Source organism: Hippopotamus amphibius, chromosome 15 (assembly GCF_030028045.1).
Source record: "Hippopotamus amphibius kiboko isolate mHipAmp2 chromosome 15, mHipAmp2.hap2, whole genome shotgun sequence".
Taxonomy (NCBI): Eukaryota; Metazoa; Chordata; class Mammalia; order Artiodactyla; family Hippopotamidae; genus Hippopotamus; species Hippopotamus amphibius.
The window spans coordinates 65,117,152-65,261,330 of record NC_080200.1 but is presented as its reverse complement, the minus strand read 5'-3'; the positions used below and the strand labels follow the sequence as shown (position 1 = coordinate 65,261,330).

Here is a 144,179-nt window from a genome sequence, read left to right as displayed (position 1 = left end):
AATACTAGCTAACAGACTGCAACAGCACATTAAAAAAATCATACACCACGATCAAGTGGGGTTTATCCCTGGGATGCAAGGATTCTTCAATATACGCAAATCAATCAACGTGATACATCATATCAACAAATTGAAGGATAAAAACCATATGATCATTTCAATAGATGCAGAAAAAGCTTTTGACAAAGTTCAACATCCATTTATGATAAAAGCTCTCCAGAAAATGGGCATAGAAGGAAATTACCTCAACATCATAAAAGCCATATATGACAAACCAAAAGCCAACATTGTTCTCAATGGAGAAAAACTGGAAGAATTCCCTCTAAGAACAGGAACAAGACAAGGGTGTCCACTCTCACCACTGTTATTCAACATAGTTTTGGAAGTGTTAGCCACAGCAATCAGAGAAGAAAAAGAAATTAAAGGAATCCAAATTGGAAAAGAAGAAGTAAAATTATCACTCTTTGCAGATGACATGATACTATATATAGAAAACCCTAAAGACTCTACCAGAAAACTGCTAGCACTCATTGATGAGTTTAGTAAAGTAGCAGGATACAAAATTAATGCACAGAAATCTCTTGCATTCCTATACACTAACAACGGAAGAGCAGAAAGAGAAATTAAGGAAACTCTCCCATTCACCATTGCAACCAAAAGAATAAAATACCTAGGAATAAACCTGCCTAAGGAGGCAAAAGATCTGTATGCAGAAAACTTTAAGACATTGATGAAAGAAATCAAAGATGACATAAACAGATGGAGGGATATACCATGTTCCTGGATTGGAAGAATCAACATCGTGAAAATGACTGTACTACCCAAAGCAATTTACAGATTTAATGCAATCCCGATCAGATTACCAATGGCATTTTTCACAGAACTAGAGCAAGAAATCTTACGATTTGTATGGAAATGCAAAAGACCCCGAATAGCCAAAGCAATCTTGAGAAGGAAAAATGGAGTTGGTGGAATCAGGCTTCCTGACTTCAAACTATACTACAAGGCCATAGTGATCAAGACAGTATGGTACTGGCACAAAAATAGAAAGGAAGATCAATGGAACAGAATAGAGAACTCAGAAGTAAGCCCAAACACATATGGGCACCTTATCTTTGACAAAGGAGGCACGAGTATACAATGGGAAAAAGACAGCCTCTTCAATAAGTGGTGCTGGGAAAATTGGACAGCAACATGTAAAAGAATGAAATTAGAACACTTCCTAACACCATACACAAAAATAAACTCCAAATGGATTAAAGACCTACATGTAAGGCCAGACACTATCAAACTCCTAGAGGAAAACATAGGCAGAACACTCTTTGACATACATCAAAGCAACATCCTTTTTGACCCACCTCCTAGAATCATGGAAGTAAAATCAAGAATAAACGAATGGGACCTCATGAAACTTAAAAGCTTTTGCACAGCAAAAGAAACCATAAACAAGACTAAAAGGCAACCCTCAGAATGGGAAAAAATAATTGCCTATGAAACAACGGACAAAGGATTAACCTCCAAAATATACAAGCAGCTCATGCAGCTTCATACCAAAAAAGCAAATAACCCAATCCACAAATGGGCAGAAGACCTAAATAGACATTTCTCCAAAGAAGACATACAGATGGCCAACAAACACATGAAAAGATGCTCAACATCACTCATCATCAGAGAAATGCAAGTCAAAGCCACAATGAGGTATCACCTCACACCAATCAGAATGGCCATCATCACAAAGTCTGGAAACAACAAATGTTGGAGAGGGTGTGGAGAAAAGGGAACTCTCCTGCACTGTTGGTGGGACTGTAAGTTGGTACAGCCACTATGGAAAACAATTTGGAGGTTCCTTAAAAAACTACAAATAGAACTACCATATGATCCAGTCATCCCACTCCTGGGCATATACCCAAAGAAAACCATAATCCCAAAAGAAACTTGTACCATAATGTTTATTGCAGCACTCTTTACAATAGCCAGGACATGGAAGCAACCTAAATGCCCATCAACAAATGAATGGATACAGAAGATGTGGCATATATATACAATGGAATATTACTCAGCTATAAAAAGGGATGAGATGGAGCTATATGTCATGAGGTGGATAGAACTACAATCTGTCATACAGAGTGAAGTAAGTCAGAAAGAGAAAGACAAATATTGTATGCTAACTCACATATACGGAATCTAAAAATGGTACTGATGAACTCAGTGACAAGAACAAGGACGCAGATACAGAGAATGGACTGGAGAACTCGAGGTATGGGAGGGGGCGGGGGGTGAAGGGGAAACTGAGAAGAAGCGGGAGAGTAGTACAGACATATATATACTACCAACTGTAAAATAGTCAGTGGGAAGTTGTTGTATAACAAAGGGAGTCCAACTCGAGGATGGAAGATGCCTTAGAGGACTGGGGCAGGGAGGGTGGGGGGGAATCGAGGGGGGGCATCAAGGAAGGGAGGGAATATGGGGATATGTGTATAAAAACAGTTGATTGAACCTGGTGTACCCCCAAAAAAAATAAAATAAAATAATAATAAGAATTAAAGCAGAGAAACAACTCAGATAGATTTTCAAAACAGACACGATAAAATTCAACTTGATTCATGGGTTTTGTTTTGTTTTGTTTTGTTTGTTTGTTTTACAAAGAAATGTCAGAGAAAACTAACAGAAACATCCTGATCCTAATAAAGGGTAGATACTGTAAACTTATAGGAGGCATTTGACTTAATGATAGAACTTTGGAACCATTCTCATTAAAATCATGTACGTGCCAGAATCTCTCCTGTCACCCCAACTCTTCAATACTGGAGGACCAGCCGATGTAGAAACAGTCATTAAAATCCTTGAGTATTTTAAACTTTAGCTTCCAGCTATAATTGAGGAATTCTAAGGACAGCAATCCAAACTTATACATCCCCCAGAGTCCTAAATGGATGCAAACTAGCTCAATAAACAGTTTTTGATTATTTAGGGCCAAGGGGGAAAGAAACAAAGGAAACAGTAGAAAGAAACCCAATACCTGTGTTTCCACCTTGGATGTAACTTCCCAGGAAGCCATCCTTTTCTGTCGAGTAGACCCTGACAGCAACTTGCTTTCCAAATAATTAAGAGAAATGGGTGCTTCTTCAGTTTTGACTTATGGCCCCATCTGTGCTACCCCTCGCCTGGTTTTATCAGCACTTAGTAGGTTGTCTCTGCTGCCTCTGAACTTGCATCTATAGCCCATGATAGGGCCAGTTTCTAAGAGCCACTATGGCCATAGAAAAGGTACCATGGAGATGGTTTGCACTGCTGTTTTCGCCCTGGGTCTGTGATCACGTTACCCATTGTATTAGTTCCCTAGGGCTGCTGCAACAAAATATCACAGACTAGGGGGCTTACAGGATAGAAATGTATTGTCTCGCAGACCCGGAGGCCAAAAGTCTGAGACCAAGGTGTCACTTGGGCTGGTTTCTTCTGAGGCTGTGCAGGAGAATCTGTTCCAGGCCTCACTCCTGGTGTCTGGTGGTTTGCTGGCCATCCCTGGTGCTCCTTGGCTTGTAAATGCATCCCCCTGTTCTCTGCCTTCATGTTCACATGGTGTTCTCCCTGTGTGCGTGTCTCGGTCCAAATTCCCCCTTTTTATAAGGACATCAGTCATGTTGGATTAGGACCTGCACTAATGACCTCATTTTAACTTGATTGCATCTGCAAAGACTCTCTTTCCAAATACGTCACATTCTTAGGTACTGGGAGTTAGGATCCCAACATGTCTTTTTTGGAGGGGATACAATCCAGTCCGTAACACCTGCCTCTTCTGTTCAGAAACGCCAGCCCTTGCTCTCTGTATTGGGACTGCAGGACGTTTAATTCAGGTCAGGTCATAATGAGTACAATTATGGTATCAGTCCCTACATTTCTGTGATTTGTCATTAGTCATCAGCTCCCATTTTTGTTCCCATAAATGTTCTCTTTCCTCTCTCCTCCTGTTTGCTTGGCTAAAGTGAGAACAGAAATGGGAGGTTTTCAAGTCTGACTTCGGAAACCACCCCAAGTAGAGCCATTAAGATCCACTGAGTGCACCAGAGTTTGAAAGCATCTCTAAATCACTCGTCTCTCAGTTGTCCTAACTCATTGTTCCACTGACTATTGTTCTCTGATGAAACCAAAAGCTATTCAGACCCGCTGAGACCTTCATGAAAGTTCTCCCTTTCCCTTCTGAAACAGCACACTGTGGCTTCTTTCCCTTTACTGAGCGTGGTACATATTGTTGATTTGTTTGCAAGACGTGTTTTAAGGTTTAAATGCCCCAGGCTCCAAATGTAAATGGAATTAGGCTGGAAAATACCAGCAAGTCAGAAGGTGTACCTGGCAGGACGCTGCATGCAGAAAGCCTGCAGGGCTCTGCTGACAGGGAAGCGTGTTACTCTGGTTTCCCTCTGAGGTCAATAGGCTCTGCCCCTGGGAAATTTCCAGGCTTCAGATACTTCATGACCTTGGAATCTGGAGGTTTTCTTTCTTTCTTCCTTCCTTCCTTCCTTTCTTTCTTTCTTTCTTTCTTTCTTTCTTTCTTTCTTTCTTTCTTTCTTTCTTTCTTTTTCTTTCTTTCTTTCTTTCTTTCTTTCTTTCTTTCTTTCTTTTTCTTTTTCTTTCCTTCTTTCTTTCTTTCTTTCTTTTTCTTTCTTTCTTTTCTTTCTTTCTTTTTTCTTTCTTTCTTTTCATTCACATTATTGTGGCTCAGTCAGCACTCATGGCCCTTAGTGATGCCATTTGGGACATTTTTTGCCATTCATTTTCATCTATTCTGAGAACCAGATTCCGCTTAAATTTTTGAAAATGCAGCTATCCTACCAAGGGGGCAAAACAGCTGGTTTCTCCTTTCGCTTTGTGGATTTTCCACACAGGAGCAGTTCTAGCAGAAGGGAAGGTTTGTAGCTCTGTTGCTTTGATGATGATGGTGGTGGACATGATCATACAGATGCCAACATCTAGCCTCTTACTGAGCATTTTACATAAATTACCTCACTTATTCTTCATAACCCTAAGAGGAAGTTACTAGATTTTGCACCATACATGGTCAAATGTAAGCCAACAAGCTTCCCTAAATACAGAATTGAGAGGCAGAATACTTTCAACTGGTAGAGGAGGCTGATATCGCTTTTCCCCAAGTGCCACATTGACACATGAATGTTCATATAAATCAGATTTGCCATTCATTCCATTAGGCTCACATGTCAATCAGTGTGCATGACCTGTGCCATAAAAAATAGAAATTGTATCTTGTTTGTACACTAATAACTATTGAGAAACGGTAAGATTGCTCTTCTATTTCCTTTGACATGAAACATCTGTGGTTCTACCTGAAATTCTGTGTAATGAACCTATGACAAGATCACACTCCTCTCCCCACAGATTGTCACGTGAACCAATCAGGAAATGGAAGCGTGTGGTTGACATTCACCATTAAGTTTTTATGACAAGTTTGTCACAAATTCAAGAGGGGTCAGGGTAGCATTATATCAACAGAAAGAGGGAAAAGGTGAGACATCTAACTCTTTAGCCAATTATACACACATATACACAAACACGGAGATATACACTTTTTAGACTTCATACCAATTTTCATCCTACTAGCTCCTTCAGTACATTGCATAGCTCAGTATAAAAACTAATGATGTTCAGCAGAAGTCTAAGTTTGTCTTAAACACTCCAAAGAGAAATGCCTTCTGCTCAAGTATGCTCTTCTAATTGCGATGATCCAGAAAGCAAAGCCTTACCTTGCAGAAAATCATGGTGCACATGAACTGGGAACACCTGCCTCTGGTTCTGATCAAGAAAGAGAACCGGGACACTGTCCAGCAAAGAGCACCTGAAATAAGCAAATATGAAACAGCTTGTGTCAGAAGACTAAGTAAAAATACATCAAAAACTCTTCATTATGGAAGATGGAAGCTAAGAGGGGCTGTGCTCAAGGTCTATGCAACTTTGGTTACAATGGACACCAGAACCGGTGTCAACATCCTCAGTCTTCTGGAAAATGGCTTTAGTCATGCTAGTCTAGGTCCTGTGAGAAGCAGATCCCAAGATGGAGTTGAACATACAAGACTTTTTTTAAGGAAATATTTGTGAAAGAAAATGGGGAAGGAACCAGAAAAGGCCAGGAGAATCAAGACCAAAATGCAGGTCTGACCCCAAGAAAAGGAGAGAAGGAAGGAAGCGGGGAGGGAGGGAAGAGATGGGAGAGAAGCAAGGAAGGAAGGGAGGGAGGGAAGAAAGAAGGGAGGAAGGTTGGAAGGGAGGTGGGCAGGCAGGCTAGAAGCATCTTAGACTGTAGTGCAGTTCTAAGGAGAGTTTGGTAAGACCTCTCTGACGTCCTCAAACCCAAATCCCTCATCAGCAGGATCCTGGGTCTCTCTGGATGGACATGACTTAATATTCCTGCCTCACCCAGTCATTGGCTGGAAGCAGTCCATGAGAGCAGAAATTGTAATAAATTTCAGAGTAGAGCACTGGGGCTCCTGGTCAATTTTGGCTGCTACAGTCGGAGACCTGAGAGGTGCATTTTCATGGGCACCACATCGGGTCAAATGACCATCACACCCATAATCATAATAGTGGCTGCTTATTGACAGCCTGCTCAGCGCCAAGCATTGCACTAGGTATTTTACATACATTAAACACGATTGTCAAAACAACCCTCCAGGCCAGGTATGGTTGTTCCTCAATTTCAATGAGGAAATCGAGGCTTGGAAGGGTAAGTGCCTTGCCAAGATTTCACAACTGGTTGGTACAGAGGTGGACAGTGAATCCTGGGTCCTTTGGGCTCCAAAGCCCATATTCTTACCACAACAAACACATGAGAAGACTTTTGCTTCTACAACAAGAAATACTGACTTCACTGAACTTAAGCCAAAAAAGTTGAAAGTTTTTAAACTATAAACAATGCTGCATGTGTTCTACATAATTCATCCATGACGAGATTTGAGAGCAACACCATCACACTTTCCATCAAATGACTCATCATTGCACTGGGCCCTTAATCGTCCCAAACTGTATTCCTTAAGTCTTCCCAACTGCCTAAAAATGGAGCTCAGGTATGGCCAGGAAGGGACAAAGCCCCAATACTTTGTTATTACATGACTTAAAGAATGACCTTAGTCATCAGTTTTCTCCTCCTGGAATCAAGGTAATGTCCATAAATGTGTAAAACATCTAGCACGGCACCTGGAAGGTGAAAGGCATTTGACAAATGTGGTCCCCTTCAATCAGCTTATACTGAGAATGCACAAAGTCAAGATTTTCTTCACATACCACAAACAAACTCTTGCAAAAATGCATTGATTATATCATTCTTCAACCTAAAATCTTCTGACATCTTCCAGTTTTCTACAGCAGGGATTTTTAAACCTTACTCTCTGTGTAATGCCATCCACATGCCTCTCGTACTTGCTGTATTACATTACCCCAATTCTGTGGGTGAGGCAGGAGGAGGGCAGCACATGCACCCGCCCCTGAGAGAGGCATGAGACCCTCAGAGGAGTAGAATCTGTAGCCTGAAAATTCTCATCCTCCAGGAAGTTAGGCTGCAGCTCCCATCTCCCCTTCAAGTTTCCAGTCCTTAGAATGAAATTCCAGGCCTCGCCTCCCACTGAGCAGCACCCTAGGGCCTGGCTGGACCCTTGCTGCCCCTGCCTCCTTGCCTTTGTTGGTTTCCTCCCTCTGCTTGGAAATCCCCTTTCACATTTTTGTCCTATACTTGGGGAACTCACTTGTCCATTTCGCTTACTGCCTCAGGCAGAATTATAACTCCCCAGCCAGAGCTCTGGCACATCTGGGACCTGTTCTCTCCTGTAACAGTAGCGGATCCATTACAGGCTAAAAGCAGAGACTCTACCTTCAGGCAGGTGAGTGTGGTTGAGACAGCTTGAATCCCAATAAAACCCACTCTTTCTTCTTCCATAGAAATGGAAATGAAGCCAGCCCATAGCTGCCCAGCTGGTTCACAGTTCCTAGGCTCGCTTGAAGTTACCTCTGGCCTTGACACTAAGAAATTTAAGCAGAAGTGATATTGCCAGATCTGCGTATGAGACTTCTGGTGGGTCTTCTCCGTGACTACTTCCCTCATCTCTCTGGCTGGGCCTGGACAAGGCAATGACTGTCCAGTAGACCTTTCTGAAATGATGGGAAAGTTCTAGATTTGTGCTGTCCAAGATGGTAGCCACTGGACACTTAAAGTGTGACCAGGGCAATTGAGAAATCACATTTTTAATTGTAAAACAGCCTTATGTCAGCAGTGGATACTGTATCAGACCCTGGAATCCTTGGGGATGGAAGAGCAGTGACTTGGAAGGAAAATGAGTCTTGGAATGCCCAGTGGAACAGACTTACCCCACCAACATGGACTATTTAACTCAGGACTGCTGAGTGGGGGGAAAAAGTCAATATTTTTAGGACTGTTAGTATAGTGTGGCGTGGTGGTTATGGCAGTGACCCAAAGGGTCACTTTGTAAGTTCAAATACCAGCTCCGCCACTTAGTAGCTGAATGACCTTGAGTAAGTCTCTTAATGTCCCTGTGCCTCAGTTCTCACCACTGCCCTGGGGAGATGAAGAGTATACAACCTCAGGTGTTTGTGAGAAGTAAATGGACACAAATGTAAAACACTTAGAATATCATATCCCTCTGTAATTGAAAGCTACTGTTATGAAATTTGGGGGCTGTTTGTTACAGCACCTTAACTTTGCACTAACTAATACATGTGGGTTTGAATCAGGCTCCACAATTTACCACTTGTGTGATATTGGGCAACACTTAACCTCTCTAGGCCACAGTTTTCTCTATTTCTTATAGGATGAGGGAAAGAGTAGACTCTTTCTTGTAGGTTCTTGGGAGTAATAAAAAAGATGATACAAGTACAGTGCTTAACACAGTGTCTGGTCTAAGTTAAGTACTCACATCTGTAACTATTATAGAACATATTATATTATACTATAGACTGCTGTTTAGTTACCCCTCTGTGAGCACTCAAGGATAGACTGTCATTTTTTTGGTTCTTCAGTGATTAGAACAGTAAAGATTCTGAACAAATGTTTACTGAATGAATGAATAGATAAATAACTCCTCTAGTATTAGTTTACCTGAAAACTCAATACTTCAGCTGTTGAAATGCTGCTTCTGAGACTTCCCTTTGACATCAAATCCCAATGGTAGTTAAACAGCATGCCCAGACAAGGGTGTTCTGTCCCCTCCACCCAGATGCTCCCCGGGGACAACAGCCCTTCCAACACTAACAAAAAGGTTAGGCTCAGCCAAGCATAAAGCCCAGCCAGGTTGACTCACTCGAGCAGGCTGTTGGCAGAGGACACCTTCAGGATCATTCTCATCAACTCCTGTTTATTAAGTGTGTGCCCCTGAGGGATGCCGGGGACAGGTGGGGACATGTGGCTGGAATCTGAGTGCCTCCGCAGAGCCAGCACTGTACCCTGACTCCCACACATCACTTGCCCTAAGCAAGAGCCTGGCAGGGAAACTTTGTTCAAGCCCTTGCTGGGAAGGAAGAAGGCTGGAATCTTACCATTGCTCAGGGCTGGACAAGGGGAGAGCTGGGCGATGGTGATGGCCAGAGACCCCCCTGCACATCCATCAGGCAGTGAGCCCTGGAGAAGGCAGTCCATTAGGCAGGATTCTCCAGAGAAATGGAACTAATGGGATATGTACAGATCTATAGAAAGAGGTTTATTATAAAGAACTGGGTCATGTGATTATGGAAGCTGAGCAGTCCCATGATCTGCTGTCTGCAAGTCCAGCTGGTGGTGTAACTCAGTCCCTGTCTGAAGGCTTGAAAACCAGAGAAGCCAAAAGCCTAAGTCCTGGTTTGAGTACGAAGGCCGTAGAGTCAGAAGTGCTGACATCCAAGGGCAGGACATGGATGTCTCAGCTCAAGCAGAGCAAATTCACCCTTCCTATACCTTTTTGTTCTGGTCAGTCCCTCAACAGGAGGGATGATGCCACATAGGTGAGGGTGGTCTTCTTTGCTTGGTCTCCAGATTCAAATGCTACTCTCTCCTAGAAACAGCCTCACAGATGCACCCAAAAATCATGTTTTGCCAGCTACCTGGGCGTCCCTTAGCCCAGTCAAGTTGACGCGTACAATTAACCATCACAACCACCCTTCTTTATGAAACCAGGAAAACAGAATACTGACACAGGTCTTCGGCCACCCCAGGGGTTTGGACAAGGGCAACGGGTCGGTCCAACAGGAGCACAGGGTCTCAGGGAGTTAGTGATGTTAGGGGCAGGACCGACCCACAAGGACGTTTGCTTGCACCCAGCGGGAGCCTCTGAGAATGAGACTGGGGTGAATGTGGACTCGTCCGAGGTACTCAGTGGTCCCCGGCATCTGCACAAGTCCATGTGCGATGGGGAATCTGACCAGAGTGACGGGGGTGGCTGTGAGAACATTCAGAGTGGAGTCGGCTGAACAAGAGAACAAGGGAAGAGCCATGTGTGGCTCTATGGCTCTGGCGGGGAGGGCAGGGATGAACCTAAGGAAGATTCCAGAGGCAGAAATCAAAGAGCACAGTGTTGTTCTCAGCCATGATGAGACTGAGCTGCTTGTGGGGTTCCCAGTGGAAACACCTAGCAGACAGCTGAGAAGATGCCATGGTGCTCGGTGTCAAGGTTGTGACAAGGTCATGGTGAGAGGGATTCAGGAGGCGCAGGATTACAGTCCATTAAGGCCATGTATGGGGTGAGATGGTTAAGGGAGAGAGCATGGAGTGAGACCCGAAGGGCTCAGGGCAGGAACCCCGGGGTCTGCAGTGCACAAGGGAGGGTGGAGAGAGACCCGACATGGGGAGGAGAGAAGGAGACTTGAGAGATTTGAGGTGATGCAAGGGCAGGAGGAGCAGGAGGGGCAAGACAGGGCACTGTCTCAGACAGGACCTGGACACAGGGACGGGGGACCACAGGGAAGATCAGGATGGAAATGCACCCACTTTAAACAGATGCAGCTTATTGTATGTCAATTATATCTCAATAAAATCCTTAAAAAAAAAAAAAGATGGAAACTCACCCACGGGAGGGGAAAGCTAAACTTTGTAGGGGCAGATAGGGAGTCTCCTCCAACATCACGGGGCCTGTGAGCAGTGACCTGCCTGGAGGGGGATGCAGTTTGCTGAGTCTTGAAAGGTCTTGCTGTGGATTGGACTGTCCACATCCGTATGGGGCAAACGCTCACGTCCTGGGTAGTTGAAAATGAAACCAGCACTCTACTGAGTTAGCACAGGCAAGACTGCTTGTAGTCACTTCACACATTTTAACTCCTGTAATCCTCACAACAACCTAACGATATAGGATACAGGATACAGGATACAGGACACAGGACACAGGACGCAGGATATAGGACACAGGACACAGGACACAGGATACAGGATACAGGATAAAGTATATAGGGTTGACTGTTCTCTCCATTTTTCAGGTATAGGACAGAGGCAGAGGGAGACTGATTAGCTTGTCTGAGGCTGTGTGGCCAGTGGAGGCCACACCGGGATTGAACGCAGGCAGTGGGCTCTGGAGACTGACTCTTAAGACACGCAGCCCTGCCAGGCATGGGCGGAGCAGCTGGTTAAGAGATTCTACCTCACAGGTTTCCTGTTTCACTTGGATAATTGTTGTAGTGGGTTGAACGGTGGCCCCCAAAAGACGCATCCATTGGCCTAGCCCCTGGAACCTGTGAATGTGACCTAATCTGGGGACATAATTAAAGATTTGGAGGTGAGGAGAGCCTTCTAGGTGGACCCTACATTCAATGACAAGTGTCCTTACAAAAAACAGAAGAGGAGAGAGACACACAAGGAAGGAGGTCACGTAAAGACGGAGGCAGAGACAGGAGTGATGAGGCCACCAGCCAAGGACCACCTGGAGCCTCTAGCAGCAGCTGGAAGGGACAAGGAGGGTCCTTTTCTAGAGCCTTCAGACACTTTGATTTTAGATTTATAGCTTCCAGAACCGTGAGAAAATACATTTCTGTTGTATTCAGTCACCAAATTTGTAGTAATTTGTTATGAAGGCAATAGGAAACTAACACAGTCATATCAAAATCACAGAGAATGGTCCAGAATCTGTCCTGAGTTCATTCCCTGCTAACCCTGAGACACGAGCATCCTTGTTTCTGTTACCACACCTGGAATTCTAACAAATAGGGTCTCCAGAAAGTACTTTAAAATTCCACAGGCCACAGGAATTTCACACTGAAGCACTCAACTTGGGATGTCTCTCCTGGACTTTGGGGGCACCTAATGTGGCACAAACAACAACCAGATTTATGAACTCAGGTGAGGTGGGGTTTTGCACTGACTTACCCGTTCACAAGGCTCTGACCCAGTGCAGAATTTGCTTGGGTTCAAATGCTTACTACATTTTTTTTTTTTTTTTTGTATTATACAACTTATACTCCCATCACTTAAAACCCATTCTCATCACTTCAAATAATTCTTTGCCACACAGCAGGAGATGACTCATCCAAGCCCCACCCCTCCGTTGTCCTCCACTGCCTGCCTCCCATGCCTGGAACCTGAAATGCGCCCAAGGTGCTAAGACAAGATCACTGCATCCCTTTCATGCTTATGACATCACATCCCCCAATACCTTTTACATGTGTGGTGGTAGTTACCCTAGTAGTTAAGAATTGGGTGTTGGTTCATTTTAACATCATATCTTTTTCAAATCTTAGATAAAGGTTTAATGACTTGTTAGGCATGTAAAGTTGCTAAGAAACTATCAGATAAATAGTGTTATGGGTCTATTCATGGGGTCTGCTATGCTGAATTATGTAAATTTATCCACAGCCAGAATATCGTCACCCCAAGAGCTGTGTTTTCTTAGCCTGCACTCTTTCATGTTAATCTCCACTCTGTTGATCTGAGCATAATATATTTCACAAGCATAATCATAGCAGAAATTATCCAGCTTTGATTCCGATTAAAAGCATAAATGGCTTTTTTTGCATAATCATGATAGTAAATTACACTAAAAAACACCCGGCCACTAAATTGCCAAAGGACTTTTGTACTTAACACATAAACTGCTATGATAAATAATCTATTCTAAGGTATATATTTTATCCTTCTATAATAATTGCTGGATTTTAAATTCCATATTTTTCAAATGGCATATGAATTCTCATTCCTTGAGAGGACGAATTAACACTTCTCAAAGCTTAGTACTATTTACAGATGTAAATTGGGGACAGGAATTTTTTTTATGCTAACAAGTATTAAGGAACCAGTCCATGGCAGGCATTTTTACATGTGTTATTGTAATTAATTTTAGGAATTAATTTTTTTCTTTTATTAATTCTTGGTGCAGCTCCTTGGTCTCACTCTTATATTTTCTTTTCTCTGTAATGGGCTCTTTCTTTATGGGATCCCTCTGGGTAGAAACTGTGGTTTCTCCACAGATTTTCCAGGACCTCTCTGGGAGTGCTGAGGTTGTAAGACTCACAGCTGATGAATTCCTACTGCAGGTGCCCCAGTGAACCCCCCACCCCCCATCAGGTTCCTCCCATGTGACTCAGACACTGCTCTGAAAAGTCCCCTCAGGTCATGTCCTGGCACTTGTGTGTGTGAGTGCATGTGGGTGAGTGTGAGTGCGTGTGCCTGTGATGTGTGCAACTGTGTATGTTGATGGGAGTGTTCAGAGTGGAGAGAGCCATAAACACCTGGTGAGAAATCATATTTGAGCTTTAAAGTTTTTTCTTCCCTCAACAGCAAGAGTGATGAACCAATTGATCAGCCCCTTGATCATCCGGAAATCAAAGCAAGCAATTAATGGTCTCTTGCAGCCTGCATCCTTTTCAGGAGGAGGAGGCAGGGAAAGCAGAGAATTTCCTGGGGCAGGGAGAGTAGAGACAGCCAGGACTTGGAATTCGGAACTCAGAACTCAGGACAGAACCTCCGGTACAGAGCAGGGGATTCCACATCTGCTCCCTACCCAACCCGAGGCAACCTGGTAAAAGCCCCGTTGTGCTTTTTAAATTTATTGTATGTCTTCTCTAATTTCTATCCAGTAATACACTACATGCTTAAAAAACCCAAAACGTACAAGAGGACTTACAACGAGCAGCTGTCCTCGGCCCCATGGTTCCCAAACCCCTCCCCTCCCTGCTGTTTCCTCTCCTGGTGGTTTAATGCTGTATCCCTATGTAATGTGCTTATACTGGCATTACGCAATCTGTCAATTTAGGAATAATGCATTGATTTCATGTTTTGACATATGAGGTCTTAGCTGCATCATGTTCCTCCCGTGCTCCCAACATCACTATTTTTAGTTTTGCTATTGATTCCTTAGCAACTTTGAGTAATGCCCTCTCATCCCTTAACTCTATCAGGTATAAACCACATACCCTGCCTTTCAAATGTATAAACTATCTCCCTACCCAACGAACTTTTCAATAAACCCTCAAAGGTACAAGCTACTAGCCTTCTACCCAATGAACTCTTCAGTGCTTCATGCATAGAGTTGGTTCCAAGTGTTACAAAGCAGCCAACAGTGGTATCTTCCTAAAACTATGAAAGTATGTTTTTTGCAGAACCAAATAGTGCGCCGTGATTACATTCCTTTCATTATATCGTTTATTGTTTTTCCTGGCATTTCTCGTGCCTTTTAAGGATTTGCCTTCTTTACACTTTTCCCCCAATCTCTCCAGTATCTGTTCTATTCAGTCAAGTCGCCCTTCCCCTGGAAATGACCTCTAGGAACTCCCCATCCTCACCCTCCTAGCCTGGACCCACTTTCCAGGCCACACCATCATCTGGGAGTGTCTCTCCTACTGGGTAGGACTCGCTACCTCCTGGACCCCCATCTTCCTCTTTCTTGCCTTGCTCAAGTACAAACTTAAGTAACTTTTAATGAGAGAACACTGGTAGATACAGTTTGAATCCTCACACATCTGAAATGTTTTCCTTCTGCCTTCATATTTTATACTTTGATAGTCTGGCTGGGTAGAGAAATCTTGGTTCAAAGTCATTTTCCTTTAGAACTTGAAAAACCACTCCATCCTCTTTTATCATCCACTGTAGATAACAAGAGATCATATTTCAAACCAATTCTTATTTCCAGGAAGAGCCTTTCTGCATCCTTAATTTTATGAAATCCTCCCAGGAATGAGTCTGGGCCTGGATCTCATTCATGGCACTGAGAACTCAGTGGACTGTCTCAATCTGAACACTTTTGTCCCTTAATTCTGGAAAGTCCTCAATCTTTGTTTTATATCATTCCTTCAACTCTGTTTTTCTTAATTGACTCCTGTTAATCACATATGGGATCTCATACATTTTTCCTCCAGGTCTTTTGTTTTTTCTCCTATATATTCTGTCTCTTTCTGTTATTCTCTTGTCAAAGATTTTCTCTATTTCATCTTCTAAACTTTCACTGATTTTTTTTTAATTTCAGCAATGAGCCTTATTTCAACAGTTTTCTCTTATTCTCTGGTTGCTCCTTTTCTGTTTAGCATAAGCAGTACACCTTGAATCTTTGAGAACACAAATTAGTGGGGGAGGGTGCCTTTTCACACACAAAAAAGTGTTCTCTTGTTCCCTGCATTAGCTCCATTTGCCTTGCCTATTTCTTATTCTTTTTTTATTTTTTCCTGTTTGTATGGCTTGTAACACTGACAGGGCTTTGTAGTCACTGAGAGCACTTTGCTCCTTGGTTGGTCCTTGCTTACCTGTTCCCAATGAAGTGCGAAATGAGAGCTCAGCTGCCTGTGGGCTGTATATGTGTAGGTGGAGCTCTTTCACTTGCCTGGCTGGGATGGTGGGACGTAACCATTATGTTTAAGGGCCCTAAATGCAAGAAGGGAAGGATGCTGCTTGGGAAACCAGGTTCCACAGCTAGCTGCCTGAGTTCTCCCAAGATATTCCACTGAATGTCTTTAGAAAATAATTCTACTTCAGGGAAGAGAAGTGGGTGAGGTTATGGGGATTGTTTCTGTTTGCTGTTGTTATTATTGATGTTTTTGCTAGGAAATAAGTTCCTGGGGATGGGATGGTCTTCCTGAGAGATGGAGGAGTGTTTGATGTTTAGAAAAACTACAGCATATCCTGCATCCATATCAAAGTCCCTTAAGTGTAAGGAACAAGGGAATCAAATCAGATATTTCTGTGAAGCCAAAAAAACCAGTGGAACTGAACGCCAACTGAAAATTGGTCAGGCCTTCTCAGGTCACGATGAAGATGAAATTTCTAAGACATCCCTGATGAGGACAAAAGCCAAAGTATGACTATTTGAACCCAAATGAAACAGAACTCTTCCATCATGTCAAAATGGGGATGTGGTCTGCTCTTGAATGTATGTTTCTGCTACGCAGAGATTTCCCTTGCTTCTTTATAGCCATACTTCTCAAATAATGTATGAAACCAGGTAGTCTTACTTGATAGTATGAATCTTCAAGTTGGGAATGCCTTAGTGGTCACCTAGTTTATTTTAAGTTCTAATTTTAAAGACAAAGAAACTAAAGCCCAAGGAACTTTTTAAAGTGCAATAACGAAGGTCATACCACCAACTGGTGGGAAGTATGAAGGGACATGGGGTTTGGAGTGAGCAGACCTGGGTTTGGATCCAGGTTTTCTAGTTTGGATTGGCCAACATATTGCCTGGGTTATGTTTCTGGTTGGTTAATATGTGAATGCGAGTCCTGGTAGCAGAAACTTTGGGTGTTCTAGATCCCAACACACCTTGCACAATATCAAAATTATCTGAGAAGTGTAAGATAAGTTTTCCAGATGGCCCTTTGAAGGACTGGGAAGACCCTAGTCATGTTTGCTCAAATCTATTCTAATCATTATTGTCTGAATGTGTAGGTGAGTTTTTGGAAATCAAATTGTTCTCCAACATTCTTCATGGAGCTCTCAGAAGCGATTGAGAAGGATCCAAAGAGGGGTCAGAGATTTGAAGAATCATTATGCTTTCAGACTTCTAAGAAGACTTAGGGATGATCTATCCCGATGCCGTCATTGTACAGGTGAAGAACAGAACATACAGGTAACTGGACCAAATTCACACAGCAGGTTAACAGAGCCCAGAAGCGCTGTGGACTGGGGCTTCCATGGGGTTCAAGCCATTAGAATACAGATCTGTGAGCAAATACTCACTGACACTTTCCCCAAGGCTGTCCTTTCCAGAGATACACGGACCATTAAAAACAGAATAGGTGGCGAACCGTGAGCGATCAGGGTAATCTCTGGGTGATTAACATTATACGGAGACATGTGACTGGATTCTAATTAATGATTTTTAGTATTATTTAGCATTTATTTAGTATATAGTAGTATTTAGTACAGTATAGTATATTTACATGGGCATTTGTTCCACTAATAACTTTAAATTCTTGTTAATTTCTAAATAAATGTTCATCAGGATTCAGAATCTTAATGGTAAACATTTGTTTACCAGACCAGTTGTCACACACCTAAGGTCCTCTTCCCATCCATCTGGACCCTTCCCTCTGTCCCGATTTGACACAGGTGGTTTCAGAGCAGGACTGAATTCGCTGAAAGTGATGCTAAAGGCTGCTCGTGGTGACAGGTCTTTTGAATGTCTGATGGATTTCTGCACAGCAGTCTTAGGAAGTAGCTGGGTATTATCCAACTCTGAGAGGGAAATTTCAAGATATAAGCAAAAGATCTTTGAGAATAACAGGGTTTGGGGTAGGGGTATGGGTCCAAACCATCCAAGACACTATTTCTGAGGCCAGCCGAGGCCTCCTTCTCCCTGTGCAAACAGCAAACACATCATCATGGCCATTCTCTGCAGGGCAGCGCTCACCCCACGCTCACTGATAGGTCACTCATCCTCCTCTGGGCTTCAGCTCACTCATTTGTGAAATGAGGCTCTGGGGACAAAGAACCCTGGGGATTGTCCCAGCACCATGTTTCTTTATCACAAATAAAAATGTGTTTTTTTCCCATGGAAGGTAGTTTGAGCACAAGCCATTTAAATGCCCTCTCTGCTTTAGCAGTGGAATTTTGAACTGAAGCCTGTGGAGTTTTTTACTTATTTCAGGTCACACAAAAGCTGAAACTTCAGCATGTCTTGGTGAGAAGCGCATTAAAAATATTTTTAAAAGCATCCCTGTCGACACAAGAGGGCAGACAGCTGTATCAAGCAGTATCAGCAGTATTTCGTCTTGTGGAACTGAAAACCACAGCCACAGAGAGACAGAGAAAATGAAAAGGCAAAAGACTTCATACCAGATGAAGGGACAAGCTAAAACCCCAGAAAAACAACTAAATGAAGAGGAGATAAGCACCCTTCCAGAAAAAGAATTCAGGATAATGATGGTGAAGATGATCCAGGACTTTGAAAAAAGACTGGATGTGAAGATTGAAAAGTTTACCAAAGACCTAGAAGAATTAAAGAGCAAACAAACAGAGATATGCAGCTGAAATGAAAAATACACTAGAAGGAACCAATAGCAGATTAACTGAGGCAGAAGGGCGAATAAGTGATCTGGAAGACAGAATGGTGATCATCACTGATGCAGAAAAGAATAAAGAAAAAAGAATGAAAGAACTGAAGACAACCTAAGAGACCTCTGGGACAATGTTAAATGCACCAACATTCGCATTATAGGGGTCCCAGTAGGAGACGAGAGACAGAAAGGACCTGAGAAAATATTGGAAGAGATTATAGTTGAAAACTTCCCTAACATGGGAAAGGAAATAGCTACCCAAGTCCAGGAAGTGCAGAGAGTCCCAAGCAGGATAAACCCAAGGAGAAACACGCCAAGACATATAGTAGTCAAATTGACAAAAATTAAAGACAGAGAAAAGTTATTAAAAGCAACAAGGAAAAAATGACGAATAACATACAAGGGAACTCCCATAAGGCTAACAGCTGATTTCTCAGCAGAAACTCTGCAAGCCAGAAGGGAGTGGCACAATATATTTAAAGTGATGAAAGGGAATAACCTACAACCAAGAATACTCTACTCAGCAAGGATCTCATTCAGATTCGACAGAAAAATCAAAAGCTTTCCAGACAAGCAACAGCTAAGAGAATTCAGCACCACCAAACCAGCCCTACAACAAATGCTAAAGGAATTTCTCTAAGCAGGAAACATAAGAGAAGAAAGGGATCTACAAAAACATAAACAAAACAATTAAGAAAATGGTAATAGGAACTTACATATTGATAATTACCTTGAATGTAAATGGGCTAAATACACCAACCAAAAGGCACACACTGGCTGAATGGATACAAAAACAAGACCCATATATATGCTGTCTACAAGAGACCCACTTCAGACCTAGGGACACAAACAGACTGAAAGTGAGGGGATGGAAAAAGATATCCCATGCAAATGGAAATCAAAAGAAAGCTGGAGTAGCAATACTCATATCAGATAAAATAGACTTTAAAATAAAAAATGTTACAAGAGACAAGAAAGGACACTACATAAAGATCAAGGGGTCAATCCAAGAAGAAGAGATAACAATTATAAATATATATGCACCCAATATAGGAGCACCTCAATACGTAAGGCAAATGCTAACAACTATGAAAGAGGAAATCAGCAGTAACACAACAATAGTGGGAGACTTTAACACCCCACTTACACCAATGGATAGATCACCCAGACAGAAAATTAGTAAGGAAACACAAGCTTTAAATGACACCATAAACCAGCTTGGGGGAAAAAAAAAAAAAAAAAACTTCCATCTTTCTATAGCCCAACGACCTATTTTATCTTGAATTATGGTGTTGACATTAAATTGTAAACACCAGAAGTGCGACTACTCATGTCTGGTTATATAATACAGGTGGATAATCTTGTTTAAATAAGTAAGTTCAATTTAAAACCTCAAGCACGCTCCACGGACACTCCTATCAGCACTTTGAAACTGACATGATGCCTTACTTCTGTGTCTCAGGCACCAGTGAGCAGGGAATCTTGGTAATAAAAGTGATTCCTCTTTGACCAAGTCCCAGTCAGTAGACAGCCCACCTCCGTTACCCTCATGGTCAGCCACGTGATGGCTGAGTTACAGAAATACAGTGACGTAACTCACGACAACGCCCGCTCCCCCGGCTGGATGTCCTCCCCTGGAGGTCACATAGCTGTGGTCACCTCTCTCCTCAGCAAGGACACTCCTGCAGAGGCTGTCTGGTCTCTGGCCTCCTGCCCCTCAATTCCAACAGCTCCAGGAATGCCCGTTCCAAGCCAAAAGCTTCCCTGGAGGAACACGGGTTAAGCCAAAGCCAGCCACTCTGTGGGCAGTGACCTGATTCAACAGGACAACCAACAGCAAGGTCAGGCAGGAGCCCGTGCTGAGCACAGGGCCATGGCTGCACTCTTTCTCTGCTTCTTAGAACTCTCCCTGCCTTGATTTTGTTCTGTGTTCATAGCGTCCTGATTTAAAGAAGGAAATAGGGTCTAAGGAGAAAAGAATATGATTTAATATCAGCCCAGGAAACTCTTGGGAGTGAGCCGGTAGTTATAAGGGAGAGAGGTGTGTGTTTCCAGGTGAAGGAATGAATGCAATTCCAAGCACAGGTCTCCTCTGAGCCTTCATGCATGGGCTGCCGGTCAGCAGAGCCTGGGGTGCCCTGCACCCTCTGCCCATAGCACCACAGGGCCAGAGCCAGGGCCAGAGCAGGACAAAGCAATAGCGTGGTGTGAGGGCGGCAGGAACACATAGTTCCTTGATAAAATGGGAACAGGGAGTAATAATGGGATCCTGGAGATGGAATAAATAAACTTCTCAGACCTTCTAACTTCCGATACTTGGCAGAGCTCACTGAGAAGTTCATTTCTTCTCCCCCATCCACTGGCCCTTTTGAGGATTTCACATGGCTGTGTCCTTCTCAATATTCCAATTCCAGAGCAAGCAGACTTGAGAAAAAAATCAGGCCAGACTATCAGCACTGATCAAGCAGGCATGAACAAAGCCACTATCGTGGTTTCTTTATGATTTTGATAGTACCACGGGACACCCTCAATGCCACCAGCCCTGAGCATCATCAAGACACAAATCCTGCCTCCTCACCCAGGACATCATCACCTCGCCACAAGCCCTGGGCTGACCCTCCCAAGTAAGTACCAGTCTTGTTTCCTTTTTGCCTCCAAGAGTGTATGGGCACAGCCAAGGCCATGTGGATCCCATGGGGGTAAACTGTGCTTCCTCTCCTGGAGAGATTCAACAATAAGTCAGTATTGTGAGCAAAAGCTGCTGCACTGAGGAATTTAAAATCAAAGCAACAAAATCCACAGCTCCATGGGCAGAGCTCCATTAATAACTTCCAGACCCATGTCTGTTTTTTGATAACACGGTTGATAATCCCATGCAAAAACCTAATAGGAAAAAATGCACCTAAAAAGGTTGGGTTGTCAACAAGATTGTTCCAAGCATGGGTAACTGAAATAATTGAGAGACAGAAAATGGATTTGAACTGTCACAACCCAGCCCCGCTAGGCCTGGATAACCAGCCCTTTAAAGACATAAGCCTCTGTTAGCAAATGCACTCAAGAGTAAATGATCTCTACAAGCAGGCTTTTGACACCTAAGAGGGAGTTTAACAATAGTTTGTGACAGATAAGTTTCAATGTGAAGAATTGGAAAAGATAACATTTCTCCACTGTTTCTTTAATTATAGCTTTGAAAGAGGAGGTTGTCAGTTCCACCCTCATTCAGGAAACTGTCTTGTGACATCTGCGTTAATTACGACTGTCTCGTATTGTCAGGGAGGCTCCCAATTTCCCAGCCTTGCGGTAGGTCTCAGGCTGGGGCAGAACCTTGTTCCATGGGGTGGTCAGTGAAGTTCTCCCAAAGGGGGCGAGATGGACAGGGCACCCACTTGGACTCATGTAGCCCCCCTCTTGCCCTTGACAAGAAGCCCCATCAGCACAAATGCCACACATTGTTCATGGCACAGGCCCCCTGGGAACAAAGTGCCAACCTCTGTCGTGGTCATCACTGAACAAGGACTGTTTGCGCCACTGTGCTTTCATCACCTGTTGTCTGCAAAGGGATAAGTTCGGGGAACATTTGGACCCATCTCTCATAAAAGCCCTGCTCAGGAAGATTCCGAAAGGTCCAAGTACATACTTCCCCCGCACGCCACAGCAGGTAGGACTTAACATCATGCCTGCCACACCAAGGTGTGGGCTTGACTCTGTGACTTGATTCCAAAAGACATAATATGGAAAGAGGAGAGAATAATGTTATGGTGGAGAAATCTGGCAGACTCCACCCCAGATGGTCAATGTTATCATGCCTGGGAATGGCATGTCCATATCAGTATCCCTGATGTGATGCACTACAGGGGACCTTCCTCTTTCTGGAATGCTTTCCCAAAACATCCCCAGTATCAACTTGAGAAAAAAAAACCTCGAAGAAGCTAAACTGAGGGACATTCTACAAAATACCTGACCAGCACTCCTCAAAATTGTCAAGGTGGTAACAAACAACAAGGAAAGCCTGAGAAACCATCAAGGACCAGAGGACCTTGAGGAGACGCTATAACTAAACGCAACGTGCAGCCCTGGATGGCATCCTGGACTGGAAAAGGGCAGGAGTGGGGAAACTGGAGAATCCAGAGTCTGAGGTCTGGTTAGCACTGAGGCAGCAGCATCAACCACAGTCCCAGCAGCTGCACCACCACCACGTAGGATGCTGACATCTGGGGACCCCGGGTGAAGGGACCAGGCATCGGCGAGCGAGGCCCCTGGGTGCAAACTTAGGGAGGCATGCCCTCTCGGGGTCCTGCACGTACCAGCCATGTGTGACCCGGTGTAGAAACTCTCTGTGCCATCTTTGCAACTTTTCTATAAACCTAAAAGTATTCCAAAATAAAAGGTTTATGAAAGGAAAGGGCCCTGGTTGGAATCTTTCAATATCCTTGTTAGGATGTGGAGCAGAAATATTCCTGGCAAGGGAAAGGGAGACTCTGGCCCAGTGACCATGCAGGGTCCACTACGCGCCAAGCCTGTGAGTGCAGGGCTCAGCCTGTTACCCCTGCCACGCAGGTGCGCACAGACAGACATGGACATTGGACAGTCCCAGGGACGGATACTAATCCAGCAGAAGCTCCCCATTTAGGTACCCGTGTTTAACAATACCCAAAAGGACACCTCGACGTGAAGCTTTATAAACCCCATGGCATTAGAAGTGTAGCAACGGACTATACTCACAGCTCGTAGCCAACCCGGCATGATACATTGTGGATTCTGTTAAGAATCCTCAAAGAATTAACCACAGCCTCAAATCAGGACGGACAGCCTCCCGTAGGATCCAGACTTGTGAGATCCGTGTTATTCTGCCCACACACGGTCTGCACTGGCTGAGTGGAGCTATTGCCTGGCGGCCCGATGCTTATTGGCTATGGCCCTCTCAGCCTTCACTTGGGAACCACGAGAAGGAACCGCATAGCCCGACAAGCTCTCTCTCCCACCATCCTATGTCAGTGGTTCCTCTGAACAGGGGACGTTTCATCGGCTGGGTCCTTGATAGGTTGTCACCAGGCATGGGGCAGGATGGAAGGAGGAAGGGAGAAGATCTGAATTCTTTTAGGGAGGAGAGTCACCTCTTACTTGAATTGAGAGCTTAAAACATGTTCTCGCATTTGTGCAGTGCCACGTAACTTCCGGTGTAATGCCACAAAACACCCACCCGTGGAACATGGGTGCCAGTTCTTCCTCCTCCACTGCCCAGTGCCAGGGGAGGACCGAGGGGAGCTGACCCACCCCTGGAAGCTGCCAGTGTTGAAGTGAATGTGGCTACAACAATGAACAAATCAGCAGTTTTTTAAATTGACAAGGTGAAAAAAAATGTAGGATGGGGAAGTCTTGCCAGAGGAACAGCTGAATGTCAAGGAGGAGAAAGAACACTGAATAAACCCAAAATGTGTTTTAAGGAAACCCTGAAAATGCCTTCTGCATAGCATTAGCTCCCCCTCCTAGAACTGCCAATTTTTAGTTTTCTCACTATTTTTATTTTCTTGAGAGATGATCATTTTCATAAATAACTTTCTAAATGTCAAACTAACCGTTGAATAATTTCTCTCTCCTTCTTATTCTGAATAATTTAATCCTTGCTCAATTATCTTGGGCATGACTAAAAGGTGGGGGAAAAGAGGTCATCAAAGACTAGAAGGTGGTCATCTCTTTGATGTTCTGTTGGCTTTGGCCATTCAACAATCATAGCTCACAACCAAGGTCAAGTAAGACAGATTGAAGCCACCAAGGAGCCACTAGCCAGGGGCCATGGGAGTGCTTCCCCTGAAGCCACAGTGAGACTGTGACTCTGTTCCTCAAGGATCAGGGGCCACTGCCTGTACCTCTGCCCAGTCCAGGGCACTGTGGACATCTGTCCACTCAGATGTTCTGGTCTCCTTTGTTGGGGCCACAGAACCAGTCTGCGTCCAGGATGAAGTCCAAGAGACTGAACTTGACCTAGAAGGTGGTTCTGCAAGGGTGTGCCTACAGCATCAGCATCACCTGGGAACATGTGAGAGATGCACCTGCTGAATCAGGAACTCAGGGTTGGAGGGAGACAGTGACCTGTGAGTTAACAAACCCTCGGGGTCACTCAGATGCACCTTCAAGGGTGAGGACCCCTGGTCTACAACCCTGGTTCTCAAAACTGGGTGTACATTTACAAACAAACAAACAAACAAAACAAAAACAACCGCTGTCTCTACATAGCTTAGGATCCATAAACGTGACATGTGGCATGGACAAAGTTTTTCAAAACTCCTCAGGTGGTTCTGATGGGCAGCAATGTCTGGACTGGTCAGGAACAACCCAGAAGCTCTGAGCCCAGGTCCTGCCCTGACTCATGCTCCGAGGGAATCCTGCAGTGTCTTCTAGGTCCAGATACTCATTTTTCTCCAAAGTTGGTTCTAGAACAGGGCCTACTATTCTCCTGTACATTAGAACCATCAGAGGAGGTCTCGGAGATTTTCATTTAGTTGTTTTTAAATTATTATTTCTCAGGTCATTCTATTGTGCAACCAAGGTTAAGAATCAAGGGTTAAGGACTCACCCCCCATTCTCATCCAGGTAGGAATTCTCCTTTCCCAACCAGGCTTTGAAGGATCTCAGAAATGGGCTTGGGTGGAGCAATGCTGTGCTTTGAATAAGAAATAGATACTTGGTCTCTCCCTAGTTCTGGCAGAGAGCTCCTGAAACCCTTGGAATGTCCAATGTCTTTTGTTATGTTAATGAGGTGATTTTGGAAAGCACTGGAGGAAGGAGGGCTTGTTACCAGGGGCCCCAACCTTGTGTCTTAGATGATGGACCTTTCAGTTCCACACCCGACCCCTGGGAGCGGTGAGGGGCTGGAGGTTGAAAGATTTAATCAACCATGCCTATGTCATGAAACCTCTGTAAAAAACCTGAAAGGACTGGGTTGGGAGGGCTTCTGGGTTGGTGAACAGGTGAAAATTCAGGGAGAGTGGTGCTCAGGGATGCTCCTGCCCCTTCCCCACCCCTTGTCCTGTGCAACTCTGCCATCTGGCTCTTCCTGAGTTATAACCTCTTATTATAAACCAATGATCTAGTAAGTATAATGTCTCTCTGAGTTCTGTGAGCCATTCTAGCAAATTTATCAAACCCAAGGAAGGGGATATCATTGGAACCTCCGATCTATAACAAGTAGGTCAGAAGCACAGGTGACCTGACATTTGAACGGGGGGGGCGGGGGGGGTCAGTCTTGTAGAACTGAGCCCTTAGCCTCTGGGATCTGACGCTATCTCCAGGTAGATGGTGTTAGAATTGAGTTGATCTGCAGGCCCCTCAGCTGGTGACACAGAATAGCTTCATGGGGCCGGGAGCGCCACACGCTGAAATTAGAGTTAGAATAGCCAGGTGGGAACTCCTCCAGGACACAATGGATTAAAACAAAGCCGTTTACTTCGTTTGGGTCGATTGAGTTTGAGATGATTTGGGTGTTAGTCGTTCACAAACCACCGCTCCTGAGTGACATTTTAGATGAGCCTTGGGTTCCTGCACCTGCCCTGGGACCCGAGCTCACAGCACATCAGAGACACCTGCGAGAAATGCCTTCTGGAGTTTCCCTCCTGGGCTGCCTCTCCCGCAAAGCCCTTTCATTCGTGGCAAACTTGCCCCTATTAACATCTTCCCCTTTAATGATCCCTGCTTGTTTTCAGAGGCATCCTTAATTAGGGCAATTTTATTAAAATCCTTTAAGTAAATAGTCCCAAATTTCATTTCAACATTACCAGTTTCAATGTAATTAAAGTGCCCTGGTAGTTGTGAATGGCCCAGAGGAAATCAAGGTCCCTGTTTAAATTTCTAAAACAAGTGTGCAAATTTTTACTTAAAATCATCTTGATTCAACTGTCGCTTCCTCCAGGAAGCCCTCTCTGACCCTGGTCAAGGGCTTCCCGCCTCTGTAGACCTTTCTACCTGTCACTCAGCTTCCGTAGCCATGGATCCCCAGGTAATTGATTCCTCTCTGCCGAGGACGTGGCCAGCTGGGTGGCCCTCTCTCGCACCTGTGGGGTTAGCCCAGTGGCTGGCACAGTCGTCAAGGAAAAAGAGAGCTCTTCCTCCTACTCCCAAGAGCGTGTGTCCTTTCTCCCATCTTGCAGCCTCCTCCAAACAGGCAAAATTCACTGCACATGAAAGCAAGAGGGACGCGGGAAGTTCATCGCCAACAGGGAAGCTTACAACCAGGAGTGAGAGGGATGCTGCCACTTCAGGAGGGCCGGCTACATAGCTGGGCAGGGCCACTCAGTTTCCATCTCGGGTGCTATTAGTTCAAGGTGGCCAAACGCAAAGCAGGGGACATGCCACAGTCTGGGAGGTCAGAGAGCCCCAAACAAGACATTAATAAATTCTACCGTTGTTCAAAGCTGGGGCTCTTTCTCCTGATTCCCTGTGATTGTTTGTATCTTGGAAATTTCTGGACGGAATTATACTCTTAGCATTTGTCCTGGACTGAAATGTGTCCCCCGAAATTCATAGGTGGAAGCCCGAACCCCCAATGTGACTGTATTTGGAGGCAGGGCTTTTAAGGAGGTGATGAAGGTTAAATGAGATCATAAGGGTGTGGTCCTAATCCAGTGGTGTCCTTAGTAGAAGAAGAGAGACACCAGATCTCTCTCTCTCTCTCTTTCTCTCTCTCAGCACACACAGAAAAGGCCATGTGAGGACACAGCAAGAAGTCACCATCTTCAAGCTGAGGAAAGTCGTCTCATCAGAACTCAACCTTGACCTCGGACTTCCAGCTTCCAGAACTGTTGTTTCAGTTGCCCTGTGTTTTTTTTTTTTTGTTATGGCAGCCCTAGCAAACTAATACAGCATTATTCATTTCCACTTTATCAATAATTCTGTATTTGATTTCATCATATAAACCTGGGGAAATAAACAAGATGACTGACTGTTTTTTTGTTTTTTTTCTTGTTTGTTTTTTTTTTAGCTCTTTATTGGAATATAATTGTTTTACACTCTTGTATCAGTTTTTGAGGTACACCAAAGTGAATCAGCTGTATTTATACACATATCCCCATATTCCCTCCCTCCTGCAACTCCCCCGCACCCTCCCAAGATGACTGACTTTGGAAGGTGGAACTGTCTGGAGGTGAAACGTGTGCGTGTTTCCTGATACTCTACCACAAGGCATTGTGTATCAGCAGCTCAGTGTTCACTCACATTTGGCCTTAAGTCTTCTGTCCTTGCAAAATCCGTTACCCTCTTCCTATAACCCAGAGGTTCACAACCAGGGGCAGTGTTGTCCTCCCACAAGGTCATTCGGCAATGTCTGGAGACACTTCTGGTTGTCACAACTGAGGGGGGTTGCTGCTGGCATTTGGTGAATAGGGGACCGGGGTGCAGCTAAACGTCCTACAATACAGGCAGCCCCCTGAAGAACGACCCCGCCCCAAGGACAATCATGCTGAGAAACATGCCCCACAGATTCAGATTCTAATTTGTCACAATATTTGCAGACCCCAGGTTCATTTGACCCAACCAATCATTATTAGCTAAAGAATGTATATAATTACATTATAGAGACCAAAAAGAAAGTCTCAAGAGAACATAGAAAGCAAGGAAATAAGTAACCATTAACTTTCCAATTGGCATTGATTCAACTTAAACAATGTCTTATCACATCACAGTGCAAATATTAGGTACCAAATAAGACGAGTGTTCCTTTCGCACTGACTTTGTCACCTTGGCATGTTTTCTGACGTCTCACATTAACAACGGCGGCAAGAGCCCCTGTGACATTCGCCCTGTAAATCCAATGTCAGTCGTTGGAGAGGCATGTAATTATACCCACAGGAGACTGAGTTTACTTTTCCAGCTTCACATTTTACAATTTAATAATATCTCATATAATTATACATTGTTACAGCACGTGATGTCACAGACCCACTCAGAACTCTTCCTTTGGGGGGATTTTTCAGTGCCTATGCCGCACCTCAAACACTTTCCCCATCTTCAAGATGTTCTGATCTTTTTATAGATCTAACTAATAAAAATAGAGAAAGAAATAGCAAGGCAGCTGCTGAAAAGGGGCTCTTTACATTGGCTATGTCCTCACTGGCACTTGAGTGTCATGATGTTTTTTGAGGTGATGGTTACCTTGCCCTGGGCATCATGTGGATGGTACAGTGGAAACAGTCCCCGACTTGGGTACCATATGCCAAATCTGTGGACTGATCCCTGCTTTTATGATGCCCCAACCCCTGTCTGTGAGTTTCTGGGGGCTGTCATAGCAACATACCAAAAACTGGGAGGCTTAACCAGCAGAAATACATTGCCCACAGGGCTGGAGGTCACAAGTCCTAGATCAAGGTGTGGCCAGGGCCGTGCTCCCTCTGAAGGTGCTAGCCTGTTCCAGGCTCCTCCCCAGGGCTTGTGCATTCCTGTCTCACTATCCAAATTCCCCCTTTTTATGAGGACCCACTCATTTGGGATTAGAGCTCACTCTGATGACCTCATGCTAGGGACTGAATGTTTGCCCCCACGTTCTTATGTTGAAGCTTACATCCCCCATGGGATGCTACGAGGACGTGGGGCCTTTGGAAGGTGATTAGGTCATGTGGATGGAGCCCTCACACATGGGGTTAGTGCCCTCACAAGAAGAGGCTGGAGAGAGACGCTTCCTTGCTCTGTGCCCTCTGCCATGTGAGGATGCAACACGAAGACAGCCATCTGCATGCAGGTCCTCAGCAGGCACCAGATCTGGTCTTGGACACTGCCCCCCGCCCCCTGCCTCCAGCCTCCAGAACTGTGAGAAATAAATGCATGTGGTCCACAGTGTTCTGTTACGGAAGCCTGAGCCAAGACACCTCAGGTTGACTTGATCACCTCTCCAAAGACCCCATCTCCAGATAAGCTCACATTCTGAGGTCCTGCTTGCATTGGCTTGTTCCCGGATACATGTGCTGTGGGGACACGTTTGCAGAGGCTACCGAGCATGAGGCCTTGTGCAAAGCCCTTTGTACACGTTCTCAGAGCCGCTCCCTCCACAAACCCAAGGGGTTGGTTAAATTTACTTCCACTGGTACAAAGTTGCCGAGAGGACACCTAGATGAGCTGCTCCACTCACAGCTGGGCGTCGTAGTCAGCATTAAGAACCGGGTCTGACCAACTCAAAAGGCCATGCCCTTCCCCAGTCCAACCTGCTGCTTCCAACTGCTTCTCTTTTCCCTGGTAATTAAAGTAAATTAGCTCTAATTTAGCTCTTATAAGGATCCGAGAGCACTCAGTGCCCCAAGAGAAACCCAGAAACCCCTTGTGTGTCAGTAACGTGTCACCTGGAGACTTGCTTCCATGATTTTATATTTTCAACGTAGGAGACAAGTCCAGCCTTTCAGCTTTGCAGTGACTTTTCTAAGTCTTGTCATCAGGGTATTGGAGAGCCCGCATCTGATTATTTTCTATTTTTCCTAAAGAGAGTATTTCTTGCCGTTGAAGCAGGAAGCCGTGCCACACAATTCCAGGGGATAAGTTGCCACTGTGATGCCGGCGAGGAAAACTCCCAGGGCAGTGGGCATCATGCTGCCCCCAGGGGCCCCCAGGACCCAGGCCTGAGGTCAGGATTCCAGGTGACATCCTCACTTCCTCCCCCCCCCCCTTTCCACAGGCTCACCTGCCCCACCTCCACTTCCCAGTCCAGCTAAAACTTGACTTAGAAGACAGTCAAATCAAGGCATTCACTTTCTGCCAATGTAAATTATGTCCCTGATGTAACACCGTATTGACAAATGGAAAATCACTGTTCTGGGATTACTTGGAATGTACTTCATGGGGCAGCGTCGCAGGTGGAGGGCTTGCACTGCTCAGCACGCTAGTATAAGAGAGGGCCCCTGCCCGGCCCCCAAGATCCTGCTCACCATCCTCACCATCTCCTCCTTGCTCTTTCACTCCTCATTTGCACCCTCCATACACCCGTGCTGTTCTGTTTTTCTCACCTTCTCCTGTGGGTTGAATTGTGGCCCCCAAAAGAGATGCGGCAGTCGTAACCCCTGGCACCTGTGAACGTGAACTTACTTGTGAACAAGCCTCTTTATAGATGCAATCAGGTTAAGAAGAAGCCATGAGGGCAAGTCTAAGCCAACAAGTAGTGTCCTTAGAAGAGGAGATGCCATGTGAAGACAGAGACACACAGCGAGGTCACCCTGTGGTCACAGAGGCAGCTGCAGTGACACAGCCACAAACCCAGGAACGCCATGGACTGCCAGAGCCACCAGAAGCCAGGAGGAGGCCAGGAAGGACTACCTAGAGTTTCAGATGGAGCTCAGCCCTGCCAACACCTTGATTTCATACATCCACCCTCCAGAACCGTGAAAGGATAAATTTCTGCAGTTTCGAGCCGCCCCCATTCGTGACACTTTGCTACAGCCACCCAGGACCTAATACTCCTTCTTTCAGCTGATTGCCCGCCTGTTATGAGTCAGCTGGGGTCCAACGGGGAGGCGTAGACCATGTAAATAGAATTCATCAGAGAACTTTTGCTAGTGGTAAGAAGCTGAATTCGTTTTAGACTAAAACAAAAAAGAAACAAACAAAAAAAACCACCTTCTCTGAAAATGAATGATTTCCAGTTTTATGGGCAGGACACAATATTCCCCCATTCCCTGCCCGGCTGTTTTGTCTGGAGCCGAGACTTGACATGAGCTCGTGCTTCGGGGTGGAAAAGTCTCCGATGGGACCTGGGATGGTGACACAGACCAGCACCAGGAGAGCACTGCTGGGTCCTGGGTGGGAGAAGATCCACGGGCACTTTTATCGTCAGCGACCACAGCCCCATCTCTCCTTCAGCCGTCTTCCTGAGTTACTGCCAACCTGCCTGGCTCAGCTTCTTCCATTAAGAAAAAAGCACTCACCGGAGAGAGGTTCTGTAGACCCTGAAAATGAATATGCACTCAGACTTTGAGGGTCAAGGAGGGATGAAGAGAAGATCACAAAGAAAACAGAAAAAACCCTTAATATAAATAGTCACCTACAGCAATGCCTCTGCATCCCACCTCGGAACACCACCCCTGCCGCCCACACGCTAGGAAGGGTTGGTTCTGTGGAGCACATGTGTATCTATCAATCTTTAATAATGGCCAAGGGGACTTCCCAGGTGGTCTAGTGGATAAGACTCTATGCTCCCAATGCAAGGGGCCCGGGTTCGATCCCTGGTCAGGGAACTAGATCCCACATGCATGCCACAACCAGTAAGTTCGCATGCCACAACTAAGAAGTCCGCATGCTGCAACTAAGACCCGGCACAGCCAAAATAAATAAATATTTTTTAAAAAATAATGACCATTAATTCTCCAACAGTTTCCATCTAGAGGACAAAACAGAGGAAGGAGGGAGTGCTGATTCATTCTGTTCCTAGGCAGCTTCTAAAGAGCGACCAGGGGCTGCCACCCCTGCAGCCCTTCTTCTTCTTGGTGGAATTCCTGTCTCATGGTCACCAGGGCAGCAGCGGGTAGCTCACTGCCCTGTCCCAGCCAGTGTGTGAGTCCCATGGGAGACCCTCCACACCACCAAGGACAATCGTGTCTGACTCACCACCGAGGCCTGGAGAATAGACCAGGAGTGACCCTCAGGGGACCCACCAGCACCCACACTTTGCAGGATCGTTGTGTCAAGTGACACAGGTCGTCCCTCTGTCAGACCCCACCCGGTGCCCAGTGAGCTGCCTTGGGGGTTCCAGAGCCAGTGCATGGCCCTGGAGGAGGGCACGGTCCACTCGGGGCCACGTTTGGTTCCAGCTGCTCAGCTGCCACACTGGCCACTTAAGGCATTGCCCACAGCACAGAGGGTGACAGTTTCCCGCCTGTCTCACCAGGCCAACAAGCCTAACCTTGCTCCCGGTGACCCTGGGGGAGCCTGCAAATTACCCAGACCTGAGCCTCACAAGGGAAGTTCTGTGTAATTGGCCCGGAGGAGTGGGCATCAGATTTTCCCAAGACGGCTCCACGCACCCACCCAGGTGAGCCTGTGTGCAGCCAGGTCGAGATGGCTGAACTAGAGTATTAGCCCCTGAAGTCCTGGTGTTGCAGTCTACACTTCTCTTTAGTTATAAAAACCTAGCCTAGTCCGTCACATTTAACAAATGTTCCTTGAATCAGTGAATGAATCCACAGATGAATAAATTAATGGACATATGAATGGAGCCTTATGTGCCTTCCTCATGTTGAGAGGAAGCGTTTACACGTGATCTGCCGATTCTGAGATGTAAAGACGAAGGTTACTTTCCTGCTCCATTGTGATTTGCTAGAATTTGTTATTTGACAGGAAAAGAGCAATGCTCTATGGAAAGTGAATAATGCATTTTTCACACCTGCAAAACTGCCTAACAGCAGACCTCATTTGACTCAAATACACCAAGAATGATTTGACTTTGGAATTAAACTAAATACGGAGAGTTGAAGACATGAGCCACAACTTGGGAAACGGAAGCAAATGGAAATTGGTGAGTGAAAGGGAGTTTCTAATACACCTTGTGAGTGTGGCCATGGCAGTGAGCTGCCAGGGCCATGCTGCAACTCATTAAACGTTCTCTCTTTGTACAGCAAAAACCCTGGTTAAATGACATCTTATTTATCAACCTTCAAACAAATACCACCCTATTAAATTCAACTCTGGGCTCAAACATTTACACAGTAGGAAAAAAATCCTTCAGAAAATCAAGAGACTGAGAAACAATTTTGAAAATATGTAAGTAATGAAGGAGAGTAGAAATAAGTTATGTGATATCAACCAATGTAGAAGTCTCCAATTCTTCATGGAATGAGATCTGGCAGAAACTTTCGATGGCACAGAAATGAGGGCATTTTATAAACATGTAAACGTTTATAAAATGCCCTCAGCACAATGACATCACTGACTGAAAGAACATGGGGAAATATGTTTGCAAGAGGAAAATTGCAGCCTCGTTATTACTAAACCATCATTTTACTTCACAAGAAAATATATATTTAACAATGTTCTTGTATTAAGCTACATTTTTTGTTAAAAATACTCTGTGTTAATGCGTATGCTGTGCTCCCCTGGATTAAAATGTCCTTGTGAACAGGAATTACGTCTTCTTTCTACCTATTGTCTACGTGCAGGCTCTATGCCTAATGCCATTTTACCGCAGAGCCGAGCATACGCCTGAAGTATCTTACTCCAATTGTATCATTTATAATAACGTATGTATATGTGTAATATATACATAGTATTGTATAATACACTATGTATTACATATTATAACTATTTACACTTAATATTTCTATTATATTTAATTAGTATGTAATATAATAATTTTATATGTATATATTAAATCTTTAAATATATATCATATTGGAGACCCTAAAGTCTCTGAACTTGACTAAGAAACATTTAGCCATTTGCCTTTTTAGATCAACTATTTCTAAAAGCGGATGAATTCTGTTTTATAAATAAGTTCACTTGTATCATTTTTTTTTTAGATTCTGCCTATAAGCAATATTTCTCTTTCTCTGTCTAACTTACTTCACTCAGTATGACAATCTCTAGGTCCATCCATGTTGCTGTAAATGGCATTATTTCATTCTTTTCAATGACTAAGTAATATTCCATTGTATATATGTACCACATCTTCTTTATTCATTCTTCTGTGAATGGACTATTAGGTTGCTTCTATGTCTTGGCTACTGTAAACAGCACTGCAATGAACATCGGGGTTCACGTATCCTTTTAGATCATGTTTACAAACCAGAAACAGACTTACAGACTTAGAGAAGGAACTTGTGGTTATCAGGAGGGAAGAGTGGGGAGGGATAGTTAGGGAGTTTGGGCTTGACATGTATACAAGCTACATGTTCACTGCAGCACTATTTACAATAGCTGGGCCATGGAAGCAACCTAAATGTCCATCAACAGATGAATGGATAAAGAAGATGTGGTACATATATACAATGGAATATTACTCAGCCATAAAAAGGAACAAAATTGGGACATTTGTAGAGACATGGATGGACCTAGAGATTGTCATACAGAGTGAAGTAAGTCAGAAAGAGAAAAACAAATATTGCATAGTAACACATATATGTGGAATCTAGAAACATGGTACAGACCAACCGGTTTGCAAGGCAGAAATATAGAGACACAGATGTAGAAAACAAATGTATGGACACCAAGAGGGGAAAGTGGGGGGATTGGGGGGAATGAATTGGGAGATTGGGATTGCCATATATATGTTATTAATAAGGAAAAAAATTAAATTGTACATTTTAAATACATGCAATTTATTGTATGTCCATTATATCTCAATTAAAGTTCTTAAAAAATAGATAACCAACAGGGACCTACTGTATGGCACAGGGAACACTGTTCAGTATTATGTAACAACCTAAATGGGAAACGAATTTGAAGAGGAATAGGTATAGGTATGTGCATAACTGAATCAATTTGCTGAACACCTGAAACTAATACGACATTGTTAAGCAACTATACTCCAATATAAAATAAAAAGTTTTTTAAAAAGTGCATGTTTCTAGATTTTTTGATGATGGCCATTCTGACCGGTGTGAGGTGATACCTCATTGTGGCTTTGACTTGCATTTCTCTGATGATTAGTGATGTTGAGCATCTTTTCACGCGTTTGTTGGCCATCTGTATATTTTCTTTGGAGAAATGTGTATTTACGTCTTCTGCCCATTTGTGGATTGGGTTATTTGCTTTTTTGGTATTAAGCTTCATGAGCCGCTTATATATGTTGGAGATTAATCCTTTGTCCGTTGCTTCGTTGGCAAGTATTGTCTCCCATTCTGAGGGTTGTCTTCTTGTCTTGTTTATGGTTTCTTTTGCTTTTAAGTTTCATTAGGTCCCATTTGTTTATTCTTGATTTTATTTCCGTTATTCTAATGGACTTGAGGACACGGGGCTGCGGTGGGGTGCGAAGGGGAAGCTGGGACAAAATGAGAGAGTAGCATAGACATATTTACACTACCAACTGTAAAATAGGTAGCTAGTGGGAAGTTACTGTATAACAAAGGGAGATCAACTCAATGATGGGTGATGCCTTAGAAGACCAAGATAGGGAGAGCAGGGAGGGAGTCACGGAGGGAGGGGATATGGAGATATATGTATAAATACAGCTGATTCACTTTGGTGTACCTCAAAAACTAGTACAAGAATGTAAAGTATATTCCAAAATATATTCCAAAATATATTCCAATAAAGAGCTTAAAAAAAAAAGTGGAGGAACTCAGCTTGGGAAGTGAGCAGACATGGGGCAGCTACATTGAGAAAGACATAAACATGTCTCAACTACCAATTCAGGGAAATCTCCTTGAAGACAGGGCAATTTCTTCAGGCATGATTTCAAGATTTTCTCTATTTACATATTTCTAGTTTAACACAATTTTCATATCTGAATATTTTAATATTAGTCCCAAATCTGAATATTTCAAAATTTTCCTATTTTATAATACAAAATTCAGCAAATCCTAGACCTTTAACATGGGAGTTTTCACGTGTCTTCATGACCTCAGACTTGGTGACGTTTGCAAATCGTCATGAGATGAATCACATTTTCCACTTTGCATGCAGACTGTTCTATGTCACAAACAGCTTTTGCGTATTACCTTTAAAAATAGCTCCCTCTGGTTCCACGCCTGGGCTGGCTCGTCCTTCGCTGCTGCATTCGCTTGGAGAGGTTCCCAGGCTGGAGGGGCGGCAGGGCTGTGTGGGAGACTCCAGGGCACAGCCCAGCACAGCCCAGCACAGTCCAGGCTGCTGTGGCTCAAGGTTCAGGGACCCCATCCTCAACCAGAGGCCCAGGGAGCTGCTTTGACTTCTGCCTCCGAAGGCTTTCCGCAAGGCATTGCCACCTAGGAGCCTGTCTCTGAAACCTGAGGTTGGACTAGATATGTTTTGGGGGCTCATCCATTGGGAGATGGGGGAGCAAGCAGCTCCTGGCCCAGGAAGCTGACTCTCCTCCCCCACAGGTGCCAGGCTCTCCTCCCCCCACAGGTGCCAGCCTCTCCTCCCCCCACAGGTGCCAGCCTCTCCTCCCCCACAGGTGCCAGGCTCTCCTCCCCCACAGGTGCCAGGCTCTCCTCCCCCACAGGTGCCAGGCTCTCCTCCCCCACAGGTGCCAGGCTCTCCTCCCCCACAGGTGCCAGGCTCTCCTCCCCCCACAGGTGCCAGCCTCTCCTCCCCCACAGGTGCCAGGCTCTCCTCCCCCACAGGTGCCAGCCTCTCCTCCCCCACAGGTGCCAGGCTCTCCTCCCCCACAGGTGCCAGCCTCTCCTCCCCCACAGGTGCCAGCCTCTCCTCCCCCACAGGTGCCAGCCTCTCCTCCCCCACAGGTGCCCGCATCAGCTCAGCAGGGCCACCCCTCTCCCTGCGCTTCCCTATCCCTTCCTTCCCTTCAGAGCCCTTAAGACCTTGACCCTTCCTCCCTTCAACAACAGTGTGAGAGGACAGGGGGGAAACGAAATTTTCCCTCACTGACTGTGGTTGTCCACATTAGGGGACAAAAGGCCAGAAGGTTCCCTCCACCTTCCACACCCCTGCACTGAAGACACGGCCTCCATCAGCACAATCTCTGGGTTCCTGGTGGGCACCTACGCGTGTCAGGTGCCCTGTGGGGCACTGAGGGCTACAGAGAAGGTGAGACCGCAGCTCACAGGCAGTCGGTTCATAACCCACTTGGAGAAAAGAACAAGCAGAACCATCTGTAAAAAGCGACGTGCTTCTAAATAGCAGGATGAAGGCAGACCTACCGGACTCAGCTCCCCGCCTCCCTGCCACCCACTCTGTCCCAGGCTCACCTGGGTCACACCCAGAGCCCAGCACCACCTCCTGGGATGAGCCCAAGGGGAAGCTACAGTGGTCCCAGCAAAAGAGAAAGCAGCCAGCCCTCCAGTGCTGGGAGTTAAGTGTGTGTCTGCCTGAGAATTGTGAGGGAAGGCGCAGAACGAATGGCCGGGAAAGGATTCCACATGTTAAGGTTTCAGAGGCCACTGTAGGTGGTCTGGGCACTTAATCACTGCTCATAACAGTGTTTCAGGGACAAATAAAACATGTGCTCTAGCCAACTTCAAAGTGGGCCTTGGTGACCCAGTGCTTCCCAAACTAGCTGGAGAAGAAGGCTGGAACTGGAAGCCACAGCTGTGCAGAGGAGGCCAGGACTCCACGCTGAAGCATCCCACCCACTCCATGCAGGGCACAATGGGGGCTCACGGGGCCAACAGACTTCTTCCAGGTTGGGAGATGGGCGTATTCGTTGACACAGCAAAGGGCAGCCATAGCAAAGTACCAAGTTTTCACAGTTCTGGAGGCTAGAAGCCCAAGATCAAGGTGTCGGCAGGGTTGGTTTCTTCTGAGGCCTCTCTCCTGGGCTTACAGACGGCCGTCTTCTCCCAGTGTCTCCACGTGGTCATCCCTCTGTGCCTGGGGTCTGTATCCTAATTGCCTCTTCTTATAAGGACACCAGTCATATCGAATTGCGGTCCACCCTAATAACCTTGTTTTACTTTAATTACCTCTATGAAGGCCGTGTCTCCAAATATAGTCACATCCTATGGTACTGGGGTTAGAATTTAACATGTGAAGCAGGGGGTGAGGGACCCAGTTCAGTCCGTAACAGGGGGAAATTGTGAACGTGTGTCCAGAGGCAAGGGCAAGATAGAGAGCTCTCCTCACCCCCAACCCATGCTCAAGTAGGCTTTGCTGACTAATTTAAATAACTGGCACCCCGGGGGCCACAGGTAACGGAGGAAGGTGAGCTGAGGGGTCTCAGGGAGCTGTGAGCCTCTGGGGCTGGGGGGGAGGGGAGGAGGAAAGGGGGGATCATTTTCAGCCACAGAGAACATAAGCAGGGTGGGGGTGGGTGCAGGAGGGAGGGGCTGAGGGGGCCTCAGGGTAGACATAAGGGCTGGATCCCACCTGCTTCTCATTAGCCCAGAACTGGCCCTGCTGCTTGGACGAGGCTGTAGTTCAACACACACATTTGACGTGAGTGAAGTGACTGATGCCCACCAAAAAGGATCCACAGCTCAACTTGAGTGGTTCCTCCACCTCTCGAAAAATATATTTGCAAAAATGCTCTGCCCTGAAAAACAACAGTCTACATTTAAATTCCTCTATCCCAAACCTCAAACGTTGTTTACGTAATGAGTTTGAAAATAAAAGAAAAATTAGAAGACGTTCTTCATGAATTCTGATAAGGATATTATTCTGTTCGGAGGCGTCCTAATTATAAAGCCACACAATAAACCCCAATTCCAACAGAGTTATTCTTCTCTATCAGGCAGACAGTAATTGCTTTCACAGTGTGTATATATATATGTGCACGACGCGCGGCTTATCTGCTTCAGCTATCTGTTTGGAGGAAGTAATATCTATCTTCTTAAATTGCCTAATTTTTTATTCTACAGTGGCTCACTCAGAACAAAATCTTTTTTCAAGAAAAACATTGCTGCCTAGATGAAAAAGCAGCACTAAAAATCTAGAATATTTTCTCAGAGAAGATGAGACTGCAAAGTGATAGATTCAGAGGGAGGTCTCATAAGCGTTTGCTCCCCAGCCACTTGTGAAGGCGAAGAGCAGCGATGACGTTTTAGGCTGTTCAGCCACTCAGGCTCAGACACACTGTGCCGTTTGGGATGGGCGTGGCCTCCAGGCTCATCCAGATCCCAGGAAGGGGGTGGGGGAGTTCCAGGCATTTTAGGAGTCATCCAGTGTTGATTACCCCCAGGGTCAGAGAGGACCATGACAGTAGGAACCCTGCAGTACCTGGATTTCTACAAAAAGACCACTGCAAAAACATGTTTCTGGTGAGGCTGCATCATTGGTGGGGATTGCTTTGATCAAAACACGGGCTTTTCTTTTTCAATACTCATTACTAGATTAATCCTTTCATGCATGTATTCAATCATTCCGTAAAAATACGTTCAAAAATGCCATCCACTGAAAGAATAAATTTTATCTCACACGGCTTTTGAAGATATTCATTACATATCTTAAAATCTGTTTTGTTGTTCTTTGAGCTTTGTTTCCTCAGATGTTAGCTCTTTGGTTAGGGTTGCTTTTCCTCAAATGTTTGGTAGTGTTTTATTCTCTGTGCCTATGAAATTGCTCAGGAATCCCTGCCCACCCCTTGGGGAAGGCTGATTCTGAATTTCTTGTTTTCCATGATGGAGGGTGAGGGGCACGCTTCCAGAAGGAGTGAACTGGTTCTGGTCATCGAGGCAAGCAGCTTCCAATTCCTCCGGGGATCTCCAGCTGCACGCATGCTTTCTCCTGACTTTGGGTGCATCTTCCAATGTTGCCTGCTGTGGCACAGCCTGAATCACCTTCTTGACTGTCTGGAGTCCCCATCCTGTTCTTTATCTTCACTCAGTCTGAAATAGTTCCAGCCTCTGGGGTAGAACTTTCATGCTGTGGAAACTACTTTCTCTGACAATCTGCTTCAATCTGCTATTGTTTTTCAGGGATGCCTCCAAATTTCAGGTCCACTGCCAATCCTCTTTCTTGTTTTCTAGCAGTTCCGCTGGTGGGAGTGTAAAACAGTTCAAGCAACTTGGAAAAGAGTGTAGGAGTTTCTTACAGAGTTAAACACCTGCCTAGCCTTTGACACAGCCATTCCACTCCTCTTCATAACCTGAGAGAAGTGAAAACACATATTCAAAAAGACCTGCACCCCAGTGAGCGTAGAGGCTATATACACAATATTCAAAACTGGAAACAACCCAAATGTCCTTCGACAGGAAAATGGATAAACATATTGTGGTATACTCGTGCAATGAATACTACTGATCAATAAAAACAAACTACTGACACACACATGGCATGGACGAAATCACCACGAGATCATATACTGATTATATATCCATTGACAGAAGCCAGATATAAAAAAGTACATATTGTATAATTTCATTAATATAAAGTTCAAAAACAAGCAAAACTACTTTATGGTGATAGAAATCAGAACAAAGCATGCCTTTGGTAGACGGTTAGGGTGGGCTTGACCCCAAAGGAACATAGGGGAACTTTCTAGAGTAATGCAAATAGTCCACGTTTTGATTGAGGTGTAAATTACGCAAGTGTATACATACATTTTTCAAATCCCACTGAGCTGTGCAGTGAAGATCTGCGCACTTCACTGTATGTAAATGAGTCCTCTATTTTAAAATTTTTGAAAATAAGATACTATTTTTGAGTATCAAATTTTAATTACATTTTTCAAAGCTGACATGAGAGCAAGAAGACATTTATTGTCATACACTGCCGGTAAGATACATAGTGAGAAAGGTTCAGGAGATTCCATTATATTCTAATGCTTTGAAAATGCACAAGGTAAATATAATATACGTTCTCAGTTTCAACTAATTACAGTATTTCACTCACCACCCCTCAGCTGTGCCAAGAAGCAGAACTCACTTTCCTTTCTCAGAATACTATGTTTGGACCTATATTTAGACCTAATATTTAAGGTAATAGTGAATAGAGACACCACCTTGACACGCAATATCAGCTGTCATTTCACACTTCCATACAACCAGAAACTAACTGTCTTTGCCTCAAGCAAAGATGAAAAGGACAGGAAAAACGAGATGATTTTCTCTGGAAATCTCTCCAGAACCAAGCAGTTTCTTCTTCAGAAAAGAATGCATGACTCATTTCATCAGTCAAGCATGCCATCAACTGCCAGAGAAAAATCTAAATTCTGTAATTACAAAAGCCATCACGGGTTCTTCCTTCTCTGCTCAAAAAGCTAAGTATAGCCCAAGAGGAAGCCTTCAGAGATCGTCATGGCGACAGTTCACCTGTGTCCTCCAGGAAGTCAACACGCTGACTGGCGTTCGGACTGGACCACCTGACCTTTGGAGGTCATGAATGAACAAAGGGGTTAGGATGTTCTGACAGCTCCTGAAAGTCACTGCAGTGACAGCAGAGGGGAAGCAGCTGTGGGCCCAAGCAGTGCCTGGGACAGCACCTCTGCAGCCATTCCAGCACCGATGGCAGCTCTGGGAGATGAGCAGCTAAAACCTAGGGGCAGTACCCCTCTTTCTCTTGGTTTCCTCAGAACCTCTGTTTCCTCTTCTGTTTCTCAAACACTTCAGCAGCTTTGTAACCAATGATCTGGATTGAATATCTTCTGTTGAAACACTTAAAATAGCTCTGTGTTCCTGACTGGACCCTAACTAATATAGGGCTTAGGACCAGGAGTGGGTTCAGAGATTGGGAGGACGAGGTAATGGCTTTGACCTTGAGCACAATAACGGAATTGATGCTGGTGGAAAATGGAAAATTGGTAGTTAGTGTAAAGCAGCAGCACCACAATTCCATAATGATCACCACCTGTGGTTGCCCGAGATAAGGGACGTACTTGAAAGGAAAGTTTGGAGAGAGCAAGTAGCTGCTGCGTTTCACCGTGATGGTAGAAACGCGGGTGACGGTGGAAACGTGGAAGGTGGGCTGCTCTGAGCCAGAGCTGGCAGAAGGAAAACAACAATCTCAGAGATCAGAACACAGCTCAAGAAGAGTCGAAGCAGGCAGGACACTCCACGGTGGCCCCATAAGACTGTCATAACCTTACAGCTGCAGGATTGGTACAGTTCAAAACCAGTCCCCAGATTTGATTCTTGAGGTTGTAGAATTACAAAGTACATTGAATTCACAGCCTTGCCAACACTGTGATGTGAGCATCGTTTGGGAAGAAATTGCACCCTGAGAACTGAAACAGGCCCATTTGGGTGACTCAGAAAGCTTTGAGAACCTGCAACCCTAACACCCCTTGCCCGTAGAAATAGTTTCTCTGCATCTGAGTGAGAATACTAGCTTCTTTGCCTGAAGGCCCTATGCTGATCTTACCCAAGGGAGTCACCTTGCAAAGGAAGGCCTGTTCTCCCCAACACTCACCCTCCACCCCTCACTGTCCCCAAACCAGAGCCCAGTTCTCCCCAAGGGGACAAATGCCATGTCTGACCCAAGAGGAGAGAGTTTATACTCCAAAGAAATTGCAACCTGGTGTGAATTTACACCCAATCTGAAGGGCAGAGTCCAGAACTGTTCAGATGCAGGCTAGAGAAAATGCTTGATAGAGTACGTGCATGCTTGGTCTGAACGCCTTCACTTTGGTTTACTCTCCTACATTAGGTATTGAGTGCATGTGGTAAAGAGTTCTAACTAACCCCCAGAATTCATACCTCCCCATTTCTTTCTGGTGAGTTTAAGCTAGCACATGCTATCCAGCAAAAGACAACATCTCCCCAGCCGCCTTGGGGCTGGGTGTGGAACGGGCTATGAGTGGTGTATGGAACTCCCAGCGCAGTTAATGACAGTCGTGTCCAGAATCAGCAGCTGAAGCCATCTGGAAGGCCATGGGGTAACTGCCTTGTCCAATTACATACAAGAGAAATAAACTTCTTATTCGAGCCCCTAGATTACTTTTTGTTAAAGCAATCTAACCACGGCTCTACCTAATACAAGACATATTATTGCAAAATAAAAATACTCCTATATATTATTTAAATGTTCATGTGAATTGGAAGGTGTTTTCTTTCCAGAATCCCTGAAGGTAAGCCCAAGACGCCTGGTGTGTGGGATGACACCCAGCACCTATCGCAAACATCCTTAATTGACAATCACATCCTCCTCTAAGCCCAACACCAATCAATCCTTCCCAGCACAGCATGACTGCCAGCGTCTCCTCATTGATCCAACTTTGTGAGGAGATAAAACCCATTTGCACATCTGAGTTCGGTTTGGATGGAAAACAGCAGACTGGGGTGGTCACCGAAGCAAAGGCTCTGAGAATCAAGTGCAGCATGTGGGTCCCTGGAGTGATGGACAGTGAGTCCAGACAAGCACGTGCTCTGTGCAAACACGACTTCTCTCAGGGGCATCGATATTGGGTAGACATTGTATAAGTCAGAGTTCTTGGTGACAAACAACAGAGTTCATCAACCAAAAAGGAACGTGTAGATATCACCTGAAGTATCTCCAGGATGATTAGAAACTTGATATGGAAAATAGGTAACTAATAAGGACCTACTGTATAGTGAGGGGAACTCAATTCAATACTCTGTAATGAGCTATATGGGAAAAGAATCTGGAAAACGAGTGACTATATGTATGTGTATAACTGATTTACTTTGCTGTACACCTGAAACTAACACAACATTGTAAATCAACTACACTCCAATAAATTTTTTTTTTTAAATTGATTTGGAGGCCCCACAACCTGAATGGCATATCAGATTATAACACTGACCCACCCCAAGAAGACCCTCCTGCTCCAGCTGGGGGGACGAGACTGTATACAGAACCATGAGCCCTGAGCTCTGAAGCCCCATGAGGAGCAGCTGCTCCTGCCTGAAGGCTGGTCACCAGGTCCACTCACCGGACCAGTCCCTATGGGGCCTCCATCTTCTAACCTGAAATTCTGCTTTGGTGCATCAGGTTGACTGAGACCAGGTCCCAGGCCTGCACTTGGCTGCAAGGAATCTGGGAAAGCAAGCTTCTGGCTTCAAAGAGGTGAGACCCAGAAGGTCTTGTATTGGTTATCTATCTATTGCTGTGTAACAAATGGCCCCCAAACATGATGGCCTACCTCAACAATGTCCTTTCTTATCCCTCAAGGTTTCCCTGGGTGGGAAAATCCGTTTGGGGCCCATCCCAGGGGATGGCTGGTTTCTGCTCCTCAATGTCTGGGGCCTCAGCTGGAAGCCTCAAAGGCTGGGGGCCAGAACCATATGAAAACAAGTTCACTCACATATGGTGTTGTCTGTTGGCTGTCTGCAAAGACCTTAGCTAGGCTGATGGCTGGACAACCACATGTGTGGCCTCTTTAATGAAGGTTGGGCTTCCTCAAAACATGGCGGCCAGGTTCCCCAGGCAGCATCCTGACAGAAAGCAGTCAGAGCCCTGCCCTCCATGGCACAACCTACAGCATGTGAGGACAGCATTGCGATAGCACTGGACGAGGCATCGGGCCTGGGGCTCCAAGCTCCCTCTCCATCACCTCCTGTGACTCTGGGCAAGATCCTCACTGCTGTGACTTCAGATGTCTGTGCTGTAAAATGAAAGGCTGGATTTTCAATTAAATAACAAAATATGTCTGCATCCATCATGGGTCTTGAGCAAATGCAGAGGTGAGTGTGGAACGTTCCTTGACATCCTCAAACTCTTTCCTTTAGAGCCTGCTGAAGCAACTTTCTATGGAGTGCTCTGAGGGTGATAAAGACGCCCTCCCCAGAACCCCAGCTCCAGGAGGGCAGGGTTTCTTCATTGCTGTCTCCACAGTGACTGCATGCAGTAGGCGCTCACAGAGCAGTGGCATAGCACCATCTGAAACTGTCTGTCTGGGTTTGAATCCTGGCTTCACTGACCATTCACTGCATGATTTTGGACTACTTAATTTCTCCGTAAAGTATGGCTAAACATGGTACCTACTTAGGAGTTGTTATGAAGATTAAGTGAATATATATTTATACAATATATATACAGTGCTTGGGATGACACTTGAGATATGAAGAGCCATCTCAGTGCTGGCTTTGATGATCGATGAACGAAGGCCATGACAGATCACGTGACCTGGTGACATCAGAGATCAACACTATGCTGCCTTGCAGTGATTCTTCTAGCAGAAGATGTTTCTAAGGCATTTTCCATCCTCGAGTTGGACTCCCTTTGTTATACAACAACTTCCCACTGACTATTTTACAGTTGGTAGTATATATATGTCTGTGTTACTCTCTCACTTCGTCTCAGTTTCCCCTTCACCCCCTGCCCCCCCCACCTCGAGTTTGAGGACTGGGGCGGGGAGGGTGGGGGGGGCTTGGGGGTGGGCGTCAAGGAAGGGAGGGATGATGGGGATATGTGTATAAAAACGGATGATTGAACCTGGTGTACCCCCCCAAAAAATAAATAAATAAATAAATAAATAAATAAATAAATAAAAAAGATTGAGTAGCAAGAGGGATAAATATTTGGTACTGAAAACAGAGCCAGTGCCACTGTTCCTTTTTTGGAGTGGGGAGCAATCGGGGCTATGGATGGAGGTGTGGGTGGTGAGTGCCTTGTGTCCCTGGCTACATAGCCACAGTGAGACACAACTCTTGACCTGAGGCACTTGCCTTACCAATGTAACCCTCACTAGATCTTCTCTGGGTAGACCTGAGGTTTTTATAACACCCCTTACTAACATAGGTGGTACAGATCTAACATAGGATGGGAAGAGCTGCAGGGTTTAGAATACAGAATAATTCTACAGGTGACTATGTCTGGGTGTAAATCTGGTAGCACTTATGTTGTACTGTAGTGATTTATTTATATAGACTTTTCCCCTTTAGAGGGTGAACTCTTCTAGGACAGAGGTCATGCCTTATTATTCCCCATATTTAGAAAAATGGATACCCTTGCTACGCTTTAAATGTTGAATGAATAAATGGAGCTAACCCTGCTCAGGGGAGGTGCTTATACCTTGGAAAAAAAAAAAAAAGATGTTTCTAAATTTTTTTTTAGGCTCTTTACTGGAATATAATTGCTTTATACTGTTGTGCCAGTTTTTGCTGCACAATGAAGTGAATCAGCTGTATTTATACATATATCCCCATATCCCCTCCCTCCTGCGACTCCCTCCCATCCTCCCTATCCCAGCCCTCTAAGTCATCACCTATCATCAAGTTGATCTCCCTGTGTTATGCAACAGCTTGCCACTAGCCATCTATTTTACATTTGGTAGTATATATATGTCAATGCTACTCTCTCAGATGTTTTTGAATTTTGATTGTGATCTTAACACCTACGTTCAAGGGAATAAACAATGTGTATGAATTGGGGGCTGATAGTTTAAGATGGTCTGGTTGATGCCTTTATGAGACCAGGGTTCCAAAAGAAACAAGGACCAACTTGAAAAAACTGGGATGCAGTCCTTCAAGACAAAGAATAAATGCCCAAACTCAGTTCTGCATCTCTTTATAAAAACTGCCACTGGAGACAGCTGGCCCCTGGCACCATTGATTCAAACACTCATGGGAGCATCACTGGCAGGTACAACATAATTCCCAGACGATCAACGACTGTGATAACCAGCTTTCCTCCCTCCCTGCCTTTCCTCCCTCATGGCAGACTGGCCTCGGCTCTCCCTGCAGGGATTCCCTAGCCGTTCCCTTCCCCAGCCCATCACTACTTGCAAAGGCAGGAGGAGCTAGACCCACAGTTGTCCTTAGAGATTATTTTATTTTGCTAAATGCTCTCAATTCAACTGTCCTAATGTTGTAAACAACCTCCAATAAGCTAATTTTTAAAAACTTGCTAACATTTTTCATTGTAACTGCAATATATTCCTTTTTAGAGTGTTTGAAAATCAAATCAAAGGGAATAATTTTTAAAACAAAATGTAACCTGTACACATTGCTAGGCTGAGTAGGTACCCATTCATTCTTCTGGTGACACAGAACTTTCTAGAATCTCCTGGGATAGGAGAAGGAGGGGCCCCTTCTTCCCACTGCTGCCACTACCATCCTGTCACTGCAGCAAATCTTTGGGTCCATGGACTGGAGGGCTGAGGAGGGAGTAAGTTGAGGATACCTACCTGTACTAATGCAATAATTGCTACTGTTTCAATTTTCCTCCTTCTAGTCTTTTTTCCTACACATAGTTTCATGTAGTTGTAGCTATAGTGTGGATATAATTTTGCACTCTGCTTCCTTACTTGAAATTATTATGTACATCATAAATATTTTCACTTTGCTATATAATCTTCATAACTATAATGTTATTGCTGCATAATATTCTCTCAAGTGGGTTAGGTATAATTTACCTTCCACTTCCTCTGCTGTTGTAAATTTAGGTTGTTTCCAATTTTTAACTAACATTGCCTTTAGCCCTTTAAAGAGTTGATCAGAGAAGCTGAAAGTGTGACAGATAGATGACAAGTAAGATGACTACTATTTCACCTGGCAGTCGACCATGCTTTGGCCTCTTGTCCCAGCATCAGTATCAACTGTGGTCCTTTTTAGTCTCAAAACAAAACAAAACAAACAAACAAGCAAATAAAGAACAACCTACAGTCAGAAAATAATGTGTATGAGCAACCTAGTAATACTTCCAATCAGAAATAAAGGCCTCACAGACAGCTGCCTGGGATTTCAATTAAACTATTCCCAGACCACACTGGATGACACCCCAGCTTCAGGAAGGGAATGTTTCTCCGAGGACTCCCCCAAGGTCAGCTCGTCTGTGGGGGTGACGGTCACACTTGTGGGGACTTTCTCATCTCCACCTTCAAGACTGGGACTGATACTCAACCCAGTGGAAACCCTGCAATGCCATGTACTGTCTGGGGCATCTAGTCAAGCCCAGCACAGGGCTTGGGGGCACAGGGACCAGGGCGTAGGTCCCAGCACATAGCTGAGCAGGGCTAGCTGCTCAGCTTCTTTGAAACACAGTTTCTTCACCAATAAAATGGATCAGATAAAACCCGAGATGGCTTCTGTGGCCGTGAAATGGTAAAATATGTAATGTTTGCCTGTCCCCACCAGTGTCACCTCTTGATCGTCTCACATCCCCTCTTCCCATACATTCAATGAGCTCAGGGTACTTTACAGACAGACGTTGTCATCTTCCTGCTCAACCTTTCTTTAAAAATCAGACCTGGATAGTACGGAGTCACAAAAAAGCCCATGAGACCAGGACAACCGGATCTCAGTCAGTTACAGCCCAGATCTGGTCACCAGCCACTGGTCTTGCCTGGGCCACTGCACTGCCCAGTCCCACCCACTGGAAAACCACCCTCCACAGAAAGGCCCCTTTGTATATGGTCACCAATCAGGGGACCTCTTCCCAGGGCTGCATGCACTTGCCACCAGGCGGTGAGGACCGGCTGGCACCTCACTCTCCTGGGAAGCAACCCTGGAAAACCCAACCACAGACCCGCTGGGTCTGAACTTATTTCCGCGGTGGTTTGAAGGGTTAGTTTTCACAGTGAAAATTTTCAATAAATTGGAAAAAGTGAAAACAATAAAGACGTTTAAAAACAATCATCACGGTGACATCAGCTCTGTTGAAGAATGTAGAGGCTCCTCAAGATGAAAGCCACACCAGGTACAGCGGTGAAGTTTGGAGGGAGTCCTTAAGCATCTGGGTATTCAGGGTGATTCCTCCCATACTGCGGGGATCATCGCCGCCCCTCCCCATCGCGCAGCTGGGCCACACACACTCGCCCAGACGCAGCATCACGTTGTCTGCAAACACGGACTCTTCACGGCTTCCCTGGTTGTTCCAGCTTCTGGGGCTCTGAACGTGCTTTTTTGCTTGAAATTTCACCAGATCAAAATAAGTTTCGATGGGTTACAGGCAGAAAGGGATGGGAGGGATGAAAGCGTCCAAGTTGAAGGAGGATCCCCACCTCTTCCGTGGCCGGTCCCGAGGTCTCCGCGGGTACCGGGGACTCCAGGAGGGCAGAGGGCCCGCCCCGCGCCCTGAGCACCCGCTGGCGCCAGCGTCGGATGCGTTTCCCCGCAGCCTCTTGGAAACGACTCTAAAGCCAGCGCCCTGTGGTCCCTCCCTTCCCTTTTCGGGACGCAGGGACCCTCTGGCGTGGCGGGGAGGAGAGCAGCCAGGCCGCGACGCTGGGGTGAATTCGCGGAACGGTCATCCTTTAAAGTCAGGACTCGAGGGGCTATTCTTTAGGGGGTTGCGGCGGGCACGCCCCCCGCACCTCCTCCCCAGGCCCTGATGCTTTGATCCGTCTTTAAGAAAGCACTGGTTCCCCAGACCCCGGTCCAGGATTGCTGTGCGGACACCAGGCGCCATCTGGTACGAGGGAGTCAGTAAACAGGTTGCTTTCCATCCTTCTCCGACACCCCTTCCCCTCCGGACTGCTCGAACCGGGTCAAGGGAGGTCGGAGGCTCGGGCCGGGGGCCGAGCCTGGATCCCGGGCAGAAGGACCCGGAGCCCCTGAGACCCTCGTCCGCGCGCGCACACACGCACCTTCCTCCCCTACTCCCCACCCGCGCTCCGCTTCCGCCGGCCGGTCGGCTCCGCGCGCCGCCAGCCCGCACCCGGTCGCCCGGCCGGCCAGCCGCGCGCCGACGTCTCCCCCCAGCGGCCGTGCGCGTGTCGCCGCGGGAGCCGAGCTGCGGGCTGGCGGCGGGGGCGGCACGGCGCAGGCAGGCCCGCGGCTCCGCCCCGCGCCCCCCCCCCGCCCCCCGCCCCGGCCGGCAGGACCGCCCCCTCCGCGCCGCGCTCGGCTCAGACCGAGCAGCCGCCTCTGCAATGTCAGCAGCCGCAGCGGCGGCGGCGACGCGAGCGGCAGCGGCCGGGGCCCCGCGGTAGCGGCCAGCGCAGCACAGCCCGGCGGGCGCGCACGGCGCGAGCGCGCGGCCACCTCGCTGCCTCCGGGGCGCTGCGGACTGCTCTGCGCGCCCCGGCGCGGCGCTCGGACTCCAAGCCAGCCCGGCGGCGGCCGCGCACAAAGGACCGCGGAGCCCGGGCTCCGGGGGCTGCACGCAGGGACCGGCCGGGGGACGGCCCGCCGCGCCGCCTGCCCTCCACGCCTCCCCTTCCCGGGCGGCCGGAGCCCGAGCCGGAGCGGGCCCCGTCATATGACAGCGGCGACACCGCGGCCGGCGAGCGCGCGTGCTGCCCGCTCGGCTGCGCCACGGCCGCCGGCGCCGGGGGTGGCCCGCGCCGCGCCCCGCTGAGCGGTCGCGGGTCGCCGCCGCCCCGCGCCCCCCGCGTCCCGGCTCTCGGGCTCCGGGGGCAGGAGCCAGGGGGGGACCCCCGCCGGCGCCGAGCCTAAGATGGCCACGCTGCTCCGCAAAATCGGGCTCATCCGCCTGCACAACCGGGACACCGAGGACCCCAAGCACCACCACAACCACCGCGGCGGCGGCGGCGGCGGCCAGCAGAGCGCGTCGCTGCGCGGCAAGGGCGGCGCCAAGAGCGGCGGCCACAAGCCCCCGCAGCAGCACCCCGCCGGGGGCGCGGGCGACGCCAGCCCCGGGCCCGGCAAGGGCAGGCGCGCGGCGGAGCTGGCCGCGCGCGACAAGCCGCCGCAGCCGGCGGCGGGGGCTGCGGGGGCGGCGGGCGCCGGGGGCCCCCGGGAGCGGGCGGCGGGCGCCAGGGCGGGGCCGGGCCCGGCGGGGGCAGCGGCGGCGGCGGCGGGCGGCAGCCTGGTGCCCGCGGCGCGCCAGCAGCACTGCACGCAGGTGCGCAGCCGGCGGCTCATGAAGGAGCTGCAGGACATCGCGCGCCTCAGCGACCGCTTCATCTCCGTGGAGCTGGTGGACGAGAGCCTCTTCGACTGGAACGTGAAGCTGCACCAGGTGGACAAGGACTCGGTGCTGTGGCAGGACATGAAGGAGACCAACACCGAGTTCATCCTGCTCAACCTCACCTTCCCCGACAACTTCCCTTTCTCGCCGCCCTTCATGCGGGTGCTCAGCCCGCGCCTGGAGAACGGCTACGTGCTGGACGGCGGCGCCATCTGCATGGAGCTGCTCACGCCGCGCGGCTGGTCCAGCGCCTACACAGTGGAGGCCGTCATGCGCCAGTTCGCCGCCAGCCTGGTCAAGGGCCAGGTAAGCGCGGAGGGGGCTGGGGGCGCGCGGCGCCTGAGCGGGGGGCGCGCGGGGCTGGCCCCTCGGCCCTCTGGCTCCTGGAGCGCGCGGTGCTGACTCTCAACCTGCCTCCGAAGGGGAGACGTTCACGGGCGCCTCCGCTTCTCTTCCCTGGGCGTTTTCCTCCTTCCCTACTTTTCCATCCCGCGTCTCCGGGTCCCCGCGCGGTCTCTGCGGGTCTCCAGCTTGCTCCCAGTCCCCGTCTCTCTAGAATTCGCTCACCCTCCTCTCTTTTCTCCTCTATTCCTTCTCTCCTGTCGTCCCTCTCTCTCTACCCCTCCACCCTCTGTCCTCTGTCCTTAGGACCTAACCCACAGCCCCCGTCTGCTCCTCCCTTTCCCCCTCCACCCTCCCCCATCTCCCTCTCTCCGTTTCCTCCTTCGCCGCCGCCCAGACTCCCCCTCTCTCCTCCCCATCCCTCTCCCGTTTCCCCCCTTCTCCGTCTCATAGGCTTCTTCCCCATTTCTTGTCCCCATAACCTCCCGGAGGGTGGAACTTTCTGTGAATCTCAGAATCTAAACGTCCAGCCCAGTTTATCTCCCCCTACCCTGCCACACACGCAAAGGACCCCCCCCCCCCGCCCCAACACCTCAGGGGTGCCCTGCAGGTGGGAGGCTCCGCAGAGGGCCAACTGCCTACTGGTCACTCTGCTCTGCTCCCTCCTGACCAGCATCTAGTGCAAAGGTGAGGATTTTGCTCTTGAGAGATTTCACTGGAGAGGCAGAGGTGTGGTGTGAGTGTGTCAAGGCCACATTCCCTCAAGGAAATGCTTGTCGCCTGCCTCTTTCCAGGACCATCACCTCCCGGGTAGTTGTTCAAGGTCTTGGTCTCTCTCAGACCTGTTTCTTCCTTCAGTTTCCTCATGCCCCCAGGGGTTAAATCCATTATCAGGGCTAAAGATTTTTAACTAAATACTGAATTCGGGGGCAAGCTTGATGCCTGAGTTTTCTCGCCTATTGCACCAGATGACAGCTTTATGGAAAAGAAACCTGTTTGGAAAAGAAAGCCCAGAGAGCAGAGAATGAATGAATCTTCCGAAATTTGTCCTCCCCCCCCCCCCCGCCCCCGCAGCTACAGGCAGAGGCGTGATGGTTTTATCTTCCCACATTATATGCTCCTGATCATGTTCAAGTTGGTTGATGTTTTCCCAAATCGCTATTGAACATTACTGAATAAAATCATAATTTTATATGGGTGTCTTTTAAATGTATGAAGCACCACTTTTTTGTTTAGGAGACCCTGAGTGACCTCGATTTGATCTGTTTACAGCCAGCATTTCAGAAGCCATCAGTCCCCTGTCACCTGCCTCTGTCCCTTTCACTGCAGGATCTCTCACACTAATCAAATAATGCTTGTTCTGCCAATTTCACTGGAGGTGGAGCCCCAGGGATTCCGAGCAAATGGCACTGTGACTCCAGTGGAGAAAGGCACTTAATTCTTGACTGAGGTGTGTTGTTATCAAGTAACTATCTTGCTAGTCCATCTTTTCTGGGGTTTAACTTCTGCTTATTTCTTGAGTTCAAAATAGGATGGACGTGGTGGCTCTAGAAAGGCGAGGTTTAATGCTCTAACATCAGGAATTCACTCTGAAGCCCGTGGTTCAGAGCTGACTTTGATGTGAAGAGGCTGTGATTGGATTCAAGCCACGGGGGTGGGAGGGGGTCCCAGTTTATGTTACTATCAGGATTTATACAAATGATGGGGAAGAATATTTCTCATATATGCCTCTGTTATTTGTTTCTGAAAGCTCTGCTAATCAGAACTGTCTGGAACACTCTCTTACCCTCTTTCATTCTTCATAGTGATGACTTTGGGGATCAAGGGGCAGGGAATATCATTCTCCTTATAAACATAGAATCATAGCATTTAGACTAAGGAGAGATCCTAGAGGTTACCTGGACGACAGCCTGCATTTTGAAAGATGCAGGAAAATAAAGATTTCAGGTGAGAAATAGGGACTTTTGTTTTACAAGAGATGTATCTTAGTAAGTTAAATGTTTTCCATGTTTGCATTAATGCTGTGAGCGATGGATCTCTTGGTGCCCATGCACTTCTATTAAATTAGGCAGTCCCTTGTGTATGTATTTCTTTTCTTTGTAATCCAAATTGAGGGTCTTCCTACAGTCAGCAAGTCAGGGAGCTTATTGTTGAAATTATCAACACTTTTGTTTATTAATTTCAAAATCTTACTTAGCAGAACTCATGGCCCTCCACCTAGCATACTGTATTATATCGCCTGTTCTAAAGTCTAGTTATGAAACATCCGAAAGGCAGGCGAGCACTCAGAAATTGATAAAAGTACCAATTCAGTTTCTTTGCACTTTTCATGCTGACTTCAACATCCAAAAGAGAGCCATGTAGGATACACAAACAGCTGGAAATGCAGTGTAGGAGCAGGAGAAATGAATATTCATTGGTGTTTCAGCATTCTGTACAGGAAAGGATCCTTATTAGTAGTGTCTCAGGACTCTGAGAGTTATGGTGCCTTTTCTGCTTTTGTAAATTTCCTACCTGCAGGTTGTTCATTGCACGTAGTGTAGTTACCGAATTATTTCCTTAGTTAAAGGTAATAGACTTTTGGAAAGTAATCAAAATACCTGATTAGGTATTCAAAGAGAACCAAGAGTACTACCAAACTAATAATTACTTTAAAAGGCAGAACCGTTCCATTCTAGTTATGTTCCTCCATCTGTTGGCACTTTCTTTTTTGGGTATTCATTTTTCTTAAGCGACAAAGTTATAAAAGGCTCGTTTTCCTCTTTCATAACGACTAAGCTTCACTTTCTGAATTGGGGATATCCTAAGCAGATTTTGTGTCTATACCTTTAGAGAGGAAATCATAAAATACTTTTAAGGGTTTCATGGGTAGTATTAAGAAAAGATCTCCTCAACCATTTTGTGTACAGTATTAATGTTTGGGTTTATCACACAGTATGACGGGTTCAGTCGTTTAACAAGACCTTTACCTGACTCTGGGAGCCCATGTTATCAAAATCTCTTGTGTGCTACTTTATGGAGTGTGGTTGTTTTAAGTTAACTTGAAAATTTCTTATGTGATATTCTGTGTAGAGATAAGAACATACATACCTCGCCTATTTGTGTATTACCAAATTCTCTTTTGACTACAAAGAGACATTTTAGGTCACCTTTGGTTTCTGCAGTTAAGTGAAAAATCCCCATACCTGGGAGGGTCCTGCCCAGGCCGTGGCTCCGCGTTCACTGGCGTGTGTACCAGGTCTCGCACCTGGGATAAGTGATGAGACAGAGACCATCTCCTTGCAGATGTGTGAGCAGAAGGCTCCCAAAACAGGCTCGAGGGCGCACTAACTCAGGGTTCTATTTTCACATCAGTTTGCCTCCTGAGTGTCCCCTTTTTAATTAGTTAGACATCGCCGGGGGCAGGGAACCAGATGGCACTTGAAAGACAGTTCCTTACTCCTCCTCTGTCCCCTCAGTGCGACTCAACCCGGCATGAGGACGATGTGGCAATAATAGCAGCGGCATTTACTCTTTGCTCCGTGCCACCTAAGTGCTTAGGGCGTTCACCTTACCTGGTTCTACTGTTTCAGTGGTCACTCTACAGGTGAGGAAACAGCAGCTCCACGTGGTCAGGTGAAATTAATGCAGCTTCGTGTTCTAATACTAGCGATGAGTGCGAGGCTTTGAATACCAGTCCGAAATAGTAAAAGTCAGTGACAGCAAAGTCATATCCAGGCCACCTGAGCCCCTGGCCGTCTCCAGCCAGTGGATGGAGGTGACCTATGTGATCATCATTTGTGTCCGCAGAGAATAGGTACGCAGTCAGCTGTCAGAGGGAGGATGAAAACAACAGGACTAAAACACCTTCAGTTCTTAATGTTTGAATTAAAAGTTGCTAAGCAATTCCAGAACAGTTATGTTTCCTGACGGCGCTAGTTTCTGGGATTTTGAACACAGAAAACTGGCAGGTGTTGCCACTTGGCAGCATGTGATGAAGAAGTAACAGGATCTGCAGATCAGCTCTGTGTGAGGATAAAGTGCATCTCTGCAGTCGACTTTAGGGCTTAAAGGGTTCTGCACCATGGGTGTCGCTGAGAATCTCTCTCACACACACACACACAGCCTGTCCTCAGAACCTCCTCCAAAGTACTAGGCCTGGAAGTAGCTTTTTACTTATGGCTACACAATCTCCAGGTCTTACCAGAAAAAGTAATGAAGGTGAACAGCCCTGTGGGTTCCTTAAGTGTATTGGCTTCTAAACTGTTGTAATTCACACAACGTTTTTGAAAGCTCTGTGTGAGTTTGCTGGGGCTGCTGTCACAAAGTCCCACAGACTGGGGGGCTTTGACAACAGACATTTACTTCGCACAGTTCTGGAGGGCAGAAGTCCAAGATCAAAGTGACAGCAGGGTTGGGTCCTTCCGAGGGTGTGTGGAAGGATGCACTCCAGGCCCCTCTCCCGGGCGCGCAGACAGCCGTCTTCTCCCTGTGTCCTCACGCGGTCTTCCCTCTGTGCCTGTCTGTGTCCTCATCTCCCCTTCTTGTAAGGACACCAGTTGTGTTGGGTCAGGGCCCCACCCTAATGACCTCCGTTCAACATGATCACCTCTGTAAAGACCCTGTCTCCAAATACAGTCAGCTTCTGAGGTGCTGGGAGTAGGACTCCAGCATCTGAATCTTGTGGCATCACAGTGCAGCCCATAACAAGCTCAAACAGGAATTTCTCAACCAATTCAACCTCTCATTTCTCTAGAGGCTATTGCTGGCTTGCAACGTGACATAAATGATGCCCCCTGAACACAGGACCACACTGAGGAGGTCCCAGGAGGGCCTACTTGGAATAGAAAGACGGTGGCCCCTTTAAAGGGAAACTGGGAGAACCTAGCATGGAGACAGCCAAGGGGTGGGTCCTGCCATGTGACTCACCAAGGAGAGTGGATTTGTCGGGGGGGGGGGGTCTTATGAGTCACTGTGTCCTGTGTCCATGTGTCGGAGGTCACTACTCACCCAGGAAGACTCTGCAGCTTGAGGTCTCCATGTGCTTGACTCTTAGGAGAGAAAAATAGCTTGTTCTGATACCAAGTAGGACGGGCAGGAGGACGCAGACAGGGCTCTGAACCCTAAAAATAGTCCCACGCCGACTTGGCGCGCTCCCGCACGCCTGCTCCCTGGCAAGTCTGCTCAGCCCATGCTGACCGTGTGGTTAATAATAGTAGTGACTTACTTTCCCCAGAGTTGTAGACTTTTGAGAATCTAAACTTGCAAAAAGAGGATGCAAGTGCATTTCTGTTTACTTTTCTGATTTAGAGTAAAGGGTGCGAGAGGTTTGTTTTCCTTTTTAGGGGCCAGGAGAGTTGGGGGGGGGGGAGCTTGTTTGTTTTTTAATGGAAAGTGCCAGCATGAACACTAAGTTGAGGTTTGTTTTACCCCAGAGTCCTGCCCTTTCTCATCCCTGGGAACAGGCACATGCCAGTCCAGGTTTAGAGGGAAGGCGGCCTCAGTGGTAGCCATCTGGGGACAGCTAAGGAACCAGCCAAATGGCTTTCATGTTTTTTTTTTAAGCCACCACTAATAGTGGGTTCTTTGGGCCACATTTCAAATCTCCTGACTCCTAGATTTTTGCTCTGTTGATAGGATAGTGGGGAGATGGGGAGGAGGATGGGTGGTCCTCAGCCCCAGGTTAATTAGATGTTCTGAGGAGCCTTTCAAGTACTCCAGTGCCAGGCCCCTATCCTCGAAGATTCTGACTTCTCGGGGCTAAAATGAGGCCCTAGTAGAGGCCTGTTGGAAAATCTCCTACGTGATTCTAATGGACAACCAGGGTTGGAAAAAAACCCTGGACCAGAATTGCTTATCACATCTACCATCTGTGGTATGTCCTCCCACCAGCAGCCAGAGCAGGGAGCTTCAGGTGGTGGTGGTGGGTATAAGGGACCCCTTACCTTCCCCCCGCCCGCCTTGATTGGACTCACCGTCCTGTGTCCACCCCACCCAGGTCAGACACAGCTGTGAGAGCTCAGGTGCACGGACCACCCAGACCTGTGGGTAGTTAGCTAGTTCCCACAGTACAGGTACCGAGTGCCTGCTCTGTATCAGGCACACACTGGGAACACAGTAGTGAATGAGGTTCACGGAAAGTGCCAGCCACGGAGAGCTGACTGTCCAGTGGGGATAACGTGAAACCCACTCACGTTTGCCTGTGACGTGCCGGGCAGCTCCGCAGTCATCACTTGCTTAGTATTTGGGTGCAGCTCCGCAGTCATCGCTTGCTTAGTATTTGGGTGAGCGCGCACTCACTGGTGCAGGTGGACTTGGGAGAGGTGGGGTCCTGGGGTCAGCAGGGTCTTCAAAACTTCTGCATGACGTTCCCAGAAGGAACGCTCATCGCAGGGACGTGATTATAACTCGGAGGGTTAGCCTGTTTTTCTGAACATTGTTTCACTGCTGATAAATGGGAAGATCAGGCATGTCCCCAAACAAGGAACTTGTTGTAACAGTAGAAATATTTCTAGTAACGTACACTTTCCCACCCAAGGAGTCAGCAAACTGTTAAGGTTTAATTGTTTGCTGATTCCTCATCATCACAACTTGATTTCTTCCCTCCTTCCTTCCTTCCTTCCTTCAGGACCCGTTTGCTGAGGGTCTACCATGACGTGATGTCTGCAGCATTCCCGTGGCGACCCTTCCCCATTCTGTGTGTCACCCTCCTCCCGGTCCTCTCCACTCAGGGCAGGAGGAAGCAAGCCAAGCGGGAGGACAAAGGACCCCAGATGGAGAGCACTGGGGGAGGAGGCAGAACTGGGACCAACCAGGTGGCAAAGGCTTAGGAGAGAAGGGTGGGGTGGGAGCAGGGAGCCAGGAGGAGAAGCCCGGACGTGCCCTTCCCCGCCCGGCAGGTCTAGGTGTGGTCAGGGAGCAGGACCAACCGGGACTCCTCCTTCACGTTCCCAAGCCTGGCTTTTCCTCTCCACCCTGCCCTCCTCTCTCCTTAGAGGCTTGTCATCTCCTGCTTGGATTCTTGCGATGCCTGTCCATCCTCCCTGCTGCTACCGTCCTGGTTCCTCTAAGACGCACACCTGGCTTTCTCACACCCTTGGTTATGACCCTTATGGAATACATCCAAGCGCCCAGCCACGGCCCACCCGGGGTGTGGCTCTTCCACCTGCCACGGCCCCGGGGAGGCTTCTCTCCCACTGGCCCCTCCCAGGCAGGGCACACCAAAGGTCTCTGCCTTTGCTGAGCTCACAGGTCCTCCCCCATCTGGAAAGCACCCCCTCATCCATCAGTCGAGCCCCTGCCATCCTCCAAAACCCTGCCGAGAACTCTTAACTCCCACAGCAGTCCTCCAGCGGAGGAGTTCTCACTCCTCCATTACAGGCAGCGGCTCCCTTCTCTAAACACCTCTCTGTTGTCTGGAAGATGTTCATTTCTATACTCATGCTGCGAGACTGCGTTTACCTATTTACAGCGCTGTTTCCTCTTCCCCTCGCCCAATGCCCAACTTGTCTTATGTGCCAAATAAGTGTGTCCATTATGCAATTTGCCTAACTGAACAAACACCCCGTCCCCTTCTCTTGTCTTTATTTGAAATAACGGTAAGACTGAACGTATCGGATGTTCACTGTGGGCCAGCTGCTGTGCAAAATGCTTTAGTGGGTCATTTGATGAAATCCTCACAACAGCCTATGGGGTGGGTGCTGTTGTTCTTCCCATTTTACAGAGGAGGAAACGGAGGCTCACTGAGGTTAAATCTGTGCCCGAGGCAGATGGCTAGTAAAGAGCAGAGCTGAGGTGTCACCAGGCAGTCTGGTTCCCACGCGCTGTCACGCTGGCAAGTGGCAGCCATCCCCACCAGGTCGCGTGTAGCTTGGTTGTCCCCTGTGGGTGCCTGTGCTACCTTTGCAAGGATATTGTGCTTGGTTTTGCTGCAACACTCAGAATTAATTCACAAGGGGAGGGATGATGTATCCATCCAATCCAACACGTGGTACTGAGTCATCCAGTTATATGGGTCCAAATTCACCATAGCTGGTTGCATCTATTATGTGGAATGGAAGCATGTTTTAATTCTTTCAAACTGTAGGAGAAAGATAATTATTGCTGCTTTATTTCTTCTGTACACAAAAGGGAAAAGCATTTTAAAGATTCTGAAAATAACTCAAGAAAGAAATGCTTTTCTGAATGTAATTGTTAGTGAAGGCACTCAGATTGAAGAAATTACTACTTTAAAAATTTCTGTAAAACAAATAATAATTCTCCATCACAATATTTGTCAAGCATCCCCAAGATTTTTTTAATTGAGTCCTTTTTAAAAAAATATTTATTTATTTATTTATTGGCTGTGTTGGGTATTTGTTGCTGCATACGGGCTCTCTCTAGTTTCGGAGAGTGGGAGCTACCCTTCATTCTTGTGTGCAGGCTCCCCGTTGTGGTGGCTTCTCTTGTTGTGGAGCACAGGCTCTAGGCGTGGGGGCTTCAGTAGTTGCTGCACATGGGCTCAATAGTTGTGGCCCACAGGCTTAGCGGCTCCTCGGCGTGTGGGATCTTCCTGCAGCAGTGATCGAACCCATGTCCCCTGCATTGGCAGGTGGATTCTTAACCACTGTGCCACCTAGGAAGTCCCTATTAAGAGTTCTTGATGAGAAAGATAAGAAAATCCTATCTTATAATGGATCAGATTACATTTAAAGTGTATTCAGCTCACTTGGGAACTGAAGGAGAAATTTCCCATTAAAATATTAAGGGGGTACTTTCCATTTTTTGATCATGAAAATCAGACATTTCTAAAAATTAGAATATGGAATTACAGAATTTATTATATAGTGATTATAATAAATATCTGCTATTCCTATTTTATAAAGTCGGACACTTTGTGTGCACACACACAGAAAAAAAATTACTTTCGCCTTACTGATATATATGAATTACGGTGATTTTGAGTATCAGGCTGGGTCCCCTTTTTGCCTCCCAGGAGACACGAGTCAGGAATTGGATGTAATTGTACAACATAAGCATTAATTGCTGCAAGGATTCACCTGTGTTGGTCTTACACAATTAAAGGCATTCCCTATTCCACTTTGCTCCCCAGCGAGTAGGAATATTATGGAGGAAACTTGGAACTGAATTTATGACAAGCTTAAATGAATTGTAGCGAATTGACATATGCCTTTAAAATGTACCTTTTAAGAAGTCATCAAAATACTAAATTAATCATAATTCCTTTCATCTCACTTTGTACAAGAGGACTGTTTCTTGGGGAAGCTTCCCCTGCAGTTCGTGTGTGTGGGAAAACACTCCCCTGGGGGCTGAGGCGCTCCAGCAGAGCCCTGAAAATCTGTGGGTTAGGGTCCTCAGGAAGCCCCTTCATCCAGGGAATGCCTGAAAATAACATAGATGAGCTCCTCAGAGTGGCCGCTGTGATCCCTCCCCTCACAGAACTGCTTGTTTTCCCTTTGATCACTTTTATAAAGTATATTGTGAGATGTCATCAGCTCATGAAAGACAAAGCTTCCCTAACTATACGATCAACCAGTAAAATTACATAAAGCTGGAAGGAAATTATTGTAATTCATAACTAAAACTAATCTAATAAAAAGTGACTTTGAACTCTGCTGGATTGAATTACTGTGACTTTTGTTTTAGTAATTTTATTTAAAAGGGGATCCTGGCATCTGCCTTTTCATAGACACGAGAGATGGATGCCTCTTGGTTATTCTTGCAGGTCAGAGAGGAACCCGGGACCCCAAGAGCCCCGTCCTGCCCCCTCTGACCCCGCCTGGAGGCCTGCATGGCCTCTCAGCATCTGTGGTCCCCTCCTCAGAATAATGCTTTCACATGCCCCAAAATAAAATTCATATGCTTTCAAAGGAAAGCAATCATACTTAAGAATACAGTTACTGCTTTTTTAAAAAAGTGATGAACTGAAATATGAAATTAAAAAGCATGTCTTTATGAACACATTTAATATCAAAATCTAGTTACTGTCCTAACTGGACGTAGGAAGCAGCACTGATGACATTTAAAGTTATCTACAACAATTGTCATATGATTTTTTAATGTGTGGGATTTCTATTGGTGACAAAATCAAGGCAATGCTAAATCTGCTCTGCTTTGTTGTTTCCAAACATAGTGAAACGAAGTGCTGAACTACAGTTAGAGTTAATGAAAATAAAGACATTTTGTCCATCCAAGTCTGTGTCCCCTTGGGAATGCATGGCCCCCCCAAAATCCCAAGGTGGTGCGTGGCTCTAAGTGTTGACCGCTGTCTTGGGAAAGAACGTAGAGCTTATCATGCTGCTCACGGCCAGAACCTCTGGGGACAAGGTTTAGGAGCCCAGCATACAGCTCAGACCTACCATGGTCTTGCTGGGTGGGGTTGGGATAAAGCCATGAACCTCGAGCAGGGGCAGGACTCCAGTACCACCCCTCCTCCCAAGCCTGCTTCCCTGCTGGGCAGATAGCCACCTCCCTGAGCCTCAGGTGCCTCACCTGAAGACGTGCCGTGATGCTGAAAGGAAATGACGGACACAGGCGCGTTGCATGGAGGAAGCGATCAGTCGATGTTCCTTCTTTTTGTAAAAGTAGAATTTTATTGAAATACATTAAAAAGTATGACCAGAGACCCACAGCTGGGTTTACACTCAACATCCATTACATGAAAGGTTCTGCTTTCATAAGTATTACTATTTCAGAGCAATATTGACATCCAGTTGGCTCAAAATTTTTTTATGCTTGACAATAATTTTCAAATATTCACAAAAATCACAGGGTAGCTCCCTCTTGGCCCTCTCAAAACTTCTACCTCTCCTTGTGGACTCTTCTCATCACCTCTGTTGGCTTTCCATCATCAAGTCATTTTGCAACATCAGGTGTCGATTTCTGAGAATAAACACAGTCGTGTTATTTTCTAAGCACAGATTTGAGAGCTGTTTTCTTCACCTTTACAACCTTGCTCTCCAAGAACCCTATTTGTTAGCAGTGTCTTCAAATTAGCTTCATTTTTTTGCTGCTGCTAAGTTAGAAAATTACATAGAAGAATGTAATTATTTCAAACATTTACCTTTATCACCTCTGAACATGAACCTTGGTACCATTCCATATTGTTGAGGTTCTTTATTACAGAATACGATGTCCACTTGAAAACTTTTGGGCTACTATTTTGTTTCAAGGTGAAAAGCTGGTTCAGAAATCAAACTTCAAATTTTTTTTCAAACGCTGTGTATTCTAGCAGTTATCGTAGGTCGCACAGAATGAACACAAATTGCCTCCGTACAACGGAAAGAGAATTTCACTGAGTCAGTGATCCTTTGCCTTACTGATACCTTTAGGAAAGACCTTTTCTTTTATGCAATTCAAGAGAATTCTAGTTGAAATGTTCGACCTACATATGTATATATGATATTATGACAATTGGAGGCTAATCAACAACAAACACCCATCTTCTCTTATTACCTAGGCAGTTAAGGCCCTGAGCATCCTCGGCATCTAGGGTAAGGCTTTCTGCATTTGGTAGGGAAGCATCTAGATGTCTCCAGGGTTCTTTCCAAGTCTTGAGACGCAGATGAGTGAAACCAGCATGCTCACAGGGGAGGGAATGGTATACAGTTCATTGGTCCTCCAGGACTTTTATGCTGTTTTTGTTGTACACTCACTGATTTCCCCATAGTTTAGCAATACTGAAATCTGAAATCCAACTTCTGAGATCACTAGAGGCATGAAGCATCCTCCTGTCCTCAGAGGTTCTCAGCCTGCAGTGCCTATCATTCTAAGAAGGGGTGTTATCTCCTTCACGGAAGTGCAGTCTGTAACAACATCTAAATCGGTGTGTGGGCCTGGGTGGTGTTGCCATAACTACCGCCTTAGGTTGGTAATGTTTTCAGCATCATAGTCAGGAAGTAGACACGGTTCTACCCAGCACTGTACAGATGGTTTTTTGGTGGTTGTTTTTTTCCCTCACATTTATGTATGTCTCTTTTTCCCTCCTGTAAACTAATTGTTTGGCTGTCATTAAATCTTTTGGTTAAGATCATTTCATTCACCCTACCCTAAGAAAAACATCAAAGTCCCTCAATCCACAGCTTGCCCATAACCACATACCACTGAGTCTCAGAGGCTGGCTGGTCTCCCCATTCAAATAAGGGTGTGCCCAGCAGCTGTTGATCCACACCTGACTTAATTGCCTTTGGGGCCAGGATGCTGCACAAGAACAGGTGACCGTTGTTTAACCCTTTCAGGACGTTTGAAGAAGGGATGGATGATCTCACACCATCTCTGTGGCCAGAAGACCTCCAGGGACTACAGAACTGGGTCTTGGTCAGCGCCTAAGCCAGAAAGACACCCATGGCCCAGAACTCTAAACCCAAGTGTGGGGGGAGGTGTACAAAGGATGCAGCCAGTGAGCGGCTGTAAGAGGCATTGGTCTGCATGGAGGAAGGTGTGAGGGTGCCGCCAGTGGGTGCCAGTGGGAGTCTGTGATTGAGGAGGGCAAGACAGAGCCCCATCTCAGAGCAATGCTTGCATTCAGTGTTGCTGCTTACAAAGCACTTCTACTTGTGTAGTTTCCTGGAGGTCTGAGACAGGGAGGGAGTCCAGCCTGAGGAGCAGGGCAGGCCGGGAGCCCAGAGAGTACAGCAAGTGCCTGTTTTCTTGAGCTCCCAAGGGCAGCGTGATTGAACCAGACCATTACTCCTCAAGCAGGAACTAGGGGCTTGGTGAGAATTTCCAAGGGGCATCTTCTCTCCCTGTTGTCTCATTTTGTAGCATCATTAAGTAGTTGTCAAATATTCAAGTTTGAGAGTCACTAATTAGAAAGGCAGTCCACTGTGAAGGGCTGGACAGAATGAGCTCGTTACAGGACTTGGGGAGGAACACCCTCACTAGTGTGCATTCAGGGCAGAACAAGCCTCGTGCAAAATTCCTGGGGACGGTCCTCATAGAATCAATGGAAACTTCCTCACTGTGCCATTAATTAAGTCACCCCCAAAGCTTGAGGGAAATGCTGAGATGTCTGCTGCAAGGAAATGCTTCTGACATGTCTGCCTTCTAAACCTACAGTTTAGAAAACAAACAGATTTTGTGATTTGTTTGGTCTTTAGAAGAACAATGCAGTGATATCAACTAGTCTTATAAGTCAAGCATAGCTTGAGTGAGTGATAAAAAGAAGGGAGAGTCTTTCAAAAGTAATCTTACCTTTCAGATGTATGAATGTCTAAATCATCCATTTATTTGCTACTTAGTATTTTCCTTTCCTTTTCATGTTATTTTCTCTACATAATTACAGTGAATACTGGTGCATTGCACCCAATCTTCATTTTCTTTATTTCCTGCCAGTCTCATTTATCCCACTACTTTCTGCTACTCTTCTAAAATAGTAAGTCACAATATTTACAGATTGGCAGCATTTTAGGAAATATTTCGGTATGTTCTAGAAGGTTTCACCCTGAGGTTGGGTGAGTGAACCCTTTAAAATGCATTTCTTGCAAACCTCTAGCATGTACCATGTGTTAAATTTATAATACAGTAATTCCAGAGTTTTGCTTTGTTTTGTTTTGTTTTTTTCTTAATAAGATTTTTACTATTACACAAACCAGAGCAATGTGCAGCAGACAGTCTGGGGAAAGAATAGAGGTTTGGTAGTGGCCAGAAAGGAAAAGAAGGCCTTGGATGAAGAGGAGGGTAGTGTTTCCTCCATGCAGGGCCTTGGGTGGGCGCCCCTCCATTTCACCATGCCGGTGTAGACTACAGAGTGGTAGGCCTGTGGGGTAGCCGTTACCCCTCCTGCACTGCCCAGGCCTCAGGCTGTGGTCAGCCACAGGGACCAGATGCTGGGCCTTCTTCCAAAGATCTCCCCAAACCCAGTTAGGCTTAGCTTTTGTGCTATGATTTTTATACTGAATTTTTGTCCCAGAATATTCTAAGGTTTTTTTTAAAGCAAATTTGTGGCGTCTTGGGATTAAGCAGAGTTGGGGAAACATGTAAACCAAGATTTCATTGTTGCTTATTGAGCTGTGATAACATTTGGCATTTCCTTGCCATGCAAAGGAGATTCTCTCCCCAATACAGCACAGTTTAAAATTCTGTGCTAGGAACACCAAAGCTACAAGAGATTTGAAATCCTGTACCACACAACATTCCAAAGTCAAGGTGCTGAATTGTCTCACCAATGGGAACGAAATGGAAAATAGCCCCAGTCAGTTCCCATAGGACTGTTCAGCATGCAGACTGTTTGTTTGTTTGTAAGGTCCTTTATCCGAATAGCTAAGTTCGCTGTCTCATATGTGAGGGTTCTTGTCCACTTCTGGCTGCTCTTCTCAGGTAGAGCTGGACTGGATGGGTTATGTGGAGGCCAGAGAGAAAACAAACTCCTACCAGCCCTCCCAGAGGGTCTGGGGTCTGGGAAGGCCACCTTTGCAGGCCTCACTGCTGGGCTGCACAGCCCTGCCCCGAGTGCACACGCAAGCCTCCGGTCACACCCAGTCAGATGCTAGAGCCTCCCCAGGGGGAGCATCTCCCCACAGGGGGAGCATCTCTTCACGGGGGGAGAGATTTGGTAGGGCTTCCAGGGGGCGTGTGTGGTCCACGGGGACTAGCCCAGCCCTTGACCCTAGCAGGCAATCCACAGCTACTGTAGAATGAAGTTGAGTTGATGACCTTCAGGTACCGCAAGACCGTGAATCATCAAAGGAAGATTAAGGGTGTTGAGTGCACTGTAATTGCAGTGTCGGGAAAGTGGACATTTTTAGCAACAGACACTCCGTCAAGATGGTGTTTTCTGGTTGATAATTTCACCCTCTGCACTGTGTCCATCCCATGTGATTTGAAATTTTATTTCTCTCTAAACACTGAATTTATTGATCCTGGGGTCTTAGTAAATAAGAATTCATTTTATGAGGTTTTGGTTTTGATCGTGTGTGCTTGAAATGTCATCCTTCTATTTGCCAGAAAATACGCCAGGTGGACACTGGGCAGAAGCTAGTATTTAGGATCCAAGAGACAGGGCGTGAGGGATCCTGCCTGCTGTCCTCAGATGACCAATCAGCACGTTCAGTGATTATTTTGTCAAGTAATGTTAATGTGAAAGAGCTTCCCTGCAACCATCTCTTTTGTTTCTCTGTGGTCTTATCCTGATGGGAGGTAACCGTGTTGCTGTGTACATCCATTCTCTCCTCTCTCCCTCCCTCTCTCCCTCCTTCCATTCAGCTGTGACTTTTCTCAGTGGAGCCTGTACTGGCCTATGTTCCTGTTGCAGGGCCCACACCTAGTCTGGGTGGCTGAACAACAGACATTGATTTCTCCCAGTCCTGGGGGCTGGAAACCTGAGATCAAGGCGTCGGCAGGGTTGGTTTCCTCTGAGACCTCTCTCCTTGGTGTGTGGACGGCCATCTCTTCCCCGTGTCCTCACGTGGTCGTCCCTCTGTGTGTGTCTGTGTCCTCATCTCCTCTTCTTCAGGGACACCGGTCGTGTTGAATTTGGGTCCACCCTCGTGACCTCATTTTATTTTACCTTAATTGCCTCTTTAGTGGCTCCATCTCCAAATACAGTCACATTCTGAGGTGCGGGGGCTGAGAGCTTCAACATACAAATATTGAGGGACACAACTGAGTCCCTAACTGAGTCTTTCTTTCAAAATGTATACGTTTCAGCCATTTGTTTTCCTCTCGTGACGATGCTGTCCGGTTTCCCATCTTCCCGTCGTTGTCCGGGGGCCTGGCCCCTTGGCCCTGGCTGCCTCCAGGCCCCTTGACTGAGTGACCAGACGTTTCTCATCGCAGCAGCCCCTTTCTCCCGCAGCCTCCACGCGTTCCTCCTCGTCAGCGTTAGGTTTCCCAGGTTTCTTTGTTTTTCTTAGCATTTTCAGAGTCTTTCTTTCCTTCTTTTCCCCAAAGATGATAATTGCCTTTACTTTTTCATGCTTTCCTTTCTTCCCCACCTGAAGGACCTCTGGCTCCGTTTGCTGCGGGCTTCTCCTCCCGCTCTTATTAAAACCAGTGAGCAGGGCTCTCCGCCTTCTCTGGGGCTCTCCTCCAGTTCCCTCCTTATCCCTGCTTGCCTTGTGATGTTTTCCCCACTTTTCCTTTCCACAGTCTTTATAAACCTCCCCACTCCTGCTCCCACGCTGCTCCTCCAGTTCATCCATGGTTGACCAGAGCGCTCTTTTCTCTCCTTTCTTTCCAGCCATCACTGTCCCCAGTATCCCTGTTCACACTGGACCAGCCACCTATCCTTTCGCCTCGCTCCGGTGCAGTGTTCCCTTTCCTCCACTTCACCAGGGTTCTGTGTCTTCTTCTCCTCCTGGCCATCTCAGCCATGGGAGCAGGTGGCTGAGAAAAGGGATGCTCTGCTCTGTGCATTTGCCTGGGGGCCTGCAGAGAAAGAGGACTGTGAGCAAAGCCAAGCTGCAGAGGGGATGGTGTCAGGCAGGCAGTGTAGACATGCTGGGTGGACCAAAAGGGAGAGATGCTGATTGACTGTTATTTCAAACAACAGCTTGGGATTCAGTGATCCTGTAAGTCCACACTAATGGACCAACTGAGGTCAAAATTATAGTGAATATGCTTTAATCCAATTGATTTTTATGTTGATAACACCCAAGTTGATGCATTTTTTTATATCAAAAGTGCTATTTATCATTTTAGATGTCTTTACCAAACTTAGATGTAGGATGCTTTCTGAAAGCCCTCATTTCCATTCTTATGGTAATTTTATTCATTCGATTTATAGTTACGTGAGAAAACAGTTCTTCTTTGGTAAATTTGTTGATCCTGTCTGGAACAAGCACTTAAGAGTTTGGGGGATACGTCAGATCGCAAGGTTTATCAGAGAGAACAATCTTATTCAGCCGCTTGCACTGTGCGTGCATCCTTGTTTTATGGAAACGTAGAAGAATTCTTTAACATATTCCCAGATATCTCCACCAGCCTGAGAACAGGCTAGGACAGCCCTTCCTGGTGATTCCCGGCAGAGGCGAACATACACACGGTTTATATTTTATTGACGTATGACTGATCCCCCTCTCCTTCCCGCGTCCTTTAACTCCTCTTGTTCAGGTCTAGTCCACCTAAACAATTCCTCCCATCTCTGGTCCTCTTGGAACTTGGAACTCTCTAGAGCAAGGCGGGCTTGGTTTCATCACCAACACTGACAGAGGACAGTAACACTGTCTGAGCCCTTCCGGCTCCTCTTCAATCACAATTATGTTACTTCTGCGGGTCCAGACGAAATGCTTTGCAGATGACACTCAGCGCCTTTTCCACGATTGATTGCCGAGGCCAACTGACCCCAGATGTTACATGAGTGGAGGGATTTTTCCATAAACTTCACAAATATCAGAGTCTAACAAAATGTCATACGACTGAGCCCTTAGTACATCTAATCCAAGATTTCTTATAAAATAAAAATGCATGTTTGAAGTATTAAGGTAATTTTCTTGCTCAAACAGCATACACTTAGATGTTTACATTTTAGTTTCAGGATGATATTGCTGACTTTCACAGGATAATAATTAAAATGATCTGTGGGTTTTTTTTTTCCTTCCACGAAATGCATTTAACCACAAAAAGCCAATTAAATGAAAAATAACAAATGGGTTTTCTCTGTTGCTGCTAACTTTGATCTTCCCCCATGATGATTATGATTTATTAGAGACGTGGATGGCTTTAATTTGGTTCAATTTAACAATAATTATTAAGTTGGAATCAAATGCCCCTCTGTGCTGAAAGTGAGACCAGGAGATATTTTATTTTTTTATTTTTATTTTATTTTATTTTTATTTTATTGAAGTATAATTGATTTACAATGTTGTGTTAGTTTCTGCTGTATAGCAAGGTGATTCAGTTTTATATATATGTGTGTGTGTATATATATTCTTTTTTATATTCTTTTCCATTATGGTTTGACACAGGATATTGAATATAGTTCCCTGTGCTCTACAGTAAGACCTAGTTGTTTATGCATTCTGTATATAATGGTTTGCATCTGCTAATCCCAAACTCCCAATCCATCCCTCCCCCACCTCTCTCCCCTTTGGCAACCACAAGTCTGTTCTCTATGTCTGAGAGTCTATTTCTGTTTTGTAGATAAGTTCATTGTATCATATTTAGATATCATATGATATTTGTCCTTCTCTGTCTGACTTACTTCACTTAGTATGATAATCTCTAAGTCCTTCCGTGTTGCTACAAATGGTATTATTGCATTCTTTTTTATAGCTGAGTAATATTCCATTGTGTATATACCATATCTTATTTATCCATTCATCTATCAATAAACATTTAGGTTGCTTCTATATCTTGGCTATTATAAATAGTGCTTCTGTGAACATAGAGGTGCATGTATCTTTTCAAATTAGAATTTTCATCTTTTCCAGATATATGCCCAGGAGTGGGATTGCTGGACCACACGGTAGCTCTGTTTTTAGTCTGGTTTTTTTTTCCAGGTCTTTATTGGAGTATAATTGCTAGTTTCCACTGTATACAGCAAAGTGAATCAGCTGCATTTATACATATATCCCCTCCCTTTTGAGCCTCCCTCCTACCCTCACTGTGCCACCCCTCTAGGTCATCATGCATCATCCAGCTGATCTCCCTGTGTTATGCAGTTGCTTCCCACCAGCCATCTGTTTTACATTTGGTAGTGTACGTATGTCAGTGCTACTCTATCACTTTGTCCCAGCACTCCTATTTGTAGTTTTTTAAAGAACCTCCATACCATTCTCCATAGTGGCTGCAGCAATTTGCATTCCCACCAACAGTGCAGGAGGGTTCCTTTTCCCAGGAGACGTTTTATGATAGAGACTCAGGCAACAGCCCACATTCGTCCATGGTGATCACAGGCCAACAGTGAGTGAACTGCCAAGGGGAGCTGAGGTGCAGGTGTGTTTCTGTGCATCAGCCCTGAGTCTGGAGACTCAAAGGTCCTTAGAAGGCAGCACGTGGTGTAATGCCTTTGTCCCCTCAATGCAAGACAGCCCCTCAGAAGACTGTCCTTCCCAGAGGGCAGTCCCGGGAAGAGCCTGTGCCCGCCCGAGGCGGGGATTGTGATGAGACGTTTATGTGATGCTATCACAACCTTTATCACCATCGTCATCATTAATTTTTTTGATTCTTACCATGAATCTCAGGGGCTCAGAATTTCCTGAAGGGGCCAGGAAAAGCATAGATTTTGTGATGATACACAAAATTGTAATGTTGTATGTTATTCTGTTTAACATGTAAAACTCAAGAGTTTTTTCTGATTATAGAAAGTAGTACGTGTTTATTGTACAAAATTTATGCAGTACAGAATGTACAAAATAGAGAATGAACAGATCTGGGATTCCACCATTCAGAAACAATAATTTTTGACACACATGCATGCCACACATACACACACACACACTCTCACACACACAATTACACCAGTGTGACAACTTAAACAGTAACAGGACCATGCTCTGTGTGATGGTCTGAAGTTTGTACATCTTTTCTCACCAATGCATTGTGCGTGTCTTAAAGTTAGGTCAGCTGACCTAGATCAAGGTCACTCTGAAAGGCCACCGAGCACCCTGGGTGTGGAGCCTTGGATCCCTGAGCTGTCCTCTGGGCAGCCTTCCCTCTTATCTTTCCTGTATATCACTGTCGCTCACTTGTGCTTCTGTTACAGTGAAGGACACTCCCAGAAGTGGGTCGCTGGATCAGAGGGTGTGGGCACTCATATTGATGGGAGAATGTTGCAAATTGCCTGTCATCAAGGTTATGCCAGGTTACATCCCATCAGCAGCATGAACTAGAAGCCTCCCCACACCCTGGTAACTATTATTCCAATTGGTGCTTCCTAATCTCATTGATAAAACAGATCTTTTTTTCCTTAAACCATACACTTAACTGCCTCCTTATTTATTTGTTTATTTACTCTGTGGATTTTTTTTTTAACTCAAGTATAGTTGATTTACAACGTCGTGTTAGTTTCAGGTGTACAGCACAGTGATTCAGTTATACACACACACACACACACACACACACACATACACACACATATCTGAAAAAGAATATTCTTTTTCGGATTCTTTTCCCTTATAGGTTATTACAAAATGTTGAGTAGAGTTCCCTGTGCTGTACAGTAAGTCCTTGCTGATTATTTTACATATAGTAGTATGTATAAGTTAATCCCAGGCTCCTAATTTATTCCTTCCCTCTTTCCCCTTTGGTAACCATAGTTTGTTTTCTATGTCTGTGGGTCTATTTCTGTTTTGTAAATAAGTTCATTTGTTTTTTTTTAGAGTCCACATATAAGCAATATCATATGATATTTGTCTTTCTCTGTCTGGCTTACTTCACTTAGTATGATCATCTCTAGGTCCATCCATGTTTCTGCAAAAACAGATCTTATTTTTAAACTTACATATTTCTTATTTTATTGAGGTATAGCATCTGTATTCATTTGCTAGGGCTGCCATAACAAAGTACCACAGATTGGGTAACTTAAACAACAGAGATTTATTTTCCCACAGTTCTGGAGGCTGCAAGTCCAAGATCAAGGTGTGGGCAGGCTTGGCTTCTTCTGAGGCCTCTCTCCTGGGCTTATAAATGGGCATCTCCTCTGTGTCCTCACCTGGTTGTCCCTCTGTGCATGTCTGTGTCGCGATCTCCTCTTCTTATAAGGACACCAGACCTATAGGATTAGGGCTCGCTCTAGTGACTTCATTAACCTTAATTAGCCACTGTAAAGGCCTTATTTCCAAGTAGAATTTCACTTAGAGATTAGGGCCTAGGTCCGCTGAGGAATCTGAAGGCCTGACAGGGCGAGGACCTGCTTCCAAGACCCCTCACATGGTGTTGGCAGCGTTGAGGGCCCTGAGGGCTTCCAGATGGGGCCTCCCCTGTTTTCGGCACCTGGGCTTCTCCATGGGGCAGCTGGCTTCTCTCAGAGGGAGCTGACAAGAGAATGAGAGAGAGCACCCCAAACAGAGGCCTCATCTCAGAAGGAGCATCCCATCAGTTCTGCCATAGTCTGTTCATATGACAAGTGACAGGTCCTACCCACACTCAAATCACAGGGGCGTGAACACTGGGAAGGGGACCTTTGGGGCCAGCTTAGAGGCTGCCTGTCACAGGATGGGCAGTACTTGCCAATTTTGTCAATAAGGCCTTTTTTCATTTCATTTTCTAAGCATTTATTATTGATATATAAGAAAACTATCAAATTTTCACATGCACATAGTGTATTCACATAGATATATATCAATTTACACCTCATTTTTACTGAGACTTTTTCTTTTTGCCTCATGTGCGAAGAGAATGAGGTTAATCATGGCCCACCAGTATTTCTGTGTCTCTCATCTTTCATTGAAGAAAAGATCGCTAATTTTGAAGTAGTTCCGTTTATCCATCTTTTCATGGCAAGAACTGTGTGCGAAGACCCATCTTCTATCACAGGACGCACCCCTGTATGATCTTCCATTGGCTTTATAACTTTACCTTTTGTATTTTAAGTGTAATCCGTCCACTTTGTGAGCTGTTGGGAAGGAGCCCAGCTTCTCCATGTATTGAAGGTGTCTCCTCAGCCCCTTCTACTGAACCACCTGGCCTCCTTTCACTGTCTTTTACTTTTCTGCCATTTCTATCATGTACGAGTCCCCACACAGATAGGATTCTCTTCCACTCACCTATCTCCCAGCTCCTGCACGAATGTTATTCTGTCTTAGGAAGACGGCCTCCTAGTCTGTCTGGCATCGGGTGGGGCAAGACCTCCTCTTTGCTCTCCTCAGCTCTTTGTGGACCATTCATGCTCCATGTGAATTGTTTTCACTCGTTTGTCAAGAATTTTATCATAGTAGTGAGTTCTCGTTTCTGCAACAGGGCATCACACATCACACCCCGGTATCACACAAGGAACGTGTATTTCCTGCACACGTCTGATGGGGGCTGGTGCCCCTTTCCATCTTGTACCTTTTCCATCTGGAGCATATGAAGCAGATCCCCAGACTCCCAGCAATGGAGGCTAAGGTTGGAGCTCTCACTGCCCACACTCAGAAAGGACATGCTTGCCTCTCACCATCCCCTGGCCAGAATCTTATGCCAGGAAGGTGGGAACGTAGGGGAAGCATGTGGCTGTTTCTGGGGCACCGGTGCTCTCCACCACCTCAAGTTCCTCAAAAATAGCCACGTCTCAGGACTTCCCTGGAGGTCCTGGTTAAGACTCCGCATTTCCACTGCAAGGGGCTCGGGTTCAATCCCTGATCAGGGAACTATGATCCTGCATCCTGCACAGCGCGGTCAAAAGAAAAAAAAAATACCCACATCCCAAACTCACCAAGTTGTACACATTAAATACGTACAGCTTTTTGCATGTCAATCATACCTCAAGTGGTTGAAAAAAATTGCTAAGCCTTAAGGATTTTCTGTGTAGGCAATTCTATCGTCTACAAATAATGAGGTCAACAGAATATTGCATCACAGTGGCACAGAAAAACTTCATACCGTGAGAAGCAGGCAAGCAAAGGTTGAGCCAAATGATTATTTTGCCGCTTCCAATATCAAGAGTGGATAAGCTTGATTTTTGTATATTTGAATCTCAACACAAGCCAACATAAATATCACATAACAAAGTCAGGAAATTTTGAAAAATTGCCCTGTACTATTTAAAATATCACTGCAAAATATACCTGGGATTACCTTTCCCATTGCCAGGAAAAGGGCCGTTTTGCTGATTTACTCCTTCACTTCCTTTGACATGTAACCAGTACCTCCAAAATAAACCCTCCCCAAGATTACTGACTATTAAACATAACTACCTGTCGCGTGAGGTGTTTTTGACATTTGTCTTCTGACTTTGTTAAAGATGCTTATTGTAAGCTCTGATCAGATCTGGCGTGCTGGTTGCTTTTAAGTCTGCAGAGCTATCATGATGTTGGTCTGTGCTCACGGTTTCTGGCTGGTACCATCCAGCACCACAATCTGTGACTCCATGGCGGTGACCCATCCAGCGCGGAGCGCTAGTTCTTAGGCTGTTCCTGAGGACTAGTGCAGGTAGGGGGCGGTATGGTGGGAACGGGGTATCCTGTGGGCAGACGAGGTTGGGATATCCTGGCTGACTCAGAACCATTAAAATTTCATAGAGCCAATAATATGGTGATGTTTCTTCTGAAAGTTCAGACACGGTTCTGTGATGCAGAATTTGGCACCCTGGGTTCCAAGTCTAATTCCAGAAACAGTTGCTGAGGGACATGGCCGTTTCCTACCTCTGCTGCCACAGAGACGTGATCTGCCCCTGCATTCTCCACTGGGCCATTTGCGAAAGGAAGAGTGTGTCCACCTCCCGGGTGACGATTAGACGAGCCAATGTGTGAAATATCGTGTGGACAGGTTTCGGGAAATGGCAACTCACGTACTACCTTTTCTTTGGGATTCTGGCTGGGACGTAAAAGGAGTCTTTGGATCCGTGCTGGTAATCCTATAAGATTCCTCATTCCCACCTCAGAGAGCATGCTGGAGCACACGCTAGGTGCTGGGTGTGTAGTTGTGTGATGCTTTCATTGAGGGTTTGGGTGCCCAAGACTGTGGGTGGAGATGCTATAGCCTCACGTGTTCATCATGACACATAGTGAGAAGTGGCTTTGTTCACCTCCAGCTTATGCCCTGTGTTCCCAGGCAAACAAAAACAGGTGACTGTGGCGATAAAATAAATAATCGTAGCTGACCTGAACTTGCCATAGAGACTAAATCCATACATTATATCCATGGTTTAAATTAGGTGTCCAAAATCGAAATATAATTTCCTTAACTTACAGTAGGCCAGCAGCTGACAGCCAATGTGTCTTTCTCATTCTTTCCACAAAATGTTACTGAACCAAACTTGGGTCCACTTGCCCACAGGCAGTAAAGCCATCCTGCTGATACCACGTTGTGGTGAAGGAAAGGGCAGTGTTTTTGCGAGGCATCCAACATGGGGCCAAGCAAGGAGAATGGGCAGCTCATCCTCAAAAGACCCAACATCCCCAATGGCTTTTGGGATGGGTTTTTAAAGACAGTGTCAAAGGTGAGGGTTGCAGGGTGCCTGATTAGCTCGTGGACATGTTTTTGATTGGTTGGTGGTGAGGTAACAGGGTGATGTGTCGGGAGTCCACATCATCAACCTTCTGATTCCAACCAGTCTAGGGTCTATGTTCTTGTGGTCAGGATACAGTTAACTTCTCCCACCTGGTGGGGGTTTCAGTGTCTGCAAGACAACTCAAGGATGTGGCTCAGGATGTTATCTGTAGCCCTTGAGGAGGAACTAAAGGTCCTTGACTTTGTTTTATGGCTAAACTATTATTATTTTGTCTTACTTGACTATTTTCCTTTGTTTCTGCATTTTTCACTTCTCTGATTAGAGTTGCTCTTTGGAACTCTGAGAAGGCCTGGGAGGCTAAAGCTTTTCTATAAACAAGAGGTGGTGCGGTGGGCAGTGGGGGGTGGGGGGAGGAGTCTGTCCCCCAGAAGATCCTGCAGTATCCTGCTCAGTTTCAAAAACTTAAAAGTAAGATTCTTTAAAATATTTAATGTATGCTGCTGTTTAATCAGAAATCTTATTTATAAAATTGCTTTATTTAATTTGTATTATATTTTAGATGCCTTGACGATATATTTGTGTTCAATTTATATAGTTTTTATTAGGCTTAATATCAAATCAATCATTTGAATAAAGTTTGTATATTTGCAAAACACACTGTTTGCATTGTGTGTGCAAACATATCTCTAGAATTTGTTTTCGCTTGAAGGCTGTGTCTGCAGAGGCAACTTTCAGCCCTCTGTGGCTGAATCAGTTTTCTTGGCTACATTAATTGTTATTGTGTACAATTATATTGATCAAATAGTTACCACCTTGATCTTAATAAAGGAAACTAAAGTAATTGGACTTGCCATGGTGTGCTCTTGACATTGAGGTTATGTTGCTAATAATGTATAAATCAGAGGTTCCTTCTGGTCCCACTTTCAAAACTCCCCAAATCTGTGGGTTTTGCTGGAATCTAGGAAGCTGCTGCTTACTGCCTTAGACAGTGTGGAAGGAATGGTTAAGAATCTGATGGAGTCCCAGCTCCAGTCCTGACTCTCTTTCTTGATGGGTGACCCCCCCCCCGACTCCCAGCTTCCACTTTCACCCTTTTGTCACGGAAGGTAATAGTTGCTCTCTCTGCCATGCCAAGGAGTGAGATGCAAATGAGAAAGGTCAGTTAAAAAAGACATAGAACTTGGGGCTTCCTAGGTGGCGCAGTGGTTGAGAGTCCGCCTGCCAATGCAGAGGACATGGGTTTGATCCCTGCTCCAGGAAGATCCCACATGCCACGGAGCAACTAAGCCCGTGTGCCAAAAAAAAAAAAAAAAAAAAAAGACATAGAACCCATAGAAAGCTTTGCAGGGATTATTGTTGACTTGTAAAAGGGGTTTCGTTTACACAGCATTAAAAAGCAGAAGCAACCCACAGGTCGGGCATAAGTCAACCTGGCAGTTCTGTCTCCATCACCACGCCCGCCCTTTGTGCTTTGGCGTTCTCCTTCAGCAGGGATGTGTCACGAACATGTCCCTGCGGGTCTCTGGCTGCCATTCTCAGCACTCACACGGGTTTTGATAAAAGACAAGCCCCCGCACCCACCGCATGCAACAGCAGGTCCACATCCTCACGGAAAGGACTGGAGGGAGGGAAAGACTTCTTCCTCTGGCCCCAAAGCTCAGTGCCTTTGTAAAAAAAAAAGAGGAAAATTAATTTGGGGAAATGATGAAGTGAAACAAATGTAATCCTGATTGGGGTGAGAGGAGGGGGTGGGGCTAGGAAAGGACCTAATATTCTGATATAAATAAATAGTCTGATATAAATAGTCTAATATGAATAAATAAAATGATCTTTTTTAAAAGGGGCTGGAACAATTGGGTATATTGCATAAAAATTCTCTTTAGTATTTAAATACGATTGTGAAATGCTCAATTAAAAATTGGACCAATATTGTGCAAACCTGCTGATAATTTAGGCACATTTGGGTGTGAGCCGCTACAGCAAGCCACCCAGTATTTATGTTTCCATCACTGACAATTGCTTTCTCTAGGACAGCGGAGTGGTGATGGGCAGGGACTCTGAAATCCCATTGTGCAAGTTCACATTCCAGCTCCACCACCTGCCTGCTGTGTGACCTTGGGTAGTTTAACTCCCTGCCTCAGTTTCCTCATCGTGACGGAGGGCATAGTGATCATGTAAAGCAGGGGTCCCCAGGCCACAGACCAGTACCATGTAAAGTGGGTGCTGGTCTGCAGTCTGTTAGGAACCGGGCTGCACGGCAGGCGGTGAGCAGCGGGCGAGTGAACAGAGCTTCATCTGCCACTCCCCATCACTCGCGTTACCACCTGAACCAGCCCCCCCACCCCACCCCCCATCCGTGGGAAAACTGTCTTCCACGAAACCAGTCCCTGGTGCCGAAAAGGTTGGGGACCCTCAGAACTGTGACCAGTATAAGCTTTACCTATTGATATATCGTATTACAACATATGTGTTGTTTGAAGATTCCCAGTGATGTTTATAAAAATCACTGATTGAATTCTTTTCTGACTTCATCAAAAAGAAAAGATTCTGTGGCAACACCCTTACACAAATACAAGAGCTGAAATCAGAACATCCCTAAAGCAATGACCTAAAAGTAATAATAGCCATCCCAAGTGCTTGCAGAAAATCACTTTTTGACTTTTATTAGGTCAGCCAAAATCCACCCCTCCATTTTCTAAGCTATTCGGACAGAGACTAGAAATTTGAATTTAGAGCCAACTTCCTTTCTTGATTACAATCTTGAGACCATTTTACGGTAACAGAGTACCACATTCTCCAGAAGGATCCCCACCCCCTCGCTTCTCAACACCGAGTAAGCTATCTCATGCCATACCGTTGCCCTGCATTTTCTTGCAAACAGAAAACGCGTGTGTTGAGTTTCATCTGCACCGGAACCATCACCTGTGTGACACCAGCAAATAAGGATGACAGTGTGTAGCCCTGAAATGGTTCACATGGTATTCATAGCACGTGGCCAGATGGGCTCTTCGTGCTCCTAGTGCTTTCTTAATTTAACAAGAAAGTAGGGTAAGGAAGGCAGTGTAGGAAAGGAGAGTGATGGAGAGGGGAGGGTGGGAAGCAAGAGGGAAGCCGGGGCTGTGACGCGGGGAGCAGTGGACTCCAGCCGTGGAAGCGAAACGCTGGCTTGCGATGGGTGCTCGCGGGGCAGACGTGCACAGGCTTCCAGCGCCTGCCCCAGTGACAGGTGCTGGATTTCACCCCAAGACCCTTCATAAAGTACACGTGATGAAGCACGCTGAGTTTTTAAGGTCAAGTGCACTAAGATTCCCGTGTTAGGATAAGGTCTTCACACCCATTGACACGGGGTCCTCGGAAGTCAGGGTGGGGAACCACCTGCTCAGTTTTGTGGGGAGTGTCTGAAACCTGGGGGCGGGGCGGTGCTGGTCGTGCTCGCACGGCCCTGCTTCCCGCCCCCCCCCCTCCCCGGGCGCTGCCTCTGCCCCCAGCACCCACGCCGCATTACCACCTCATTACCAGCTGGAGCACAAAACAGTCATGGTCATGGTCTCAGGGCAAACATACCAGGCGCGGTTCAAATGTACCACAAGGTGCTTGCTTGTTCAAAGGTTTTTCAGCACATAGACGACCATTTTTCCAACAGGGGAAAGCACTCCATTTTTTTAAGTTGACGAATAGCTGATTTACAACGTGGTGTTAGTTTCAGGTGTGCGGCACAGTGATTCAGTTACACATACATGCACGTTCTTTGCCAGATTCTTTTCCCCTATAGCTTATTACAAAATATTGAGGAGAGCTCCTTGTGCTACACAGTAGGTCCTTGTTGGTCATCTCTTTCATGTATAGCGGTGTGTATATGTTAATCCCAAACTCCTCATTTATCCCTCCCCTCATGCCCCGTTGGTAACCATAGTTTGCTTTCCATGTCTGAGGGTCTATTTTGAAAACACGCTATTTTAAGACTGCAGTGGGTGGTCAGGGGTCAGGGAGCTGCTGGGCGGGCGAGGCTTCAGGAAGGATGGGGTGCGGGGCCCCCATGTGGACTTACTATGGGATAGAACGGAAACTCGGGGTCCCCCTGAAGAGGCACAGGCGCATCCCAAAAGTGTGCAAAACCCGCCCCAAACCAAGGCCCGTTGTGCGCGGACGTGCTGAGAAAGGAAAGGAGCCCCGTGGGGGACACGCTCCTGGTGACACTTCTCTGGCTCTTCGCTACTTGAATAATATGGTCAGGTCACATCCTGTTGGCAACGCCCACCTGCCCATGATCCACCTTATTTTGCATTTTTACAATCAAACCACCACTGTTTTCGCTGGACACTAACTGTCCCCCTTAATGATTGCCATTCACCGGGCACGAGCGCCCCCCTCGGAGTGGAGACGCATGCAGACATCTCTTCCCCAGCTCCAGGGGCTCAGAAATCCCTGCTCCGTCCATCCTCAGTGGGTGGTCTCACCCGTGAGCCCTGGGACCACAGGTTCACCTCAGTGGTCCACGGTCACATGGGGGATCAGAGCCAGCAGGGCAGAGCCTCCCACATGCCCCGCACCCCGATCACCACCCCCACAGCCTCCTGCCTCAGACTGAGTCGCTGTCTGCCCGTCTGCCATCTCCTGGGCTCCTCCCCCCTACATCTGAGCAGCCACCAAGCCTCCCCCACCCTCACAGACAGAGCTCGGCTCAGGCCATGACCCCTCCCCGTCAGACTGACGTAGGAGGAGCCCCATCTTAGGCCAGGTTCATGGGCTCCTGGTTTCAGCCCCGTTAGGGGTTCTTGGTGCACTGCCCCTGGCGCCGAGCCCTCACACAGGCCGCCTGCCGAGCTTCAGGGCAGGTGCGCTGGGCTGAGGTGGGGCTTGCGGGGAGCTGCCCACTTTCTCCCAGGACAGGTGTGACTGGAGCCCCCACTTACCTCCCCGCCACCTTCAAAGCTGGCGGGGCTGGTCCAACAGGCCTCCTTGGCTGCTGGAGGGGGTCTGGGTGATGTTTCGGACTTTGAGAAACAGTTGACTAGAAAGTTTTGTGCAAAATGGGGACGTGGGAGATACAAACTATGAGGTGTAAGATAGGCTCAGGGATGTATCGTAGAACACGGGGAATACGCCAATATTTGGTAATCCCTGTAAATGGAAAATAAACTTTAAAGTGGGATGAACAATACATGTTTTAAAATTTATGTGGAAATAAAAGGTCAAAGAAAAAATAGGGATGTTAGAGAGAAGCTCTCTGATCAGAAAAGTAATGAATAGGGTCCTCGCGGTGTCAGCGCAGTGGCTGGCCTGCAGGCGGGTCTGCCAGGAAGTGAGCGGTATCTGGGAGGGAGGCGGAGGCTGAGGTGTGGACTCCAGGGACCCCGCACGGGGTACGTGTGGACTGGAGACCCGTCTGTGTGGCTCTTTAGAGACGAACAGAGCATTCAGGGCTGTTGTCCGAGGCTTCATGCACGTCCCCATCACAACGGCTTCCGTCTTTACCCAAGCGCGTCAAGAAAGAAAACCAAGCTGACCACAGACCCTGCTCTCTCGCACCTGTCCTACAAGAACCAGGTGAAAGGCAGGGACGGGGCCTCCCCAGTGGGCAGAAATGAAATTTCGCATCTTTCTGAACACCACTGCTTTACTGCAAATCAGTAAAGTAGCAAAGAAGAAAGTTATCCATACAGACTCCTTGTTTTGCTGTGTTTTTACAGCAAAAATAGACTCTTCTCAAAAATAACATATATAACATTTTAGAGCGTTTTGCCCAAATCATACGTTTCACCTTTGAATTTTTCTGGAAAATACCTCTTACAACTCCCAATGATTCCAGAATCTCATTTATTTTTTTAATGTTGCAGAATGTCCTCTAGCATTTTAACGTTCCTGCACCGACTGTGTCATGTGGTGGAAACTTTCTGTGTCACTACATTGCTTGTGGAAAACAGTGACCCTGGGAGATGTCACCGTAAGTCACAAAGACAGACGTGCCTCCTGAAACAAGAAACCGTCCCGAACGTGAACGCACATGTTACCTTGGTTGCTTGTGGAAGTCTCGGGTTACTTCTTGATGTAATTTTTCTAGAACAACCCAATTTGGGATTATTTCATCAAACTCTCGAAGCTTCTGCTGGAGGGGCTGAGGGTGGAAGGCAGCTGCCCTCTGTTTCGACAGGTGAATTCCCTGAGCCGATTCCTGTCACCTTTCCTAGTGACAGTCTCAGTCGTGGTTATTTCTTTGGGGTTCCCACTAGTGACATGGCCATAACTACGGAGTGTGCTCACACAGAATCCCTTCTGTCGATGGGAGCGGATAAAGAGCATGTCTGGATTACCAGGTTATTGAGGGTCATAAAATCAACAGCATACCCCCCAGAAGGACACCCGCCGGAGGCAGTTTCTCTCCCCTGCCCCCACTGCACCGCCGAGCACGTGGGGTGAAGCTGCAGGAGTGAGTGGCCCTTGTCAGCGTGGCCACTCTCTGTCGGGAGGGGACGGGGGCACGAGGTGTGGGGAGGGTGTGTTCTCTCGCTGACAGCGGTGGGCTCTGGTCCCACGGGATAAAGGAAGACCCGGCCTCTCCCAAAAACTCCCCCACCCCAGCCTGAGCATCCCTTCTTGCATCTGCCCTGCACAGCAGCAGGAAGCTCTGAGTCCCCAGCGCCTGCTCCTCAAATCAAGGCCACCTGGCCGGACAGGGTCAGCCTCGCACATCTTGGGGTGCCGGCAGGTGGGCGGCTGCAGGTCAGAGTCAGAGGGGTTCCAGCCCCCAGAACAAGGGGGCTGCAGGGAATGAACAGGTGGACTCCAAAACCAGCGGGATGTGGGGGGCATGAACCACGATTCTCGTCCTTCTCGAAACGTGTTCCCAGGTGGGAAAATAGGGTGCCCTTGGAAGGTCACGTGTATGGGGCAGAGGGTTGGCCTGGATTGTGGCCTGAGAGGTCCAGTTGGGTAGGAAAACACCACCGATTCCTGTTCACTCACCGAGTGCAGGGCAGATGTGGAGCTGTCCCAGTAAGAAGGCTGTTAAGTGACCGCGTGTTTGTCAATAGACTCGGGTCGAGGGGAGCATGTCCGTGATGACGAGCTGCCACCTCGGGGACGGTCCGGCAGGGCAGACGGTGTGCTCACCGGCTTTTCCAGAACCCTGCATGCCGGCATCTGGAATCGCTCACAAGCAGAAAATCTAGAAGCCATGGCTGTGTTGTGTTAAACAGGCTCTTTAGCCTTGAGGATGGAGCACGCCGTCCTCAGCTGGGCCTGTGGCAAGCAGCTCCTCCTGCATCCTGTGTGTAGCAGATGGAAACCACAGATGGCCAGCATCCCAGGGAACAGGCCCCGTGGGTGAAGGAGGCCTCCCTGGGCAAGGCCCCCAGAGTCAGGCAGGGGCCCGAGGTCCACGCGACTGGCCGGAGGACCAGGCTCTTGGTGGTGAAGGCAGATTTGGTGCCCTGTTCAGCTCAGGGTTTGCACGTGGGATGGAGGCCTGGAGCTCCAGGTTGAAAGGAGGGTGCAGTGTGGAAGGATGGAGAGGTTCAGTGATCCCGGGGGCCCGCATCCAGCGAGGCCAGGCAGCGTTCTGTGCAGCAAAGGGTCGGTATCTGGTTCCCTCACTGACACCTGTGAATCTCCTCTGTGTTCCAAGAGCGGGCCAAGCCTCGGGGTTCAGAGCGTGGCCTCCGGTCCTGCGTGGGAATCCTGTGTGATTTTGAGCACGAGATTGGCTTCTCTGTGTCTGTTTCCTCATCTGTAAATTAGCGTGGACAGTAGCAGAGCCCACCTGGTGGGGTCCCAGGAGGGGTTTAAGGGGCCCGTTCAAGCCCCGTCCTGAGAACAGTGCCTGGCACACAGCAAGGAGAAGCCACGCCGCCAAGGTTGCCTTTAAAGAGCATGTCCAGCTGCCACTACCTACGTCCGCGTGCAGCTGGTGAAACCCATTGGGACCCAGCTGCTTAAGCAGAAGTATCAACAGAATCTCCAAAAAAAATAATTTTGAAATGATTACGTATATGATATAATTTATTGTTTTAGCAAAAAGTTCCTTTTCCCCTGCTTGCCTTTTCCAAGAAGATACAATCTGTCTTAAACAGATTCCATACTTGCTAGAACTTGTAGACGAGAGAGATGTTTATGTTTTGCAAGAATCAGAAATATCCACGAGCTGTGCCTTTGGGGCTGCCAATGGCTTGAGGACTTTTTAATGATAATAAAGTCGTCCCTTGGTATCTGCAGGGGATACAGTCCAAGACCCCCAGTGGATGCCTGAATCCGCAGGTAGTACCGAACCCATATACTATGTTTTTTCCTGTACGTGGAAACGCTGGACAAAGGGGCAATTCACGTCCCGGGTGGGACTGAGTGAGACGGCCAGGCACACCTCGTTTTACTGTACTTCACAGATAATGTGTTTTTTACAAATTGAAGGTTTGTGGCAATCCTGCATCTAAGGAGTCTATCATTGCCATTTTTTCAACAGCATTATTTTTTAATTAATGCTGATTTTTAACATTTAAATTGTTTTTTAGACATAATGCTGTCACGCACTTAATATACTATAGTGTGGTGTAAACATAACTTTTATATGCTCTGGGAAGCCAAAAACTTCGTGTGACTCAGTTTATCGCAATATTCACTTTATTGCAATGGTCTGGAACCAGAGCTGCAGTGTTTCTCAGATCTGCCAGAGCATGAGATTTCATCTCACTATTCAGTGTGTACTTTAAATCTTATGAATTGTTTATTTCTGGAATTTTCCACTTAGTATTTTTGGACCGTGGTTGACTGAGGGTAACTGAAATCACAGAAGGTGAAATCGTGTCTAAGGAGGACTACTGGGTTAAATAATGTGGCTTCACTTTAATTTCTATTAAATATTCACATTATCCCGGTTTATATAAAACTGATGCTAACTTTGTCATCCTGAGAGGTTCACAAAAATCAAGAGAAAATATCTGAGGATGTTTATCACCAATAGTTGGGAAACTATTTTAGAGCCTGTAATAGAGCGTCTGTGCTTACACAAGGCTTCTCAATGGAAAATTCTAGAATGTTCCACCAGGGGAACATTCCCTCCTGACTGCAGTGGCTGCACATCCTGGGCACTATTCTCGTCCTTGGCCCTGGTGAGGGTCAGTGCCGTGGAAAGCTGGCCTGAGGTCCTGCCCAGGAGACAGCGTGAGTCCGGCCGATCCCCTCTGCTGCCGTCCACCAGGCCCAGGCCAGGCCAGGCCCTGGACGTCTGCCTCTCCCAGCCTCACCTGGTGTCTCCAGCAACCTGCATGAGGTCTGTTCTGTGTCAGGCACTTAATTAATCTGTGGGAAATACAGGTTGCTCTTTGGGACTTTCTCATAGCTACGCTGAACTTTTCCAAAGAACAAGATTTTTTTTTTTTTAACATGCAGTGATTGCTAAAAAATAAGGTAAAGAAGAGTTTTTAAAGTTCTGATTTTATTATAAATCAAGCGAGCATCGCACTTCTGAGAGAAGTGTTTCTTCCTGAGGTCTGGACCAGGGATGCTCTTTGGACACTCATGGGCACCCTGCGTGGACCGCCATCTGTGCACCCCACCCCCAACACCCCCTTACCCGGGGCCTCCGCTAAGCCCTCCGCTTCCTGCTGCTCCTCTTGCCTCACCTCCCACCGGCTCCCAAGGGCTCATATCTTACCCTGGGTACCTGTTTCCCCCAGGGTTAGAAACTGGCTTCCTTCCCTCAGTGACAGATCCCTCCCAGGCCTGCGGGCATCGCCCGGCTGCTCTCAGCCCCTTTCCCTCCACCCGAGTTGCCTTTGTCCCTGGCTAGGCCCTTGCCCATCTTCTCTGGGCCGTAACAATAATCCTGTGGGCCCACACCCCACACGTGACGGCCACCCACCTCCCAAGGACCCGACCCAGAGGAAAAACAGACCCTGTGCTCTGCCCCCCCAGGAGAGATTCAGATGCTGACCTCTCAAACTTATACCTCCTATAGTGGGGACAATTGTGCCCCCCTAAAGATATACTGAAGTCCTATATAGTCTTGTAAATCAACTATACCTCAATTAAAAAAAAAAGATACATTGAAGTCTGTTCCTTCCTCCCCCCACCTCCCCTCCCCCACCCCCCATACCTGCAAACATGTCCTTATTTGGACACAACATCTTTGCAGAAGGAAAGATGAGATCATCCTGGATTAGGATGGGCCTTAATGCCATGACCAGTGTCCTGGTAAAAAGGGGGAAATGTGATGCAGAGACAGGGAGATGCACAGGGAGAGGCCACATAACCTGAGGCAGAGATGCGGTGGTGCGTCCACAAACCTACGGACACCTGTGATTGACAACAAACCACCAGCAACCAGGGGAGGCGTGGGACAGGTTCTCCCCTAGAGCCCCCGGATCGGCCCTGCCCACACCTTGGTTGTGGACTTCTGTCCTCTAGAACCAAGAGAAGATTAATTTCTGTCCTTCTAAGGCAGCCAGTATGGCACTCTGTTACGGCAGCCCCAGGAAATAACCCTCCTCCCATCCCAGCCTCCTCCCTCTCTGTCCTCCTGGGAGCACTGGACACGCATCCCTGTGCTCCCCTGGTCTCCCTCCCTGTGTTCTGGCTGGATCCTTCCACTTGTCCAGCTCCTGAACCACCTCCTCCAGGAAGCCTCCCCTGCCTGCTTGCCTGCCTGGCCACCAAGACCGGGACTGATGACCCATCTGCACCCTCACAGCACACTCCTTGCACAATCTAAAGCAGGTGTTCCCAACAGGGGGCGATGCGTCCCCCACCCCAGGGGACACCTGGCAGTATGTGGAGGCACTTGTGCTTGTCACATCTGGCTCAGTGCCACTATTGCATGCAGTGGTTAGAGGCCGGGGATGCTGCTAGACATCCTATAATGCACAGGACAGCCCCACAACGAAGAATGGTCCATTGCTAGATGCCCCTAAGTGTCCAGGCTGAGACTCTCTGACCTAGAGAACACTCGCTTCTGCAGAGATATCGTATATTCCCCTGTTTGTCTACCCTGGTCCCGCTGGGGACTGCTGTATCACCCATGGCTGTGGTCCAGCTGTGCCTGCCACATCACCTCCCTTCTCCTAATTGAGTGACAGGTCATAACATTGGACAGTCTTGTCAGTATCCGAGGGAGAAAATAAGTGTTTAACCTCTTGGGTACAGTTCCTTCCATGGCAATGACTTTGATAGACCCAAACATGTCTTTAAGGATGGGTAGACCACAGGATGATGCTCCTGGCTGTGTGTGCAGTGAAAGGTTGTGTTCTGATGGGGAGAGAGTGGAAGCTTCCTTCTGGGTGTCCCCAGGGTTCACCCAGGCATCTTTCCCAGATACAGCATCACCTTCCGCTCCCCTGGGCACATGCAGCCCATGCTGCACTGTGAGAACAGCTCTGCTAGGGAGAAACTGCAGTGCCTTTCTCCATCCATGTGTACCCGTGCACAAAGCTTCATCCTGGTCCCTGACTGGAGGATCCTGGTCTTTTCCACCGATAACCCCCAAGGGTAGCTCCAGTCCATCCACGTGGCAGTGCAGCCCCTCGTGCTCCTCACCACGCGTGCACTGTCCCCAGCATCCTATTTCCCATGGAATGTTCTAGTGGCATGCCTTGAACTTGCTTTTCTAATAGGCTTTATGTGCATGACTATGAATTAGTGCCCAATGTCAGAATTATAAGACAATAAGACATTGCGTCCTTAAGGTATAACTTCCAGTTACACCCTGATGGCCCCCTTCTGTCTCAGCAGCAACAACACAACTTGTAATGACCCTAAGGCCCTGCAGGCAGGGGCCAGGATCACTTTGTCTTTCTAAACCCAGCGCCCAACATACTGCGTGAGTGAATGAATGAACAAAGATGAAGAAGGGACAGAACCAGACTGAAATTCAGTGTGCCCATCGGGGTAACGAAAGCCTCATAAGACCAGGTGGCGGGTCCAATGACCTGGGTCTGGGGTCACTTGTTAGCTGTGTGAAAATGTTTTCATGTTGACTGGCCCCTGAAAAGCCATAAGCAAAAAAAAATGTCAAACCAAAGGACCCGCTAATTGTTCTGTTTGACAGAAGCGGCCCCAGAGAACGGTGTTCTCATCGGCACTGCTCTGCATCAGTATTACGGTGAGATTTTGAGATGTTTAAGGTCGTTAGGGCAGAAGCCTGTGGCTGCACATAACTCTGTGTTTACAATCTGGAACGAGGCAGGTTGATTGTAATTAGGAGAAGTTTACTTTTCTAACCTCTTAATGCTAGCACAGAGCCACCATCATGGACTGAGTAAACCGTCACATCAGGTCCTTTAGCATTAAATACAGGTAGAGGTATGGGGAAAGCAGGGAGGGTTGGGAGGGAATGAACTGGGAGATTGGGATTGCCATATGTACATTACTAATAAGAAAAGAAATACCAAATTGTACACTCTAAATATATGCAGTTTATTATATTGAAAAAAAAAATACAGGTAGAGGTATTTTAGGGAAAACAAGAAGTTATTTGAAGGAAAATCTCCAGAAAAGACTCGCTGAGTATTAGTTACATGGAAATAGATAAGAGAGAAATAGCAATGTTAGGAAAATAAGAAAAACTGTTCTTAATTGGTTGTATGCACCTTAAAATTCTCAAAATGCTTTCAAATTCAATATCTTCTCTGACATTCATAATGATGCTGCAAAGTGGGGTTTGTCCCTGATTTACAGAGGAAAATACAGAGGCTCAGAGGAGGTGGGCTGAAGGTTTCCCTGAAATGCAGACTCCAGGAGACTGTACCCTGGAAAGAAGAACGGGAGCTATGACGTCACTAAGTATTAGAGAAACACAAATCAAAACCACAGTGAGGTATTACCTCATACAGGTCAGAATGGCCATCACCAAAACATCTACAAATCATAAATGCTGGAGTGGGTGTGAAGAAACCCTCCTGCACTGTTGGTGGAAATGTAAATCGGTGCAGCCACTGTGGAGAACAGTATGGGTGTTCCTTAAAAAACTAAAAATAGAGTTACTGTATGATCCAGCAATTCCACTCCTGGGCATATACCCAGAGAAAACACCAATTAAAAATGATACATGCACCCAGATGTTCATAGCAGCACTATTTACAATAGCCAAGAAATGGAAGCAACCTAAGTGTCCATCGACCGATGAATGGAGAAAGATGTGAGATACATATATATACATATATATATACACACACACACACATACACACACACAAATATGTGAAGAAGATATGAGATATATATATCCAATGGAATATTACTCAGCCATAAAAAAGAATGAAATTTTGCCATTGCAGCAACATGGATGGACCTAGAGATTCTCATTCTCAGTGAAGTAAGTCAGACAGAAAAAGACAAATGATATCACTTACATATGTGGAATCTAAAAAAAAAAAAAATGATACAAATGAACTTATTTCCAAAGCAGAACCTGACACACAGACGTAGAAAACAAACTTATGGTTACCAAAGGGGAAAGGAGGAGAGGGACAAATTAAGAGTATGGGATTAACAAGTACACACTCCTATGTATAAAAGAGATAATCAACAAGGACTTACTGTATAGCACAGGAAACTACATTCAATATCTTGTAATAAAGTATAATGGAAAAGAATATATATATAAAATACATATATTTGGGGAATACATATATATAACACAATCATTTTGCTGTACACCTGAAATTAACACAACATTGTAAATCAACTATACTTCAATTAAAAAAATAAAGACGTTCCCCGGTGGCCTAGTGGTTAGGAATTGACACTTCCACCGTCGTGTCCTGGGTTCAGTCCCTGATCAGGGAACTGAGATCCCTTGAGCTGTGCAGTGCAGCCAAGAAAAAATAAAAAATAAAAATAAGGGAAAAAAAAAAAAAAAACAATGGGAGTTGGTTCAACATCAGAATGGCCCTGGACTATCGGAGGCCTGGGGTGGACAGAGTGACTCTCCCTTCTTGGTGCAGTGGGCACCTCAAGGGCATTTCAGCACGAACGGCTTTGCCACCCTGGTTTTCAAGCCAGTGTGTCACTGGGTGATGCTTAAACAGCCCATCAGAGGAGGACAGACGATCAATGAAAGGATAGTTGTTAGCTGCAAACTTGGGTATGAGACAGGGGGCAAAAGGAGAGTGCTTTGTGGCCAGCTGAGTGCAGTGACAATGCTGAGACCTCCGACGGCCACACATGGGCTCTGTCTCCCAGCTGCTGAATTGACTGAGTGCTGGTGCTTTATGTTCATAATTCTTCTCGGGAAGAAGAGGCAACAAAGACTCATCTGTTCATTTGGGGTTTTGTCTGTTGTTTTTTGTAACAATTGAGACTTTCACAGAGAATAAACAAAGTATATGTTCATGCCAAGAGCGTCAGAATATTCCAAGATTATTGTGAGCTTGTATTTGTCTGGCTGCTTTTAGTTCAGAATTCTTCAGTCATACCATACATTTTCAGTATTATAGAAAAGAATGATAGAGATGGTTAGAATTTGCATTTTATGCAAAAAAATAGCCCTTGATGTTTGTTCCCACTTAAGTGGAATTGATGCCGACATCCCAGCAAAGATGCGTTTGCCTATGTTTAATGACATAACATTGGACTTTGATCTTGACCCACACAATGATGATTATAAATGTATTAGCTTTTCGTGGTCCTTTTCATCAAGTGTAGCTATACCACATAAGCAAAGCAGGAGAGACATGGGGAAGTTCCTAGAAGTCAATAAATGGTGGTTTCCTGTCTTCTTTTCCAGTTTTCCTTCCCCCTTTAGCAGCTCATTTCTTGTGGACTAAGCAGCTCATTAGAAGAGGTGGTCTTGCCCTTGATTGGCAGATGGAAAAGCTAAGCCAGAGGGATGTCCAGAGGAGAAGAGCAAAACGGTAGCTCTGGATTTCTGACTCTTCGAGTGGACATTGCTCTGAGTCTCCACTGTTGAAAAGACAAATGTCAAAAAGGAACCAGAAGCTCTGAATTTAAACAGCCTCCCATTCCCAGTGTGTAGGGATCCAGTTCCATTTTCCCCGTGACTTGAGATGTCTTCCCGGGAGAGATATGGGTGGGTTATCAGAGAGCCCTAAGATGGGGGGATCTTGCCCCGCCGACCGCACAGACCTGGTGGCTGCTCCCATCAGTGCCTGTGCAAGGGAACAGGGATGCAGTGTGGCCCAGCCGGGCCTTGGGGGTGAGGTCTGCTCCCCATCCAGGTCCCCTCACGCAGCTGGTACGTGCCCGTGTCGTGCTGTAACCCAGAACAGCAGAGAACAATGGTAGTGCAAGTTCATAAACAGGAGGCGGCTGAGAACACTGTGCACACATTTGCTAGTGGAGGAAACTGGGTGTTTCCATGCCACCTACAAAACACGTGCCTGGGATGCTCAGGGAGACAAGCAGGACAGGTGAAGGGACGTGAAGTGCAGGGAACTGTAGCTGAGAGGCTGAGAGAATGTTTTCCCTGATGAGCCGTCAGGAGGCAGTATGGGGAGCGGCTGAGCCTAGAGCAGTAAGAGCAGCGCCGACTCACCTGATGGAGGGTCCAGCCCCGCCCAGCTCTTCGTGGTCCTCACTCTGCCCATTCCCTCGGATGCCAAGTGAACCCTCATTTCCCAGGGCTCCCTGGAGGGGTGGTGATGGCCTGAGACTTGGCCACGCATCAGTGTCTGCTGGTTCCTTCTCAATTGTGGTCTAGAGCCTGTGCCCATCCTGAGCCAAACCAGACCCTCTGGTCACTGCAGACCCAAATGCTCCGTCCTTCAGACCAGAGCACCCCCGGTCAGCACAAGAGGAGCGGACCTCTCCCCGGTCCCCCAACCCACCAGGGATTGTGTGAGGAAGCACTGGCCTTGCCTGAACCCCTCACTGGCGACTTCCGCCTCTGTGTAACTAGCCCTACCTTCTCCTCAGGAACCAGCTCCCTCTTGGCGTGAATTACAAGAAATTCATTCATTGCTCCTGAACTTGGATGTAAAAAGTCAGAGTTTTAAATTATGTGTGTGAATATATAATTATACACATCTGTACATAAACATGTATCTCTGAATTATAATTAAAGGCATTCTGTGGTAGGAGGGAAGGGAAGTTAGAACAGCATTTTGCCTCCAGGACCACGGCTCCATTTTGCATCAATGCTCTTTTGATAAAGCTGGTCCTCCCAGCTCAGGCACAGGACCTGGAGCAGCGGCTGCCTTTCAGCATGCTGGGATGATCTCAGGCATTCCGAAGACGCCAGCAGCCTGCATGTCTCTCTCTCTCTCTCTCTCTCCACAGAAAGCTCGCCGGCCACTGGAGTCCTCCATCCATTCGGTGACAAAGCTGTGATGTTCCGTATCTCTCCTTTCATCACACTGATTCAGAAATCCCCGGCACTTTGTGTGTTCTTAACAAAGAGGGAGGGAGTCGGGATTACTGCTGGTTCTAATCTGGTTTATCTTTTCCTCTCATGCAGGGGCGGATCTGTAGGAAAGCTGGCAAATCAAAAAAGTCCTTCAGTCGCAAGGAAGCCGAAGCTACCTTTAAGAGTTTGGTGAAGACTCATGAAAAATATGGCTGGGTCACCCCGCCCGTCTCCGATGGCTGATGTTTGCGACATGCATTAGACGCTTAAGCCGCCTCTCCACACACACAGATACCCGACATCTCCTCCTCCACGCTGAGCATCCTTCATCCTTTTTTACTCCAGTCGGAACTGAATCCTGAATGCCAAGGAGACGTTTAAGTTATTTATGATCAGATGTGTTTACAGAGAGAAAGAGGGAGCCAACGTTGTTCGGGATTAGGTTTCGATTATAAATGAATGACCATCTCTACGTCACTTTAGAACAAATGTCAAGATGGTGACATGCCCCAGCCCACCTGCCCCTCTGCCCGCCCCGTCACTTGGCCCTGAGCTTCTTTCCATGACAGCAGCTCCGAAGAGCAGGCAGGAAACTCAATGCCCCATGCTCGACCCGTTTACATGTAAATGGGGCCGTTCATATTTAACAGGAACGCCCTGCATCACCGGTACATGTTTGCTGTGCTCTGTATCTCTGTTTCTCTCCCTGGCAGGTCAACATAACTTGAAGACGTGTCTTTCTGTGGCCCTGTGTCATGACATGTAGACCTCATTTGTGCTATGACCTTTGGCTCATGAAAACAAAAATTTAATATTGCCAGGTTCTAGTGATTTAAAACAACCACCACCCACCTGGTTAAACCGTGCTCCCAACACTGATACTGCGGTGTGTGTGGTCCCACAGCTCAGCCTGCACCTTTGGGTGAAGCCAGGGGTGCTGTGGCCACAATGGGGCACAGGGTGCAGACGCCAGGGGCGATCTCCCTTCAGCTCAGAGCAATGGTGGTAAGATGCGGACAGTCTCTTCCGACACCATGAGATGCTCCTACAACATCTGTGTTCCTGTCTTCTCTCTGCTGGTCAACCCACTACCAAAAGCAAAAGACAATGTCCCATTCGCTGACGTCACCTGCCTCATTTTCTTCTGTGTGCTCGTGACAGGGAATGCCAGAACCGCCAAAGGAGACCCGGTGACCGTACGATGATTTGCATGGCCCCGTAGTCACTTGTGTGTCCCTGAGGCTGGGATGCGTGAGCACCCACGCTAGGATATAAACTTCTGTTATTTAATCTCCCCACAATTTCATTTTTCTCTTCTGTTAAGTTACTTAGAACTTTCTAAGAAACTCCATGAAATGAGGAAACACTGTTTATAATAACATGCGGAAAGAGGTTAATGTTCACTCCAAGTGGAAAAATCTTATTGGACACATTTTAAATAAAACCATGCATACCTGAATCCAGTCATTGTGGGCTATCCTTCCATTTAAAATATTTAATCTATTTTTAAAATTTTAAATTTAAAATACTACAAATACTATGACAGCATTCTGCAACAGGGTGCAGGAAAGGAGTCTTAGGGACTCCCATGGTCTTTGCAAAATTCCAGTGGATTAAAATGGTCCCCAGAAGCAACCAGGGAGACAATTAGAAACTAAGTGGAAGCATTAAGGGATGATTTGACCAAACTCGGATGTTGCCAATTATATTTTGCCACTGTGAAGGAAGGGGAATTGTCTTTGCTGATTATATTAAATTCTTCAGGCAGTTTTGGGTACTCAGAGACCTGTTCACTCATCCAAGGTGATAAGAGATCCGAGACACCTCGCCTCAAAGGGTGGAGGTCCGCTCCTCCCAGCAGGGTCGGTCATTCCTCCAAATCTACCCTTTATTGCTAGTTTTTTTTGTGACCTTCTTATGTGCCCCAGATACACACGCAGTTCTGTGTGGCCAAAATGATTGACCTCCTGCTCGAGTTCCCTCTGAGTAATAATAGTCATGAAATTCAATGACAATGAACTTAAAGCATCCATTCACCTGATCCTCTGCGGTGGAATTCTCCATCCTGGAAACCTGACGTTTCACTAATGGTCTTTGGGCCCCTGGGCTCCTCGTTGTATTGGAATTACACGGTGGCTACTGAAGAATCTAGGACAGAAATACTGGACAGGGAGAGCACCTGCGTTTCTTTCTTTCCAGAGAGTTTCCTCTTCCAATTTTAAAATAATAGCAACTTTCTTTTAGGAACATATGTATATATTTAGAGATATATCTAGCTATCCAAAGCTGGGTCACTTCCGTGCCGCTTATTAGCTTACTGAAGAGCTTGGCCACAGTTGGTTCAGGTGTAACCAGGAGGTGACTTATAACCTAAGGGTGGGTGAGGTGACATCTAACAGCAAGGGCGAGGAGACCTTTGGCTCAATCTCACCCTCTCTTGTACATCCTAAACTTGACTTCTTTGGCATAGAGTTTCCAGTAGGTTTGTTAGAAAATGGTAGTTATAGAAGAAATGATCTTTAGTAAAAGAAATATTATTTTTCATTTAAATTGGTGAGACGTTCTGATTTTAAAAGCAGCAGGGAATCATTTAAAACTCAACTGTTGCTTTGACTCTTAGAAGCAAGAACTCCCTTTCTGGGGGCTGGAGGCAAACATGGCAGTTGTTGGCCAAACAGCGGAGCCCAGCCATGGACGTTTCCCGATGACCCCAAGTGTGGGTCCTGCTGGGCTCACATTTCCACACAGGCCATGAAATCCATCCCTCTCCAGGCCGACAGCAGGGGAATAACTGGACAGGCCCGCAGAGGTTCAGTCCCACCAGGTCCACACCCATGCTCATGGACGGGAACTTGAATCCAGCCAGTGGCCACAGAACCAAAGGAAGGGAAAGTACAAGCTCACATGTGCCTGCTTTCCATTCAGTGGTTTCCCTGGACTGACCGGCCTTGCTCCGGGGTGTCCCCTGCACAGCCGGGGAAGGGGCTGTGCATGGGACCCGCACGTGGCTTATTGACTTTCTGAAGATCATGAATTACTTCTGCTTAGGAATTTCTCTGTGACCAGTATAGTTCCACACACACACACACACACACGTACATACACACGTACACACACACAAAGTCCCTAGAAGATTTGCAATATCTAAAACTCATTACTCAGAAAAAAATAGGGTTTAGACCTCAATTTTTCAGCCCCCAGTTTACTCCATTTATCACAATTTAACCTTATTTCTTAAGAGCAAAACCTGTGGCCTCATGAAAAAGACCCGATATAGAAAGACAAATGCCCACAGTATCTGTGTGACCCTGGTGAGTCACGTCACCTGCTTAAGCCTCAGTTTCCTCGGCTGTAAATTCCTACCAAGCTGGGGTGAGAATTGACTTAAACAATGAGGGAAAGTGCTTGGGAACCAAAAACTGTCATATGAAATTTACACGTCATTTTTATAGTATGGGGAAATTTATATTAAACAATTCATTAGAACACACTTGGATAAAGGTTCAGATTGAGCAATTACAATGGTTCAAATACAATTACCTTGTAATCCTACACTGGCTTTCTGTCCTCAACCCCCTACTTTAAGTCAATCAACCAAACTTAGTGAGCATCTCTCTACGCACTCAAATACAGGGAATGTAATAGAAGTTAAAGACACAGCTCCTCCCTGGAGGAACTTATAAGACGAGAATAACACATAGACAGCTAAACGCTAAATTCCATTGCAGCAGCTGTGGACGTGGTACAAGGCCAGGGGCTCCATGACTGATAATCAGGGAGGATCTCAGAGTGAGTCAGGTTTGAGCAATGGCTGGGCAAGAGGGAAGGACAGGGGTCGGGCACAGTCTCCCTCCACACTAGCCCCGGAGGGGGAAGCTGGGCAGCCACTTGTCACTTCTCCCCGGCAGGGACCCTGTCTGCAGATATGATTTCAGGAGGCAGGACATAGTCCAAATCCACAGCCTAACATGGTGTGTGGGGCTGGCCCCTTCCCTAAGAATTGGATTTCCATATTTTATCTGCACCCTTTTAAAAGCATGCGGAATTTTCATGGAATTTGCTTTCTAGAGAAGCAGGGCTGCTTTCCAACTGTAGTGAGGGCAGACCCATTGAATCTACGAGGCACTTAGTCTAACTTTATACACCCTACAGTTGAGGCAATAAGCCCAGAGAGGTTGAGTGGCTTTTCCAAAGTTGACTCGAGAGGTGAAGCCAAGCCCACTGTCTGGGGGTGCTTTCTGGTCCTCCTTGATGTTTCCCCTGAACCATGCAGCAACTCACATGGACCACATCCAAGTGCACACCTTTTAGCCCACTGCTGGGTCAGAAGAGCCACAGGTCTTTCAGGCTAGCTGGGAATCACCCAAAGTCTTCCACTCTGCATTGAAAGCAATTTGGTGCAAAGGGCAGTTTCCACTCCCTACTGTTTTGGGAAGCCATGGTGAGGGGCTTGGAGCTCAGTCCCTCTGGTCACAGTAAACACTTTTTTCCCCTCCAAAGACATTAAAATAATATACAGCTTCTTCCCTTGACTTTAAGCTGTGATGCTAGGTTCTACCTTATCTGTTGATTTTTGCAGCCTCCAGTTTACATAGTGTCAAGTATCACTCAGTCCCAGGGCCCACCTGACCTGCAGGATGGGACCAATGAACTGGGAAGGCCAAACAAACACTGTTATCATCAGGGAAGGCAATAAGCAACGTTAGCTTGGTTCCAGAAGAAACACAGGTGCAAAGTGTGCTGGCCAAAGAGACACAATCTAGGCATAGTAATTGGATAGAGATCCAAAAGTAACCCAGTTTTGATCACAAGATCATAATAGGGATAAACAAATAGTAGAGTGGATCAGGGGGAGTCTGGTTCTAAGGTCATCCTCTGGGGTCAGGAAGGCAGTAGGTGTTGAGGAAATAAATACCTGTACTCCTTCTCACTGCAGATTCAGTTTGTCCTTTGTCCAACAGAGTTAAAACAAGAAGGCACATCCCGGTTTCTTCTACTGGAGGTAAATTAAGTGGCCATCCTGCTTTGTAGACATGCAGTCGCTTTGTACCTCTGCATCTTGGGCAATCAATGGTGATGACACTAAAACAGAACTGCTGTAACCTGATATGCGGGGATTCACTTCCTGCTTGTCCTTTTTATCGACATGATTTTATTTCATGAATGTTGTCGCCACTGTGACCATGTTAGGATGCTAATCTATACGCGATAGGCTACTATAAACTTTCAAATTATCACCACCTTGCACACTGAGGCTTTGGTGTATACTCGTTCCAAAGTTGTCCTGGTCTGTTATCCTCAAGAGGGGGGTGGGGTGATTGCATGTGTCATAACATAAATAGGAAAGAAAGACTATTGGAAGAGGTGAACACATGAGTCCTGTAATCTAGGAGCATTGTCCTCACGGGGAAAACAATGGTTCTGAAAAGAAAGACTTTAAAACCAATAAATGTCTGTCCACGGAATGTTTGTTGCATCCTTGCATGTTCTGTGTTCAGGATTTGTCAGAATTTCTCTGGTTTCCTATGTGTTATCCTCTGTGGTCCATAGTGGGCGGCTCTCTGTCATGTGGTGTCCTCTGACTTTTCTGTGCTTTGATTTATGTGTGGTTTGCCAAATGAAAACTTTGAAGCATGTCACGGGTATTCTCTATAAAAATCAATGAAATGTAACTGAGCGTTCGTGTGATGTAGAAGATTTCTCCTTCAGCTGCCACATGCATTATAAAGAATTGTATACGTGTTTGCCAAAGATTCCTATTAAAGTTTCTCAACATAATTGAAATTGTGTGCTTAGCACAATACTGTAGCCGAACCTAATACTGAATTACAGAGATACTTCTCTGGAAAACTGTTATAGAGTAGTAATTCTAGAATGTAACAATTTTCATGTAACCAAGTTCAATTTATTTAAAAGATACTTCAGCCAAGTTTTTACCCTACTTGGCTTTCAATTTTTGTTTTATACTGTTTATTAGAGAAACTTTTCAGCCCTGTGTCAATATTCAGGACTTTTTTCCAATCGAGAAGCATATTTTTCTTTTAAAATCTGAAAATGTGACTATTTGGGGATTGAATAGGCAAAGGCTTTAGAATCAAACAGACTTGAATCCCCTCTGCCTCTCATCCCCTCTGTATAAGGAATTTGGCCTCCCAGACACTGTTTCCACTTTCTAAACTAAAATTATGAAGTTACTATTTACAGCTGAGGCTGCTGTGACAAGACAAGCAGTCAGTGCTGAAGCCCTGTGCCTGGTATATAATTGATATTTAGCACATTTTTTGGAAACAGCAATGAGATTGATCTGTTACAGTCAAGTTGAAAGCTTGAGTTGGCTGTTAGGATCTACTTTAAGTTGTTCCTTTCATCCCAGGTGCATTTGTACCCTTTCCTTTGGGCAAAGGCATGGAAGGTTCTGCATCAGTTAGGCATCGGCTCTGCCTTTCTCTCGGGCGATGGAGGTGGACGAGTGTCCAATCACGCTCTTCCCCAGAGTGCATCCAACCCCAGCTAGTGGGGAAGTTGACTGTGGGGGCTTGCGTAACCTGTGTCCAGGGACATGGCTCTCTTAAGGCAAAAGTTAAAGACCCAGAAGGATTGCAACTGACCCTTCACCCTAAGACATCACGGTGTGGTCTCTGTGTCCATAGGATAGGGGCTGCTCAAAATGACATAAAATGTGCGTTCTTGACCTCTGCTGTGTTTGTCACGTAGGTGTTTATCTTAATGAGTTTTACTTCCATGCCAGAATAATTTTTACATGTTAATGGAAACAAGTTACTTTTACTTAAACACAGAGATATGGAGGTAGATGTGTACGCAATCTGTTTGCAAAAATGAAGTTTAAGTCGATCGTGTTTAGTCTGGTCAGCCTTCACGTGTAGGGACTATGTACAATAACCCTGCAGGGATTGGTCCTTATGGAAGCAACAGGGCCAGGATGTGGCAATAGGCGTATTATCTATCATCTCCATAGGCAATGCTTCTAGGTAGACTCACAGGCAGCACTATGCCCAGCTTACAGATAGGAAGCAGGTGTTAAAAGCGTAACTGACTTTTCTAGTCTGATTTTACTTAAACATGGTCAATTTCTTTCCCGTGTCACTTAAACATTACATTAAGTTAATCCTACAACAACTAAAATCTCTAACTTCAACAGATATTTCTAGCTACAACTTTCCAAAGTTTATGGCTTTTAATAACACAGATCATTTTGCATTAGGCAATACTTATTTTTACCAAATTCTGTGTATCTACACACACACACATACACACACACACACACACACCCTGCTCTGTGTAATCTTATTCTCATTGTTTCACAGGTTTCCTTCTTATCTTACTTTAGTTTCTCCATTTTATGGTGCTGCTTTTCCATAAAACGTTAATTTCCAAAACAGCACACAATTGCATGCCACGCCACCTCTCTTCCGTGACCTGGAGTGTCTTGAGGTCTCCATTCTCACCTGCTGGGGGGTCTGCGTCCTCTGTTCACTGCCCTCAGAGCCCTGGACTTCGTGGCATCCAGGTCCAACTCTCCCACATTCAAATGGTGGGAATAGAAACTGCTTTTAGTAAATGATAGCTTGGCACTTGCTCAGACTTACTCTAGAACGTTAGTGTTGGAAATAAAAGCAAAGGCTCTGACTTCTAATCTTCATGCCAATTACTTATTTAATAAATGAACTGGAAAGGACCCCAGCGGTCACTGGGAATGACCCCAGCATTTAATTTGGTTCCGTCGGCCCCAGGCTGAGTCCTCAGCTTGGAGCCTGTTCAAACACTTCCCTCCGATCACATGGGAGGGAAACTAGCCTATCCCAATGACTTCTACTAGTGAAAGGACTCTTTACAACAAAAGAAGTGTAATCTAGGGACCTCACTTTTCAGAAAGGTGTTTTTAAGGCACAGTTAAATTCAGAGCCCAGGGTCCACATCTAATACATTGTAAAGCTGGGACCAGAGGTGAGGACCTCATTGTTTCCAGACATGTTGTCTTAGATGTACAAAATTTATCTACCCACACACATGTGTGTGATACATCTAAGAACCAGGCATCATCTTAGAACATAAAAACTACATATGCCTATAGGCATAGTAAAATACATATATATATTTTACATTATATATATATAATGTAGTGATGAGCTGAATAGTGGTCCCCCAAAAGATATGCCCAAGTCTTAACCCCCAGGACCTGTGAATGCAAACTTACTTCAAGTCTTTGTAGATGTAATTAAGTTGAGGATCTCAAGATGAGATCACCATGGATTTAGGCTGAACTCTAAAGCCAATGGCAGGTGTCTTTATAGAAGAAAGGCAGAGGGAGGTTTGAGAAACAGAGACACGGGGGAGAGTGATGTGAGGACGGAAGCAGAGACTGAAATGATGAGTCTATCAGCCAAGTAATGCCAAGTGTGGCCAGCAACACCGGAGGCCAGGAGGGAGGTGGAGGATGCATTCTCCCTCAGAGCCTCTGGAAGGAACCAAATTCAGTTTTGGACTTCGTGGGTTAGCAGATTATTTGATGCTGTCCTACTAAAAGCCATCCCTCTGAGCTTCTCTCTTTAAATTTCTGAAAATGTAAGTGCCAAGACTTTAATGACATTGGCACTTTCTTCCCTTGGGAGCAAAGATCATAGCGGTGTGATCGTGCCGGGGCTGCAGGTGTGGAAGGAAGGGAGACGGAAAGAAACAAAGCTTGTGATGAGCAGACCCAGGAAGGAAGACGCCCAGGTGTGTCAGCCACCCCTGCAGGAGACCCCCCAGTGGGTCGAATTCATGTACAATCCCCTCCCCACAGTGGGGGTGGGGCAGACCAACAGAACATGGCAAAGATAACAGGGTACACCCCCTGATTATGTTCCATTTCCTGGCAAGAAGGAAGCCATGAGCCTAGTCTTTACCTGAAAGCAGAGATTCTCCTGCTGGCCTTGAGCAAGTCCACTGTCAAGTTGTGAGGGTGCCTCGTAGCGGGAGATTGCACGGGTCTCTAGGAGCTGAGAGCGGCCCCCAGCTGACACCTTCAAGAAACCAGAGCCCCAGTCCTACAGCTACAAGGGACTAAATTCTGCCAACAACTGCCTGGCCTTGGAAGAAGAGCCCAGCTCCAGAAATTAACACAGCCCGGCTGACTCCTTGATTGTAAACTGGTGAGATAGATGCTGGGCAGAGAAACGAGCCAAGCTCTGCCTGGACCCCTGAACCCCACAAAGCATGAGAGAGCAGCTGTATGTTATTTTAACTGCTAACAGTTACAATAAAAATAGCAATAAAAAACTAATATACCAGGTGAACCTCACCTTTTTGTCCTCGTCTTCCCCCACCCAGAGATGCTGAACTCCATGATGAAGAGCAGATTCTGGGAGAGGACAGTGGACCTGCACTTGCCCAGATGTTAAGTGGTGGTTTCTCTGGGGCCCTGGGTCTTTGTGGTCATTTCTGGGGCTGCCATAACAGATCTCCACAAAGTAGGTGGATTAAAACAGCAGAAATTTATTCTCTAACAGCTGTAGAAGCCAGAAGTCCAAGATCACGGTGCTGGCACCCTCCCTCTGAAGGCTCTGGGGAGGATCCTTCTTGCCTCTTCCAGCTTCTGGTGGCTCCTGGCATTCCCTGGCATGGCTGCATTTTGCCAATCTCTGCCCTATCTATGCCGGATCCCGCTCTGCCTTTTCTTATCAGGGCCCTTGTCACTGGCTTTGGGGCACATCCAGATAATCTAGGATGATCTCATCATCTCAAGATCTTTAATTACACCTGCAAAGACCCTTTTTCCAAATCAGGTACCAGGGCTCTGACATGGACATAGCTTTTGGGGAGCTGCTGGTCAACCCGCTCCAGGTGCCACTGCCAACGATGTTGAAATTTGCACGCGCGCCGTATCCCAGCTCTGCCAGCCCTTGACTCTGGGGCAGAGCCCTCCTTCCTCGGAGTCTGCGGATCACCCTCTCCGGAGAGCACTGTCCCTGCCTGCTCCCCCATCAGCCCGCACTCCGCACCGGAAGCCTGAGCTTGGGTCCCTCTTCTCAGCATCCTGGCCCTGGGGAGGGGGAGGGGGCAGGGGCAGATCTGGCAGGCCAGGTCACCCAAGGCCCTGCAGCAGGAGGGACAGAGGTCTGCTGCCCTCCAGTGTGGCATCGGGGAGAAAGCAGGAGGAAGGCCGCCTTGGTTCCGCTTGGTCTGCAGGTCCACAGAGGGCCCCTCCAGGTCGGACATCTCCTTCGGGCGCGTGAATCACAGCTTCCAAAGTGCACCTTTCCCCTTGAACTGGACTTTCCTCTCTCAGATCTGCACTAAGTAATGAACACCTGTGGGGAGCTGTGCGCTGAGTCACCAGCGGACGCACCCGTCCTGCTGTTGGGTCCTGCAGACGGCTCCCTGCAGTCCTGACTCATTGCCCTCCTGGCTGAGAACGGACACACATCTTCCGGGACCACAGAGCCTGAGAAAGAGAAAGGGAAGGCTGATCTTGGTATAAAAAGGCAAATCCTCTCCAGGAAGGGAAACCCCCGGCTCTGTAAATTCATCTGCAGCAACTGTCAGAAAACACCAGTGCCCTCTGGGGAGCAGCACTGCCTGGAGCCCACAGAGAAAGCCCCCCACCCTGCGCTCAGCTTCTGCGGGTCACCTTGTGTACCCCTCCACTCTCTCCATTGGCCGAAGGTTCAAATGTCTCCAGAACAAATCAGCATGGGATTTGCCCCCAGCACTGAACAGCCCCATGTTGGTTGTTCCTGGAGCCTGTGCGGCCACCCCAATTCAGCCCCAGTTCTGCTACGTCGACGGGTGCACAGCAGCTGCTGTAAGGTCTGCTGACGGATTAACTAGAAAGAGAGAATATTTTAATTAGAGGGAGATGGAGAAGAGAGGCTCAGCATCATCCCCTTTTCCTGGCTGGCAGCTTCTGAACCGCATGTGCGAATGTGTGGGTGGTTCCGGGCAATGTTAATTACGTTTCTTCCCAGAGCTCATCCAGACTGGGACTCAGTGAGACACCAAGCGGTGTGTGACATAATCAATCTTCACTCAGATCAGATTCTCTACAGGGATGAGGTGGACCTGGTTCTGATGGTTTCCACTGGAACTGATGGTCCTGGAGACCAGGGCTGCTCAGAGCCCCGGGCCAGGGGTGCGTTTGCTGCAAAGCGTTCGGGGGTCACTGGTGAGATGAGCCTGTAGGAGGGCTTGTCCCTTCCGAGTCCAAGCCTTAAACAGAAGACTGGCGTTTCTCAACCACAAACAGAACCCCAACCAGCCACATAGGCACGATCTGTACGGAAATATCCGTCTGGAGTTCACCCTATAATTTACTTTCTCTGTCATAAGGAGAACTATATTTTTTTTCCTGCAAGAGCTTCCTTCCCTTCCCCATAATTCTGAATGTTGGACAGAACTAGGAGATGCACCAATAAAAGATTCCTGTTCTGCCTGGGTGCCTGGCCGGGATCCACGTTTCAGCAGGCCACGGGTGGGGGGGGTCAGGGCAGTGACGGCAGGGGCCCAGAAGGCATAGAATTCTCACAGATTGACCCAAACTGCCCACTTGAGCTTCTTAACATTCTATTTGTGTGGGATCTTTTTTATTATTTTTTTCCATTTTGGTAGGAAGGGAAAGCTGTATATTTCCTATAACTTTTTACTTAAAAAAAAGGATGAGAAAGCAGGAATGAAAAGGGAAATACATGGTCAGAGAGAGTCCCTGTGAGCAAGAAGGATGGGGCAGAAATAAAAATATTTAAGGTGCTGTGGCTACGTCAGGCCAATAGAGGGGAGCAGACCCCCGGTTTACCTGGAGGCTGGGATGGGGTGGGACCAGGGAATGTAGGAAGGCTCCAGCCAGGCCCCCACCTCCACCCCCACCTCTCTGCAGGGGAGCAGCAGCTCTCTCTGTGCGCCCTTCTCGGGGTGTGGGGTCAACCTGGGGGGTTTCCTCAGATCTGAACCCAAAGGCTCAGGCCAGCCTGGGGACCACAGGTCTCAGTGCCCCACGAACCCAGGAGCAGAACTCAATGATGAGAACAAGTCAGACAAGACAGCTTACAAACAGAGGCTGGGCTCACTCAGGAGGTGGCGGTGCTGGGCAGCGGGCACACGGGAACCACGTGGAGACCAAGCGCACATCAGCGAAAACACAGGCCTGACCTCGTGTGGCCGGCAGACCTGTGGCCCCAAAGATGTGCAAACGGGCGTCCTAACCCCCACGACCTTTGTCCATGTGACCTCCCTCCCACAGCAAAAACGCCTGTGCGAGTGTGATGCAATGAAGGATGGGAGATGACCCTGAACTATCTGGGTGGGTTCAATGTCATCACAAGGGTGCTTATTAGAGGGGGGCAGGAAGGTCAGAGTCAGAGAAGATGTGAGGACAGCATGCAGAAGCAGGTGTCACTAAAGGGGTGTGGGTGTCACTAAACCTGGGCTTGTGGCAAGTCCCCAGCCTCTGTTTCCAACAAATGAAGTTGATGAAAGTGCTTCTCAGACAAGGCTGTGGGTGACTCAGGAGAGTGTCTACTCACCACGCTCGGCGCAGAGTGGCTGGCCAGTGAGCTGCCGTGAGCACCAGCCCAGCTTCCCCTCACCTCGGTGCCCCCTCTGTGGAGCACCAGAGACCCCTGGCCCTGGAAGTCGGCAGGAGACAGGAAACCAAGCCCTCGGCAGCCTGTGGGGAGCAGAGCAGCGGTGAGGCTGAGTTTCTTCTTGCTCAAGGGGGATGTGATTTCCCCCACGGCCTCCGAGCCCAGCCACCCAGCCACCAGCCTCCACACCCCAAGCCCAGCATGGTCTCCCCCCACCCTAGGCCTCCCAGCAGGACCCTCACGCCACCGGAGCACCCTGGGACTGAGGGTCTCCAAAGAACCTCTGTGCCCGCGTGGGGTCACGGCTGGAAACTTCCAGAATCGGGAGCAGTGAGAGCGGCGGTCCCGGGAAAAGAGAAGTGAGGGCACCCTGCCTGCAGATTGCCCAGGGATGTTCTGGGAACGGCAGCCTGCAGGTCCAGAGCACAGTTCTGGAAGCAGCCCTGCCACCAATGCGCCTGATCCCCCAAAGGCCAGTGTGGTCGGCCGGCAGCGTGTCGGGGTGACAGGGCCTCCTCTCCTCGTGTCCAGAGGCAGTGCAGAGGCTGACGTGGCACCTCTGGTTCTGCGGCATCTTCCCCAAGCCTCTCATGGTGTTCCGTGGGCCGGATTACAGAATCCAGAGTGGGCAGGCGCATGGTGCAGGGCGTGAAAACCGCTGGACAGCCGTCCCCCAAGAGTGCTGACCGCTGGTGAGACGTCCACCCGATGTGAGATGTCCACTGGCGAGATGTCCGTGTCCCTGAGTATTTCTCCATCCCAAAGCCAGAATGAAACCTGGAAGCCTAGAGGCGTGGGCGGAACCATGCCCTGAGAATTACCTCTGCAAATATCTCCCCCGGCCGACGACTTGGCGGGTGGCTGCGGCGAGCTATGACTGGAATGCTTATGAGATCTGCAGACGGCCAGAGTCTGGAGGGAGAGCTAGTTCCACACATCATGCAATGAAGGCCCAGAGACAGAGTCAGGAGGCCGAAGTGCTTGCCAAAACAAGCGAGGTGAAATTTAGCAAACACCGCCGCGAAATCCTGGATCTGGGTTACACAGGGAGAGGCTGAGAGGCCGTCTCTAATTCAAGGGAGAAGAGGATCTGGATGCAACAGAGTGACATGCTTGCTGCCACCAGTGCGGATGCAGGCGGCCTCCTTCAGATCCCGTCCTCGGCCATCTGGGGACAGCCGCCACGTGGGCGTTGCTGGGACCATGGGAAGCGCAATGATTTTAATTCCAGACTCCACACTTCTTGGTTTGACAAAATCTGGGAGAAGTGAGAAATCTGAAAATCCTCCCATTCCAATGTACCTATACGCCCTGGGTTTTATATATAATTTTAAAATTGTGTTAATGTTTAAATGCACAGTGAACAGATGAGACAGGAAAGTTCTCAGAAGAAACGAAGCTAGACCCCAAGTCCAGAGACGTTAGGTGTCCCTGAGGCCAGAATTAGGGTCAGGCCAGGTGTCCTGACCCAGGACACTTGGTGATTCCTGTCCCCAGAGGTGTCCGTATGTCTGGGTATGGGGGGACAGGACACAAGCTCTTAATGAGACGCCTCCCATACTTCCAGGTCACCCAAAGGACTCAGCTCCAGTTACAGGTGAAGGAGGAAAACCTGCTCGATGGACGTAGAGACACATGCTGGGTGGCAAGGAGGAGAGAGAGCAGGGTCCTGCCGCACAGGGCTGGGGGCAGAGCCAGCCAACAGATGCTCGGGGGTCACCCAGGGCACTAGAGGGTGCCGGGCATCACGGGGGGGCCACCCCAGTGAGGAGCGGCAGGTCGGGCGGATTCCCGTTGTAGCCCGGGCCTCTGCCACCACCAAGGGGCGAGATCACGCGCCCTCGGGGGTGGGGAGGGGTGGGGGTTGGAGGGGTCGCAGGCACGCAGGACATGGGAATGGGAGATGAGAGAGGTGAGGTCCAGGCTTAGAGAGGTCTCACAAATGTGTACATTTACAGTCTCATTCCCGGGGAACGTGGGGCTCAGGGCGGGGCTCACAGAGGACTGGGTTATAAGAGAAAGGATTGATCAGCAGACAGTAGAGGGTGTTTCCAGGTGGGAGCCACGCCTCACGGGCAGGGTTGATGCAGGAGGGGACGGTGAGTGATGGTGGGGAAGTCCAGACCCGGGTCCAGGCAGCAGACAGACCTGCGCGGTCCTAGCAGCCTGTACAGCCAGAAACAGAACAGAGAACTGGAGGTGACGGATGGAAACCCTGAGACTTTAGAAACGGCCTGTGTTTGACTCAACTTGCCTGGGCCATGGAACCCAGTTATTCTGTAAAACACTAGACTCGACGTGGCTTGTATTGTAGACGTGACTAATGTTTACAGCTGTAGACTTTGAGTGACGTGGATCAAGCTCTGTGGAGCGCGTGGGCCTCGTGCAGTCAATGGAAGCCTCCAGAGCAAAGACTGGGATGTTTCCTCCTTGAGAAGAAGGAATTTGGCCACAAGACTACAGCATGGAGGGAATTCCCTGGCTGTCCAGTGGTTAGGACTCCTCGAGTGCACTGCCAAGGCCTGGGGTTCCATCCCTGGTCAGGGAAATATGATCCCACAAGCCACATGGCACAGCCAAAAAAAAAAAAAAAGACTAACATAGAAACACTGTCTGAGTGTCCAGCCTGCTGCCCTGCGGAATTCAGACTCAGGACTGCAGCCTGCACTCCCCACTGAGCCTGAGCCCTATCTGTTTCTCTGGAGAACCCTGGTCACGCAGCCATCTGGAAGTGGGGGACATAGGGACTTTCCTGAGCACCGTATACCCCTGATCAGATACTTCTAGGACCACAGAGGGTGACGCGGCTCGGGACCCCAGTGGCTCCTGGTGCTGACCTCCCATCCCGCCAGCCTCACAGCATCCTCACTGTCTCTGATGACAGGTGGTCTCTCAGGTTTGGTTGTAAGTCCCACCTCAATACGGCTTATCGGAGAGGTGCCAGCAGAACCACGTGACTGTAGCTGGTTCCGGTCCTGTCTCTCTTTGTATCCCAGTATTGAGAGGATTTTTTTCCACCAAAGTGCACGTCTACTGACAGGTTTTGATCCGTCTTCCTTGTTCTGTACCTGCCCCCACGTCACATCACTGTAATGGAAGATTTGGAGAAGCATGTTGGAACCATCCCGCCCTGCTCTGTCTCGTGCCGGGAGTCTCTACACAGGGAGGGATGTCACCACCAGGGGAGGGGCACCCAGCGGGGGACGTGGGCGGGTGGGGGGTAGAGGGGGTTGTGGGAGAGGCCGCTACAACCGAGGGCCCAAAGGCTGGGGGGAGGGAGTCAGCCTAGCTGTTCACTTGGACGCCGTCAAAGAGAAAACTGGTTATTTAATTTTGTCAGTGTTACCATTGCTGGCTTAGTGACATATAGTCACATCCCACAACAGAAAGCGAATAAAAGATGATTTTATGTTACTAAAAAAGAACGTCCTAGGGAGATTTCATTTCCCCCATGCCCCATTCGACAGCATGTATCCGGTCCTGCGATTTCGAAGTGCCTTAGGTCCTGGTACATTAGGACAGGTGGGTTTCCTTGCAGAGACCAGAAAATGCTGGGTTTGGGGGCCTTTGCTGCTAGGGCTTGGATTTGACACTCTTCTCTTAAATTTGGTGGGAAGGTCAGTGTAGACAGGGGGTTGAGGAAGATAGAATCTGGGTAGAATGGTGGCAAAAAGGCCAGTCAGGGCAGGTGGCTGCCCTACTTGGGCCGAGGTCCCCACTAGAGTCACCCCAGGTTGCAGGTGACACTGTGGAAGACGGGTTGTTTGTTACTGGAGTTACGACATCCTCCAGTCGGGTGGGCAATACAGATCTCTGAGCAAGGCGGGCACAACAGAATAAATATCGGGGTGGCATTTCCCAAACTCCACAACAACCGTGAGCACCAGGGCAGATGACATTATGTGCCCTGCAGGGCCAGGTGCCAACCAACAGCATCAGGGTGGCCTGATGGGGACTCGCCCTGGACGGGAGAGGTGAACTTGGCTCCCACGGGGGGAGACAGAAGAGCCAGCAGGTCCCAGACACACGGCACCCTGGCACCTCCATTGAAAATGCATCGCTGTTTTAACTAAGAACCACTTTTGGCCTTTTCTTGAATGTAAATCAGACCAGACCATACAAGCAGGTTTGCCCCTCTTGCTGGGGTCCCAAGGTCACCAGGACCTCCTTTGGTCTTCGGTGATTCTGAGTGGGAAGGAAGGGAGCCACCACCCAGCAAAGAGCAACAATTAGACCAAAGATACAAAGTCTGAAACAGGGAGAGATGTGAGCACCTGCCTGGTGAGTTCACAGCGATGTGGCTGGCATGCGTGCCAGAGTCAGAGGTCAAGCGTGAGCTCTCCCAGGAAGGGGCCTCCCGGGGCTGAGGACCTAGGTTCCCTCCGGGTTCCCAAGTCCTGCCTCAGCCCAGTGGCCACTCAGCCCCTGGAAGAAGGCTTGTGTAAGCTGCACCATCCAACACGGCAGCCTTGAGCACACACAGCAAATCCAAACTGAGATGTTCCGGATTTCAAAACCGGAGTGTGCCGAGAGGAATGTGAAATATCCCCTTAACAATCTGGATCTTCATCACATGCTCAAATCATATTTTAGGTACATTCAATTAAATAAAAGAAAGTATTCAAATCAATCTTACCAGTTTATTCTTACTATTTTAACATGGCTAAAGAAACTTTAAAATTACACGTGTGCAGCCTGCATCGTGTTTCCTATGGACCACACGGCTCTAAGGCTTGTGGCACAGCCTTGAGGATGCCCACAGCCTGATGCCCACCATCTGGTGTAATCCCTTCCCCTCAAGTGACTGCTTCAAGCCACGAGAACACAGCAACCTTGAGGGGGACCCACCTGGCAAGGCCCTGAAGGCAGCCTCCAGCCAACAGCCCTCAAGGACCTGGACCCTGCCAACCACCACCAGTGAGGAGGCTTGGGGGCTCATCCTTCTCCATTTCAAGCTTGATGTGACTGAGGCCTGGCCAATGCTTTGATGGCACAAAAGCTGGGCCCCGAGTCCTGGCCCACAGAGACTGCTGTGGAATAAGCGCATGTTGCTTGAAGCCACTACACTTAGGAGTAATTTGTTACGCAGTGACAGCTGACTAATGACAGCCCTCCACCGGACCTCACAGGAGAACTCAGGTTCCTCTGGTCTCTGGCCTTTGCACTGAACCTGTTTAGGGTTAAGTCCTCCAGGCATATGGTGCAGACCCAGCCCCGAGCAGGAAGGAGCTGGTTGCCAGAGTAACAGGCACGCCAAGGCGCAGCACTGCCGTCAGGTGGAGCCTGAGAAACAGCCGTGGCTCTGGGGCAGTCCCTCAGCTGCAAGAAAGCCAGCTCGCTCTACGCGTGGCCCCGAGCATCTCTGAGGTCTCAGGTGTCGCGGTTATAATGAGATCATTAAACTAAATTAGGTGCTCCACCCTGTCTGTAGCGCTCAATTAAGACTCCCGCCTGGGATGCTCCTGTCTGGAGGCTGCGGGAAGTCCGTCACCGCTCTGGTTTTCTGTCCACGATCATGGGTGGCCTGGGCCCACCTCGGAGCAGGTTCAGCTCCATGAAGGGACATGCGCAGAGGGCAAGTCCCTCCCGGTCAGCATCGTGGGGGCCCCCCAGCACAATGGGCTTCAGGGAGGAGCAGAGATCCCGCAGGGCTCCGGGAGGGCCGCAGGCTGCGCGGGGGCCTGGGATCCCCGAGGAGCTCTGGCAGAGGCCTCCTGACGGCCCAGGCCAGCTGGCTCACCAGGCGCCCCACACCATCCCTGGGTCACCACCCTCCAGGGCCTGATCCGGTACACCTGCAGGCGTCCCCAGAGAATGCACACGCACGTGCACGTGCACACACATACACACAGCCAACACACACACACACCACACACACACACACACCCCACACACATACACAGGCACCACACACACACACCCCACACACACTCACCACACCCCCCCACACACACACACCACACACATACACCCCACACACATACACACTCACTATACGCACACACCACACACACATACACACACACACAGGCACCACACACACACACACACACCACCCCCCCACATACACACCCACACACCACACACATACACATACACACATACAGGGCCCAGGCTCCTCGCCACCTCTGGGGCATGGTGGACATCTCAGGAGTCATTTAATGACACTCAAACCCAAGGGCATCCCCAGCGCCTCTTCTGGCATGAGAACATGGCCTCATACACTGCTGCTAGGAAGGTAAAAGGGTGCAGCCACTTGGGGAACAGACTGACAGCTCCTCGAAGAGTGAAACACAGTCACCACGTGACCCAGCAATTCCACTCCTGGGTTTATACCCAATGGAGATAAAACCATACGTTTGCATGAAAACTTTTACAGCACCATTCTTAAAAGCCAAAATGTGGAAACAACCCAGATGTCCATCAAATGATGACTGAATTTAAAATCAGTATCTCCATACAATGCAATACTATTCAGCAAAAAAAAAAAAAACAAGCAGTGAGTGAAGTGATGCTCTAACCTGGGTGAACCTTGGAAACATTACACCAGCCTCAACAGACCACATGTTGTATGATTGCTTTTGTAGGACATGTCCAGAAGAAGCACATCTATAGAGACGGAAACCTAGATGCGGGGTTGTCAGGGGCTGGGAGAGGATCAGGGAACTTGAAGGGGTGATAGTTAAAGGCACAGACTCTCTTTTTGGGGGGATGAATTACAACATGTGCAAATCTCATCTGATTGTGGTGTTGATTGTGCGTATCTGCGAAGGTACCAAAACCACTTGCATTAGTCAGGGTTCTGCAGAGAACAGAACAATAGCATGTGAACAGAGAGAGAAAGAGGGAGTTCTTTTAAAGAATCGGCTTTACTCAACTGATTTAAACATTAGTCTAATCCCAACAGCACCTTCACAGACACACATACCTGGGCACCGTGACCCAGCCAAGGTAACACAGAAAATTGTCCATCACACTACTGGAGCATGCACTTAAAATGACAGACTTGTGTGGCATGTGGGTTACGGCAGCTCAGCGGTCAGAGCACAGAAGACAAGATAAGATGCATGCAGAGGACGGAAGACAGCTGGGTCAGTGAGCAAGTGAGGGTGACACGGGGTCCTAGGGAAGAGAGGGGCAGAGAGACTCGGGCAGGGAACTGAGGGGAAGCCCAGTTTGGGGCACAAAAGGGAGAGAAGGATGTACACTTTCACTGTTTCTTCTGCCGCCTCTCAGGGTCAGTTTGTTCCCACTTCAGTCACAGCCCATGAAATCAGCATCTTTCAAACTGTGATTCCCGAAGGTGGAGGGCATGGGGTGTGGGAGCCCCTCATGTTGTTAGGGATGATGGTGGGATTGCATGAGGGTGTAGGGAGAGGGGTAGGAAGGCTGCAAGCCTGCCCACATTTTAACCAGGGCTGTGCTTCTCATCTCTCTCATGATGTACTGATGTTTCCATAAAATAAGGTTTGGAAAAATGTTTTTTAGTTGTATAAACTGCTGTTGCCGATATGTGGAGACGGTGGGCAGGAGTTGGAGGAGACCCCGGCTTCACCACCACAGCCAGGAGCTCCAAGGAGGAGTGCACCTGCCCCTAATCCCAGGAGAGGGTGCACAATCCCTGCAAATACCCTTGATCTGCAGGAAATGAAGAAGCAGCAAGTTCTCCGAGGCCGCCCTCCTGGGTGCCAGGTACAGCCCTGGGCCTGGGCATCCGCACCATGTCCACCTCTAAGCTCTAGAACTCAGAACCCACCCCCACCCTGAACGCCTCCACCCACCCCCCTTCCTCCTTTCTTCATGCAGACGCTGGTCCCCATCCTCACAGCTCCCTCTGCCCAAACTTTGCCCCTTCCAGGAGCCCTCTCCCTGGGCCCCTTTGTGCTGCACCCCCTTCCACATCCACCTGCACCCAGGACTTTTCAACTCTGCTCTCGACAGCACCTCAGAGGCTTTGCCACTTCCCCTGCTTTGCAGTACTCACCTCTTTTCTCTACAACTCCCTCGGGCTCTGGAGTTTTGCTAGGGAAAAAAATGAGATAGCCTGGTCCCTGCTAATGACAACGGCTGCATCTCGTGTCGCCGACGGGTCCCCCGTCCCTCCATCCACTCATCAGGCTCCCCATCCCTTTTGCCCCTTCACCTCCCACCTCTCTGCCTCCCCCTCCAGCTTCCCCTTCTTGCTTGCTAGCCACAATGGTTACCCTCTCGAGTTCTCTGCACTCTTTGCGTCCTCTCATTCTTGGGGTCCCACCTATTATTTTGGTATTATCTCTACCCCAGCCCTATCCCCTAATAACTAAGCCCGCATCTCCAACAGCCTGGGTGTCCTCTGCCCAAAATCAAACTCAGGATCTTTCCTAATGTTCTCCTCCCACTGTCTACCCAGCTCTCAAGCATAAAACCTGAGTATCATCTAAAGCCCTCTCTCTTTTCCTTATACCTCTCGCACCAATTAGTCATCAAGACCCAGGCCTTCTTCTAATAGGATGGATCATCGTTAATTTTAATCTTCCTTTGCCAAGTGTGTTTGGATTTGGTTCAGCTACATATAGCAAAAAACTTCCAAAAACAGAAATTAAATGAGGTTTCATTTGCTTATGTAAAATAAACTCAGAGGTGTAGTCTCTGGCAAGAGTCCAGACTTAGTGTCTAGCATTAAAAGTCTGGAGCTCTCATGCCAGAGGTTTATTTGGGTGATGAATATGGTGACCCAATGGATGTCAGAGACTAGGCTGCTCTAGCTTCTTCATAAGCCTCAGTACATTACCTTATTTTTTATCTTTTTAAAAATTATTTATTTATTTATTTGGTTGCACTGAGTCTTAGTTGCGGCCAGCAGGCTCCTTAGTTGTGGCATGGGAACTCTTAGTCAAGGCATGCATGTGGGATCTAGTTTCCTGACCAGGGATCGAACCCGGGGCCCCCTGCATTGGGAGGTCAGAGTTTTAACCACTGCGCCACCAGGGAGTCCCAGTACATTACCTTATAATCCAAAATAGCTGCTTGAGCTCCAGCCATCACATTCACATTCCAGATGACAAGAAAGAGAATGGGAGGAAAGAAGGATATATTCTCTGTCTTTAAAGATAGTCTCTGAACACGTCACACAACACTTCAACTTACATCTTATTGTCCAGAACCTGACTGCAACAGAAGTTGGAAATGTTTGTCTTTTATTGATGTCCCAAACAAAATCAGGCTCTGTTACTGTGGGAGAAGGAAAGACCAGATATAGGGAAGCAACCAGCCACTGTGGCCACAACAAAGCACTTTTCTCCAACTGAGTATAAAATGAAGTAGTCAGCTTGCACTTAGGGCCTTGATTTTATTTTTTAAAAAAAGAAGAAAACTATAAAGATTAGAGTTACAGGTAGTTCAGTTAGATGCCTATGTGGAGAAGCAGGCATCTCCTGTCATGCACAGGGGAGGTGTGTCTCCCACCCAGGCAGAGCCCCATAGGGTGGGAAAAGGGCAGGCAAAACTGTTTCTCTCTGTGTGTCTGACTCTCTGTCTCTCTGCCTTTCTCTGTCTGCGTTGTTTCACTGGGCACGCAGGTATGACAGGACTCCACTGAGTCTTGGCCAGCCTCATGGCCTCCCCTCTCCCCACCTGCCCCCTCCACGGTCCCTGCCTACAGTTTTCCCATCCATCTTTCCCTCTAACCCACTCCCAGCCCCCACTCAAGCCCACTCCATGGATCTCAGGTACAGACCCGCTCCTGGTGCACTCTCTCCATCACTGGTCCAGGTAAGTACCTGTCCTACTTTATGAGGTTATTTATCTCTGACTATCCTTCTCTCCCATCCTAACCTTCACACACACACATACAGACACACACAGAGGCAGCCAGTCCTGGGTGAGTGACACACATCCTTTCATTTGTAGGCTCCGGTAAAGCATGGTGGATGTTTGGGGCGGTGCCTTCTTATGTAATTTACTTAAGTGTGTTTGGCTGTGAGTCTCGTGCTGTTTCCCACTTTTTCCAGCCCTATATTGCTAAGATCTACCCCGTGTGTCGGGACATTCTGTGGCTCTAGCTGTGTATCTGAGAGGGCTCCACCCGAGAACCAGCAGGAGATACGTACACACAAAGGCGGTTGTGGGGGCTGGACAGTGGGGCGGGTGTCGGGAAGGTCAGGCTGGAGCTCTGGGCCCGGATGGGGCTGCCCTCTGTCCGCATACAGAATTTCCTCTTCCAGGAGCCCCAGCTCTGCTCTTAAGGTCTTAGATTGAATTGAGGGCCACTCCGCTTATCCAGGATAATCTTTCTTACCTAAACTGATCGCAGACACTCACCACATCTACAGAATTCCTTCACTGTAACACTGGAATAGCATGCGATGGACTGTGTCCCATCAGCCAACACACAAAACTAACCTTCCTGGCACCTGCTCTGCAGCCTACCCAGCACCGCCCCCCGAGACACACCGCGACGGCCTCCCTCCCTTCCCACCGCTGAGAACATCTTCACGCGGTTCCCTTAGGAATCTTGGTGAGAGTTTCTTCAGGATCCAGCTGTAGGTGCTGGGCCATGGCTATTTATATACTCAGTTTTACTACATTCCGATGCATTGGGCTAAAGGCAGGCTGTGGTCCCCCCGCCCCGGAAGTACAGGGGGGTTGCAGCCCAAGGAATACAGGGCATCAGCCACCTTTCAAATATTTGCAAGTCTGATAGGTGCAAAGTGATAGTTTTCATGGGTGTAAAGAGCCATCGTGGTTTTCAATTTGCAATTCTTCCATTATGAACGGATTTAAACGACTCATTTTTGTACGTCTTTGAAGTTTCCTCTGTAAATTGCCTCTTTGTAAATTTTGTTCATTTTTCTATTGGAGTTCTTTAGTTTTGCTGGTTAAGTTCATTGTTTCCTTGTATAATTTATTTTTCAGTTGGTTTTAGACAGGAGAAACATCTCTCAATAAGCACTGAACGGAAATATTTATCAATGTGTCCCTAAATTCATCAATAGTTTATTTTGTCTTACAGTGTTTGAGAACTTTATTTAACAAGACCACTCCCCCTCTGTATTACTAAGATACCCATTTACATTCTCTTCTATTGCTTTAAGGAGTTGTCAGCTTTACAGTGTATAATATTCCTACCTGTATAAGGGTCTGTCTCTGGCTTTGTCTTGTTTCCTTGATTTTGTTTCTTCCTTCAAAAATGCTACATTGTTTTTATTACCACATCTTCCCAGAATGCCCTGAAATCTAATAGGACAAGTCCTCCCTCTTTCTGCTCTTTTTCAAAGACTTTAGAGATTCCAAACAAAATTTAGAGTACATTTATTAAATTCCTCAAAAAAAAAAAATTCAACTGCAAATGTGTTTGGGCTTCACTTAGGAAGAAATGTCTTCTTTGTAATATTGTCATCCCATCCCAGAGCATACATCATTTCCTGTTTATTCATATCAATTTCCAGGTCCATTGCCAGTTTTAAGTGTTCACCATAGAAGTTTCATACAGGCTTAGAAGATTCCTACATACTTTACAGTTTTTGTTATTGTGAGTAATGTCTTGCTTTTTAATTATATTTCTATGTTGATTATTCTGATTTCAAGAAGCATTGTTGATTTTTAAAACTTAATTAGGTACCCATCAACATTGCTAAACTTTCTTCTCATTGCAACGGCTTGCTGTTTCTATTGGTTTTTCTTGTAAGATGATCATATAACTTGTAATTACTGGTCTTGCGTTAAAGTTCTTCATGATCTGACTCCTTGGAGAAGACAGAATCTGTGCTTGACCCACCTTTTATCACCCTGGCAGCAAGCAGAGCCCAAAGATGCTCAGTCAATATTTATCGAATGCATAAATGAATGATGAGCCATCAAAAGAATGCAGTGAATGTATTGGGACCATTCAGAAGTGAAAACTTCTGTCAAATTGAGTTTTGAAACTGGGTTAGTAAAAAACATACATGTTTAATTGAGGAGGATGGGTGTCTGATCGAGTCTAACTCGGGGCCTGTGCTACTGGGGACTTCTTACCAAAGAGAAACCACCATCAAATCAGCAGGGACACAGACAGTACCCCCAAGTGAATAAAGAACAAATGATAAATAAGCAAGTAACACAACGTTGCAGTCAGCTCCACACTGGACTCCTGGGTCCTGACAGGTGTGGCCAGCAGTGCCTGGTCCCTCCAGCCCTGCCTCCCGTCCCTTTCAGGACCCATCCCGGCTGCCCCTGTGGTTTCCGCCCTGGGCGTTCCCTTCTCCTGCCCAAGCTCTGACCAGGCACTTCCCATTCTCAGGCTTCTCCCACCCACCCGCTGGGCTTCCTCACTCACCTCTTCTCCCCGACGCACTCCCTGAGCTCCCGCTTCTGGTTGCAAGGGATCCGGGACCCTTGGTCCCTTTGGGGCACTGTGGGCAGGTCTTTGCCAGGTGAGACTTGGAGGGTCAAGCAGGAGGCCACAATGGAGGCTGGAACAGGCTAAGGTGGGGCAGAGCTGTGCCCGCTTTGTCATCTCCAGGGGTCACAAATCAAGAACAGGCAATTGTTCGGATCCCCCTGGAGCTGCTTTTGGCTCTGACGCTCAGGAGGAGACAGTTTCTCCCCTGAGGCTCCAGAGCGGACTGTCTGGCTCTGGGCAAGTGCACACCTGTCCACCTCCTGAGGGCTAGGAGATGCAGCACTTGGTCTCACCCTCCACAGGTCTCCTAACCCAGGGCTGTGGCCAGCATCACAGCCCCCACAGAGACCTTCACTTGGAGTTGCTGTCACTGCACTGCGTGGGCATTTGTAGAATATCTGGAGGCAAAGACCAGCCCAGTGGTCTTCCTTATCCTGGACATTTTCCCACAGAATGGTGTTCAGGGACGCTTGCGCTGGCTAGCTCCACTCCTGCCCCCTGTCCGAGGGTGTGGACCCTCAGTCCTCATGTTGTCCAAGGCCTCTGAACAAGCTCCGACACGCGGTCTTCGGGGACAGATGACAGAAGGGTCCCCGAGCCACAGCAGCGCCTCCGCGGGCATCACCAGGTGGCAATCCTACAGCGTGAGCATCCTGCGTTCCTTCACCGCCCTCTCCAAGAAAAACATGTGGGCCTCAGGCAAGACCCAGACCCAGCTCTCCGACCTTCTTACGTAGGACAGGCTTCATGAGGATGTATGATCACTGGGGGCACCAGAGGGCAGTTATTTCCCTGTTCTTTAATAGAAAAGAGAAAATGCCAGCAGATCTGACTCCCAGGCAAAGTGGATTCTCATTAGAAATGTGCAAATGTGAGCTGTTCTCTTCCCCATGTGGTGTGTATCATTTATCTTCTTCTGGAAAGCGATACATAGGTCTTTGCAGAACTTTGCTTACAAACAATAGAAAATAGCCCTAAACCCTCCCTGCACACAGAAAACTGGGTCCCTCCCTGCCCCCGACTCCTCCAGCATCACCCCCAGGGGAGAGAGGATGCTGAGCTCAGCTTTCATGGCATCTACTTTAGCTTCTTCCCCGCAGCTCAGCGCCTGAAACTTCTTCACCTCAAACAGTGCCTCTCAAACACTATGATACCTGCAGGACAGGTGTGTAGCTCTATGGAGTATAGGATGGTTAATTTTAAGTGTCAGGTTGACTTGGCCATGGGGTGCCCAGATATTTGATCAAACATTATTCTGTGTGTGTCTGTGAGGGTGTTGTGGATGAGACTTACATTTAAACTGTAAATTCAAATTTACATTTAAACTGTTAGCATGAATAAAGAAGATTGCCCCCTGTAACATGGGTGGACCTCATCCAATCAGCTGAAGCCCTGAATTAAACCAAAGGGCTGACTATTCCCAGAGTGAGCAAGAATTCTTCCTACTTGAGGACCACAGAACAGGGACATCAATTTTTTTTTTTTTTCTGCCTTAGGATTCAAGCCCAAACAGCTCTTCCCAAGTCTCTAGCTTGATGACTTACCCTGTAGCTCTTGGGGTCTGCCTGCCTTTACAATCATGTGGTCAATTCCCTATAATAAATCCATCTATTGCTCTACCTATCCACATCCTATTGGTTCTGTTTCTCTGGAGAGCTCTGACTAGTAGAGAACATGCGCAATTTCTTTGTTTCCTGGCTTCAGAAAAGATCAGGCTGGGTTAGAACCTGCATAGTGCAGGTGAGTTCACATAGGCCTCTGAGAACACCAGGAATGGGGTGAGGACAGCTTCTCTGTCTCCTGCTTCTTGATAGTCACTTTTCCGGACCTCAGGGCATACATCACCAACAGGAAGGGGTGAGAATAATGATCCCTTGCATCTCTTTATTTCTAACTTTTTCTGTAAGTGACACGAAGGCTGGACTCTGGTCTGTGTGTCCACTGTTCATTTTCAAGTGCCTGGCATAATATCTGGAGCATATAAATGATGCTCAGTGAGAAGCTGTTGGATGCGTGGATGGATGGATGAATAAAGGGATGATGGGTGGATGGATGGATGAATGGATGACAGATGAATGGATGGATAAAGGGATGTACGGATGCATGCATGAATGGAGGGGTGGTTGGATGGGTGGATGGGTGGATGGATGATTGGGTGGATAGTGTGATAGTTAATTCTTTGTGTCAACCTAACTGCATTAGAGGATGCACAGGTATGTGATTAAACATTATTTCTTGGTATGTCTGTGAGAGTTTCCAGAACAGATTAGCATTTGAATCTATAGGATGTGTGGTATAGTAGATCACCCTTCCCAATGTTAATGTGCATCATCTAATTCTTTGAAGGCCTGGATAAAACAAAAAAAGTTGAGAGAGGAAGGGCTCACTGGCTTTCGGCCTGACTGTCTGAGCTGGAACATCCATCTTGTCCTGCCCTTGGTGCTCCTGGTTCTCAAGCCCTCAGGTTCAGACTGGAATCTACACCATCAGCTCTCTGGCTCTCAGGTTTTTGAATTACACCACTGGCTTTCCTGGGTCACCATCCTGCAGATGGCAGATCACGAAACTTCTCCACCTCCATAATCATATCAACGAACACCTTATAATAAATCTCTCCCCAGATAGATGATAGATAGATAAATGACAGATTAGATAGATGATAGATGATTAGATAGATAGATAGATAGATAGATGATAGATAGATAGATGATAGATAGATAAATAGATAGATAGATAGATGATAGATAGATAGATGATAGACAGGTAGACAGACAGATGATTGATAGATAGATGGTAGATAGATGATAGATGATAGATAGATAGATAGATAGATAGATAGATAGATAGATAGATGATGATAGATAGATGATAGATAGATAGATAGATAGATAGATAGATAGATAGATAGATAGATAATAGACAGATAGATGATAGATAGATAGATAGATGTGTAGGTGGCTCAGTGAATCCAGTTACTCTGAACCCTTGTTCTTTTCTCCATACTCATACTTAGGTCATTCAAATCAATGCTGGCATCTTCAGTAGATCTTGTTGGTACCTGCCAAGCACAGCAGAGATTGGTGTGTTTTTGTGCTGCTGTGCACCTGTGCAAGTTCATAGCTCTGTAACAGTGAGAGGATGGGGAGACAGGGGAACAGAGACTGGGCACAGGCTATGTTCTGGTGTAGACACAATCCTAACCAAGTGAACACAGAATTCAGGACTCGTTGGTGTAGATCTTCTAAGGCAGTCTGAGAAAAGGGATTCTCAGCAGCTGAGTTTTCCTGGGACAATGCTGGCCCACCTTCCTCCTCATAGGTTCATGAGGGAATCCAGTCTTGGGCCCCTGTGCTAACAGGAACATTGGCCAGGCCAGCCTTAGACTTATCCTGGTGTAGTATACTAGCCATGAGCTCACCTTCCGTGACCCTTTATTTTCCATCATCATTGCAGGTTGAGCTGAGACACAGAAGTGGTTTTCAGGCCATAAAAATATTAAATAATGTTTATACAGACCTCTAAGGGTTTGAGACATCTTTAGTAAACACTAAAACATGGATGCTCACAGCCATACTCTTGAATGGAGAATTCTCACCCTGGTTACACATCGTGATGACTGAGCGCGAGCTGTAGGAAGGCCAGTTGCCCCAACACCACCCAAATCCCACCCTCCAGTGATGTGGTGGTATGCAGGGCAGTTGCCCTGGGAACGCAGGGGGCTGCAACTCTTTGAGTTCTTGGTCTGTTTTGGATGAACTGGGGATCTCACATCATCTTTCCGCTTTGGGTCTGAATCTACCTCCTCTGCCCCATTCTGATTTCCCGCGTCCAGCCTGTGGCAGCCTGGAAAAGCAGCTTGCAACGATAAGTGGAAATTTACCAAAAGCCAAAGTCACAAACAGACTCTGAGTAAAAGCTGTGTGGACTCTTCCATGTTAAATATACGTATTCGCACAGATGCGCAGCAGCAGGTGATGATCTTTAGCAACAAGAGCAGCAACATCAGTTTTATCACCATCATCGATATCAGCAGCAGCCGCCCAGATCATCAGTGTCTGCAATAGCCGCAGCATCAACACCAGCAGCAGCAGCGTAAACATCTGTATCATCACCATCATCAATATCAGCAGCAGCAGCATCAACACTGACATCAGCATCCTCATCCACAACCGCATCATCAGCATCATCGTCAGCACCGGCATGAAGAGCATCAGCATCAACATGACATCATCAGCATCATCATTATCGACAGCGGCAGCAGCAGCAGCATCAACACTGACATCAGCATCTTCATCCACATCCGCATCATCAGCATCATCGTCAGCACCGACATCATCAGCATCATTATTAGCAGCAGCAGCAGCAGCAGTGTTCTCAACTACTTCAGGGCAAGGCATCCCTGGTCATGCCTCTGCCCACCTACACAGGAGAGCGGAAAGAGATTGATCTTCCTATAAGAGAATGAGCTGTTTTGTGTGTCTTCCTGTGACCTTGGGCACGTTTGCTCACCTCTGAGGCCCCGCCCTCCGCCTGAGCCATGAGACCTTCCTGCTCCGGGCCTGTCTCATCCATGGCACAGTCCTGCTGCCATGTCCGTTCTGCCCTTTTCTTTCCCAGAAACTCCTCTGCTTCCCGCCTCACCCATACAGGTCTGCCCACCTGCTCCAAGAAGCCTTGCTCTCCCTTTGCCCTCACCCACCCCAATTCTCCACCTCCGTCTGTCTGTATCTCCCACCTTGGGAATTAGTTGCTGCCATGGCCTCCCCACTGGTGATTCCCACTTTGCAAAGCTGACAGCTTTCTCTTTGTGGCCTCCATGTGCTGCCTCCTCTGTGGTCTGGAGCCTCAGGGACCAGCCGGGGCCTGGGTCACCTCCCCCTGCCTCACTCAGCTCTTTTCTCCAGAGACAGGGAGCAGGGGTGGGAGTGGCCGTATCACAGCTGCCAGTCTTGACACAACCCCTTTTCCCAGGGATCCTGGCTTTTCCCCCAGCAATGTCCCTTTTCCCAGGAACTTTTTTATATAGTCAAGTTAAATTAGTTACTGAGTTACCTGCTGCTATTGTTCACTATATGTAGTTTAGCATTTATTATTAACTCGGTTTTATTTGTATTTCCTTTCCATGGCTGTAATCTAATTGCTCAGAGAGTGTGCCCTTGACCAAACTTTCCAATTTACTTTTAGGGATGGGAAGGGCGACTGGTGTCTAATCTTGCATGTTTCCCCGAGGCCTTAGGCAGTCGTCTAGGGGACTGAGTTGTACAACTAACTTCCAGACCCTAAGGTTTGCCACAAAATGCAGGTACAGGGTGGGTGCCCTGCTCAGGTAGACACTGAATAATGTTTGAATAGATGGTGGTTCACTGAGCAGCTGAAGGTGAGAAGATGCTCCTTAAGGGAGTGGAAGCCTGCAGGAGCTCAGTGAGTCTCCTGGAGGAGACTGCCCTGCCCCTGTAGGTGAGCCATGAAGCCAGCAGGCTCACCCCCACCTCCCGGGTAGTTTCCTCATCCTCTTGTGTCCTGGAAGGGTTGGCGGGGTCAGTGGTGCTGGTGGTGTAGACAGAAACCTGAGGAATGTCACTGAGCTGCAGAGACCTCTCAGGACTCAAGCCTGGCCATTGTTTTTCTTTTTTTAACGTTCATTGAGTTGTACTTCTCATACCACACCATCCACCCACTTATGGTGTACAATTTGGTGGTCTCTGGTGTATTCAGTCACGTGCAACCATCACTGTGGTCAATTCTAGAGCATTTTCATCATCTCCAAAGGAAAGCCTGTGCCCTTTGCCTCCAGCCCCTCACACCCCACCCCCACCCCCACCCCCACTAATCTCTCTTCCTCCACAGACCTCCCTGTTCTGGATGTTTCGTGCAGATGGAATCATTCCGTACATAACATTTGGTGTCTGGCTTCCTTCCCTGAGCATCGTGCCTGCAAGTTGCATCACGTTGGACCAGGATTTCTATCCTTTTTATGGCCGCGTGATGTTCCACTGTGTGGCTAGACCCCATTTATTTGTCCATTTGCCCACTGATGGTCAGTGGACACTTGGGTTGCTCCCACCTTCGGGCTGTCATAAACAGCAGTGCTGTGAACATTGTGTATTGCTTCTTGCTTTGGCTGCTTTGTTGCTTTCTAGAGGAAAGTGAAATACGAAACAGCCTTTCCCATCACAACCTGCCCATACCCCCAAGCACATGCTCAGAAGCACCCCTGCCAGGCGCCGGCTGCTTCAGCGCCCAGGGACGGAGCAAACCCTCAGCCATGGGGGGGCACCCACAGGGAAAGGGGTGTAGTTTAAGGACAGTGTCCTGTGGGAGCCAGTGTGGCCCGCCTTCCCTGGAAGGCCCCTAGGCATTCCCAGGCTCCACCCCCAGCCCCCTGGATCAAAAGGGGAGCCAGGATCTCCCCCGGTGTCTCAGGGTTAGCCAAGTGAGGGGCCCTGGACTGGCCCTGGAAGAGAGGGTCAGGATTTGGATGGGAAAAGCATCTTGTACCTTTTGTGAGTCTGCAAGTGAAGCAGAACTTATGGACTCCCAGGGTCTGAGCACAGGAGGGCCCTGGGGAAGGCCATCTGATGCGAAGTCTCTGATTTGTTCACAGCCCTGAGCCTCCAAAGCTGGGGGAGGCGGGCAGGGGGCTAGAGTCCTGCTGGGATGCCAGGAGCTTCTGCAGATCCAGCTGGGAGCGCCACTCTCCACTCTTCCGAGGAAACGCACCTCCTCCTTGAGCCTTGAAGGGCAGCTTCTCAGAGCAGACCCACCCCCCACTGCTCCTGCTCCTGCTGCTTGAGGGGCCGCTGTCCCCACAGTGACCCAGCCAGAGCTGCTCAAGTTACCGTCCCGCCCTCTCTCCCCTTCCTTCCCTCCCTCACTGCCTCCTTTCTTTCTTTCCCTCCTGCCTTTCCTCCCTCCTCCTCCCTCCCATCTCCTTTCCGGCAGAATGAGTCACTCAGCCCAGGCGTATTGGAGGGTTCAGGTCTCTCTCCCTGCAGATTTTTGGTAACTCTTCTGGAATAACTTTTTTTCTTTGTCCTAAGCCATAAATGCTTGGCTGGGGCGGGGCAGAGCAGAGCTGCTGGGGCCTCTGGGCTACTGACACAGTGGTTACACCCGTGGACACCTCAGGGCTGGCCCTATAACTCTGTGGGATTTCCTCCTTTCTGGCAGGGAGGTGTTTCCTGGGGAGGTGATGACCGGGCTCAGGGCCGGGGCTCCTCCTGGTATAGTTTGCACACCTTGCCCTTGCAGGAACAAGCAGACTGTATAGATGCCACCCCGTGGGGCAGTGGCCACAATCTGCCTTCCCAGTCAACCTCCTCTGGGCCCAGGAGGCAGGTACCCAACGCACTAAAACCTTGCTCCCCACAGCCACAGGGCGTCTGCAAAGAACCGCCGCACAGCTGTGAAAGGTCCAAAGCCCGTGGACCTCAGCAGCAGTGCGTCGGGTGGACACAGCCCTCGGCAGTGTGGACAGGACAGCATTTACAGAGCTGCTGTCTCCCGTCTTACCTGCAGCCCGAGGACAGGGACCAGCGGGTACAGAGTCATCGCTTCCCTGGGGTGGCAGGGCGAGAGTGTCAGACACAAGAGGTGTCTGCCAGCCTCATCTTCCTTCTCACCCACCTGCAGAATGTCTGTTTCTAACCAAGAACTAAAGGAAAAGTTATCGCGGGGGCAGAGCTGGAAAGTGACCCAGAGCTCCGAATGCATGACGCCGTCTGGGACCAACACGAGGACCAGGCAGCTTCCTGAGTCCTTGCTCCTTTTTATGGTTTGATCGAGTTTATGAACAAAGAAGCAGGTGGCAAAAGTGAAGTGGGGAGGAGGGAGTGGTGCGAGGCGCCCCCACCGCGTGCTTGCTGTGTGACCTGCTCTAGTGTCTGCACCTCTCTGTACTACCTCAGTACCCTTAGTTGTAAGAATTGGCTGAGATGAGCGCCCTGGCCTTTCTCAGCCCTTACCTGCTTCACCTGCTCTTCCTGCAAAGAGTCAAATTGCTTCGGCTGTTGGTGCAACGAGGGGTTAACATCCTTCCCAGACTCATTGTCCCACAAGCATGGACTTGTGGATCCTGAGGTCAAGCCAGGCCTCAGCCCCACAGGAAATACCAGAGGGTTAAACTTGGCTCTGAGTCCCCTCCCACATCAACCTGCAATCACCCCACTACTGGAGGGTCTTCCAAATCAGCTACCGGTTGATTTACTAGCTTCTGACGTGCTCTATCCGGGGCTCTTCCGTAAGACATTTAGCTCATTTTTGTGTAATTTGGTGAAACGCAACTCAGTAAATATGAATTATGTGCAGACTTACTATATTCACTTTGCATCACCATGACAGGAGGAAAGTTTCCAGAAGACGCATTCTTTACTGCAAGAAGGTTACTGTGGGATACAGGAGACCAAAAACTATTTCAGCGCCAACAGGCATGATGCGGGGAGTGTGAGGATGGGCTAGAGGTGAAGGTCTGGGCTGGGGAAGAGGCAAGCTGGGAAGGGAAGCTTTGGGGTGACCTTGACCTAGATAATGGAGGCTCATGATTGGCAGGTCACCATTTTACCCAGTAGGGTCAAATGCTGGAGCATGGAGAAGCCCGAGCAGCCCCGCTGGAAGGAAGGCCACTGCAGAGCATGGACTCGGGGGGTTGCTGAGCCCAGGATGGCAGAGCCCTAGAACAATCGTCTGATCATGAGGCTGGAGGACTCTGACTCAGATATCGGCAAATGCAATGAGTATTTGATGTGACTAAGAGTCACTTCACGGAGAAACTGGAACCCTCCTATAGTGCTGGGGAGAATGGGAAATGGTACCCCACTTTGGAAAACCATCTGGTAGCTCTTTAACTGATTAAACATAGAGTTACCCTATGACCCAGCCAGTCTGCTCCTCGGTATATGCCCAAGAGAAATGAAAACACATGTGCATGCAAAAACCTGTACGTGAGTGTTCACAGCAGCACTAGTCACAACGGCCAAGAGGTGGACACAACCTAAACGACTATCAGCTGGTGATTGTATAAAATGTGCTCTATCCACACAATGTCAGACTATCTGGCCATAGAAAGGAAGGAAGTACTGAAACACGCTACAATGTGGATGAACCTTGGAAACATTATGCTGAGTGCAGAAGCAGTTACAAAAGGAGAATTACTGTATGATTCCATTTCTATGAAATGTCCAGAACGAGAAAATCTATAGACACAAAAGTCCATTAGTGGTTGCTCAAGGCAGAGGGGATGGAGGGGCAGGAAGTCGACAGCTGAAGGGTATGGGGTTTCTTTCTGAGGTTATGAACTGTGCTAACCCTGATTGCGGTGGCGAACACCTGACTATGCGAAAAACTGCTGCATTTTACACTTTCATTGCTGAGTTGTGTGGTATGTGAATTCCATCTCAATAAAGCTGCTTTTAAAAGGCGTTTCAATGGAAGCATTGGCAGACTCTTGTGAAAGACCAGATACAGGAGATAAAACAGAGGGAAGGGGAGACCCCCTGGGATGTGGGTGCAGCACCTTGGTCGTAGGAGTTGCCCTGTTCATGTCTCAACTCATGTCTCAACTTTCGTCTGTTCCCAGGGGTCCTGTAGGCCCCCTGGGCTCCTCAGTAAATAACAGGGGAGAGGAGAGAGAGCAAGGAACAGCCCAGCCCAGGCAGCGGTAGTGAGCCCACAGAGCACACACGTCACATGCACCGCTGACGGTGCCTTTTCAGACAAAGGCTCTGAAAGCAGAATTCCAGCATCCTGAAAGCAAGAAGGAGGAGAAATTTCCCGTGACCTCTGAGTATTTAGTGCACACATCTCAAGACCTCCCCATTAGTCTGAGGTGTTTTCCAGATTCAGCAGGAAAGCACTTTCAAAGCTGCAGGCTGATTAAGAGCCCTGGAGGGACGGAGCCCCAGTGCCACTGTTACCGCTCCTTCTGCGACGCGGGACAAGCCGTCCCATCCTCTACGCCAGCCTTCTCAGCCTGTGCATTGAAGATCACAGACCCAGATCTTCAGAAACGTGTTTGTGCTAAGAATGCAATAAAAAAAGGTATCGTAAAGCATTTGTATCTGTCAAGACTGAAAAATGCTAATAAAAGGGCCATGTGCAGGTTACCCTGAGCCCACTCCAATTTCCAGAGCAGCAGCAGAGGAAAAGGGAGAAAGCTTTTATTAAAAAACTATCAGGCCATTGTTTAATTTGTAGACGACTATAGATCAAAATGTGAAACATTTTATGTTCAATCCATATTTGTCTTGCACATTATATAAATTTTTATTTTTTTAGTAATTTAGTGGGGGAGAAAGGGGTAGTAATGCCCTGAGCATAATTCACAAAAGCAGCTGTGATGACCTCCAATCAGTTTACTTCATTTCAAAACTTATTTCCAATCACTTTACTTCATTTCAAAACTTATTTCCAATCACAAGGACAGATTTCTTTAAGATACACTTTTTACATTTCACCTGTGGCTGTCTGTGACTTCATCCGTCGGATATATGTTCCCAAATCTGTGCTGGCATTGAAAGGACAAAACATTATACTGGTGGGTTTTTCTATTAATTATTTTTTGAAGTGTTATTTTCCCAACACAAAAGAGCTTTTTTTCTCAGTATAACAAAAATTGAAATCCTATGTGTGTTGAATAATAAATAGGCAAATTTTATTTTTTATTTCCACTTGAAGAATTACATTTCGTATAAAAGTTTACAAATAGCGGTTTTTACTTTGATTTTTTCAGTGTAAAAAATTGCCTTGATGACATATTATGATGTAATGCTAATTGCTTGTAGGATAGTTAAATGTCAGTATTGAAACCTAATCTTTAGCTGCCGTCTTGTAGATACAAATGAATGTTTATCAAGCATGTATTTTGTATTCTGTTGCATTGGACCCTGCAACTAATAAGCCAAGGAATCGACATATGTTAGGTGCGTGTCCTGTTTCTAAAAATCACAAATTTAGAATGATAAATTATCAATATAGCTTAGTATTTGCTAATTTTACTACACTTTTGTTACATATATGTAGGGAAGTCATAGGGATTATAAAAGCAATTTGAGTAAAGTTTAAAACTATATATTTTATGATAAAGGGCCTTTAACTTAATATGGCCAAAGCACTGATATTATATACTTGCTGTAAAGAGAATTATGTTTTATTTTTCTGATATTAAAAGTTACTTAATAAAGACTTGTTTCCATTAACTTGAAAAAAAAACTGGACAATTGGAACAGGTAGGGAATTTTTTTCTCAACATCTTCCAAATTGCATATTTTTCCTTTCCTTTTGGAGCTGTGAACACAGCTTAGTAAGTCAAGTGAAGAACATTTCTTCCTGGGAAAACAGCTTTCCTTACATGTTGTTATTTCTGTAACATCCCCCTTTGACATGGGTGGAGGGAAGAGGCCCAGCCGTCATCAATATCTTCATGATCCCTGCTATGGGCACAAACCCTGCAGCAACCAGAAAAGCAGACATGTTCATCTTTCTTCCTTGTTTTCGTCTCATGTATCTAGGAAGAGGGACCCGCTAGTCTGGGGCACGCAGATGGTGTCTGCTCTAGGCCGTGCCTGCAGGCCCGTCCCCATTTATTTCCTATGTGACAGATGAGAACAAAGAGAGAGAAGCAAGATGCAGGAAAGGATGCAGGTGAGTGAGGGTGTGGAGTAAAGGGAACCCTCGTGCACTGTTGGTGGGAATGTAAATCAGTGTGGCCAATGTGGGGAACAGTCTGGAGGTTCCTCAAATAATTAAAAATAGAAGTACCATATGATATAGCAGTCCCACTTCTGGAAATTTATCTAAAGGAAACAAAAACTATAACTCAAAAAAATACCTTCATCCTCATGTTTATAGCAGCATTATTTACAGTTAGCAAGACATGGAGACAATCTAATTGTCTGCCGATCGATAGAAGGAAAAACAAGATGTGATACACACACACACACACACACACACACACACACCAGATTGAGAAAGAGGAATACTATGTGATCTCATTTATATGTGGAATCTAAAAAAATGGGCTCATAGATACAGGGAACAGATTGGTGGTCTCCACAGGTGGGGGATGGGATGGGATTGGGGAGATGGGTGAAGGTGGTCGACAGGTGCAAACCTCCAGTTACAAGTCCTAGGGATGTAACGTACAGCCTGGTGACTATAGTTAACAATACTATATTGTATATTTCAAAGTTGCTAAGAAAATCAGTCTTAAAAGTTCTCAGCACAAGAAAAAACAATGTGTAATTATGTGAGGTGACAGGTGGTAACGAAACTTCTTGTGATCATTTAGCAAAACACACATATATCAGATCATTATGTTGTACACCTTGGACTAATGCAATGTCACATGCCAGTTATATCTCAATAAAACTGGAGGGAAACCAAAACGAACAAACAAAAAGAAGTCCTTCATGGGAATTAGCCTGAGTGAGAGATTAGAGAAGAAAAATGAAAACTTCAGATTTCCAACCAACAAAAAGACTGTGGGTCTCTTCAGAGTCAAAGCAGGTCCTGAAGACAGAAGAGATGAAATCGATGGGGACGTCTGGCCATCGCTTCCCTGTCTGCATGATGCACCCATGCCATTCACTCGACTTCCCCGCTCTCCAGCCTCATCCCTCCTCCTCGGGATGCTTTGAACTGACCCGGGGCTACCTGATGATGGAGACTCCAGACAGGATCAATAGATAAGCTGGGAATGTGAGCATTTAATATGCGAATCATAGGAGCCCAGGGGAGTGTGTGAGGACTGGTCCATGCTGAGATGGGAGTTTGCAGGCTCAGAGTTGAGAACCTGGAAAGAATGCAGGGGACATGATCTGGGGAGTGTGAGAAGGAGACTGGAGCAGCTGCAGCAGACAGAGAGCAGAGATCCAAGGAGAGCATCCCCAGATCCAAGGCACTGGGCCCTGGATGAAGCAACACCAGGGAGTCTGCAGAGCAGATGGGAGTCTCCCAGCTCTACGGCTGAGGGGGTTGTATCGGGAGCCCATCAGGGGTTCTAGAATTGAGGAGAAAGATGGGAACAGGCTGAGCTTTCTGTGCCTGGGTGGAGTCAGGGAAGCATCAGAGTTGGAGATCAGAATTAGATGGACCCAGACAGAGGAATATCCTGCTTCCTTGGCAATCAAAATGGCTGAGAAGGGCCCAAGGGCAATGTGCTGAAAGTGGCCTGAACTGGAAATAGAAGTGGCCGTCGCCAGGGAAAGCCCTGCAGGACAGGGCTGGACGAGACGGGAAAAACAGGTTTGTGGCTCCCTCATCCTGTGCCTTGCCTCCTTGGTCTCGCCACACACTTCAAGCTCTAGGAGCTGCCATGCCATACAGAGCAGATCTAGAGAAAGACTGTCAGGGCAGAGCAGCCCTGCTTTAGGTGAGATCAGAGCCCTGAAAAAAAAACAAAAGCAAGGAAAGGGAACAACGGGGCGATGTTTAGACAGGGTCTGATAAGGCAGTCCTGCAGCAGGGATTGAATGAAGGAGAGGTCTGTGGACACCTGGGTGTCCTCTACAGAGGAAGCAGTGTGTGCAAAGGCCCTGAGGCTGGCGTGTGCTGGGCATAGTCCAGGGAGAGGAAGGAGACCAGTGAGGCTGAAGGGAACGAGGAAGGGTCAGGAGATGGCTGGGACATGACCTCATGGGGTCCAGGTAAGGACACTGATTTTCCTGTAAGTGAAGTCTGGAGGAGGGCCTCCTGGAGGAGGGCAGGGGGAAATGGGAAGACAGGCGTCCACTTTAATAGCAAGGAGAATGGTAGCATAATTGACTGTGTGATTTGTGTTACTCTGTGCAAAGTGAAAATTCAGGATCTCATTTCAAATAATGGTTAAGAATTTCAAGGTGGTGACAGCAATGCTTTAAACCAAATGTGGACCCCTCTAAGCATGGGGCCTGAGTGACCATGCGGTCCTGTGCCTGTGAAGCCGGCCCCACGTGGTGCTTTGGGGAGGTGGGGGTGGTGCGGACGTTCAACACTATTCCCAGGTTTCATTTCCCCAATGAGGTAAGAGGCCAGGTGGTCAGCTGGTGTGGGAGGGAAGAAAGGGTTGCCATGGTGATGGGAGCATTGATCCAGAGGATGCTAAGTGGAGGCTCCTGGCCGGCACCATCTTCCCAGGCACATCCAGCTGCCCAGATGCAGGCACAAAGCTGGGAGAAGGGATTTCATCAGGTATTGAGATGATCGAGAACTATGACCCCCGCCCTGGTGGAGGAGGGGCAGCAGGGTGTGTGCCCCAGGGTCTGTAGGTACGTGGGTTCAGATCACCCAGGACCTTGCAAACTGTAGGCGCTGACTGAGCAGGTCTAGGGTAGCCTGACATCAGGCATTTCTAGCAGGTCTCAGGTGAGGCCGATGCTGCTGGCACGGGGACCCCATTTCAACAGCGAGGGTGGAGGATGACAGCGGGGGGTGTGGTGAGATGTGAGGACACAAGCTTCCGAGGGACTGGGGGAGAAGGGGAAGGGAGCAGGGGTCTGCAGCGTCCCCACAGTGCCCCCACCCCACCACCCGGCACCAGTGGACCCGGGAGAGGGAGAGCAGAGGAGCCCAGGTGCGGCAACGCCCTCGAGGGTTTTAGTTGGAGAAAGAGGGGAGCAGGAGCTTCAGAGCAGAGGTGGGGGGGACAGAAGGTCTTGCTGGTGGCCTGTGGGGCCCTGGGCTCGGGGAACGGCTGGGAAGAGTCTGGAGAAGGAGGAACCAGCAGCGTTCGGGCAGGTGACCAGCCTCTTGGGACTCGGCTGCTTGTCTGCACAGGGCCGGGCAGCACAGGGGCAGGGACGTGCATCCAGCACCCTAAACGCCCCAGACGGGCCCCTCAGGGTCAGGGAGTGGGAGGATTGTGTGGGCCACTGAGTGAAAGCCAGTCAGACAGGAACCCACACAGATGGTTACAGCTGGTGTGACCATCCCCACGGACACCAAGGGCTCCATGGCCCCCAAGGCTTTCCCTTTCCCATGTTGCTTGTTCTTTGGATGAAGATCATTGAAAATAGTAACTAAAACAGCAGTGACATCTCAGAGGGTGTGTTCCCCTCTTGGGGAGGTCGAAACAAATTAACACACATTATGTGGCTTGAAACAACCAAGATTTATTGTCTCAGAATTCTGGAGGCCAGAAGAAATCGGGTGTTTGCAGTCCCTCCGAAGGCTCTAGAGGAGGGTCCTTCCTGCCTTTTCTGGCTTCTGCTGTTGCTAGCAGTCCTGGGCGGTCCTTGGTTTGTGGCCGCATCACTGCAACCTCTGCTCCGTCTTCACGCGGATTCTCCCCTGGGGATCTGTCTCCAGATAGCTCTCTCCTGATAAAGACACCAGTCATTGGATTAGGGCCACCCTAATCACCCAGTGTGACAACTTCACTTGAGGACATCTGAGAAGACCCTATTTCCATGCAAGGTCACCTGCACAGGTGCAAGAGGTCAGGACTTTAACATCTTGGGGAGGGACAAAATGTAACCCACACCAGAGGAGGAAGCACATGAAATAACCGCTAGTCATTAACCCTTTAGTTCACTATTTTTGCCCTCATTAGTCTGTTGGTTACTGAGAGACCAGAACTGGAGGCCCACGTTGATGGGCTGTGCAGGAGGTGGCCCCAGGAGCTCAGCTGTGTCTGGGGCAAGAGGGGCCAGGGAAGGAGGCAGTGGGGTGGGTGCTGGGGTCAGGGTTGGGGTCAGGGACTGAAAGATGGGAAATTTTCATGGCCCAGGAAGCGGGCAATGGTTCTAAAGACCCTCTGGGAACTCCATCCTAGGCAGCCTTTGGCCCTAGTGGTGTCTCTGGAGCCAGGATCTCCCGGGCCGCTCAGAACCCACCAACCTTTCAGGTTCTGAGGGACAGGGAGTGGACACACCTAGAATTGAGAAAATAATTCCCAGGGCTTGAAGCCTGGGAACTGCTCCTTCATAGGTTTATGGGAGCTCAGATTTGAGCGATTATAAAGGTCATTGAAATCTTCTCTCCCATCCAAACTGAATCCCTGGTTTGCGTAAAACAGTGGAGACCTGGCCCTGCAGGGAGGGGGCAGTCACCCAGCTTAGCACCATTTGGCCTAGAAAAAAGCTCAGACTCTGCAAACTTAGAAATTTTTTTTCATTATGGAAGAAACATGCTCTTGGGAAGAAACGTTCTGTACAGATGTGTAAGGAGAGAAAGTGTCCCCCACCCCATCCTCACCTCCACTCCAGGAAGGTACCTGCCCTTCAGTGTTTAATGTGTGTCCTCCTTTTATCCACATGCAAATGCACATCACCTTAGAGTAAGAATGGGCTCCTAGGGATGTCATCAGTTCCCCAGGCCCCCTGTGCTGCACTGGTTCCTTTCACACAGCCACACACGCCCCTCTTCTCACAGCCTGATGACAGGCCGGGCATCCTCAGGGAACCTGCTCAGCACCCTCCTTCCCCACCGTCCACTCCAGTGGCCCTCTGTCCTGCCTCACCTGCGTCTGCAACATCACTGCTGTTTCTGTCGGCTTTGTGCCAACAGGCAGTCTGCCACCCACCCCACCCCGAGACTCCAACGCCATCTGGACCTGGCTCATTGCTCAGTGGCCTCCGAGTGGGACACTGTCTGTCTCCTTTACACGTTCAGCTACCTGGACATTTGGCCTCTTGTCACTTGGAAACTAACATTGACATCCATAGGGTTTGTGGGCTGAAATTTAAACACGTCATTGGATTCGTTATCTGCTTCCCCAACCCTTCTTTTCTCGTTTTTGGATTATTTTGATGTTTGTTTTTCTGGCAGTTTTGTTCCAGGTAGATGTCACAGATTAGCTCAATGCAGATAAGGGTGTTTTGTGATTGCAGTGATGCCCTCTTGACCCAAATCTGGAACCCTGTGCCTGCAAGAAGTGCGGATGGGGTGATGGGTCCCCCTTTCAAAGCAGAGGGTGCAGCGGGTGGGCGGAGGTCAGGCACAGGTGGAGGAGGGCAGGCGCTCAGGTGCACGCACACACAGAAGCTTCTGGAAGCTGGAGCCAGGGTCACAGCTGAGCCTCTCTCACCCACGGGTGGCACACACTGCTGTCAAGGCTCTAAAATCCTTCCCTCTGTCTGGAGCCGCCCCGGGCCTGCTTAAAGCCCAGGGGTGGGCATTTTTAGAGCCTCTGCGTTCAACTAATTCAGTTACCTGGGGCACAAGGAAGAAGGTCAGCGTCCTTGGTTTCCTGGGTTGCCATAATAAATAGCGCACACTAGGTGGCTTAATAGAAGAGAAATTTATTCTCTCACTGTTCTAGAGGCCAAAAGTCCAAAGTCAAGGGGTCGGCGGGGCTGCACTCCCCCTGCCTCCGGGGAGAATCCTTCCTCGCCTCTTCCAGCTTCCGGTGGTGCCTGCAGCCCGGTGTCCCTAGTCACTGCTCGGGTCTCTGCCCCGTCGTACACATTCTCCTGTGCGTGTCTGCGTCTCTTCTTCTCTTGTTACAACAACACCAGCTGCATCAGATGACGGGCCACCCACTCCAGTGTCACCTCATCATCGCTTATCATCACAACCGCAATGACCTTGTTCCCAAATCTGGCCACATTCTGGGGTGAGGAATTCAGTGTCTCTTTTGGGGAACACGATTCAGCCCGTAACAGCCCTCTCTTCTCTCGGCGACAAGACAGCAGCCCTGCCAACCGGGACCTGGTTATAAGTCAGCAGTACCTCCCAGAACCCCCTTGAGATTGTAGATGTCATCAACAGGCTCTTCCATGGAGTACTGAAGACGCATGATTACCTATAACACTGTGACCCATCCCTCCCACCTATTTTGGAACGAACAAGTCAATTTTTTCAGCGTGTAGCTCAGAGTGAAAAGGTAGTTATGCCTCTCAATTCACCCTTCAACTGATTTCCCTGCTCGCAGCGTGAGGAGAGGATTTCCAATTTGGAAGCGAGACTCTGAATGGAGAGAGAACCCCCCCCCCCCACATTGCTGGTCAAAGTGCTGCCATGTTGCAAAGTGGGAACCTCCCTCTCTCCTCCCCTCGCAGGGACCTCCCCAGAGCCCCAGGCACCAGGCTGCTGGCGTAGAAGTTGTGGGGCTGGTGCCGAGGGGCAGGCTGCCTCCTTTGGGTCACAGTGAGACCAGCATCCCGCACATGGCCTGAATGTGTCTCCCAAAATCCCCACATTGAAGCCCTAATCACCAATATGACTGTATTTGGAAACAAAGGCCTTAGGGAGGCGATGTAGGCTAAATGAGGTCATAAGGGTGGGGCCCTAATCCTGTAGCATCAGTGCCACCATGAGAAGAGATTAGGACACGGACATGCGCAGAGGGAAGGCCATGGGAGGACACAGCAGAAAGGTGACCATCTACACACCAAGGAAAGAGGGCTCAGGAGGAACCAGCCATGCTGACACCTTGATCTTGGACTTCCAGCCTCCAGAACTGCGAAAAATAAAACGGTGTTCTTTAAGCTGCTGCAGCTGCGGTGCTTTGTTACGTGACAGCTGCTGAGGCAAGATGCAAGGTCTGGCCATACAGTCCCCTTGTGCGGCCCTGGCAGTGGGAGGATTCTAATCCCATCGTGGGAGCCCCATCCAAAGGACCTCACTGAAACCTGGTCACTTTCCAAAGGCCCCACCTCCTAATACCATCCCACTGGGGGCTAGGGCTTCAACCTGTGAATGTGGAAGAAGCACAAACATTGAGTCCACAGCAGCAAGCCAGGCATGGACAGGAAGGAGGCTGCGGAGGGCAAGCCCACGTGGATGGGTGAGGGGCCCGGGGAGGGAACTGCTGGCACGTGGGGCAGGGGGTGCTACATGTTCTGGGGGGAGCAGGAAGGTTGTGACTTTGGCCTCAGGCAGGGTTTCCGTCCTGGGAGAGGGTTAGGGGAGAGCCAGGCCTCCAGCTGAGGTAAGAACTGGGGAGACCCAGGAAGCAGAGGCCCAAGGGCCCTCCTCCACATCACCAAGGATGCTGACACCTGTTTGGGGCCTTCCTCTCCCTGGGACTCCTGCCATCCCAGCCCCTCGGAGGTGGCACCCTCCACCTGCACCTCTCCTGGCTGAGCTGCTCCTCCGACGGCAAGGGGACGTCCTTTCAGCTCTGCACAACCTCTCGCCCATCCATCCCAGCTCCCGCCAGGCTGCTGAGCTCTAGGGAGATGACATCCCATTGTTCCCATCCCCCGGGGCCCACCCTTTTCCACACCTCACATCCCCCACCCAGTAGGTACCCATCACGGGAGTCACCCTGTCTTGTCCTCCCCAGCAGAGCCAGCCGCCCTTGGCCACCCTCTCCTCACCCACGTCCAGTAGGTCCCTCACCCGGACACTCAGACTGCTGGGTAGTAACAGAATTAGGGGTCTCCTCTCTCCCACCCAAACTGTCCCCATCTGCTGCTACAGCTGTGCTCGTTTACAACCATCACTCTGTTTCTTCCCTTCGCCTCCCCCAAGAGCCTGGACACCTGGGGGCAGAGGTCAGGCCTGGATCACGTTGAACCTCAGCAATCAGCGCGTCTAGTAAGTGGTCTCATACATAAGAGAGGCTCACTAATTAGTTTTTAGGAAAAAATGAGTAAATCTCCAAGAGAAGGTACGGTTCATTACATCTAGACAGTTCTGAAAACTGTACATGAGCGTTACATTTAATATTAACATTTTAATGGTTATGTAAATAAAATATTTAATGTTTTGCATCTGAGACACTTTCAAATTGTCCAAGAAAACTAATTTCTAAGTTAGCTTTTTCACACTTCACGGTGTCCCTATCAAGTCTGTGTTCTGTGCTGGGAGAAATGTAAGAAAGGATGATCAAGACGGACTCTCCTTGCTATTCTAGAATTTTCCAGCTGCTCCTGCAGCCCCTCCCAGCTCAGTCTGGAGGCCGAGGACCACGGTGGCCGCCTCTCCTGGGAGCAAACCAGAGGCTGGTGATGGAGAGAGGACACTGGCCAGGGGAGCCTGCCTGGACCACATGTGCCTCCCTGGAGATCTGAAGGCAGCTGACCACGGGGACAAGGCCACGTGGTGGGGACCTGTCCCGGCTGTGAATCAGCTCTCTGCCCGTGGGTGGCCTTCGGATGACAAGAGTGGGGCCTCTTGTCCCCAGCCTGCAAATGCTCTCATTGAGGTAGCTCTGCGTCTTGCTTGGGACATTGTGGGAGCCCTTAGGAATGGCTCAGCCCCAGGAAGGGGATGGGGTCTTCTGGGCAGAGCCCCTTCCCCACTTCCTTGTAGGCCAAAGCGAGGCAGCCTCCCACTGGGGCCTTCTGAGTGGGAGGAGGCCCATCCCTGCAGGGTCACAGCGCGACCTCGGCTGAGGGCAGCACAGGGCAGCAGAGGAGCTGGGGAGTGAACGGAGTCCCAGCCCCCAGGCTCCATTCCCGCTCCTCTGCTCTCTAAGATTCCCAGTACCACAGAGGGACCCTTTCTCACGTGTGCCCCTTCCTTGGGGAGCCAGCCTCCAGCCCAGGGGGCTCCTGGAAATGCTGGTTCTGGCCGAACCCAAAACGAGCCTCGGTGTCCAGAAGCTTCCCATGAACCTCAGAAGTCAGGCCTTTCTCCTGAGGAGCCAGTATCCAGCAGAGATGGATGGAGGGCGCCCCCACCCTGGAGAGGAGGCAGCCCACCAGGAATGCCTCCTTTCTTGGCCCAGAGGATTTGGGGTGAATCAGCACCGAGGACAGCTCCCCAATCCAAAGCTGTCTGCTACCTCCTTGGTTCTGTTTGACGCAAGCCCTGGGTCTTGGCAAGCCGGCTGTCTGGACGCCAGGGCTCCGGCCAAGATGAGCTGTCTTTCTAAAAGAGCTCGTGGCATTCTTGGCAGAGATGAACAAGAACAGCCCTCCTGCAGCCTGGCCCAGCCGGTAATGCTCTGAAGGGCAACGGACACTGAAGCTCACCTGCAAGATTTCCCTCCAGCAAAGCCTTTGGCTGCGCAGTTTCCCTGGGATGCACGCCTCAGCTCACAGTCCACGGTGGCCACAACATGAGGAGGTGAAACCTGACCAGACGCCAAAACCCCCCAGGGACCCCGTCCCCTCCCTCCACGAATGGTGCCACAAGTGATGGATGCAGGTGTTTGCAGAGGAGCCACTGCAGCGGCCCCTGGGCTGAAGCCCCTGCCCACTGAGAGCTCGGGCCTGGGCATCCGGTGGTACTCGGTGGAGGAGCCCAGGGAGCCCCGTTGCTTCTCCCCAGGACTGTGCATGGGGTGGCCGCATCCCTCCACCTTAGCTGCAAGGGGCACTGGAAACACTGATTTTCTTCAATGGACGCAATGTTGCCTCAATGGGTTTCCCTCGGTAAGGAAGGCAGAGGTGAACAGGGGGCAGGCAAACAGCAGCTCTGCCCCAAACACAGAGAAGATCCTTCAGAAGGAAATGAGTGGCCAGTGGCCCTGCTGCGGGGGGGGCAGGGGGGCCAGGCTTTAACATCAGTTGCGAGGTTCATGGGAAGCTTCTGGACACCGAGGCTCGTTTTGGGTTTGGCCAGAACCGGCATTTCCAGGAGCTCCCAGGGCTGGAGGCTGGCTCCCCAAGGAAGGGGCACACGTGAGAAAGGGTCCCTGTGTGGCGCTGGGAGACTTAGATGGCAGAGGAGGCGGGAGTGGATCCTGGGGGCTGGGACTCCCCTGGGAAGGGTGGGCAGTGGGTGCAGGCCATGTCCTCAGGTTGCAGAGAACAGGAGAGAAAGAGCCGTACCTAGAGGCCCAGGGAGGGCCGTTCACCTTCTTGGGACAGTTAGCGTGAGGGTCGCACTATGCTGGTGGAAGAGCCGGGGGAGCTTGCTGGGGAGGTGGGGTGGGGAGGTCGTGAACTGATGACTAATATCCCAAGGAGAAGGCAGCTCTGGAACCCACCCGCCAGGGGAGGGCAGAGGCAGGCCTGGAGGGAGCTGCGCCTCGCGCGGGGAGGCGCCCAGGGCTTCCTGCCACCCCTGCCCCAGGGCCCTCCTTCCTCTCCCCCCTCTGCAACCTCACTTTGTGGGGCTTGTCCTCATCTCCGAAGGGTCTATTTTCAGGCCAAAATCCTCTGTGATCCTTCAGGCCAGACCACAGGCAGGTGGGCCCCAGAGGGGGAGCCGCCTGCCGCCAACACCAGACGTGTGGCACACTGCGCTTTTCTGGAGGGAATTGCAGTCAAGGACTGAAGCCGCCTAAGCCAGACATGCTCTTGCACAAGTGTGAATTCCCCGCCCAGGCACCCCCACTCGGAGGCCCCTCCCTGAGGGCTTGTGTACGGCTCTGTTCTCCACTGCGACTCAACACCGTTCCATTCCTGGCCCTTCCCCCTCCCTCCTGCAGCCCCCCAGGCTCCATGTTTGGGGCTCCAGGCAGCGGGGTGATGTTCCCAGGCTGCCCGGATCCCCCTGACCCCCACCTGGCCATCCGTCCAGGCAGCACGTCGAACGCGGGAGCTGACGCCTTCCCCTGCCTCTCACACACCTCGTGAGTCAGCAACGGGGCCCCAGTTGTCACTTTCAGGTTGACTCATGATCTAATCGACCACCTGGACACCGGATTCCTCAGCAGTCTCTAGTTTCTAACATCGATCTGGGGCCCCGACCTCCTAACAGGGGTGGAAAGCCAGGAGACCAGCTGAGGAGGATTCAGCCTCAGAAGGGAGCACCGGGGCCTCAGCGGACAGCCCTCCAGGCTGAGCCCTGGTCAAGGTCCCCCTGGAAAAGTCGGCCCCACCCCCAGCTCCAGAGGCCCCTGCACACTTCTCCCAGCAAGGATGTGGGGATGGGAGGGTGTCCTCTCACTCACTGGCCTCTGAAGGCCACAGGCCCAGCTCCCTGCTCCATCACCCTGCTTTCCACCCCTGGCACGGAGCCTGGTGGACATGTTCACCAAATACTCCCCGAGGTGGGGAGGGAGGAAGGGAGGGAGTGGTTGAATGATGAACGAACGGAGCCCTAAACTCTCTGAAGAGCTCAAGCCGGAACAGTTTGCTGCATCGCTCCTGGTCCCAGGAGCACCAGGTCAGCATTCAAGTTACTCAGGGGCAGAAGTGGGGTCCCCCCTCACTGCCAGCTTCGGAGCCCTGCAGCGTCCCAGCCCCGGTGGAAGGGCCTCCTTGGTGGACCACACCTGCTTCCTCCCTCCCGAGTTTGCATCCTGTCCACAGAGCTGGCAACCCTAGTGCCCATCTCCAAGGCCAGGCCTCAAGAGAGAGGAAGCTTCTACATCCTGTATCTTGGGCCTTGGTGTCCACCTGACTTCCTGGGAGGAAGTCCAGGCCACATGGAGAGGCCGCATGGACATGTCCTGGCCATCAGCCCCGCTGCGGTCCCAGCTGACGACAAGCAGCGGCCACCGGATGTGCGTGAGGATGGCTGTGAGATGACAGCTGGGTGAAATCCTGCAAGAGACCCCGGTCAGCGCGTTAAAGGAGGAAAAGGAAGACAATAATATGAAAGTAAAAATAATAAACTTACTGCCTTCGCTTTAAGCCACTATGTTTTAGGCTGATTGGATATTCGGCAATAAAAACTGGAAGAAACGGTCAACTAGTAAGTGTTGCTAAAATTGAAATAAAATAGCCCCCCCTCCCATCTTAGAATCAGCCTAGTGAGCTGTTTACTTCCATGCAAGTGAGTCATAGCTCTCTTCTTAGCAAAACCACAGGACACTCTTTTGACCCCTTTGAATCTATTTTGAGAAATACCACTTGTGTTGTGGGCCAGATCAGAGAGAAGCTAGATCATCTAAGGGGTCTTTAAAATTTAAAATGTCCATTTGCCACACAAGCCCTAAAGGCCACTCATAATAAAGGCCTCAGAGAGGCGACCCCCTTTGTTCACTAACACAGTATTTTCTGCCCGGCTCTCTCTTTGAGCAACATAAAACTGTTTGCTCAAGGAGCCAATACTTGAGCAGGAACAGGTTGCTTTAACAATTGATAATCAGATAACTTCAATGTAGAATATAAGTTGGCGCGAAACACAAGGCAAATGCATGAATAAGAGTGAGCGGGGTTAATAGCATCACTGTAGAAAAGGCCAGCAGGTCAGTGTTTGCTTGACAAGAAAAGCCAGTCACCGCAGACTCCTTCAAGGGAGCCGGAGGGTGTCAGCCAAGAGCAGGGAAGGTGTCAGGGCAGTTAACTTCCTGGGAGGGAAGTTCTTTGCATGTCAGCAGGGACTTCTTCAAACAGTGAGTATGTACACAACCCAGAGTTTGGCCTTATCTACAAGAATCCTTGGGAACACAACACTACTTCTGGTGCCAGGAGGACCAAACCAAGACAGTTTCAAGGAAGTTGTTGACAGTGGTGTGATGGTTCCGTGCAGACCCTAGACCTGGGTTCTAGAGCAGCACAGAACAGAGGGTATTTGTGGGGGTAATCAGGACTGTCGGGAAGACTTTTCCAGCCTTACAACACCTTTCAATCTCTCTCAATACATGCCAGAGTCAAGTGTGTCTGGCAATTTTGGAAGAGGGATTTGAAAACTGAGGCCAAACCACAAGGTTTATAAACTGTGCATTTGTTCCTGGGCTTCTTGACATGTGGTAGCCAAACTAAAGTAAGGTTTCTCTTCTCTTTCTCTCTCTCTTTTTTTAAATTGGACCTCAGGTGCACAGAACTGGGGTCTCTGCATAATCCTAGATTCAGGTTGTAATATCCTCACTGGTCCGTGTGTGGCTGTCTGTGTTCGGTACGCACGTCTGCCTATAGTATATGATGAACACCCTGAACTCACCAGCCAACGCAAGCGTGAGAACCCTACAGATGACTAACACCTTCACACGTGCCCTTTTCCCATGCTCACTTTGCTTCTTTCCTCAGAGGCAACTACTGTCTTAAGTTTGGGGTTCATCACTTACTGTGATTAAAAAAACACTATTACTACATACACATGCACTTAAATATTTTGTGTAGCTGTGCATTGTTAAAACTGTATCAAAAGGCTCTCATACTACATGAAGTCCCCTGGGACTTGCTATCTCATGCAACATCACGCTACTACAAGGCGTCGTAAGTTTTTCATGTGGCTGTAGTTCATTCCTTTTCACCCCTGTATAAGTAGTCGACGTGTGAGTGGACTCCAGTTTATATAGGCCGTTGGGATGCTTCCAGTTTTTTGCTATTGGAAACAGCCCTGCTGGGCACATTCTTGTTCATGGTTTCTTACACACGCTTGTGAGAGTCTCTCTTGACGGTCCCCAGGACTGGAATTGCCAGATTGTAGGGTAGGCGAACGTTCAGATTTACAAGATTGATTTCCAGAGTAGTTTTAACAACTTACACTCCCACCAGCAATGTATAAAATATACTCTTGAGCCGCTTCCTCTCCAATACTTGGCACTATCAGACTTCATAATTTTGCCAAACATAGACGTGCAATGGTATTTCACTATGTGATGGGCATGTCACTGATTTCTATTGAAGTTTATCATCTCCTTATAGTTTCCTGGGCCCCCATATTTCCTCTTTTCTAAAAGGCCTGTTTATATCTTTCACCCATTTTTCAAATCTGTTGTCTTTTTCTTATTAATTTCTAGAAGTTTGTTTTATACTCAGTGTACACGTGCTACTAAAATCGTCTTTATTCTGGCTTGCCAAATTCACCAATGTTTCATAGTGCAGGTTTTTGGTGTATTGTTTAAGAATACACCAAAAGTTCAGAAAAAATAATCACCTATATTTTCTCCTAAAATTTTAAAGTTTTGTTTTGACGTTCCTACTTTTGATCAAAGCTAAGTTGACCTTTGTGTATGATGTGAGGTGGGGATGCCGTCTTAATTTCTTCTGTATGGACGAAGGAAAATCGGTTTTCCAGTCTCATTTACTGAACAATCTCCCGTCAACCAGCAATGTGCCACCTCACCTTGGTCGTGTATCAAGTGGTTCTGCTTCTGGGTTCTCTGTTGTGCCTCATTGGCTGATTTGCTATCCTTGGCTCAACACCACACTGTCTTCATTGCTGTAGCTTCATGATAACACCTGACATCAGCTAGGCAAATCCTCCTCCCCCTTACTTTTATTTAGAATACACCTGGCTTTCTCAGTCCTTTGATCTTCACTGCACATGTTAGAAACCAGGTGTCAAGTTTATGAAAACCCTCTGGTGATTCCGAATGGAGCTGCCTTAAATCTAGAACTGTTTAGAGAGACTTTGTATTTTTGAGCTATTATGTTTTCCTATCCATGAACATAGGATATCCTTCCATGTCTTTGGTCCTTCTTTAAGGAACTTCTGTACAGATTTTCTGTGAATGGGTTTTACAAATGATTTCTCAAATTTGTTCTAAAGTAACTTATAGATTTTTTTCGACTGTAAGTTTTTTAATTAATTTTTATTGGAGTATAGTTGCTTTACAATGTTGCGTTAGTTTCTACTGCACAGCAAAGCGAATCAGCTATACATATACACGTATCCCCTCTTTTTTGGATTTCCTCCCCATTTAGGTCACCACAGAGCATCGAGTATATGTGCTATACAGTAGGTTCTCATTAGTTATCTATTTTATACATAGTATCACTAGTGTACAATATGTGACAACCCCAATCTCCCAATTCCTCCCACCCCCCCTTTCCCCCTTGTCAACTATATTTTTTTTTGCTATTCACTTTTGAAAATCAATTTTATATCTAGCCATCTTGCTAAACACCCGATTTTTCTAATAATTTATAGATTTTTGTTATTGCTGTAGATAATCATATCTACTAATAATATGGTTTGTAGATATAAATATTTGCATATCTGTAAATAATGACAAATTTTTCTCTTTATCCTATGCTATTAATTCCTTTTTATTTGTAACGTCAAAAAGAAGCATAGAGTTATAAAACAGCCTTGCCTTGTTGATTTTACAGTGGATGCCTCCATGTTTCATCATTAGAATGATTCATTACGTAGATTTTAGGTACCCTTTATTGGGTGAAGAACATGTACTATTACTCTTAGTTTAATAAGAAATTTTTATTTTTCATCATGAATGGTTAATTTTATAAGTTGCTTTTTCAGCTTCTACTGAGATGATTTTCTCCCTCAAAACAATGTTTTCCAACTTTCTAACTTTAAATCTCCCTTGTAGGCAATTCCTAGGTATGGGTTATTACCATTTTTATACACTCTGGGATTCAGAGCGCTAATGTTTTGTTAGGGATCCGTCTTCATAAGTGAGATGGGCCAGAAATTTGGCTTTCTTACACTATCCTTGGTTTCAAGGTCACACCTGGCTTAAAAAATGAGCAAAGGCCAGTTCCCTGAAATAAATGAACTTTCTGTCTCCCTGGTTGACATTCTCAAGTTAACGTGGCCAGCTCAGTGAGTAAGAAGGAAGGAGTTCAAAAAGAGATGGGGGGGCATTTTAACAAGTCACTAGGATGCGAACAAGCACGTAAAGAAAGCCTATTTCAGTGTTTCTCAACCCTGACTGCAAATTAGGATCACCTGGAGAGCTTTATAAACGAAAATGCCTGTGACAAACACACCCAGGCCAATTAGGCTAGACTCTCTGGGTTGGGCCCAGCCACTGCATTTCCTTTTTTTTTTTTTTTTTTTTTTTTGTGGCACACGGGCTTAGTTGCTCCGCGGCATGTGGGATCTTCCTGGAGCTGGGATCGAACCCGTGACCTCTGCATTGGCAGGCGGATTCTTAACCACTGCGCCACCTAGGAAGCCCGCCACTGCATTTCTTAAAAGCCCTTTTGAGTGGGTCTAACCTGTAGCTAGGATTGAAAATACTGGCACATGAGAATCTGGATTTTCCTTTCCATGAAGCAGTCTCACAGATCTTCATCTTATTAACAGATAAGTCCCCCAATTTATCAACCAGTGAGTGTTTGCTGGCATATTCCTGACTGGTAACAATGGCACGGATCACAGACACTCGACAGCTCGTGATGGAATAAACCGTGGTTCTTTTATTCAGTGGAATCTATGCAGCCACCCAAAGAAAGCTCTATGGGGATGCTAGTGATGCAGAGCTCAGGCA

The 144,179-nt window shown here is 47.8% G+C and overlaps 1 protein-coding gene across 3 annotated transcripts; it reads left to right on the top strand.

Moving 5' to 3' along the window:
• Positions 1-50,244: 50,244 nt before the first annotated feature.
• UBE2QL1 (ubiquitin conjugating enzyme E2 Q family like 1) lies at positions 50,245-93,260 on the top strand. 3 transcript variants are annotated; one of them, XM_057710011.1, is made up of 2 exons: positions 50,245-51,024; positions 91,469-93,260. In XM_057710011.1, the coding sequence occupies exons 1-2, from the start codon at positions 50,245-50,247 to the stop codon at positions 91,598-91,600; spliced, it is 912 nt and encodes a 303-aa protein (XP_057565994.1). In that variant the 3' UTR covers positions 91,601-93,260. The 3 variants fall into 3 exon arrangements, with proteins under 3 accessions (XP_057565994.1, XP_057565996.1, XP_057565995.1); XM_057710013.1 differs by lacking the exon at positions 91,469-93,260 and adding an exon at positions 52,439-52,504; XM_057710012.1 differs by lacking the exon at positions 91,469-93,260 and adding an exon at positions 52,029-52,321.
• Positions 93,261-144,179: the final 50,919 nt, after the last annotated feature.

Excerpts from the sequence above, each read along its gene's own strand:
- UBE2QL1 (XM_057710011.1), top strand. The coding sequence starts at position 50,245 with ATGGCCACGCTGCTCCGCAAAATCGGGCTCATCCGCCTGCACAACCGG. Across the intron at positions 51,025-91,468 it reads CCAGCCTGGTCAAGGGCCAG|GGGCGGATCTGTAGGAAAGC; the intron begins GTAAGCGCGGAG and ends CCTCTCATGCAG.